The following is a 144,179-nucleotide window of genomic DNA, read 5'->3' as shown; positions in this document are numbered from 1 at the left end:
TCAACCAGCACAGGAGCAGGAGGCTCAGCAGAAGGAACCACCGGCACCTCGTATCTCCGCAACAACGACCGATGGAACACATTATGGATAGCGAAAGATGCCGGGAGGTCCAAACGAAAGGAAACAGGGTTAATAATCTCCAAAATCCTATAGGGACCGATAAACCGAGGCTTAAATTTAGGAGAAGAAACCCTCATTGGGACAAAACGGGAAGACAACCACACCAAGTCCCCAACACGAAGGCGAGGACCAACCCGATGCTGGCGGTTAGCAAACCGCTGAGTCCTCTCCTGGGACAAATTCAAATTGTCCACCACTTGTTCCCAAATCCGATACAACCGATCCACCACAGCATCCACTCCAGGACAATCCGAAGACTCCACCTGACCAGAAGAAAAACGGGGATGAAACCCCGAATTGCAAAAGAAAGGGGAAACCAAAGTGGCCGAACTAGCCCGATTATTAAGAGCAAACTCCGCCAACGGCAAAAAGGCAACCCAATCATCCTGATCCGCAGACACAAAACACCTCAAATACGTCTCCAAAGTCTGATTAGTTCGCTCCGTCTGGCCATTAGTCTGAGGATGGAAGGCAGACGAAAAAGACAAATCAATGCCCAACCTGGCACAGAATGCCCGCCAAAATCTAGAAACGAACTGGGTACCCCTATCAGAAACTATATTTTCAGGAATACCATGCAAGCGAACCACATTTTGAAAAAACAAAGGAACCAACTCAGACGAGGAAGGCAACTTCGGCAATGGCACCAAATGAACCATCTTAGAAAAACGGTCACACACCACCCAGAAAACAGACATCCTCTGAGAGACAGGAAGATCAGAAATAAAGTCCATCGAGATGTGCGTCCAAGGCCTCTTCGGAATAGGCAAGGGCAACAACAACCCGCTAGCCCTAGAACAACAAGGCTTGGCCCGAGCACACACATCACAAGACTGCACAAAAACACGCACATCTCGAGACAGAGATGGCCACCAGAAGGATCTAGCCACCAAATCCCTGGTACCAAAAATTCCAGGATGACCCGCCAGCGTAGAAGAATGAACCTCCGAGATGACTCTACTGGTCCAATCATCAGGAACAAACAGTCTACCAGGTGGACAGCGATCAGGTCTATCCGCCTGAAACTCTTGCAAAGCACGTCGCAGATCTGGGGAAATAGCGGATAATATCACCCCATCCATAAGGATACCTGTAGGTTCCAAATCACCAGGGGAATCAGGCTCAAAACTCCTAGAAAGGGCATCCGCCTTCACATTCTTAGAACCTGGTAGATATGAGACCACAAAATTAAACCGAGAGAAAAACAACGACCAGCGCGCCTGTCTAGGATTCAGGCGCCTGGCAGACTCAAGATAAATCAGATTCTTGTGATCCGTCAAAACCACCACCTGATGTCTAGCACCCTCAAGCCAATGACGCCACTCCTCAAATGCCCACTTCATGGCTAAAAGCTCTCGATTACCGACATCATAATTTCTTTCGGCGGCAGAAAATTTTCGAGAAAAGAACGCACAAGGTCTCATCACTGAGCAATCGGAACTTTTCTGCGACAAAACCGCCTCCGCTCCGATCTCGGAAGCATCGACCTCAACCTGAAAGGGGAGAGAGACATCGGGCTGGCGCAACACAGGGGCAGACGAAAAGCGGCGCTTAAGTTCCCGAAAGGCCTCCACAGCGGCAGAGGACCAATTGGCCACATCAGCACCCTTCTTAGTCAAATCCGTAAGAGGCTTAGCAACACCAGAAAAACCAGTTATAAATCGACGATAAAAATTAGCAAAGCCCAAGAACTTCTGAAGACCCTTTAGAGAAGTAGGCTGCGTCCAGTCACAAATAGTCCGAACCTTGACAGGGTCCATCTCCACAGAAGAAGGGGAAAAAATGTACCCCAAAAAGGAAATCTTTTGAACCCCAAAAACACACTTAGAACCCTTTACACACAGAGAATTCTCCCGCAAGACCTGAAAAACCCTCCTGACCTGCTGAACATGAGACTCCCAGTCCTCAGAAAAAATCAAAATATCGTCCAAATACACAATCATAAATTTATCCAGATATTCACGGAAAATATCATGCATAAAGGACTGAAAAACTGAAGGTGCATTAGAAAGGCCGAAAGGCATTACCAAATACTCAAAGTGGCCCTCAGGCGTATTAAATGCGGTTTTCCACTCATCCCCTTGCTTAATTCGCACCAAATTATACGCCCCACGGAGATCAATCTTGGAGAACCACTTAGCCCCCCTTATGCGAGCAAACAAATCAGTAAGCAGCGGCAACGGATACTGATATTTGACAGTAATTTTATTCAGGAGTCGATAATCAGTACAAGGCCTCAGCGAGCCATCCTTTTTAGAGACAAAGAAAAACCCAGCTCCTAAAGGTGATGAAGAAGGACGAATATGTCCCTTTTCCAGGGACTCCTTAACATACTCTCGCATGGCAGCATGCTCAGGTACAGATAGGTTAAACAAACGACCCTTTGGAAATTTACTGCCTGGAATCAGATCTATGGCGCAATCACACTCTCTGTGGGGAGGGAGAGAACCAATTTTAGGCTCTTCAAAAATATCCCCAAAATCCGACAAAAATGCCGGAATCTCAGAGGGAATAGATGACGAGATAGAACCCAAAGGTATGTCCCCATGAGCCCCCCGACATCCCCAGCTTAACACAGACATAGTTTTCCAGTCCAGTACTGGGTTATGAGATTGTAACCATGGTAATCCAAGCACTAACACATCATGTAAATTATGCAACACGAGGAAGCGAATCATCTCCTGATGGTCTGGAGTCATACGCATAGTCACTTGCGTCCAGAACTGTGGTCTATTACAAGCCAGAGGTGTAGAATCAATACCCTTCAGAGGTATAGGAACTTCCAGAGGCTCCAAATCAAACCCACAGCGCCTGGCGAAGGACCAATCCATGAGACTCAGAGCGGCGCCAGAGTCCACATAGGCATCCACGGTAATAACTGATAATGAACAAATCAGAGTTACAGACAGAAGAAATTTAGACTGTAAAGTGCCAATAGAAACAGACTTGTCAACCTTCCTAGTACGTTTAGAGCATGCTGATATAACATGCGCGGAATCACCACAGTAGAAGCACAAGCCATTTTTGCGCCTATAATTCTGCCGCTCGCTTCTTGACAGAATTCTGTCACATTGCATTTTCTCTGGCGTCCCTTCAGAAGATACCGCCAAATGGTGCACGGGTTTGCGCTCCCGCAAACGCCGATCAATCTGAATCGCCATTGTCATGGACTCATTCAGACCTGTGGGCGTAGGAAACCCCACCATGACATCCTTAACGGCATCAGAAAGGCCCTCTCTGAAAATTGCCGCTAGGGCACACTCATTCCACTGAGTAAGCACAGACCATTTACGAAATTTTTGGCAGTATATCTCGGCTTCATCTTGCCCTTGAGACAGGGCTATTAAAGCTTTTTCAGCTTGAATCTCCAAATTAGGTTCCTCATACAGCAACCCTAAAGCCAGAAAAAACGCATCCACATTGAGCAACGCAGGATCCCCTGGTGTCAATGAAAATGCCCAATTTTGAGGGTCACCTCGCAGCAAAGAAATCACAATCTTAACCTGCTGAACAGGATCTCCAGAGGAGTGAGGTCTGAGAGAAAGGAATAATTTACAATTACATTTGAAATTCAGAAACCGAGATCTATCTCCGGAAAATACCTCTGGTGTAGGAATCTTAGGTTCAGAAATAGGAGTACGTATAACATAATCTTGTAAATTCTGAACCTTCGTAGCAAGATTATTTAAACCTGCAGCCAAACTCTGAGAGTCCATCCTTAAACCGGAGAGATCAGAGCCATTCAAGGATTAGAAGGAGAGAAAGGCAAGGCTGTAAATAGAGCAGAAATACAACTGAGCCAACTAAGTAGCAAACATGAGAGGAAAAAAAATAAAAAATAAAAAAAAAAATCTACAGACTTCTTTTACTCTCCTTTCTTCTGCCAATTACTTTAACAGTGGCCGGTCATACTGTCATGATTCCCCAATGGCATGGGAACATCAGAAACACAAAAATTACAGACTAGCTCTCGGGTGATGGAAACTCAAGCTGACCGTGACCTAAATCTACCACACAACTAACAGTAGCCAGGGAGCATTCCTACGGCTGCCTAAATGCCACGCGCCAGCCGGAGAACTAACTACGCCTGGAAGAGGAAGGAACAGACCTGGCTTACCTCTAGTGAAATTCCCCAAAGATGATAGTAGCCCCCACATATATTAACGGTGAGTTCAGAGGAAAAGACATACACAGTATGAAGGTAGATTTAGCAAAGCGAGGTCCACTTACTAGATAGAGGAAGGATACAAAAGAGGACTTCACGGTCAGCTGAAAAACCCTTTCGAAAACCCATCCTGAAATTACTTTAAAACTCCTGTGTCAACTCATCACACAGGAGTGGCAATTTCAGTCCACAAGAGCTTCCAGTAACAGGAAATGACAAAACTGTAAACTGGACAAAAATACAAAACAATAAGGACAAGAGTCCACTTAGCTGATCAGCAGACTAGTAGCAGGAACATGCAACTGAATGACTCAGGTTACAATGATGACCGGCAAGGAAGTGACTGGAGAGCAAGGCTAAATAGGGAACTCCCAAAACTGATGGAAGCAGGTGAGCGAGGCAGAAAAGAACACACAAGTCTCCAGTACCACCAGCCACCACTAGGGGAGCCCAAAAAGCGATCACAACAACCCCCATAGGCAGACCCTGTAATAAGGCAGCCCCCCATAAGGAGACCCTGTAATAAGGCGGCACCCCCATAGTCAGACCCTGTAATAAGGCAGCCCCCCATAGGCAGACCCTGTAATAAGGCAGCCCTCATAGTCAGACACTGTAATAAGGCAGCACCCCTATAGGCAGACCGTGTAATGAGGCAGCACCCCCATAGTCAGACCCTGTAATAAGGCGGCAGATCCCCATAGTCAGACCCTGTAATAAAGCAGCTCCCCCATAGGCAGACCCTGTAATAAGGCAGCCCCCATAGTCAGACCCTGTAATAAGGCAGCCCCCATAGTCAGACCCTGTAATAAGGCAGCACTCCTATAGGCAGACCCTGTGATAAGGCAGCCCCCTCATAGGCAGACCCTGTAATAAGACAGCACCCCTATATAGTCAGACCCTGTAATAAGGCAGCCCCCCATAGTCAGACCCTGTAATAAGGCAGCCCCCATAGTCAGACCCTGTAATAAGGCAGCCCCCCCATAGGCAGACCCTGTAATAAGGCAGCACCCCTATATAGGCAGACCCTGTAATAAGGCAGCCCCCATAGGCAGACCCTGTAATAAGGCAGCCCCCCCATAGGCAGACCCTGTAATAAGGCAGCAGCACCCATAAAAAAATAAATTAATAAATACTCACCTCTCTTCTTCCTGGTTCCTGCGCTGCTCCCGCTGATCTCCAGATGCCGACACTGACAGGGGGATGATGGGTGAAGGAGCGTAGCGCTCCTTCTCCCATCATTGAGGTCAGTTGTATTGGCTAAATGCCGGTACAACTGATCTTCTGATGACGGCGGGGGGCCCACTGCTGGCACCCCATAGCGGCCGGGTGGCAGAGCAGGGAGATCGAGCTGAGCGTGCCGATACAGTTACAGTAGCGTAGCTCCGGGAGGGCCCCCTCAGAGCACCGGGCCCGGGGCGCCCGCACCCTCTGCCCCCCTGGTAGCTACGCTACTGATGCAAACTACATATTCTATAACGGTTTGGGAATAAGAAGATGCACGTAAAGAAAGGAGAGGTGCGCACAAGAAATATACAATTATTTCCTGCATGTCTGGGAAGAGGGAGGGTGGGGGGAGGGTTATGTATTGTTTATTCTGTATTTTGATCTTTTGTAATGTGATAATCAAAAACTGAAATTAAGAATCTGTAAGCTAAGGAAATGCTTTTGAATGTACATTTCCATATATATGTTAAAAATCAATAAAAATTGTTTAAAAAAGTGAAGCTCATATACTTTGGGGAAAAAAGTATTTAGTCAGCCACCAATTGTACAAGTTCTCCCACTTAACCCCTTTCTGACATTGGACGTATTATTCCATCCATGTGACCTGGGACTTAATTCCCTTGGACGGAATAGTATGCCATAGGCGATCAGCCACTCTCACGGGGGCAGCGCGGCTGATAGCGGCCAGGTGTCAGCTGATTCTCACAGCTGACACCCGGCACTAAGTGCCAGGAGCGATCAAGGACCACTCCCGGCACTTTAACCCCTCTGCCTTTGGATCGGAGACCACGTGGCATGACGCGGGGTCCCGATCGCTGCAATGGAGACCCGATCTCATCATGATGACGTCCGGGTCTCCGGGCCTGAGAGACTTCCTGTCATGGACAGTGATGACCAGGAAGTCTCTCGGTCAGTGTAATAAAAACTGCAGCGCTGACAGCTTCTATAGCATGCAGATCTGCATGCTATAGAAACAATCAGACTGCATAAAATGAATGTCCCATAGTGGGACAAAGCGTAAAACTTAGAATTAATAAAAAAAAAATAGTAATTGTAAACATATTTAACACAATAATAAAAAAGAATAATAAAAAAATCAATATTTATTCCATCAATAAATAAATATTTGAATTAAAAAAAATCTAAACAATAAAAGTAAACATATTTAGTATTGCTACATCTGTAACGACGTGACCTATAAAACTGTCCCACTAGTTGACCCCTTTAGGGTATGTGCACACGCTGCAGATTTGCCTGTGGAATTTCCTGTGCAGATTGTTCCCTCCCTTGCCAGAAAACGCAGGTGCGTTTTTGCTGCATTTTTTTATGCTTTTTTGATGCGTTTTTTCCATGCGGATTTGTATGCGTTTTTGAAAGCTAAATAAAAACCTATTATTGAACGAAAAAAAAAAGATTTGTGATGTCATTTCTTGTCCTACCTCCTCTTTTATTACATTTGTCCAACCCACACTCCATTACACACAGATAGACAGACAGAAAGACAGACAGATAGAAGGAATGAGATAGATAGAAGGAATGAGGCCGGCGTCACACTAGAGAGTTTTACGGATGTATGAGAGGCGCAAAACAATGCATTGCACACAGATCAATGTTTCTCTATGGGGCAGCTCTTATCTGCCATATATTTTGCAGCCGCATTTTACGGACGTAGAAAATCGCAGCATGCTGCTTTTGTCAGCGTATTGCGCAAAAAATCCACCAATGAAAGTCTTGCCAACGAATTACATACAGAACACCGTTTTGGGAACATTTCTGCATATTGCGCCTGTAAAAAACGGACCGTATTTTCCTACGCCAAGTGTGACGCCGGCCTGAGATAGATAGATGGAAGGAATGAGATGGATAGATGTAGAAAGAGATATGGATAGTTAGGCTACTTTCACATATCAGTTTTTTTTCCGTCATGCAGGATCCGGCGAATTTTTTTAAAAAACGGATCCGTTGCAAATAGTGAAAAACTGATGCAACTGATCCGTTTTTTTAAAAAAAGGAGAGAGCGAACAGAAAATGTGCATGATTTGAATGGAAACATGCATGAAAACATGGATTCGGAGGCCGGATTCATCATTTAACATCTCAGTTTCATATGTTTTTCGCCGGATCCGTCGCTGTGCGTTTTTCTGCCGGACAGAAAAACCGTTCCTCTGTACGTTGTTTCCGTCCGGCGGAAACAGGTTTTTTGACGGATCCGACAAAAAACGGATAAAACATGTGGCCATCAGGTTCAATCCTGTGCTAATACAACTCTATGAGAAAAAAACGGATCCAGGAGAAAAAAATCAGTTTTTTTCAAAACTCGCCAGATTGTGCCTGGTGGCAAAAACCTGATGTGTGAAAGTAGCCAGATAGCTATATGGATAGTTATAGCTATCTATCTATAAATATATCTATACATATATCCATAGATAGGCCGATGTTGATTAATGAACATAAAGAAAAAAACGGGAAAAAAATGGCGTGGGCTGTCGCGCAATTTTCTGCGCCAGAGGGGGAAAGCTGACAGCCAGGTGCCAATATTTGTAGCCTGGGAAGGGGGTAATACCCATGGCCCCTTTCCAGGCTATGAATATCAGCCCGCAGCTGTCTGCGTAGCCTTTACTGGCTATTAAATTAGGGGGACCCCCCAAAAAATGAAGTGGGGTCCCCCTATATTTTATAGCCAGAAAGGCTACGCAGACAGCTGCGGGCTGATATTCATAGCCTAGAGAGGGGCCATGGATATTGCCCCCCCCCCCGGCTACAAATACCAGCCTCCAGCTGCCCCCTGTAAGATGCGCCAGTTCCGGCACTTAGCCCCTCTTTTCCCACTCCCCTGTAGCGGTGGGATATGGGGTAATAAGGGGCTAATGTCACCTTGCTATTGTAAGGTGACATTAAGCCGGGTTAATAATGAAGAGGCATCAATAAGACGCCTATCCATTATTAATCCTAGAGTAGTGAAAGAGTTAAAAAAATAAAAATAAAGACACAGCCAGAAAAAAGTATTTTATTATTCTTAATTTATCCATACTTACCATACTCGATCGCCTGTAAAAAATAAAAATAATAAACCATATACTCCCTGTCCGAAGCAGTCCAATTAATAACTAGTGTCCCACGATGATCTCCCCTATAGAACAGTGACATCGGGTGATGTCACCACTCTATAGGGCCTCCAGTGACACACTGACAGGAGTCAATGGCCCCTTCAGTGCATCACTGAGAGGTTACCTTAGTTCACTGGTCTGACTTTATGCCATTGCTGCGTGGGAACTTTCTCACACAGCAGTGCCACAAGTGAGACTAGGGACTATTTTTTACAGTGGCGGAGGAATACAGTGCGGAAGGATACCTCCCTCTCATCATTGTATTCCTGGAGCCCCTGGAGAGCGGTAGCATCAGCTGATGCTGCTGCTCTCCACAGGAGATAGTCGTGGGACACTCGTTTTAATTGGATTTCTGCGGATCAGGGAGGATATTGTTTGTTTGTTATTTTAATATTTTTTACAGGTGACACTGGCTTCGGGGAACAAAGTGACAAGTGATGGTGAGTATGTACTCTATGTTTATTGTACTCTATGTCTGTATGTATGTATTGTATGTAATGTATGAATGTACTTTATGTCTGTATTGTATGTATATATGTATGTATGTTATATATTGTATGTACTGTTATATGTTGTATGTTCTGTCATATGTTGTATGTACTGTCATATGTTATATGTTGTATGTACTGTCATATGTTGTATGTTCTGTTGTATGTTCGTATTTTTTTTTACATTCAACACATTAGTCGGATGATGGGACTACTACTGTCCCATCATTGGCTAATGTGTCAATCACTGCCACCGTAGCAGGCATAGCCCGATGGGACTTGTAGTCCCATCGGACAATGCCTGCACGCGCACACATCCCCAAGGATCCCCGACAGCCCGCCGCAGATGCCCGACAGCCCGCGGTAGACCCCCCGACAGCCGCACAGACCCCCGACAGCCTGCCGCAGACCCTTGACAGCCCGCCGCAGACCCCCAGCAGCCCCGTACAGACCCCGACAGCCCGCTGCAGACGCCTGACAGCCCGCCGCAGACCCCCGACAGCCCGCCGCAGACCCCCGACAGCCCGGCGAAGACCCACAGCAGCCCCGCACAGACCCCCGTCAGCCCGCCGCAGACCCCCAACAGCCCGCTGCAGATCCCCGACAGCCCGGAGCAGACCCCCAGCAGCCCCGCACAGACGCCTGACAGCCCCGCGATCCCCGCGATCGCTGCAGACACACACAAACACCCGCACACAGACACGCATATCTTCCCTGCACACAGAGTCTCCGCCCACACACACACAGTCTCTGCCCACACTCCGCCCACACACTCTTCCCCCCTCCCGATCTGCGTTTCTAGCAGCAAAACCACAGATCTTTTTTAGATCTGCGGTTTTGCTGCGGATGTGCCCGACTCAATGCAAGTCAATGGGTGCAGAAACACTGCAGATCCGCACAAATAAATTACATGCTCCTTCTTTTAACCCGCAGCGTTTTCAGTGCGGAGTTTTGCGCACCATTAGCACAGCATTTTTTTTCCATTGATTTACATTGTACTGTAAATCACTTGCGGATCTGCAGCGTTTCCGCGCGTATAAAAATGCTGCAGATCCGCAACGTGTGCACATGGCCTTTGTGAACACCATTAAAAAAAAAAAAGGTAAAAAAAACAATGCTTTATCATCATACCGCCGAACAAAAAGTGGAATAACACGAGATCAAAAATACGGATATAAATAATCATAGTACCGCTGAAAAAGTCATCTTGTCCCGCAAAAAAACAGGCTGCCATATAGCTCCATCACAGGAAAAATAAAAAAGTTATAGCTCTCAGAGTAAAGTGATGCAAAAATAATTATTTTTTATACAAAATAGTTTTTATTGTATAAAAGCGCCAAAACATATAAAAAAGATATAAGTGACATATCGCTGTCATCATACTGACCCGAAGAATAAAACTGCTTTACCAATTTTATCACACGCAGAACGGTATAAACGCCCACCCCAAAAGAAATTCATGAATTGCTGTTTTTTTCCCCTACAGCCCATAGTCACCAAACAGCCACTTGAACTGGTGGCCTTAGACCATGTGAAGCTAACTCCAAGCTGGTCAGGCTATGTCTATGCTCTGACCATTGTGGACCATTACTCAAGATTCCTGGTAGTCGTGCCTGTCAAGGACCAGACAGCGAAGACGGCAGTCAAGACCTTCCAACAACACTTTTGTCGACCACATGGTCACCCTGAGAAGGTACTTACCGACCAAGGCCAAGCCTTTGAAGCAGAAGTGTTCCAGGAGTTCTGCAACCTGTATGGATGCAAGAAGATAAGAACAACTCCATATCATCCACAGACTAACGGTATGTGTGAAAAAATTAATCAAGTGGTAATCGACCTGTTGAAAACCTTGCCTTTGGAAGAGAGAAAATTATGCCAGAGAAGTTGCCAGACTTGGTAGATCTGTACAATCACATCCCAGTGAATTCCACGAACTGCACTCCAGCCTACTTGATGAGAGGAAGATCTAGCAAATTACCTGTTGATCTTGAAATCGGAGTCCTCACACCCGAAGCAACATCACCAGATGCAGATTGGGATACTGAGCAACAGCAGAAATACCGCCAAGTACAAGAGTGTGTGGAGAGAAGCTTGTCCCAAGCAAGACAAAAACAAGAGAGAAACTATAATCAACGTGCCCCTGCAATTCCCTTGTCACCAGGTGAACAAGTTCTGAAGCAGAACAGGAGAATGCACAAACTTGATGACCAGTGGGAAGCAGAACCATATACCATCTTACCATCAAACTTTGACAATACTAAAGTGTTCTAATAAGCAAAGATGGAGGAGAAACCTCAACTGCGGTATCAAGGGATCATCTTAAAGTGTGCCCTGACAAACTGAGAAACAAGGAGAAAGACCCAGGTACTTCTCAACCCATGGAGGAAAAAGAAGAGAGAATCCATACTGTTCTTGGAGACTTTCCCCAGTCATGGACCCAAGTAAATCAAGCGATAGTGGTGCCTGTTTTGACTTTTCCCCAGTTGGAAATACCAGAACAAAATGTGATTCAAAACCATCCTGAACCAGAAGAGACTCTACACCAGCGGGCTCAAGCAGCAGACGTCACACCAGCAGTGGAACGAGAGAATCTACCCCCTGCTATAAGTGAATCTGTCATGCCCACAGTGAGCAACAGTACACTTAGGAGATCAAGTACACCTGTGCTACCTAGAATCCCCAGTAGCATAGCCTTAAGAGAGCGCATAACACCAGTGATAGCCAGCCTAGTGAATCTGGTCAGATCACCCTCAATGCCTGTGCTGCGTATATCTAGTAGTTCCAGAGGTCAGATCCCAGCCCGTTACGGGGACTACTGATCGGTCAATAATTGTTGTTATCTGTTTTAAAATGTTTGCTTATGCTTTTTGAAAAAACTTTAAATGGACAATAGGGTAATGGACAGTGAATTACCCAAAAACTGTTACTGTAAATAGTTGGCACCTCCTAGGTGCACCTTTGGTTCTACCCACATTGCCAGTGTGCGTAGGGCCTTGCTTGTTCTACAGACCTGAAGAGAAAAAACATCTGGCGCGGCTGAACACCGGGTCTGGATATACGCCTTGTAGCCCACCCAATACCTATGTTGGGGGTTTATGACGGATCCCCTGCATCGGTACTGTTGTTAATGAAGAAGGACACCCTGGTATAAGACCAGTTGTACTTATATAAATTCTGTTTTTGCAACGTCTAAGCCAAAAGTGCCTCCCATAAAGGGAAGAAAAAGTTTGTACCTGTTTAACCTGTTGAAATGTTTTTCAAAATGTTTGCATCTTTCCTAACCTGTTTGTGTTTTCTTTTCCCAGCCTGGGAGTACTGGATTTAACGGGGGGATGGAATATGGCACCCCAGGAATTCAGTTACCGCAGTGGTATTGCCTTCCTCTCATGGAGGGTAGTAATGCCATGCCTGGAGACAGGAGGAATCCCTTTGGCAGGTAACTTTACATGCAACACGTTCTGGCTCCAGGCCAGAAGGGGAAGCTCTAAACACGGTTCAAGGGGAACTTCCCTATAAACATCCTGGTCTGGAGAAGTCAGTAGTCTGGTGCAGACAAGCGGACAGTTGACAGTTGGTAGCAGACAGTGAAGGAGCACAGAAGGATGTAGGAGCTAGAGGAGGGCTGCGACTGGGTCTCTCTAAGCTGAGTGAAGAAACCGGGCACGGGAGCCTGAGGTCGTGAGGAACTACAGGTCCCACGGCAGAACCGGAGGGGAGGAAATTAAAAGGGACTTGCCCACATAATACCTGAGGTACAGCAGCAACCAGAGTCGAAGTCACCATAGACAGAGACCCCAAAGAGACGTATCAAGTTGCCTACCATGCAGGTACTGTCCCTGGATATGGGAAAAAGAAGACCTTGTTAGACAACTACAGGCAGCAAGGGACTACAGACCAGCGCATAGTGGAAGGCTCCCAAACTGACCTGTCAAAGGGATTTCCACTTGTCTTCAGGCTGCCCGGACTCAATCTACACCTGTTGCCGGTACCCTGTACTGAGACTGCTTAACACCAATAAACCAGGTAAAGACTGCAACCCTGTGTCCTCTATTTATTTGCCAGCATTCACCATCCCTGCCAAATACACCGGGAGCCCTGGGGACACCGCTTCACCTGTGGGAAGCAACATCATATTAGCTGCAGCACCATCGCCCCCAGAGGATCCTTTTAACCCCTTTCTGTCATTGGACGTACTATTCCGTCCATGTGGGGTGGGCCCTAATTCCCAAGGATGGAACAGTACGTCCAGCACGATCGGCCGCGCTCACAAGGGGAGCGCGGCCGATCGCGGCCGGGTGTCAGCTGCCTATCGCAGCTGACATCCGGCGCTATGTGCCAGGAGCGGTCACGGACCGCCCCCGGCACATTAACCCCCGGCACACCGCGATCAAACATGATCGCGGTGTGCCGGCGGTACAGGGAAGCATCGCGCAGGGAGGGGGCTCCCTGCGGGTTTCCCTGAGACCCCCGGAGCAACGCGATGTGATCGCGTTGCTCCGAGGGTCTCCTACCTCCTTCCTCGCTGCAGGTCCCGGATCCAAGATGGCCGCGGCATCCGGGTCCTGCAGGGAGGGAGGTGGCTTACCGAGTGCCTGCTCAGAGCAGGCGCTGGTAAGCCTGCAGTGCTGTGAGGCAGATCGGTGATCTGACAGAGTGCTGTGCAAACTGTCAGATCACCGATCTGTGATGTCCCCCCCGGGACAAAGTAAAAAAGTTTTAAAAAAAATTTCCACATGTGTAAAAAAAAATAAAAAAATAAAAATCCTAAATAAAGAAAAAAAAATATATATATTATTCCCATAAATACATTTCTTTATCTAAATAAAAAAAAACAAACAATAAAAGTACACATATTTAGTATCGCCACGTCCGTAACGTCCCAACCTATAAAACTGTCCCACTAGTTAACCCCTTCAGTAAACACCGTAAGAAAAAAAAAAACAGGCAAAAAACAACGCTTTATTATCATACCGCCGAATAAAAAGTGGAATAAAACGCGATCAAAAAGACAAATATCAATAACCATGGTACCGCTGAAAGCGTCATTTTGTCCCGCAAAAAAAGAGCCTCCATACAGCATCATCAGCAAAAAAATAAAAAAGTTATAGTCCTCAGAATAAAGCGATGCCAAAATAATTATTTTTTCTATAAAATAGTTTTTATCGTATAAAAAATTATATAAATGAGGTATCGCTGTAATCGTACTGACCCGAAGAATAAAACTGCTTTATCAATTTTACCAAATGCGGAACGGTATAAACTCCTCCCCCAAAAGAAATTCATGAATAGCTGGTTTTTGGTCATCCTGCCTCACAAAAATCGGGATAAAAATCAAAAAATGTCAAGTGCCCGAAAATGTTACCAATAAAAACGTCAACTCGTCCCGCAAAAAACAAGACCTCACATGACTCTGTGGTCTCAAATATGGAAAAATTATAGCTCTCAAAATGTGGTAACGCAAAAATTTTTTTTTGCCATAAAAAGCGTCTTTCAGTGTGTGACGGCTGCCAATCATAAAAATCCGCTAAATAACCCACTATAAAAGTAAATCAAACCCCCCTTCATCACCCCCTTAGTTAGGGAAAAATTAAAAAAACGTATTTATTTCCATTTTCCCATTAGGGCTAGGGTTAGGGTTAGGATTAGGGTTAGGGCTAGGGTTAGGGTTGGGGCTAGGGTTAGGGCTAGGGTTAGGGCTAGGGTTAGGGCTAGGGTTGGGGCTAGGGTAAAGGCTACAGTTAGGGTTGGGGCTAAAGTTAGGGTTGGGGCTAAAGTTAGGGTTAGGGTTTGGATTACATTTACGGTAGGGATTAGGGTTAGGGGTGTGTCTGGGTTAGAGGTGTGGTTAGGGTTACCATTGGGATTAGGGTTAGGGGTGTGTTTGCATTAGGGTTTCAGTTATAATTGGGGGGTTTCCACTGTTTAGGCACATCAGGGGCTCTCCAAACGCGACATGGCATCCGATCTCAATTCCAGCCAATTCTGCGTTGAAAAAGTAAAACAGCGCTCCTTCCCTTCCGAGCTCTCCCGTGTGCCCACACAGGGGTTTACCCCAACATATGGGGTATCAGCGTACTCAGGACAAATTGGACAACAATTTTTGGGGTCCAAGTTCTCCTGTTACCCTTGGGAAAATACAAAACTGGGGGCTAAAAAATAATTTTTGTGGGAAAAAAAAGGATTTTTTATTTTCACGGCTCCGCGTTATAAACTGTAGTGAAACACTTGGGGGCTCAAAGTTCTCACAACACATCTAGATAAGTTCCTTGGGGGGTCTAGTTTCCAATATGGGGTCACTTGTGGGGGGTTTCTTCTGTTTAGGTACATTAGGGGCTCTGCAAACGCAATGTGACGCCTGCAGACCAATCCATCTAAGTCTGCATTCCAAATGATGCTCCTTCCCTTCCGAGCTCTGCCATGCGCTCAAACGGTGGTTCCCCCCCACATATCAGGTATCAGCGTACTCAGGACAAATTGGACAACAATATTTAGAGTCCAATTTCTCCTGTTACCCTTGGAAAAATACAAAACTGGGGGCTAAAAAATAATTTTTGTGAAAAAAAAAATTTTTTTTATTTGCACGGCTCTACGTTATAAACTGTAGTGAAACACTTGGGGGTTCAAAGCTCTCACAACACATCTAGATGAGTTCCTTAGGGGGCCTACTTTCCAAAATAGTGTCACTTGTGGGGGGTTTCTACTGTTTAGGTACATTAGGGGCTCTGCAAACGCAATGTGACGCCTGCAGACCATTCCATCTAAGTCTGCATTCCAAATGGCGCTCCTTCCCTTCCGAGCCCTCCCATGCGCCTTAACGGTGGTTCCCCCCCACATATGGGGTATCAGCGCACTCAGGACAAATTGGACAACAACTTTGGGGGTCCAATTTCTCCTGTTACCCTCGGAAAAATACAAAACTGGAGGCTAAAAAATAATTTTTGTGGGAAAAAATTTTTGTTTTATTTTTACGGCTCTGCATTATAAACTTCTGTGAAGCCCTTGGTGGGTCACTTGTGGGGGGTTTCTTCTGTTTAGGTACATTAGGGGCTCTGCAAACGCAATGTGACGCCTGCAGACCAATCCATCTAAGTCTGCATTCCAAACGGCGCTCCTTCCCTTCCGAGCTCTCCCATGCGCCCAAACAGTGGTTTACCCCAACATTTGGGGTATCAGCGTACTCAGGACAAATTGTACAACAACTTTTGGGGTCCAGTTTCTTCTCTTACCCTTGGGAAAAGAAAAAATTGGGGGCGAAAAGATAATTTTTGTGAAAAAAAAAGGATTTTTTATTTTTACGGTTCTGCATTATAAACTTCTGTGAAGCACTTGGTGGGTCAAAGTGCTCACCACACCTCTAGATAAGTTCCTTAGGGGGTCTACTTTCCAAAATGGTGTCATTTGTGGGGGGTTTCAATGTTTAGGCACATCAGTGGCTCTCCAAACGCAACATGGCGTCCCATCTCAATTCCTGTCAATTTTGCATTGAAAAGTCAAACGGCGCTCCTTCCCTTCCGAGCTCTGCCATGCGCCCAAACAGTGGTTTACCCCCACATATGGGGTATCGGCGTACTCAGGAAAAATTGTACAACAACGTTTGGGGTCCATTTTCTCCTGATACCCTTGGTAAAATAAAACAAATTGGAGCTGAAGTAAATTTTTTGTGAAAAAAAGTTAAATGTTCATTTTTATTTAAACATTCCAAAAATTCCTGTGAAACACCTGAAGGGTTAATAAACTTCTTGAATGTGGTTTTGAGCACCTTGAGTTGTGCAGTTTTTAGAATGGTGTCACACTTGGGTATTTTCTATCATATCGACCCCTCAAAATGACTTCAAATGAGATGTGGTCCCTAAAAAAAAATGGTGTTGTAAAAATGAGAAATTGCTGGTCAACTTTTAACCCTTATAACTCCCTAACAAAAAAAATTTTTGGTTCCAAAATTGTGCTGATGTAAAGTAGACATGTGGGAAATGTTACTTATTAAGTATTTTGTGTGACATATCTCTGTGATTTAATTGTATAAAAATTCAAAGTTGGAAAATTGCGAAATTTTCAAAATTTTCGCCAAATTTCCTTTTTTTTCACAAATAAACGCAGGTAATATCAAAGAAATTTTACCACTATCATGAAGTACAATATGTCACGAGAAAACAATGTCAGAATCACTGGGATCCGTTGAAGCGTTCCAGAGTTATAACCTCACTAAGGGACAGTGGTCAGAATTGTAAAAATTGGCCCGGTCCATAACGTGCAAACCACCCTTGGGGGTAAAGGGGTTAAGCAGCGTCGGTCACCTCTGCCCGAGAACTACAGGTGGCGTCACAAACTTTCATTATTTCTACAACCCCTTTAAAGACCGTCCCTTTTACTTGGGCACTCAGGGCCACGGAACGGGTCGCTGCCTCCGTGACCACCCCATTAATTGTGACCGGACCAGGTACTGAGTACCCCACGGTCTTAACAAGTGACTCAACTCTCCTCTGAAGGGAGTAGTACACTCCGTTGTAGGAAATCTTCAGTTTCTTTGCAATTTCGCGCATGGAATAGCCTTCATTTCTAATAAGAATAATAGACTGTCGAGTTTCACATGAAAGTTCTTTTTTTCTGGCCATTTTGAGAGTTTAATGGAACCAACAAATGTAATGCCCCAGATTCTCAATTAGCTCAAAGGAAGGTCAGGTTTATAGGTTCTCTAATGAGCCAAACTGTTTCCAGCTGTGCTAACATACTTGCACAAGAGTTTTCAATGGTATTCTAACCATCCATTAGCCTTCTTACACAGTTAGCAAACACAAAGTACCATAAGAACAATCGAGTAATGGTAGTTGGAAATGGGCCTCTATATACCTATGAAGATATTGCATTACAAACCAGACGCTTGCAGCTAGAATAGTCATTTATCACATTAACAATGTATAGATTGTATTTCTGAATTATTTAATGTTAGCTTCATTGGAAAAAAACGGTTTTCTTTAAGAAATAAGGAAATTTCTAAGTGACCCTAATCTTTTGAACGGTAGTGTAAAAAATAATTATTTTTGCATCGCTTTATTCTGAGAGCTATAACTTTTTTATTTTTTGCTGATGACGCTGTATGGTGGCTCGTTTTTTGAGGGACAAGGTGACGTTTTCAGCGGTACCATGCTTATTTATATCTGTCTTTTTGATCGCGTGTTATTCCATTTTTGTTTGGCGGTATGATGATAAAGCATTGTTTTTTTGCCTCATTTTTTTTTTATGGTGCTCACTAAAGGGGTTAACTAGTTGGACAGTTCTATAAGTCGGGCCATTACGGACGCGACGATACTAAATATATGTATTTTTTATAGTCTTTTTTATTTACATCTGAGAATGGAATGGATAGAAAAAAGTAGAGGAGAACGTCCTCGGTCGCTACACCATGAAAAGTAAGTCTTCCAAGTGCGATGATAGATACGCATAGACGTAGGCTTTCTAGCCCTGATCATGGTAGCTATGACTTCTGGAGAGAAACCTGCCTGGGTTAGGACCCAGGACTCAACGGCCATGCCGTCAAAAACAGGGCCTCTGAGTTCTGTTGGTAAAAGGGGTCCTTGAGATAGCAGATCTGTGCGATTCGGTAATCGCCAGGGAAAGTCGGCAACTAGTTGAAATAGTTCCGCGTACCACGCCCGGCGCGGCCAATCTGGCGCAATCAGGAACCCTCTCCGCTCTGATTTTCTTGATGACTCTCGGCAGGAGAGGAAGCGGGGGAAATATGTAAGGAAGCCAAAAATGATGCCACGGGAGTACAAGAGCGTCTGCCCTGATGGCTGCCGGATTGTGGGACCGAGCCATGAAGTCGGGGACCTTGGAATGCAGCCGTGAGTCCATCAGATCCATGTCCGGGGTTCCCCAACGACAGCAGATCTGGTGGAAGATCTCCGGATGGCGAGACCACTCCCCGGAGTCGAGGCATTGCCGACTGAGGAAGTCTGCCTCCCAATTGTCCACTCCCGGGATGTGAACCGCAGAGATCATTGAGCGGTTTTCCTCGGCCCATCGGAGAATGTGGCCTACCTCTGTCATGGCCGCCCTGCTGCGGGTTCCCCCTTGGCGGTTGATGTATGCCACTGCAGTGGCATTGTCGGACTGAATCCTGATTGGGTGACCTGCTAGGAAGGGATGGAACTGGAGAAGTGCCAGCCTGATCACCCGGATTTCCAAGATGCTGATTGGAAGGCGTGATTCCTGGGGGGACCAGCGGCCCTGAGCAGTGTGATGAAGGAACACCGCCCCCAGCGTAGAAGACTGGCGTCTGTCGTCACAACCAGCCAGTGTACTGGAAGAAAAGACTTCCCTTGATTCAGGGAGGATTTCAATGTCCACCACCTGAGAGACTGTCTGACTCGCTGGGGAAGGAGGAACCAACAGTCTAGGGAGAACGGGTTCCTGTCCCAAACAGCCAGGAGTGCATGCTGTAGGGGACGGAGGTGTAGTTGGGCAAATGGAACCTCCTCCATAGCTGCTACCATGCTGCCAAGGACTCTCATACTGAAGCGCAGAGAGTGAGAGCGAGGCTGAGAGAGCTTCTGAGCTTCTCGCTGTAAGACTGAGATCTTTTCCGGGGGAAGAAGAAACCAACCCCTGGGACAAGTCAAGTATCATTCCTAGGAAGGAAATTCACTGAGCCAGTACTGGGGAAGATTTTTTTAAATTTATCTTCCAACCCAGGTGAGAAAGGGTATCTATTGTGATGGCCACGGCTTCCTTGCGGGAGCGGAAAGAGGGGCCTTTCATGAGGATATCGTCTAAATACGGGAGCGCCACCACTCCTCGGGTGTGGGGTATGGCCACGGCAGCCGCCATGACCTTGGTGAATACCCTGGGAGCGGTGGCGATGCCGAAGGGCAGAGCAATGAATTGGAAGTGATCTTCCTGAACTGCGAAGCGAAGAAACCTTTGGTGAGAAGGTAAAATAGGAATGTGGAGGTATGCGTCCTGGTTGTCTATAGACGCCAGGAACTCGCCTTTTTCCATGGAGGCGATGACAGAACGAAGCGATTCCATCCAGAACCGTCGCACCCTGACGAACTTGTTCAGCAGTTTTAGGTCCATTATGGGCCGTACTGTACCGTCCTTCTTTAGAACAATGAAGAGGTTTGAATAAAAACCTTGAAACCCTTCGCTTTGAGGGACCGGAATAATAACTCTGTCTTTTCTCAGAGAGCTTATAGCTTTGAAGAACTCTGATGCTTTTGCCCTGGGAGGAGAAGACAGGAAAAAACAGTTTGGGGACGAGATAAGAGATCTATCTTGTATCCGGAGGACACTAGATCGCGGACCTACTCGTCGTGAATGACCGAGAGCCGCGCGGCACTGAAGGAAAGCAGGCGGCCACCTACTTTGAGGGTGTCCCCCGGATACCGCAGGTAGTCATTGTGTGGAAGGTCTGCCCGTTCTGGCGCCTCTGGATCCCGGCTGCCTTGGCCTGCCTCTCCATGAAGGGGAAGGCTTAAAAGAGGCCTGTGAACCTCTGTCTCCGCGTTGTGCCTGGTTGAACCCGGGTGATGTGGAAGTAGAGGACCAGTTTGAGTTGTAACGAAAAAAAAAAATCGGGACCGAGCTTGTGGTTGCAGGTTCCGAAAGGGCTGAGAGGGTCTCTGTTGTGGAAGAAATTTACTCTTCCCTCAAATGTACTTATGGGAAAAATATTTACATATTTTTTTCTTGATTTAGGAATTAAAAAAAAATATTACACATGCTAATATTTTTTTAAAACTTTTTTACATTGTCCCAGGGTGGGAAATCACTATATAAAGTCAGATCGCTGATCTGACACTTTACACTTCACTGTATCAGATCAGCGATCTGACAGGCAGTGAAGGAGGCTTGCCAGTGCCTGCTCCCAGCAGGCACTGAGAAGCCACCTCCCTGCAGGACCTGGAAGGACCTCGTGGCCATCATGGAGCCGGGGGTCTGAAAGGAGAACTTCTGGACAACGTGATCACATCGCGTTGTTCTGAGGGAAGTGTGGCACACCAGGAGTTTGGGTATCACAGTGATACTGCCTTCCTCTTGGGGAGGGTGATGCCATGCCTGGAATCTAGGAGGATCCCTTTGACAGGTAATCTGTACATGCAACACTTTCTGACTCCAGGCCAGAAAGAGAGCTCTAAGCCTGTTTTCAGGGGAGCTTCCCTAGATAGATATACATTCTGGTCTGGAGGAGGAGTTAGTCTGTAGCAGACAAGGAACAGAGAAGGAGCACAGGAGAAGTCAGGAGCTAGATGAGAGCTGCGAGTGGGCTCCCTCTAAGCTGAAGAGCAGAAACCGGGCACCAGGAGCCCGAGTGTTGTGATTCGGTTCGTGGGCTCCCCCGGTGGTCTCTTGTGGTACTGGTGTCCTGCAGGCTTTGCCTTCTCAGTTCACCTGTTCCTATCAGGATGTGGGAGTATCCTATTTAACCTTGCTCCTCAGTCATTCTAATGCTGGCCATCAATGTATCCAGAGTGATTCTGTTGCATGTTCCTGCTCCCAGTTTTCTGCTCAGCTAAGTTGGACACTTTAGTCCTTAAGTCTATTTTTGTATGTTTTGTCCAGTTTGCACTTATGTGAATCTCTGCAGCTGGAAGCTCTTGTTGGGCTGAAATTACCACTCCAGTGGCATGAGTTGTCACATGAGTTAAGGTAATTTCAGGATGGTGTTTTGAAGGGTTTTGCAGCTGACCGCGAAGTCCTCTGTTGTATCTTTCTGCTATTTAGTTAGCGGGCCTCTCTGTGCTAAATCTGCTTTCATACTACGTGTGTCTTTTCATCTGCTCTCACCGTTATTATATGTGGGGGGCTGCTATCTCCTGTGGGGACATTCTCTGGAGGCAAGCCAGGACTGTGTTTTCTTCTACCAGGGGTAGTTAGTTCTCCGGCTGGCGCGCGGCATCTAGAGACAACGCAGGAATGCCCCCTGGCTACTTCTAGTGTGGTGTGTAGGTTTAGCATCGCGGTCAGCTCTAGTTTCCATCACCCGAGAGCTTGTCCGTTTATTCTATGCTTCTGATGTTTCCTTGCCATTGGAAACCATAACAGTATGGCCAGCCCAAATGTTTCATCTATAGGCTGAAGCAGGAGAGAAAAGGAACTGTGTGAAACCTTTTTTTTTTTTTTTTTCCTTCCTCTGAAGTTGCACTCCAGCTCTAATTGCAGTCTCCTGTTTTCCTCTCCTCTTAACCCCTGAATGGCTCAGACTTTATCTGTTGAAATATGGATCCCCAGAGTCTGGCTACCAATTTGAATAATCTTGCCTCTAAAGTTCAGAATATGCAAGATTTTTTGTTACATGCTCCTCGGTCTGAACCTAAAATTCCTATACCGGAGTTTTTTTCTGGAGATCGATCTTGTTTTCTAAATTTTAAATACAATTGTAAATTGTTTCTTTCGCTGAGATCTCATTCTGCTGGAGATCCTGCCCAGCAAGTAAAAATTGTTATTTCTTTACTGCGGGGTGACCCCCAAAATTGGGCATTTTCATTGGCACCAGGGGATCCTGCGTTGCTCAATGTGGATGCGTTTTTTCTGGCTTTGGGGTTGCTTTATGAGGAACCAAATTTGGAGATTCAGGCTGAGAAAGCCCTAATAGCCCTCTCTCAGGGGCAAGATGAAGCCGAAATATATTGCCAAAAATTTCGAAAATGGTCTGTGCTTACTCAGTGGAATGAGTGCGCTCTGGCGGCAATTTTCAGAGAAGGTCTCTCTGATGCTGTAAAAGACGTCATGGTGGGGTTTCCTGCGCCTACTGGTCTGAATGAGTCCATGACAATGGCAATTCAGATTGATCGGCGTTTACGGGAACGCAAACCTGTGCACCAGTTGGCGGTGTCTTCTGAAGAGGCACCACAGAGTATGCAATGTGATAGCTTTCTGTCCAGAAGCGAACGACAGATTTATAGGCGCAAAAATCATTTGTGCTTCTATTGTGGAAATTCTACTCATGTTATATCAGCATGCTCTAAACGAACAAAGAAAGTTGATAAATCCTCTGCTATTGGCACTTTGCAGTCCAAGTTTATTTTGTCTGTAACTCTAATTTGTTCGTTATCTTCTATTGTTGCGGATGCGTATGTGGATTCTGGCGCCGCTTTGAGTCTTATGGATTGGTCCTTTGCCAGGCATTGTGGGTTTGATCTAGAGCCTCTGGAAGTTCCTATACCTTTAAAGGGTATTGATTCTACACCATTGGCTAGTAATAAACCACAATACTGGACACAAGTGACTATGCGTATGACTCCAGACCATCAAGAGGTGATTCGCTTCCTTGTACTGTATAATCTACATGATGTGTTGGTGCTGGGATTGCCATGGTTGCAGACTCATAACCCAGTCCTTGACTGGAAAACAATGTCTGTACTAAGCTGGGGATGTCAGGGAAATCATGGGGACACATCTTTGGTCTCCATTGCTTCATCTATTCCCTCTGAAATTCCTGAGTTTTTGTCTGATTATCGTGAGGTTTTTGAGGAATCTACTCTTAATTCTCTTCCTACTCACAGAGATTGCGATTGCGCCATAGATTTGATCCCTGGCAGTAAATTTCCTAAGGGTCGTCTATTCAATCTGTCTGTACCTGAACATGCTGCCATGCGAGAGTATATTAGGGAGTCCTTGGAAAAGGGACATATTCGTCCTTCTTCGTCTCCTCTTGGAGCGGGATTCTTTTTCGTAGCTAAAAGCGATGGTTCTTTGAGACCTTGTATTGATTATAGACTCTTGAATAAGATCACAGTCAAGTATCAGTATCCTTTGCCATTGCTGACAGATTTATTTGCTCGCATTGAGGGGGCGAAGTGGTTCTCTAAGATTGATCTTCGCGGTGCGTATAATTTGGTGCGAATTAAGCAGGGGGATGAGTGGAAAACCGCATTTAATACGCCCGAGGGCCATTTTGAGTATTTGGTGATGCCTTTTGGTCTGTCAAATGCCCCTTCGGTCTTTCAGTCTTTTATGCACAATATTTTCCGTGAATATCTGGATAAATTTATGATTGTGTATTTGGACGATATCTTGATTTTTTCGGATGACTGGGAATCTCATGTTCAACAAGTTAGGAGGGTTTTTCAGGTTTTGCGGACCAATTCTCTGTTTGTTAAAGGTTCAAAGTGTGTTTTTGGGGTTCAGAAGATTTCTTTTTTGGGGTACATTTTTTCCCCCTCTTCTATTGAGATGGATCCTGTGAAGATTCGGGCTATTTGTGACTGGACGCAACCGACTTCTCTTAAGGGCCTTCAGAAATTTTTGGGCTTTGCTAACTTTTATCGTCGATTCATAACTGGTTTTTCTAGCGTTGTCAGGCCTTTGACTGATTTGACTAAAAAGGGGTGCTGATGTTGCAGATTGGTCTCCTGCTGCTGTGGAGGCCTTTCGGGAGCTTAAGCACCGTTTTTCTTCTGCTCCGGTGTTGTGCCAGCCTGATGTTTCTCTTCCTTTTCAGGTGGAAGTTGATGCTTCCGAGATCGGAGCGGGGGCGGTTTTGTCGCAGAAAAGTTCAGATTGTTCAGTGATGAGACCTTGTGCGTTCTTTTCTCGAAAATTTTCGCCCGCCGAGCGAAATTATGACGTCGGTAATCGGGAGCTTTTGGCGATGAAGTGGGCATTCGAGGAGTGGCGTCATTGGCTTGAGGGTGCTAAACATCAGGTGGTGGTCTTGACTGATCACAAAAATTTGATTCATCTTGAGTCGGCCAGACGTCTGAATCCTAGACAGGCGCGCTGGTCGTTGTTTTTCTCCCGGTTTAATTTTGTGGTTTCGTATCTGCCAGGTACTAAGAATGTGAAGGCGGATGCCCTTTCTAGGAGTTTTGAACCTGATTCCCCTGGTGATTCTAAACCTACGGGTATACTTAAGGATGGGGTGATATTGTCTGCTGTCTTCCCAGACCTGCGACGTGCTTTACAAGAGTTTCAGGCGGATCGGCCTGATCGTTGTCCGCCTGGTAGATTGTTTGTGCCGGATGAGTGGACCAATAGTCATCTCGGAGGTTCATTCTTCTGCGTTGGCAGGTCATCCGGGAATTTTTGGTACCAGAGATTTGGTGGCTAGGTCCTTCTGGTGGCCTTCCCTGTCTCGGGACGTGCGTACTTTGGTGCAGTCTTGCGATGTTTGTGCTCGGGCCAAGCCTTGTTGTTCTCGGGCTAGTGGGTTGTTGTTGCCCTTGCCTGTTCCTAAGAGGCCTTGGACACACATCTCTATGGATTTTATTTCTGATCTCCCTGTTTCTCAGAAGATGTCCGTCATTTGGGTGGTGTGTGACCGCTTTTCTAAGATGGTTCATTTGGTGCCCTTGCCCAAGCTGCCTTCCTCATCTGAGTTGGTGCCCCTGTTTTTTCAGAATGTGGTTCGGCTGCATGGTATTCCGGAGAATATCGTTTCCGACAGGGGATCCCAGTTTGTGTCCAGATTTTGGCGGGCGTTTTGTGCCAGGATGGGCATTGATTTGTCTTTTTCGTCTGCATTTCATCCCCAGACAAATGGCCAGACGGAACGTACTAATCAGACCTTGGAGACTTATTTGAGGTGTTTCGTGTCTGCTGATCAGGATGACTGGGTCTCCTTTTTGCCGTTGGCTGAGTTTGCCCTTAATAATCGGGCCAGTTCTGCCACTTTGGTCTCCCCTTTCTTTTGCAATTCAGGGTTCCATCCTCGTTTTTCATCTGGTCAGGTGGAGTCTTCGGATTGTCCTGGAGTGGATACCATGGTGGATAGGTTGCATCGTATTTGGGGGCAGGTGGTGGACAATTTGGAGTTGTCCCAGGAGAAGACTCAACGTTTTGCTAATCGCCATCGTCGTGTTGGTCCTCGTCTTCGTGTTGGGGACTTGGTGTGGTTGTCCTCCCGTTTTGTCCCTATGAGGGTCTCTTCTCCTAAGTTTAAGCCTCGGTTCATCGGTCCTTATAAGATTTTGGAAATTCTTAACCCTGTGTCTTTTCGTTTGGACCTCCCAGCATCCTTTGCTATCCATAATGTCTTCCATCGGTCATTATTGCGGAGGTATGAGGTACCACTTGTGCCTTCTGTTGAGCCTCCTGCTCCTGTGTTGGTTGAGGGTGAATTGGAGTACGTGGTGGAGAAAATCTTGGACTCCCGTGTTTCCAGACGGAGACTTCAATATCTGGTGAAATGGAAGGGCTACGGTCAAGAGGATAATTCTTGGGTTACAGCTTCTGATGTTCATGCTTCTGATTTGGTCCGTGCCTTTCATAGGGCTCATCCAGATCGCCCTGGTGGTTCTTGTGAGGGTTCGGTGCCCCCTCCTTAAGGGGGGGGGTACTGTTGTGATTCGGTTCGTTGGCTCCCCCGGTGGTCTCTTGTGGTACTGGTGTCCTGCAGGCTTTGCCTTCTCAGTTCACCTGTTCCTATCAGGATGTGGGAGTATCCTATTTAACCTTGCTCCTCAGTCATTCTAATGCTGGCCATCAATGTATCCAGAGTGATTCTGTTGCATGTTCCTGCTCCCAGTTTTCTGCTCAGCTAAGTTGGACACTTTAGTCCTTAAGTCTATTTTTGTATGTTTTGTCCAGTTTGCACTTATGTGAATCTCTGCAGCTGGAAGCTCTTGTTGGGCTGAAATTACCACTCCAGTGGCATGAGTTGTCACATGAGTTAAGGTAATTTCAGGATGGTGTTTTGAAGGGTTTTGCAGCTGACCGCGAAGTCCTCTGTTGTATCTTTCTGCTATTTAGTTAGCGGGCCTCTCTGTGCTAAATCTGCTTTCATACTACGTGTGTCTTTTCATCTGCTCTCACCGTTATTATATGTGGGGGGCTGCTATCTCCTGTGGGGACATTCTCTGGAGGCAAGCCAGGACTGTGTTTTCTTCTACCAGGGGTAGTTAGTTCTCCGGCTGGCGCGCGGCATCTAGAGACAACGCAGGAATGCCCCCTGGCTACTTCTAGTGTGGTGTGTAGGTTTAGCATCGCGGTCAGCTCTAGTTTCCATCACCCGAGAGCTTGTCCGTTTATTCTATGCTTCTGATGTTTCCTTGCCATTGGAAACCATAACACCCGAGGCGTGTGGAACTACATGTCCCACGGCTTAAACGGAGAGCAGGAAATTGAAAGTGACTTGCCTACATTATACCCTGAGATACAGCAACATCCAGAGTCCGGAGTTACCGTGGATAGAGACCCCAATGAAAAGGCTCGCGTTGCCTACCATGCAGTAACTGTCCCTGGACAGGGAGTAAGAGAGGACCTTGACAGAAGCCACAAGCAGCAAGGGACTATTATCTAGCGCATAATGGAAGGCTCCCAATCTGACCTGGCAAAGGGAATCCCACCCGTTTTCAGGCTGCCTGGACCCCATCGACACTTATTGCTGGTACCCTGGACTGAGGCTGTCTACCATCAGTAAACCAGGTAGAGACTGCAACCCTGTGTCCTCTCTTTATTTTCCAGCACCACACCATCCTTGTCAAACACACCGGGAGCCCTGGGGACCCAGCTTCACCTGTGCCATAACATCACCCCTGAGGACCCCTTTAAGCAGCGTCGGTCACCCCTTACTGAGTACCACAGGTTGCGTCAAACTTTTATTATTTCACAAACCCCTTTAAAGACTGTCCCTTTTTCTTGGGCGCCCAGAGCCACAGAACGGGTCACTGCCGCCATGACACATCCCTTTAAGTACCGAACCTGGTACCGAGTACCCCACGGCCCTTCCAGAAGCACGCAGGGAACCCCCTCCCTGCGCGATGCTTCTCTATGCCTCTGCCAGCACCGAAACAGTTCGATCTTGTTTGATCGTAGTGTTCCAGGGGTGAAACTGCCGGGACCGCTCCTGGTACTTAGTGCCGGGTGTCAGCTGTAAGAATCAGCTGACACTCGGCTGCGATCAGCCACGCTCCCCCCCGGGAGCGCGGCTGATCGCATTGGACGCACTATTCCGTCCATGGGGATTAAGTCCCAGGTCACATGGATGGAATAGGACGTCTGATGGCAGAAAGGAGTTAAATATTGGGGTCAGTGGTCCACACTGCAGATGCACACAGAGTGGGGAGTTTTTGTATGTTGGGAATAGATGGAGACAGCGCTGGGAATGTGAGAAGTCAAATGTACTTTTGTTGCAATCTGTGCAGACGAGTCCAGGTTGGAGAAGTTCTAATGTCAATCAGTGCCAGATAGAAAAGACAGGAAAAGTGAACCACCCGAATCAGAAAGAATGTCATGTGTAAGTTACTATTTCTAACTGTACTGTAATCTCTTGTTCTGCGGAACTGGTATCTACCAATATACGGCTACTGTAAGGTTGTAATATTGCTCTTTCTAGTAGCATTTTTTTAATTTAGTAGCAGCTTAATATAATTCAGTCATTATAGTAAAAGGTGTACGGTGGTATAATTGGTCTTTGCATAGAGTGTAGTTTCATGTAGAGGTAATGGTGATATTATAATATTATGTATTCGCTGTGGTGATAGTAGTAGGCACTGTGTAGCCGTATTGTATATATGTTTGTAAATAAGCTCAGTTATGGCACCATATCTAAGCAGTAAGCTTGGTTCTGGTACTGTATCAATGTAGTAGTCTAGATTATGGTACCGTATGTATGCTGTGTGCTCGGTTTTGCTCCTGTTTCTATGTAGCAGGCTTGGTTCCATGTAGTAGACTTATTAAGCTTGGTTCTGCTACCTTATCTTTAGGTAGTAAGTTTGTTTCTGCTACCTTATCTCTGTAGTAACATAGTAACATAGTTATTAAGGTGGAAGGAAGACTTTAAGTCCATCTAGTTCAACCCATAGCCTAACCTAACATGCCCTAACATGTTGATCCAGAGGAAGGAAAAAAAAACCCATGTGGCAAAGAGTAAGCTCCACACTGGGGAAAAAAATTCCTTCCCGACTCCACATACGACAATCAGACTAGTTCCCTGGATCAACACCCTAACAAGGAATCTAGTATATATACCCTGTAACATTATACTTTTCAAGAAAGGCATCCAGTCCCCTCTTAAATTTAAGTAATGAATCACTCATTATAACATCATACGGCAGAGAGTTCCAGTCTCACTGCTCTTACAGTAAAGAATCCGCGTCTGTTATTATGCTTAAATCTTCTTTCCTCCAGACGTAGAGGATGCCCCCTTGTCCCTGTCTCAGGTCTATGATTAAAAAGATCATCAGAAAGGTCTTTGTACTGTCCCCTCATATATTTATACATTAAAATAAGATCACCCCTTAGCCTTCGTTTTTCCAAACTAAATAGCCCCAAGTGTAATAACCTATCTTGGTATTGCAGTAAGCTCGGTTCTGCTCCCTTATCTCTGTAGTAAGCTCGGTTCTGCTCCCATATCTCTGTAGCAAGCTTTGTTCTGCTCACATATCTCTGTAGCAAGCTTGGTTCTGCTCCCTTATCTCTGTAGTAAGCTCGGTTCTTCTTCCTCTTTTCTTTAGTAAGCTCGGTCCTGCTCCCATATCTCTGTAGTAAGCTCAGTTCTGCTCCCATATCTCTGTAGTAAGCTCGGTTCTGCTCCCTTATCTCTGTAGTAAGTTCAGTTCTGCTCCCATATCTCTGTAGTAAGCTCGGTTCTGCTCCCTTATCTCTGTAATAAGCTCAGTTCAGCTCCCATATCTCTGTAGTAAGGTCGGTTCTGCTCTCATGTCTCTGTAGTAAGCTCGGTTCAGCTCCCATATCTCCGTAGTAAGGTCGGTTCTGCTCTCATGTCTCTGTAGTAAGCTTGGTTCAGCTCCATTATCTCTGTAGCAAGCGCCGTTCTGCTCCCATATCTCTCTAGTAAGCTCTGTTCTGCTCCCATATCTCTGTAGTAAGCTCGGTTCTGCTCATATATCTCTGTAGTAAGCTTGGTTCTGCTAACTTATCTCTGTAGTAAGCTCGGTTCAGCTTCCATATCTTTGTAGTAAGGTAGGTTCTGCTCCCATATTTCTGGAGTAAGCTCTGTTCTGCTCCCATATTTCTGTAGTAAGCTCGGTTCTGCTCCCATACTGCTGTAGTAAGCTCCGTTCTGCTCCCATATTTCTTGAATAAGGTCAGTTCTGCTCCCATATCTCTGTAGTAAGCTTGGTTCTGCGCTTATATCTCTGTAGTAAGCTCGGTTCTGCTCCAATATCTCTGCAGTAAGCTCTTTTCTGCTCTTATATCTCTGTAGTAAGCTTGGTTCTGCTCCATTATCTCTGTAGTAAGCTCAGTTCTGCTCCCACTTCTCTGTATTAAGGTTGGTTCTGCTCCAACATCTCTGCAGTAAACTCTTTTCTGCTCTTATATCTCTGTAGTAAGCTCGGTTCTGCTCCATTATCTCTGTAGGAAGCTCGGTTGTGCGCCCATATCTCAGTAGTAAGCTCGGTTCTGCTCCAATATCTCTGCAGTAAGCTCGTTTCTGCTCTTATATCTCTGTAGCAAGCTCGGTTCTGCTCCATTATCTTTGTAGTAAGCTCGGTTCTGCTCCCATTTCTCTGTAATAAGGTTGGTTGTGCTCCCATATCTCTGTAGTAAGCTCGGTTCTGCTCACATATCTCTGTAGCAAGCTCTGTTCTGCTCACATCGCTCTGTAGTAAGCTTGGTTCTGCTTCCTCTTCTCTTTAGTAAGCTCGGTCCTGCTCCGCTATCTCTAACAAGAACCAATAAAAAAGCAGTCATACGTCCAATTGTATGCAAATCACATAAAGAACTTTATTGAAAATAGAAGGTGAAAAACGGCAAAGAGAGGATCCCCCATGATATCATCAGCACAAAAAAACAGGGCATAAGTGGGTACACATCCTAATATCCATTATTCATGATGTTCACAGTATTAGCTTATCATGTATATAAGTAGTGCAGCCAAATAGTTAACATATATTGCAGACAGAGGAGTGTCGGAGGTACTCACATATACATATAGGGTACATACCCGTAAGTTAGACGTGTGGGTAGATGTGCACCCAGTTCCTGCCCACCCTTTATCTCTGTACTATACTCGGTTCTGCTCCCATATCTCTGTAGTAAGCGCCGTTCTGCTCCCTTATCTCTGTAGTAAGGTCGGTTCTGCTCCCATATTTCTGTAGTAAGCTCTGCTCTGCTCCCATATCTCTGTACTAAGCTCGGTTCTGCTCCATTATCTCTTTAGTAAGATCAGTTCTGCTCCCATATCTCTGTAGTAAGCTCGGTCCTGCTCCCATTTCTCTGCAGTAAAGTTGGTTCTGCTCCCATATCTCTGTAGTAAGCTCTTTTCTGCTCATATATCTCTGTAGTAAGCTTGGTTCTGCTCCCTTATCTCTGTAGTAAGCTCGGTTCTCCTTCCTCTTCTCTTCAGTAACCTTGGTCCTGCTCCGATATCTCTGTAGTACACGCGGTTCTGCTCCCATATCTCTGTAGTAAGCGCCGTTCTGTTTCCATATCTCTGTAGTAAGGTCGGTTCTACTTCCATATCTCTGTAGTAAGCTCAGTTCTGCTCCCATATCTCTGTAGTAAGCTCTGTTCTGCTCCCATATCTCTGTACTAAGCTCGGTTCTGCTCCCTTATCTCTGTACTAAGCTCGATTCTGCTAACTTATCTCTGTAGTAAACTCGGTTCAGCTTCCATATCTCTGTAGTAAGGTGGGTTCTGCTACCATATCTCTGGAGTAAGCTCTGTTCTGCTCCCATTTCTTTGTAGTAAGGTCGGTTCTGCTCCAATATCTCTGTAGTAAGCTCTTTTCTGCTCTTATATCTCTGTAGTAAGCTCGGTTCTGCTCCATTATCTCTGTAGTAAGCTCGGTCCTGCTCCCATTTCTCTGTAGTAAGGTGGTTCTGCTCCCATATCTCTGTAACAAGCTCGGTTCACCTCCGATATCTCTAGTAAGCACGGTTCTGCTCCCATTTCTCTGTAGTAAACTCTGTTCTGCTCCCATATGTCTGTTGTAAGCTCGGTTCTGCTCATATGTCTCTGTAGTAAGCTTGGTTCTGCTCATATATTTCTGTAGTAAGCTTGGTTCTGCTCCCTTATCTCTGTAGTAAGTTCGGTTCTGCTAACTTATCTCTGTAGTAAACTCGGTTCAGCTTCCATATCTCTGTAGTAAGGTAGGTTCTGCTCCCATATCTCTGGAGTAAGCTCTGTTCTGCTCCCTTATTTCTGTAGTAAGCTCGGTTCTGCTCCCATACTGCTGTAGTAAGCTCCGTTCTGCTCCCATATTTCTGGAGTAAGGTCGGTTCTGCTCACATATCTCTGTAGTAAGCTCGGTTCTGCGCCCATATCTCTGTAGTAAGCTCGGTTCTGCTCCAATATCTCTGCAGTAAGCTCTTTTCTGCTCTTATATCTCTGTAGTAAGCTCGGTTCTGCCCCATTATCTCTGTAGTAAGCTCGGTTCTGCTCCCATTTCTCTGTTGTAAGGTTGGTTCTGCTCCAATATCTCTGTAGTAAGCTCTTTTCTGCTGTTATATCTCTGTAGTAAGCTCGGTCCTGCACCAATTTCTCTGTAGTAAGGTTGGTTGTGCTCCCATATCTCTGTAGTAAGCTCGGTTCTGCTCACATATCTCTGTAGTAAGCTCGGTTCTGCTGCCATATCTCTGTAGTTAGCTCGGTTCTGCTCCCATATCTCTGTAGCAAGTGCCGTTCTGCTCCCATATCTCTCTAGTAAGCTCGGTTCTGTGCCCATTTCACTCTAGTTAACTCGGTTCTGCTCCCATATCTCTGTAGTAAGCTTGGTTCGGCTCCCATAGCTCTGTAGTAAGCTCGGTTCTGCTCCCATATCTTTGTAGTAAGCTCGGTTTTGCTCCCATATCTCTGTAGTAAACTCGGTTCTGCTCCCATATCTCTGTAGTAAACTCGGTTCTGCTCCCATATCTCTGTTGTAAGCTTGGTTCTGCTCCTATATCGCTGTAGTAAGCTCGGTTCTGCTCCTATATCCCTGTAGTAATGTCGGTTCTGCTCCCATATCTCTGTAGTAAGCTCGGTTCTGCTCTCATACCACTGTAGTAAGCTCGGTTCTGCTACCATACCGGTGTAGTAAGCTTGGTTCTGCTCCCATATCTCTGTAGTAAGCTTGGATCTGCTCCCTTATCTCTGTAGTAAGCACTATTCTGCTCCCGTATCTCTGTAGTAAGCTTGGTTTTGCTCCCACATTGCAATAGTAAGCTTGGTTCTGGTCCCGTACCGCTATAGTAAGCTCGTTTCTGCTCCCATATCTCTGTATTAAGCTTGGTTCTGCTCCTTTAACTCTGTAGTAAGCTCGGTTCTGCTCCCATACCGCTATAGTAAGCTCTGTTCTGCTCCCATATCTCTGTAGTAAGATTGGTTCTGCTCCCACATCTATATACCAGCCTGTTTGTAAACCCTGCTACCTCTGCTGCTTTAGTGCAATGGCCAGAGATAAACAGGCAAAATTAGGGCCACGGCCTTGTGAATGCCCCCCCAGGCTGAAAAGTGCCAGCCTGCCCGTTTAGAACCCTAGCAACGCCCCCTGGTTATGATGCTATGGCTTGCACAGTTTCCAGCTCCATGCCTGTGGCACATTTTATTTATAGTCTGAGGCCCCTCATATGGATTCTGTAAACCCCATTTCCTTGCTGTTGTGGCATGCTGGGACTTGTAGTTCCACAATAGAAGCGCTTATATGAATCAATGGCTGCCCCTCCTCCAGTCCTGAACACAACTCGTGACTTCAGACCTTTCCAAACCACAAAACTTCCTCATTCCGTCCCGGCCTGGCTGTAGCTCTGCCCACCTGCTCCGTGCAATGAACTTATGGCGCCCTTTCCCCGCCTCTTCTCCTCCCACGGGGCAGGAACACTGAGTGGAGGAAGTTGTGCTGTTTAATGCAAACCCCTCAGCTGTAGGAAACGATCCGTGATACTAATCTCGTCCCGTTCTCCTGGTGTCGGTGCTTCTCCCACAGGTGCCTGACCCATATAACTATAGGCGGCAACAGCTGTCCACATCAGTGTGCGCTCGGCCCATAAGCCGCCATCTAATGCCTTCATCCATTCATGGCTCTTACAGGCGCCGAGATGGGCTCCATGTTCCGCGGGGAGGAGATGTGCCTGGCCCAGCTGTTCCTGCAGTCCGGCTGCGAATACCAGAGTGTCAGTGAGCTGGGCGAGCTGGGGCTGGTGGAGTTCCGGGACGTAAGTATATAGTGGGGGCTCTCCGGTGCTCTGCCTCCGGCCGGTCTCTGCTCCCCCCCTCCCGGCCGGTCTCTGCGCCCCCTCCCGGGCGGTCTCTGCTCCCAAACCCCCCCCCCTCCCGGGCGGTCTCTGCGCCCCCTCCCGGGCGGTCTCTGCGCCCCCTCCCGGGCGGTCTCTGCGCCCCCTCCCGGGCGGTCTCTGCGCCCCCTCCCGGGCGGTCTCTGCGCCCCCTCCCGTGCGGTCTCTGCGCCCCCTCCCGAGCGGTCTCTGCGCCTCCTCCCGGCCGGTCTCTGCTCCCAAACCCCCCCCTCCCGGGCGGTCTCTGCGCCCCCTCCCGGGCGGTCTCTGCGCCCCCTCCCGTGCGGTCTCTGCGCCCCCTCCCGAGCGGTCTCTGCGCCTCCTCCCGGCCGGTCTCTGCTCCCAAACCCCCCCCTCCCGGGCGGTCTCTGCGCCCCCTCCCGAGCGGTCTCTGCGCCCCCTCCCGAGCGGTCTCTGCGCCCCCTCCCCTCCCGGTCTCTGCGCCCCCTCCCCGAGCGGTCTCTGCGCCCCCTCCCCGAGCGGTCTCTGCGCCCCCTCCCGGGCGGTCTCTGCGCCCCCTCCCGGGCGGTCTCTGCGCCCCCTCCCGGGCGGTCTCTGCGCCCCCTCCCGGGCGGTCTCTGCGCCCCCTCCCGAGCGGTCTCTGCGCCTCCTCCCGGCCGGTCTCTGCTCCCAAACCCCCCCCCCTCCCGGGCGGTCTCTGCGCCCCCTCCCGAGCGGTCTCTGCGCCCCCTCCCGAGCGGTCTCTGCGCCCCCTCCCGAGCGGTCTCTGCGCCCCCTCCCGAGCGGTCTCTGCGCCCCCTCCCCTCCCGGTCTCTGCGCCCCCTCCCCTCCCGGTCTCTGCGCCCCCTCCCCTCCCGGTCTCTGCGCCCCCTCCCCTCCCGGTCTCTGCGCCCCCCTCCCCGGGCGGTCTCTGCGCCCCCTCCCCTCCCGGGCGGTCTCTGCGCCCCCTCCCCTCCCGGGCGGTCTCTGCGCCCCCTCCCGGGCGGTCTCTGCGCCCCCTCCCGGGCGGTCTCTGCGCCCCCTCCCGGGCGGTCTCTGCGCCCCCCTGGTCTGTCTGTCTCTAAACCGTGTACACGTGACCTAGGTGGCAGAGAGTATTCTACCAGGTGACTGCCGATTCCTGAAGTATTGCGGTTCGGTGCCATAATTCTGTTGCCTTTCTGCCTTCAGCTCAATCAGAACGTTAACGCCTTCCAGCGTCGCTATGTGTCGGAGATCCGGCGTTGTGATGATATGGAGACAACGTTTGGTGAGCTGCTGCTGCCGCTGTCCCGTGGTTCCATATACCGTATGTTTCCGACACGACGGCTCACAGTTGTGCTCCTCCTCTCAGGGTACCTGGAACAGGAACTGCGCAAGGCTGGCATGAAGGTGCCGGACTCCTCCGAATCGCCACCCGCCCCTTCACCTAAAGATGCCCTGAGGATACAAGAGGAATCGGAGCAGCTGGCTAACGAGCTAAAAGAGGTCTCCAGCAATAGACAAACCCTGCGAGAACGTCTGCGGGAGCTGCGGGAGTACGCCAACATACTGCGGGAAAGTCAGCGCTTCACTGGCCCCCTGGTGAGTAGCACAAGCGTCTAGGTGTCCGCCACTCCCTGCCCAGCTTCTGTGATCACTGTGTATTCAGCTGAGCATTGGACCGACCTCCATCTTGGCGCTCTCTTTCATACACAGGATCACTCCGGTGTCCTCTAATCCAAAGCTGCTGCCTGACACGGTGGCTTGGCTCGCAGGGAACTGGAATCTCCCGACCATCAGTTGGCTGGTTCGGCCGACATTAGATTACTGTGCCTAGTCAACATCCACCTTTTCGGGATGGAGCTCTCCAATACTATGTATTTTATACACGTTTTCCTTTATGTAAAGCGGAAGCGTACAAACCCTACGGGCTGCAATGCAATGTCAGAAGCATTACATCCGAAATAGCTAGTACGTGCCAATTCCTGTTATTTTACCCTTGCGCCTATTCCGTAGCACTTCACAATCCAGATATGTTGGCGCTCATCTATAAATAATCGGGAGGATAGAGGTCCTCTTCTCTCCCATCCGTAAGCCCAGAAAGGAAGAGGCCATGGATTCAGCTTTCTCCATTGTAGTTTGTGAGACGCTGCCAGTCAGTGTTTCAGGGCACCTAAGGCCGCAGGTTGTGCACCCCTGACTTAAGGACACGCTGTTATTTATTTTTTCTTTTTGCATAACTCGTTAGTACATATGGTCTATTCTTTTTGTCTTACATAGTTTCATGAATTTTAAGGTTCAATGTAGACATTAGTCCATAGAGTTCAACCTATAACATACTGATCCAGAGGATGGCAGATACAAATGGCTCCATATTAGGGGAAAAGTCCACATACAGCAGTCAGACTAGTTCCCTGGATCAGTGTCCCATCACAGAGTCTAGTACCCGTAGCCTTTACTCAGTGGCGTAACTACAAAGTTATGGGCCCCGGTGCGAACTTCCAAATGGGCCCCGCCCCCCCCACCTTCTCCTAGATACGCCTTGGACTGTCGCAGGAATCTCCTGCACTGCAACATGGTGTTGGGTGCCAGCACAGCCCGCACAGTGATATATCCAGCACAGTGGTATATACAGCACAGCCCGCACAGTGGTATATCCAGCAGAGCCCTCACAGTGGTATATCCAGCACAGCCCGCACAGTGGTATATCCAGCACAGCCCGCACAGTGGTATATCCAGCACAGCCCGCACAGTGGTATATCCAGCACAGCCCGCACAGTGGTATATCCAGCACAGCCCGCACAGTGGTATATCCAGCACAGCCCGCACAGTGGTATATCCAGCACAGCCCGCACAGTGGTATATCCAGCACAGCCCGCACAGTGGTATATCCAGCACAGCCCGCACAGTGGTATATCCAGCACAGCCCGCACAGTGGTATATCCAGCACAGCCCGCACAGTGGTATATCCAGCACAGCCCGCACAGTGGTATATCCAGCACAGCCCGCACAGTGGTATATCCAGCACAGCCCGCACAGTGGTATATCCAGCACAGCCCGCACAGTGGTATATCCAGCACAGCCCGCACAGTGGTATATCCAGCACAGCCCGCACAGTGGTATATCCAGCACAGCCCGCACAGTGGTATATCCAGCACAGCCCGCACAGTGGTATATCCAGCACAGCCCGCACAGTGGTATATCCAGCACAGCCCGCACAGTGGTATATCCAGCACAGCCCGCACAGTGGTATATCCAGCACAGCCCGCACAGTGGTATATCCAGCACAGCCCGCACAGTGGTATATCCAGCACAGCCCGCACAGTGGTATATCCAGCACAGCCCGCACAGTGGTATATCCAGCACAGCCCGCACAGTGGTATATCCAGCACAGCCCGCACAGTGGTATATCCAGCACAGCCCGCACAGTGGTATATCCAGCACAGCCCGCACAGTGGTATATCCAGCACAGCCCGCACAGTGGTATATCCAGCACAGCCCGCACAGTGGTATATCCAGCACAGCCCGCACAGTGGTATATCGAGCACAGCCCGCACAGTGGTATATCCAGCACAGCCCGCACAGTGGTATATCGAGCACAGTGATATATAGAGCAGAGCCCGCACAGGGATATATAGAGCAGAGCCCGCACAGGGGTATATAGAGCAGAGCCCGCACAGGGGTATATAGAGCAGAGCCCGCACAGGGGTATATAGAGCAGAGCCCGCACAGGGGTATATAGAGCAGAGCCCGCACAGGGGTATATAGAGCAGAGCCCGCACAGGGGTATATAGAGCAGAGCCCGCACAGGGGTATATAGAGCAGAGCCCGCACAGGGGTATATAGAGCAGAGCCCGCACAGGGGTATATAGAGCAGAGCCCGCACAGGAGTATATAGAGCAGAGCCCGCACAGGGGTATATAGAGCAGAGCCCGCACAGGGGTATATAGAGCAGAGCCCGCACAGGGGTATATAGAGCAGAGCCCGCACAGGGGTATATAGAGCAGAGCCCGCACAGGGGTATATAGAGCAGAGCCCGCACAGGGGTATATAGAGCAGAGCCCGCACAGGGGTATATAGAGCAGAGCCCGCACAGGGGTATATAGAGCAGAGCCCGCACAGGGGTATATAGAGCAGAGCCCGCACAGGGGTATATAGAGCAGAGCCCGCACAGGGGTATATAGAGCAGAGCCCGCACAGGGGTATATAGAGCAGAGCCCGCACAGGGGTATATAGAGCAGAGCCCGCACAGGGGTATATAGAGCAGAGCCCGCACAGGGGTATATAGAGCAGAGCCCGCACATCTCATCTCCCCCCCCCCCCCCGATAATGGCCCCACAGTCCAGTTAAAAAGAAAAAAAAAAAAAAACTCCTCACCTTTCCTTTTGCCCGCGCTGCTCCCGGCGGCTGCAAACTGCCCAGGACACTGCAGGTGCGTGATGATATGACGTCATCGCGCACCCGCAGTGTACTGTCAGGCAGAGCGGGGAATGATGGGAGAGGGGGCGTTAGCAGACGCTCTCTCCTCCATCATTGCATTGAACTATACCGGTGTCATAGACGCCGGTATAGTTAAATGCGGCGGCACTGGCGGGGGGCGGAACACTGCAGCGGCCCACTACTGGCACCGGCTCTTCTGGCATTTGCCAGAAGTGCCCGATGGCCAGTCCGGCCCTGCACTGACCTGCCAACCCGGGGCCCCTGACCTGCGGGGCCCGGTCGCAATGGCGACCGCTGCGACCGCGGTAGTTACGCCCCTGCCTTTACTAATATATCAATCAAGTAAGGCTCGTAGTGCTTGTTTAGTGAGTCCGACCATTACAACATCATGTGGCAGAGAGTCCCATCATCTCACTGCTCTTACAGTAAAGAATCCACGGCTGTGATTATGATTGACCCTGTCTTCCTCTAGATGTAGGGGGTGCCTCTTGTCACCATCACAGGCGTAGGGGTAAAAGCTCATTAGAGAGATGTGTGAACTGTGCCCTCGTGTATATGTACATTGTACTAAGACTTCAATGTCCCCTATTGGATAATATGTGGCAATAAATGCCGCAGGTGTACTGGATGTCACTCAGCCTGGGGGGGGGGTTGTTTTCTCACATCTGCTGTATGGAATGGCTGTTAATCCTATTCTTGGTTTTTCTGTAGCCGGAGTCTGAGTCCTGGAAAGAAAGTGCTGATGCGGACCCCCTGATTGACCCTACAGTAACCTCCAGGAGCGACCTCAGAATTAGGTGCGTTACATGGAGCGGAATCTGCTTTCTAACAGGAGCTCGTATATAACAGTCTATTGTAGTATATGGTCAAATGATCAGACAATTAACGCCAATAAAAGTGCAAAGAGAAGTGAACAAAATGTTGTCTTCTCTTAGTAAAAGGAAAAACCCTTATACAGCTGTGTGGATGGAAAAATAAAATGAATGGCTCCTTGAAGGAGGAGAGGAAAGATGTTACATGTCTTGGTTTTTGGTCACAGCTTTTTCGTTTAGAAACGTTATTAAATGTTCAGTAGTCTATTGCTGTTACATAACTGGTATCTAGTTCTGCAGTTTTCTCATTTCCAGTTGTGAGAAATGTCAGTGCATGTAAGGTAAGGGCTCCTGCAGACGTCTGGATCGTTGTCTGATCACGGCCCGCAATGCACTGACTGGCCGCTGGTCTGCCGACCGGAGCATGGCCGCTTCATGTGTTTCTATGACATTGTCACGCTCTGTATATGTAAAGAACAATCACAGGCACAAGTCTCCATAAGGAATGAAACTTTTTTTTTTTTTAACCCCTTTAATGTATAGCTCCTCTGAGTCTGAAAATCTCCAGAGTCTTGGCTTCTCTGTCTCTCTCTCTCGTACCATCCCCGGCCCTCTGCCTAATCTTCATGAATAAAAATTGACTGCCTCATACACAATGCACCACCTGAGGCTGGCTGTCAAAAATTCATAACAATATTGTCCGCCAATTAACATAACAAGAATATAATTACATGACTGACAGGCCATCTGTGACGCTAGTAACAACCCACAGACAGGCCGTGAGTCAGTGAAGTAAGACGTTCCGGGGTCAATACCAAATGAGGATGTAGTAAACCAAGGGAAAATACGAAGTCATAAATCAGGTCACCAGAGAACTAGCGGATAAGCAAAGGGGCACGAACAAACACGGTCCAAAGGTCAGCAGCAGTAGATCAGAACTTACAACACAGGGATCAGGCGAGCACAGGCTTAGAACAAGCTCTCGACTGGTAGTGACCTGGGCCAGACAGCTCACCTAAATAGCAGCAGGGCAATTACCAAGAACATGGAGTACCTGTGGAAAAACACCTTCTAGTCTCAGGTCAACCGAGCTTTCAGTCAAATCACCAACAGCTCAGCACGCCCCATCACATGATAGGATAACAGAGCTGTCCATCACTGAGTCCCAGACACTCTGAGCAGAGGAATCGTGACACCATCACAGTATTGTTATCCGTTAAATTTATACACTAACCAGTTATATAAACATGTTAATATCTTATTTATTAATCATTATACAAATATAAACCAATAACCCCCCCCCCCCCCCCATAACATAACAGAACAAACTACGCACATACATTACAATATTTCAATATACCACATCCCCACGCCCAGTGGGAGTGGGGAGCAGTGAATATTCATTTCTATGTTTCCAACGTACAGCAGCATACGAACTCACTTTTTCCTCTATATTACACCTGAAACCAACAAAGTTCAGTAAGTCCCTTAGTCTACATGCAAACGTCTCTATTGCCCAACCCCATTTTTCTCAGGACCTCCCATAAATAATTCCACTCGACGCTGTCAAATGCTTTCACAGCATCCAGGGATGTTATTGCTCAATGCCCTGTTTCCGTTCTACACATTTGCAAGTTAAGGTATAAGTGTCTGCTATTAACCTCTTAACGACCACCGATACGTCTTTCAACATATTAATGGTCAATGGTACTTATTCATCAGTGCCGATTTCCAGTGGTGCTGAGAAATAAGGGTATAGTACCAGCCAGTGTTGGAAAATCTCCATGGTCTAAGCTACCAGGGGTGATTAGGGCCGGGTTTTATGGTCCCCTGTATTCACCGAATAACTGCGATTACCAAAACCCCAAAAAGTCAGATTTAAAATTAATTTCTCTCTTCTCTGCTATGAGCTAACATAACAGAGAAGAGAAAAATGGGGTCTCCAGATACCTCCGCCATCCCCTGACCCTCCTGCTCCGTCTCCCAGCCCTCCGTGTCATCTTCATGGGAAAAATGGCATGCGCAGTGTGCTTGCCGAGATGTGCCAGGCAGTACCCGGCAGCAATAGAATCCCAATAAAAAAGTAAATCAAATGCCCCTTTGTCACCACCTTAGTTATAACAAATTTCATACATTCTTGTATATATATTGTTTTCCATTCTTTGTGGTTGGGATTAGAAATGGGAGGTGTTTTTTTTTTCACAATTAAAAAAAAACCAAACAAACTATATGACGGCAAGTGCTCGCTACTCAAGTTTACATCGGGTGCTTGGGTATGCACGGAATATAGCGGATATCCGCATGTTGTGTGGTTTTTTTTTGGTTTTTTTTTTGGGGGGGTCAAACAGCTGTGAAACATACGGAGCGGAGACTCGAGCACCCGCAATATTTGGTGCATACCCGAGCACCCAATGCAAACTGGTGTGTGTGTGTGTGTGTGTGTGTGTGTATATATATATATATATATATATATATATATATATATATATATATATATATATATATATATATATATATATATATATATTCCACAATCTAGGTATACATGGCCCCCTCATCCCCTTTCCCAGTAGGCATGGCCTTGTCATCCCCCCCTTCCCGGTAGGCATGGCCTCCTCATTCCCCTAACGCCGACCCTGCCTGCAGGCCACATGAAGCAGCCTCGGGGGGCCATGAGTTTGAGACCCCTGGTTTAGACCAACTGCTGACAGTGGAAAAGTTGAAGGAGACTCTGTGTAAACTCCTAAATGAAAAGGCCCCAGGGTCTGACACTCTTCCCATAGAATATTACAAGGAATGCAGGGAGATTTTGCTTCGTTATCCACTGAAGGTGCTGGATGTAGTGGTAACAGGAGTTTACCTGCCTTAATGAATGATGCTATTGTCCTGCTATTGCAACTGGGAATAAAATCCTGGATTCCCCGATTCCTACAGACCCAAACTACTTCTTCCGGTAGATGTAAATGTATGTGCTAAAGTACCAGCCATGAGACTTAATGAAGTGATATTGAAGTTGATACAGGATGACCAAACAGGTTTTAAGACTAAAAGGCCCACCGCTATTAAAATGCTTTTCACAGTTTTAAATATTTCTTGAATAAAGATTTACATATTTTATTATATTTGGACTTTATTGCTTCCCCCTGTCTTGGGATTATATGTAATTGTACTGACCAGAAGAAGATCCCAATCCCGCTCAACTTTGCCACAGAATAGACAAAAATATGGCAATATTGCAATGTTTGTTTGCTTTTTTTTATTTGCAACTTCACTGTGCTGTTTTTTTTTTTTTTTTATTTTTTTTTTTTTTATTACAAGTAAAATGATTTAATTTAAAACTCTTAATCCTGCAAAAGAAGAAAAACACAAGCCCTCATGGCTATATCATTGGAAAAATAAGTCACCGAGTGCCTGTGGTGGGAAGGCATTAGAGATTTTATTACTTGTGTACTTGTCAGTCTCTTCCCCCCCCCCCCCCTTTTTTTTTTTCTTTTCTTTTTTTAAATTTTTATCTAAAATCGTGTATTTAACCCTTGTTTTCAGCTTCATGGCCGGAGTCATACACCCATGGCGCATGAATTCTTTTGAACGTCTGTTGTGGCGAGCCTGCCGAGGGTACCTCATTGTCAACTTCGTGGAGATGTCTGAACCTATGGAGGACCTTGTAACAGTAGGTTGCTGCTGATGTTTCCATTCTGTCACGGTGGGTGTAAGACTGGTACAGCGCTTATTAGACGACTGACCCTACATTCGAAGATGCACAAGCTCCAATACGCTGATCATTCCAAACGTCGACTGTCGTGGAAAGTGACTCTTTTACTGGCCTTGGATGTGTTCATGTTTATACCCAGGTTATAGAATGTTATAAGGAGGCCATAGATGTTTAATACTGCAATCATATGGCCTATGTAGTGTCCCTGATTGTTCGGACTTTAAAGATGTCCATTTTAGAATTGCTCTCAGACAAGTATGTGACTACCAATAACTTTGTGAGAAGCCACATTTTTTGTTCACATTGGTTGTTGACACTGCGTGAAACTGAGCTGTCATTCTGTTTTGTACAGGGGGAGAGTGTAACACAGATTATATTCTTAATTTCCTACTGGGGGGAGAAGATAGGAGAGAAGATTAGAAAGATTGCAAACTGGTGAGTGCGTATAGAGCCTGACTAGATTCTGGTAAGTGGGTTCCTGCAGTCCCGTGTTTCTCATCTCCCCCTTTTTTTTTTTTTCTTTCTTTTAGTTTTCACTGTCACGTTTACCCCTATGCGGAAGATGAAACTGTCAGGCTTGACACGCTGAAGGATCTCTTGGTGCGGATCCAAGACATGCAGAAGGTGAGCAATCAATCTGATCACTGTTAATATAGTGATGCTATAATTTACCTTTTTAGGATTGCTTATATATTTCAGCAGTGCTAGTTTCCTTTGTTACCTACCATGTGGCTAAAGGTGGTCTGCTGATGAGCCCTATTTCCAGTACCATTCTTGCCTGTGTAACAAAGGATTTTACACAAACTGAGGACTCCTGGGACATAAAAAGGATCATTTTGGTAACCGAGAATTACAATTCATGCTCAAAATGCATTTATTATACAATTTCCCGCCCCTCAATAGATTATTATGGAGTCTCTGGGTTCCATTATGTGTCCATTTTTGGAACAGAAAAAAAGTCCTATTTGCATCAGTCACTTTTAGCCAGGGCTGTGGAGTCGGTAACCAAACCTCTGACTCCTCAATGTCCATGACTCCGACTCCACCAAAATGGGCTACGATTCTGACTCCACAGCCCTGACAGGACTGTGGATTCAGTAAGCCAAACCTCCGATGACTCAATTTCCATGACACCGACTCCACCAAAATGGACTCCGACTCCGACGCCACAGCCCTTCTTTTTGCCATGTTTTCTGCTTGTCTGAATAAGTTTGACCCCAGCATCATGTCCTCGAGTTCAGAAGGCTAACTCTTGAATGTTCTGCTGCTGTGCTATAATATATCACTTTCAGACTGCTACTCTAATGCAGGATACATTTTATATAGGAGCAAACTAATGTTATGAGACTTTCAAATGGTTGCCGGTGTTGGAGCTACGGTCAGTGTCTCAGTGATGGGTCCGGTAGAGATGGTTTATTGTCCGAGATGAGTTTGGCCCAAATGTAAAAAGTACAAGCTCAAAACCCCATAATGAATTGGGCCCTAAGTGTCTGACAAATAACCCATTAAAGGACTTCCAGTTTTTCTCAGTGTTAGACCAGGGTACAAAGTGCCAACCAGAGGAGATGACTCTACGGGTCTGTTTACGTGGACCGACCTGCCGCACGATACAACTGCTGATCAGTTACACAGGCAGTTTACTGTATGTGATGTACACTGAACGATGTAGAGTACAGACCAAAAGTTTGGATACACCTTCTCATTTAAAGATTTTTCTGTATTTTCATGACTATGAAAATTGTACGTTCACACTGAAGGCATCAAAACTTTGAATTAACACATGTGGAATTATATACTTAGCAAAAAAGTGTGAAACAACTGAAATTATGTCTTATATTCTAGGTTCTTCAAAGTAGCCACCTTTTGCTTTGATGACTGCTTTGCACACTCTTGGCATTCTCTTGACGAGCTTCAAGAGGTAGTCACAGGGAATGGTTTTCACTTCACAGGTGTGCCCTGTCGGGTTTAATAAGTGAGATTTCTTGCCTTATAAATGGTGTTGGGACCATCAGTTGTGTTGTGCAGAAGTCTGGTGGATACACAGCTGATAGTCCTACTGAATAGACTGTTAGAATTTGTATTATGGCAAGAAAAAAGCAGCTAAGCAAAGAAAAATGAGTGGCCATCATTACTTTAAGAAATGAAGGTCAGTCAGTCCGAAAAATTGGGAAAACGTTGAAAGTGTTCCCAAGTGCAGTGACAAAAACCATCAAGCGCTACAAAGAAACTGGCTCACATGAGGACCGCCCCAGGAAAGGAAGACCAAGAGTCACCTCTGCTTCTGAGGATAAGCTTATCCGAGTCACCAGCCTCAGAAATCGCAGGTTAACAGCAGCTCAGATTAGAAACCAGGTCAATGCCACACAGAGTTCTAGCAGCAGACACATCTCTACAACAACTGTTAAAAGGAGACTTTGTGCAGCAGGCCTTCATGGTAAAATAGCTGCTAGGAAACCACTGCCAAGGACAGGCAACAAGCAGCAGAGACTTGTTTGGGCTAAAGAACACAAGGAATGGACATTAGACCAGTGAAAATCTGTGTTTTGGTCTGATGAGTCCAAATTTGAGATCTTTGGTTCCAACCACCGTGTCTTTGTGCGACGCAGAAAAGGTGAACGGATGGACTCTACATGCCTGGTTCCCACCGTGAAGCATGGTGGAGGTGTGATCGTGTGGGGGTGCTTTGCTGTTGACACTGTTGGGGATTTATTCAAAATTGAATGTACACTGAACCAGCATGGCTACCACAGCATCTTGCAGCGGCATGCTATTCCATCCAGTTTGCGTTTAGTTGGACCATCATTTATTTTTCAACAGGACAATGACCCTAAACACACCTCCAGGCTGTGTAAGGGCCATTTGACCAAGAAGGAGGGTGATGGGGTGCTACGCCAGATGACCTGGCCTCCACAGTCACCAGACCTGAACCCAATGGGTGAGCTGGACCGCAGAGTGAAGGCAAAAGGGCCAACAAGTGCTAAGCAACTCTGGGAACTCCTTCAAGATTGTTGGAAGACCGTTCCCAGTGACTACCTCTTGAAGCTCATCAAGAGAATGCCAAGAGTGTGCAAATGAGTAATCAAAGCAAAAGGTGTCTACTTTGAAGAACCTAGAATATAAGACATAATTTCAGTTGTTTCACACTTTTTTTGTTAAGTATATAATTCCACATGTGTTAATTCATAGTTTTGATGCCTTCAGTGTGAATATACAATTTTCATAGTCAGGAAAATATAGAAAAATCTTGAAATGAGGAGGTGTGTCCAAACTTTTGGTGTGTACTGTATACATAAAAAAATCAAAAATAATAATTTTATTTATATAGCGCCAACATATTCCGCAGCGCTTTACAAATTATAAAGGGGATTTGTACAGACAATAGACATTACAGCATAACAAAAATCAGTTCAAGATAGATACCAAGAGGAATGCCTTCAGTGTGAATGTGCAATTTTCATAGTTATGAAAATACAGAAAAATCTTTAAATGAGGTGTGTCCAAACTTTTGGTCTGTACTGTATACTGGAGTATGCGGTACGCAGACTGCCATGGTTCTCGGTGGAGCAGGTCCTTATATACACTGCTGTGGCTGAATATTGTCTGTGCTGTGCAAAAGCTCATTTTACCCAATGATCAAGTGTTTACCTTGTTCTTTGTGCGATCTGCAACCTGTTTACACAGCAGGATAGTCGGGAAATGAGTTTAAAAAATCCCCTGCACAGCTGTGCTTACACTGCTGAGATATTGAGTTGCCCAGCAGGTCCCACATGCAAGAACTGTCTGATTACTTTATCTGTAATATATGAGCAGGGCAGATGTTTCTTACCTCTCTTCTCACTTTCCATTCTGCCACAGGTGCTGTCCCAAACAGAGGGCTTCCTGACACAAGTCCTTACCCGGGCTGCTGCAGTTTTGCATAATTGGAAAATCCGTGTGAGAAAAATGAAGCACATCTATCAGATTCTGAACCTGTGCAGTGTGCGGGAGCGATGCCTGATAGGTGAAGTGTGGTGTCCAGTGGCTGATCTACCCGTACTCCAGGGAGCCCTCGCTCGAGCATCGGTGAGACTAGATTTTGATAAGCAACTAAAAAGTTCATTATTTTTTATTTATTTTTTTTAATTTTTGGGTGATGGAGACCATGAATTCTTTTTATATATCACTTCTGGCAAAATATCAAGAAGTGATAACAGACCATAACCTACGCAGTTTTTCAAATGCATGCAAATAAGAAAAATGTTTAATGCACAGCCAGATGATCGGTCTCAAGCAAACTTGGCTGAAGAAACGCCACAGCATGAGACTTCAGGTGCCCATATACATGAACCTGGCTCGGCTCGATGTCTCTTTACGGGCGAGCGGCGTAAGCAGCTGCCGTACACTACTGGCGGGGCTCATGCCGCTGGAGAATGAAGGGTTTGGGCATTTGAATTCAAACTACCTGACTCTTATCTCTCTCAAACTGTCCAGTGTTTTGATAAGTCTGTAGTCACACTGTGACTGCAGACTTCGGAAACCATACAGCATGTGTACTGCTGTTCTTTTGTACACCAGTCTTGAGTCCATTGCAGTAAGAAAGGCATTAGCAATACGTACTGCTGACTAATGACCATAGCTCAGCTTCAGCAGTGATCCAGGGCTCGTGCTGAAGCTTAGATTATCGACGTAGCCATGAGGCAGTAAAAGATATCACAAGTCGGGCCATAGTCACCTGTTCAGTATTTGGTCAGTATTTTACCTCATTATCTGTAAGCCAAAACCAGGAGTGGAACAATCTGAGGAAAAGTATAATAGAAATACATCACCTCTTATGTATTTTTTTTTTTTTTTTTACACACTCCTGATTTTGGCTTACAAATAGTGATGTAAAATACTGAATGAATGTGGCCTTACAGTGAGAGTTGGAATGACCGCTACAGACACATGCTGGTCTCACTTTACCTCGTGATAGATCATGCTGGTTTGTGAGAGCTCACTGTTGCAGCTGCCATCCAGCCCGAGAGCTCACTGTTGCAGCTGCCATCCAGCCCGAGAGCTCACTGTTGCAGCTGCCATCCAGCCCGAGAGCTCACTGTTGCAGCTGCCATCCAGCCCGAGAGCTCACTGTTGCAGCTGCCATCCAGCCCGAGAGCTCACTGTTGCAGCTGCCATCCAGCCCGAGAGCTCACTGTTGCAGCTGCCATCCAGCCCGAGAGCTCACTGTTGCAGCTGCCATCCAGCCCGAGAGCTCACTGTTGCAGCTGCCATCCAGCCCGAGAGCTCACTGTTGCAGCTGCCATCCAGCCCGAGAGCTCACTGTTGCAGCTGCCATCCAGCCCGAGAGCTCACTGTTGCAGCTGCCATCCAGCCCGAGAGCTCACTGTTGCAGCTGCCATCCAGCCCGAGAGCTCACTGTTGCAGCTGCCATCCAGCCCGAGAGCTCACTGTTGCAGCTGCCATCCAGCCCGAAAGCTCACTGTTGCAGCTGCCATCCAGCCCGAGAGCTCACTGTTGCAGCTGCCATCCAGCCCGAGAGCTCACTGTTGCAGCTGCCATCCAGCCCGAGAGCTCACTGTTGCAGCTGCCATCCAGCCCGAGAGCTCACTGTTGCAGCTGCCATCCAGCCCGAGAGCTCACTGTTGCAGCTGCCATCCAGCCCGAGAGCTCACTGTTGCAGCTGCCATCCAGCCCGCGAGCTCACTGTTGCAGCTGCCATCCAGCCCGAGAGCTCACTGTTGCAGCTGCCATCCAGCCCGAGAGCTCACTGTTGCAGCTGCCATCCAGCTCGAGAGCTCACTGTTGCAGCTGCCATCCAGCCCGAGAGCTCACTGTTGCAGCTGCCATCCAGCCCGAGAGCTCACTGTTGCAGCTGCCATCCAGCCCGAGAGCTCACTGTTGCAGCTGCCATCCAGCTCGAGAGCTCACTGTTGCAGCTGCCATCCAGCCCGAGAGCTCACTGTTGCAGCTGCCATCCAGCCCGAGAGCTCACTGTTGCAGCTGCCATCCAGCCCGAGAGCTCACTGTTGCAGCTGCCATCCAGCCCGAGAGCTCACTGTTGCAGCTGCCATCCAGCCCGAGAGCTCACTGTTGCAGCTGCCATCCAGCCCGAGAGCTCACTGTTGCAGCTGCCATCCAGCCCGAGAGCTCACTGTTGCAGCTGCCATCCAGCCTGAAAGCTCACTGTTGCAGCTGCCATCCAGCCTGAAAGCTCGCTACTCTCCCTGAAGTCAGCTAGCGAGTGGGGAAATTTGGGAAGAGCTAACAGGCTGCAGGGACAGAAGAGAGATTTTTATTGTCCCTGTGTAAGAGTAATGGTGTGATTCACACCTCCAGTTATGAAAAGCTGGCAATTTATGGCTGCTTGGCTTTGAAATATTTGAATCAAAAAGTCAGCAGTGCAAAATTACAGATTGTCCCTTCATAAACAAGCACATCATGTACTTCCACCACCAACAAAATAACATGGCTCTTAAAATATGGCAACACACGTGTATTTTTTAACCCCCATAATGAGTGAATAAACTATACATATTTGGTATTGCCATGTCAACAAGGAGCCAGACTATATAGCATAAGCACGCTAGTTAACCTGACTAGTGAACTTTTTTTCTTTTGCTTTTTCTATGTCACATTGACTGTCTCACAAAAGATAATGAAAAGCATTCATACACCACCTTGTTCTTAAAAAAACAAAAACAAACTTCATACTTCTCCGCTCAATCAACAGAAAAGTAACAATGACACTTTTCTAAGAATATGCTAAAAACCTAGGAAAATATGAATAAAACTATGTAGACTTGTTACTTTTGCTAACCATACTGACCCACCAAAGAGAGGCAATATATCCCTTGTCACACAGGCAACCCTCTAACTTGGGGGTACGGGATACCCATTTTCACTTTTTCCCATCTGCTGCATATTCATTTTTTTGAAGACCATTTTTGTGCCCGATCTATTCTTGATAATTGCCTTTTAATGGTAGTTTCCATAAATGGGAAATTTCTGGGGCGATTCCTCTGTTCAAATACCTCGGGCTCTGCAATATGGAGACGGGAATCCATGCCAACAAAATGAACTCTAAATGGTGCTCCTTACCTACTGAGCCCATCACATAAGGCATTTCCATACTCCAAATACATTATACTTGTATGGTGTCTTTCTGAAAATGAAAAGTTTGTGGCTAAAACTAAATTTAAATGGAAAAAAAATAATTTCGCTTTGCATTAAATCATAATTTGCAAGCTTATTAAACATGATTGTGAATACTATTCATTTTTTTCATGGTGTAATTTGTTGTGGGGTGTGGGAGTTAATATACTTGCCCCTCAGAGGAACTTGAGAACTGAACTGACTCCCTCCAATAAGTTTGAATTATTACTCCGAAGTGTATAAACAACCTAATGTCCCAGTAAAATAAATGCATGTAAAAAATTCAAAAATTTGTTAAAATATCAATTTTTTTTTTTAAAGACCTTTTAAACATAACGTGTTGATTTAAATTTGCTGTTTGTGTAAAGTACAATGTATCATAAAACCTCCGAACCAAAGCAAATATGTTAGATGGATATTCCCATCTCCAAGATCCGATGCCAATATGAATTGAGTGTAGTAGTAATAATAATAATATTATTCCTACTACATGTTGGGATCGGATCTTGGAGATGGGAGAATCCATTGAAGGTACTCCATAGTTATTGCTTCATAAGTGACACATGCCAGATATGATTTTTCCAGTGTAAAATTTGACTTTTTTTTTTTTTTTTTGGTTTCTCCAGGTCTAATGATTTTATGAAGATGCATAAAATCTAGGCCTAGGTGGTATGTATGGATTCTGCATGGTAAACTAAAGTGTATGTTAACATTCTGCATGCCTATCTAGGTGGACAATGGTGGGGGTGGAGAATCGTTTTGTCACCGGATTCCCTGTTCTGTCAGTCCTCCCACCTTAATTCGCACCAATAAGTTCACCTCTGGATTTCAAGGAATCGTGGATTCATACGGTGTAGCCAGTTATCAAGAAGTCAACCCTGGTGAGTGTACCCTATTGATTAGGTGTAAAGAGATGTTACCAGAATCGTGAAGTGGTCTAATAATTATGTACATTTGTGTCAATGTACCTATAGTATTATTAAATCGGCCCTATTTTGCCAATATCTCATATCTAATGAAGCCCTTCAGAACTCTCCAATTGTCAGTGGATCCATCCTCCAGTGCCATAGGATGAACATGCAGAGTTTTTCCTGTTCTCCAATAGTTTGCCTCTGTATCGGTGTTTGCCCGAGCACTGCTCCTCATCTGGGGGGGGGGGGGGGAGGTGAGTTCACACTTAGCATTCCAGACAGCCCTGCTGAAAACCACTCTACTAACCTACTACTTGAAAAGATTAGAGTACATGCCTCTGTACACCCTTATTCCTGGGGACACATTTTATCTCTAGACATATTTATCTATTGAGCCAGGACCTAATAGTGATAAACTGATGTAAGTAAAAAAACAAAAGTAAAACAAAGTACAGAAAATTACAAGTTTGTCTCTATACTGTACAGCAATCTATATCCCAGTGCATCGCCCCCTTTTGTTCACCGATATACAAATTTATATTCATCTGTCCTTGAAATAAATGTGTAAGGGCAACACCCTGGACAAGAAGCAACTGTAGCTTATGATGTGAACGAATACAGGAGCTGCCAAAAACCGCAAGTGTGAACATTCCCTAAGACTAGGTTCAGACTTCATATTTGTCGAACACCGGGCACATACACTCAGGATGTAGGGCTGATACCTGGGGTATAGCCATTCCTCCTTAGCTCATTTGTCAGGTACCATGTATGTGTTTGTTGATTTTTAAATAGTCCAGAAAAAACAAAAACATTTCGGCAGCCCATCATTATGATCAAGCAGAACACGCACAGAATGATTATATTAGGGATTGTTCTGTTCACATGGAAGTGTGGTCAGCTGGTCTAAGCAGGCCATTAAAGACCACCAATTGGCTTGCAATGTAGCCGATAAGTGATTGTTTCATAGCAGTGGTTGACATGTTGTCATGTTATTTATTTTCCCTCTCCGTGTGTGTTCAGACCATACATACCCAGTAGGCAAAGAAAATATGAATAGCCTAATGGAATATTTATTTTATTCACTTGCTAGTCAGTAAAAAAAAATACTCATTTAAGATAAGTTCCTGCTGTATATTGGCTATATTGGTCAATGTCAAATGAAAAAGTGCAATTGTCTCCAGGTAATGCCAAGCCACGTACATTAATCAGCTTATTAATCACCCCTATTATAAACCTACATCAGACAGTGGTATCTGACCACCCACACTTTATGGAAGCCATACCTCCTGTATGACCACAACAGTGGTGACATCCCCAGTCGCTCCAACCTCCCCCACTGTGACCTGCACAGCATGGCGAGACCTGCATGTACACTGGCTATATTCACACATGCCAGTATGAGCAGTAGCTGCCATTTAATCATAGCATGGACTCTCCCATCTCCAGTAATGTCTCAAACTTGCAAAACAGAATCAACCATGAACTGACTGGCCTGCATCTATTCTAACGTGCTAGTTCCAGAATTAGACGTCCTCAGCTACTACTGTCCTGTGGACGTATGCAGGAGGATATCTTCAAGATTGCACTACAGGAAGAAAGGTCATTCTGTTGATCCTCCCCTTGTGGATAATCTTATCCTAGTCCAAAACGTGATGTCTTTAGGGTGCAAAGTAAACTTAAACTAGAAACTGGTTTGTGAGGCTGGGTGCGAAGAAGGGCAAGAGGGAGAGTTAACAAGAAAAACTTAGTCTTTGTTGGACTGACAGCTGATGCATGCTGCTCAAACCACTGGCTGCATGAGTCAAGACCCTGCATGCATCATTTCCGCCAGGTAGCGTTTCAGAGGAAAGCATACTTTAAAAGCCACCAGGGACGAAGCAGCATGGAGACTAGTTGGACAGGTGGGTCCCTAATGGCTTCTCAACTCCTTGAGTGACAGGACTCTCCCAGCTTGCATGTTTAGGGAGACGCCTGTCAGTCACCTTTGGGGACCCGCCTGTTTGACTAGTGTCTTGTGCGGCTTGGTCCCTGGCAGCTTTTAAATTATGCTTTTATGTGAAATGTCAGTGCCTGATGCATGCTGCCCGTGGATCGCGCACCATGTGTCGAAACAATAGTTATGCTGATGCTGTGCTTTTTGAAAAATATTGCAATTGTGAGAATAATCTTCAATGGATTTAGAATGTCTAAATTAGTTAATCTTGATAGTAGGTGTCTGTAGATATCACATGTAGGAAATCTAGGCACAAAACTGTCTCTAATCCAAACGTTAAGAGCATCAGTCAAAAAATGGAAACTTAATTTGTCTAAAATCTGTTCTTATTTCAGCTCTCTACACAATTATAACATTTCCATTCTTATTTGCTGTGATGTTTGGAGATGTTGGCCATGGACTCCTCATGGCCCTATTTGCTGTTTGGTTGGTTCTTGGTGAGAACAACCCGAAGCTTAAAAACTCTGACAATGAGGTAAGAAGCATCAGTGTGTGGGGTGGGCCAAGTCTTGCAAAGGAGACCTCTAACTTGTCATGAACTTATCTTTGCAGATTTTTTCCATGTGCTTTGGTGGCCGTTACCTAGTCCTCTTGATGGGAGTGTTATCTATATACACAGGATTTATTTACAATGAGTGCTTCAGCCGGGCCACCGTGATTTTTCCTTCAGCCTGGAATGTGACTGAAATGGTGGGCGCAAAGAACTGGACGTAAGTTGGCTGTTTTATCTCCGAGCATTTTCAAGTGTCTGTGCAGGTTGTTAAAATTATATTTCTCTAAATCAGACGTGAATTCTTGTCTACATCCACTCTTGCTCCGCTGGATCCTAACATTACCAGTGTCTTCACCGCAGTATACCCTTTTGGCATTGATCCGGTGAGAACATCTTCCTTAATACTTTCACGTTGCAGCTACTTTTGGCTTATCTTATAGAGGTGTGTGGGTTTGTTTTTTTTTGTGATGCAAATAGGAGTGTTAATGTTGTTCCCTCAAATCATAAAAGATATCTGGGGATATCCATAGGAACCTTAGCTTTGCTAGGACTTGGCAGCTCTGACATGCTTTCAGAAACCTGGCAATCCATGTGATCACTAGGTCTTTCAGAAGCCTCAGCCATGTCGTAGCTCTCACTGAATGTTGTGTAGACAGTAAAGGAGAAGATAGAAGTTGTAACAATGAGCTTCTGTCTTCTCCATGGGGTCCATGGCTGTGTCTGACAGCTGATGGATAGACCTGCTTCTGCTAGATTATAGCATGGTGGTAAAATTTACAATGGCATGGGTTAAAAGCTAGGACCAAAAAAAGGAAATTTACAGCTCTTGGACGTTCGAATTAAAGGGCTATAAGTCTGTTTTTGTTATTTTGATGAGAGCTCCTTTCCATTGTTTTATAAGCTAGTTATATTAGCAGTGAATGTGTATTTATACTATATTGTTTGGATGAAATGCCTTAGAGCATTCTGAAAAGAATGGTGACTGAAGACTATGGGCGCCGGAGAACACTGTAAGGGCTTGCACACACTAACCTATAACTTGGACAGATGCTATTCGATGTTTTATCAGATGGCACTCTCCCAATATTATATTATGAGTCAGAGCAGATCTGCCATTATTTTCTCATGCCAATTCTGCATGAGAAAACAATTGCGGCATGCTGCATGTGGCTCCGATATCCGGATCACGCACACCCATACAAGTCTACGGGTGCATATAGGACCTGTTTTCAAGTGCGTCAGTTTGAAACCAGTACACGATGCTTCAGCTGACAGACATTTCTGCAGTCTCTCCCATACACAGGAGTGTTTTTGTCCGCGTGCCCCTGTGCTCACTATGGAAAAAAACTCCAACGGACATCTGTCAGCGGCTTATCTCCAGGAAAACAAATCGATCGGTAGTGTGAAGTTGGACATTCACGATTGATTCCTTTCCCCAACAATCTCGTCCGCTGCCCCCATACACATTGATGTCGGGTCAATACCATTGATGTTGGCAGGTGCTGCTCAACGTTGGTTTATGGCATACATGTCAAACTCTGGTCCCTTGGCCAAATCTGTCCCACAACACCAGCAACCCCCCACACCCACCCGGCATCACAATTGTATCTATGTAGGAATCCGGGATGCCGATACAGTTGAAAACCATGATGGAGGGAGCGTCAACTGACGCTCATCCTCCATCATTCTGCCTTTGTGTCGTGACATCTCAGCGCAGAGGGTGCGATGGCATCACTGTGCAAAGCAGTGAAGAAATTCCGATCGGTCGCTGGCGAGACTGGTGCAGCGGGGAAGCAAGGAGAGAGTGTGTGTGTGTGTGTGTGTGTGTGTGTGTGTGTGTGTGTGTGTGTGTGTGTGTGTGGATAGATAGATAGATAGATAGATATAGATATTTTCTTCTTGCGTGGGGGAGTATGAGCAGTCTTGGGTCATCATACATTGCCAGTAGGGTTGAAGGGGAGTTACGGTAGGGTCATCATACTGTGCGTGTGGAGGAATTCACTGTGGGGGTATCATATAATATTTGGGGGGCACTTTTGTTGGAATCATACTTTATGGGGCAATCCAGGATCTTCAATGGGATGAAAAATTACTTTGCAAGGGTACAAAGGAAAATACCCGATGCTTCGGTCATGTGATCTGACTGTTAGTACATTTTAATTAATAAATCTTATGTTCTTGGGACATCCCCTTTTAAAATTTTGTCAATATGAAAAAGGTTCATTGTTGTTTTTGATGAAGAAAACGTCCCCATTTGTAGTCTCATTTCTTTCTCGCTTCATTGGGGGACACAGGTAACCATGGGTGTATGCTGTTGTCACTAGGAGGCTGACACTATGCAAATAAAGAAGAAGTAACTCCTCCCCGGCAGAGTCTGTGGGAGGCGGACCTGGATCTAACACCAGATCCGCATTTCTTTTACAGGGATTTGTTTTGTTTATTAACCTTTTCCCTTTTTCAGATTTTTCCTTCAGGGTAACTGGGTGCAGTTTTCTCACCCTGTTTTCCCCACTTTGAGCGACCGAGAGAGCAGTGTGGTTTCACCTACATCGCACCCTCTCGGACCCGCTGGGCAGGACCTTGTCCCCTGTCACCCATTCGGGTGTTCAGGGTGACCCTCTTCCTCAGTGGCCAGTCCTGCCCGTTTTCCCCTCCTCATCCCTCTCCTCGGAGTGGGCTGAGAGGAAGACGGCGGTCACTTCCAGTCTTCTGCGCCGGAGAGTTCGTGGCGCGGGAAGGAGGACTTCTTCCAGGACCCTCTAGTCTACAAGGGATCCTGATGGTTCCTCCTCTCCAAGAAAGGGATCTTCAATCAACAAAGCCCCCCCCCCCTTCCTTCCCTCACCCTGCCCGGCAGCGAACTCCATATAGTTTACCAGGCTTCCCCTGTGATAGGAGAGAGGGTCGCATTTTCAGGCGCTGGGACACGCTAAACCGCGGGGAAAGGCTTCACATTAACGCCGGCATTCTTTCCCTCCTTTTTATTTAAACTTGCAGGCGCGGGCCCGCCATTTTTTTTCTGTCTCCCCCGACTTTCCTCCTTTTTGGCGCTTGAGCGCCCTCTAGTGGCAGCCGGCATTATTGCGGCCAGGATATTTTTCCTCTCCTGTCTTTTTCTTCGCTTTCTTTTTGGCGCTTGAGCGCCCTCTGGTGGCGGCCGGCATTATTGCGGCCGGGAATCTTTCAGCGCTGTTGGAGGCGCTTCTTCTGCTTCCCCCTTCAGCGCTTGTGCCCGACCACAGCGTCGCGCTGTCTCAGCGCTCTTTTTACCACTTCCTGCTCCCTGTCAGCGTCTGCTCACCGCGTGGGACAGAAGTTTTTCGGGGGAACACAGACACCTGCGGCTGCAGCTGTCACTGTTTTTCTTCAGCAGGCTCAGCGCTACTGCTCTCTCGGGCTCTACTCCTCCCGGCAGTACTTCTCCGCTCCAGGACAAGGTAATATCCACCTATGTCCGACCCCACCCCGGCCTTTGCCACTACGGCCATCCATTACGCCTGCGCTCACTGTAAGAAAAAGTGGGCCTCAGGTCAGCCTTCACCCTTCTGCCCATCCTGCGTTCCTCCCATCATGTCAGCCCCTCAAGAAGCTCCTAGGTCCCGGGATGAGTGCACCCCCCCCCTCCCATGGAGTGGGCTGTTGCAATGTCTCAATCAGTGTCCGACCTGACTAAGGTTTCTCAGTCCCTGGTCCAGGCACTTGAACATATCCCGCTTCTCTCTAATGCCACCAGTGCCACGAACGCCTCACACGGCGATTCGCTCGCACCTGTCCTAGACCCTCACAGAGGCAGACCGGACAAAAGAGACAGAAAACGGACCTTATCTAGATCCTCGTCCAGTTCCCTGGACGGGATTCCCCTATCTGCCCGTTCCCCCTCCTCGCAGGCGGACGTCGGGTCTGATCTATCCTCAGTCGGAATCTGACTCTGATGCAGATCAGACTTCCGAAACACAGGAGATGGTTGATAGCCTTATTTCGGCTATCATTCAGACGCTTGATCTTAAGGAGGATGAAGCGAGCTCTCAGGACGTCTTCGTTGCGTTTAAACGGATTAAACGTACTTCTAGGTTTTTTCCTAACCACAGGGAGTTCGACAACACTACCTCTACACACTGGGAAAACCCTGGCAAGCGTTTCCCTGGCAGGAAACGGCTTGACGTATTATACCCTTTTCACTCCGACCTTGTCTCCAAATGTAAGTAGAAAATACTTGGCACTCAGAAGAGTTTTTTTGCAAACTTGAGAAATAGATTTTTATTCGGTGCATCCAGTTCAATATTTAAACGTTTTCGGTCTTATACAATCAGACCTTCATCAGAAATAGTTGTGAAACTGGAGACCACAATCACAAAATAAGCGGATATAACCATACACTGGTTAGGAGTCAGCAGGGGAGCAGGAGCGCAGGGCGTCTTATAGCAGGCGGTGATGGGTGACCAATACGCTGAAAAGGGCAACAGACTGGCCGGGACAGAAGGCAGCCCTGGAGCGCATTTTCCTCGCGGTACGGCGTCCTCTACACTGGCGGTTACAGCGCTTCTGTCCCGGCCAGTCTGTTGCCCTTTTCAGCGTATTGGTCACCCATCACCGCCTGCTATAAGACGCCCTGCGCTCCTGCTCCCCTGCTGACTCCTAACCAGTGTATGGTTATATCCGCTTATTTTGTGATTGTGGTCTCCAGTTTCACAACTATTTCTGATGAAGGTCTGATTGTATAAGACCGAAAACGTTTAAATATTGAACTGGATGCACCGAATAAAAATCTATTTCTCAAGTTTGCAAAAAAACTCTTCTGAGTGCCAAGTATTTTCTACTTATATTTGACGGGTTGGATACCTAACTTGAGCACCTCCAAGATACCTTGAGTGCCGTGGCTTATATTTCTACATGTTGTCTCCAAATGGTCCGAGTCTCCTAAGGTTGACCCGCCCGTCTCCAGGCTATCCTCGCAGACGGTTCTGTCTATCCTGGACGCGGCTTCCCTTAAAGACCCCACGTTCAGGCAAATCGAGGCATTAGCAAAATCGGCATTTGAGGCTTCCGGAGCCTCCCTTTGCCCTAGTTTCGCCTCGTCCTGGGTAGCCAAGGCTGTGTCAGCCTGGGCCAAAACCCTGCGCAGGGGCATTTTGGCCTCTGCTCCTGCTGAGGAACTGTCTGATTTGGCGGATCAGATTTCTCTTGCAGGAAAATACCTCATGAATGCCTCCCTTGATGCAGCGGCCTGCTCCACCAGGGCTAACAGCAACATTGTGGCCATTCGCCGGATTCTCTGGCTAAAAGCGTGGAACGCAGATCCCGCTTCTAAAAAATCCCTCACTGGTCTGCCCTTCCAGGGTTCTAGACTCTTCGGCACACAGCTGGATCAAATGATCTCGGACGCTACTGGTGGTAAGAGTACCTCTTTACCCCAGTCCAAGCCTAAACGTCCCTTCAACAGGAGGGGCCCCCAGTCCTTTCGGTCCTTCGCCTCAGGAAGCCCCAACCAGGACCGTTCTTCCTCGCAAGGGGACCGAAGGAAACCTTCTTTCAGGCCTCCACCGTGCTGGAGAGCTAAGAGCCACCCCGCAAGACCATCTGGATCTCGGGGCCACAGATTCTCTAATAAATGACGGGTCGCCCCCACCTGGAAATCCCTCCAGGGTGGGAGGCCGACTTCTCCTGTTCTCAGAGGTGTGGCTATCGGTAGTCGACGCCTGGGTCAGGGAGATCGTCACTTCGGGCTACAAGATAGAATTTTCTTCGCCCCCAGGAAGACGTTTCCTGCTTTCTCGTCCTCCCAAACAGCCCTCCCACCTCTCAGGACTTCTCCAGGCCGTCGATTCGCTCCTCGCCTCAAGAGTCGTAGTTCCGGTGCCTCATCGCGAGAGGTTTTTGGGTTTTTACTCAAACCTGTTCGTGGTTCCAAAAAAGGACGGTTCTCTCCATCCAATTTTGGATCTCAAGCGGCTGAACCGCCATCTCCGGATTCGGCGTTTCAGGATGGAATCTCTACGCTCGGTGATCGCGTCCATGGAACCGGGAGAGTTTCTGTGGATATCCGAGATGCGTACCTTCACGTCCCTATTTGCGTACGACATCAGAGATTCCTCCGGTTCGCGATCCAAGGTCATCACTATCAGTTCACGGCCCTCCCTTTCGGTCTGGCGTCTGCGCCCAGGGTCTTTACGAAGGTCATGGCAGCTGTCATGGCCATCCTACGTTCAAAGGGGATTCTGGTAATCCCATACCTCGACGACCTCTTGATCAAGGGTTCGTCCCGTCGGGATTGCAGCCAGAGCCTCCAGCTTACTCTGGACACGCTTCTTCGCCTCGGTTGGATAATCAATTACCAGAAGTCTTCCCTGATTCCATCTCAGCGGCTGGAGTTCCTAGGCATGGAATTCGACACCTCTCAGGCTCAGGTCTTTCTTCCCAAAGAGAAGTTCCTAGTTCCTTTCTCTTCGTCGGGGGGGTCAGGGCACTAAAGAGCCCGAATCCTCCGTTTCTCCGCCTTGCCTTGAGGGTTCTGGGGAAAAACAGTCGCCTCCATGGAAGCGGTCCCCTATGCCCAGTTCCACTCTCGTCCCCTCCAGTTGGCTCTTCTGTCGGCCTGGGACAGGAATCCACTTTCCCTGGACCGTCTGTTTCGCCTCTCACCCAGAGTGAAACAGTCTCTCTCCTGGTGGACGCTGTCCATCTCCATTCTGCGCGGGAGGTAATTTCTCCCTCCCCGCTGGCAGGTGATCACCACCGACGCCAGTCTCCAAGGTTGGGGAGCAGTTTTTTCCACCTCACGGCCCAGGGCCGCTTGGCTGCTCATCCCTATCAACCTCTTGGAAATCAGAGCCATCTTCCTAGCCCTCATCCACTGGGAGTCTCTCCTTTCAGGGCAACCGGTCCGCATTGTCGGACAACGCCACGGCCGTGGCTTACATAAACCATCAGGGAGGGACTCGCAGCACACAAGTCATGGCGGAAGTGGCAAAAATTCTGCGTTGGGCGGAGGATCACGTTCCCTCTCTGTCAGCCGTCCACATCCCAGGGGTGGACAATTGGGAAGCCGACTTTCTCAGTCGCCAGGGCATCGTGGTGGGCGAGTGGTCTCTTCTTCCCGCAATCTAAAGCCAGATTTGCTAGCGGTGGGGCGTCCGACGTCGACTTCATGGCCTCCCGGGCAAACCACAAGGTTCCCCAGTACGTCTCTAGATCTCGGGATCCGATGGCCGTCGGATGCGACACACTCATGATCCCGTGGACTCAGTTCCAGATGCCCTATCTGTTCCCACCCCTCCCCTTGATCCCAAGGGTCATAAAAAAGATCAAGACAGAAGGGGTCCCCGCACTCTTAGTAGCTCCAGATTGGCCTCGCAGGGCCTGGTATGCGGAACTGGTGAACATGCTATCAGACGTTCCATGGAGGCTTCCGGATCGTCCGGACCTTCTTTCGCAGGGGCCCCTCTTCCACCTGAATTCTCGGTCTCTGAATTTAACGGTATGGCCATTGAGGCCGCGGTCCTGAAGGACGCGGGTTTTTCTCATAGCATCATCGAGACTATGATAAGGGCGAGAAAACCGGCTTCCTCGCGTATTTATCACAGGTGTTGGAAGGCCTTTTTCCGGTGGTGTCAGGACAACAATCTGTTTCCTATGACCTTTTCCCTTCCATCTCTTCTCAGTTTCCTTCAAGCGGGTTTAGATGCGGGTCTTTCCCTTAGCACCTTGAAGGGTCAGATTTCCGCTCTGTCCATTCTTTTTCAAAGAGACCTGGCCTCCCTGCCTCAGGTGCGAACCTTCATCCAGGGGGTCGCTCATATAACTCCCCCTTATCGTCCTCCTGTCGAGCCTTGGGACCTCAACCTCGTTTTGGACGCCCTCCAGCGTGCGCCCTTTGAACCGATTCAGGACATTTCCTTCTCGTTTCTATCCTAAGGTGGCCTTTTTGGTCGTCATCACCTCCATTAGAAGAGTGTCGGAGCTGGTTGTCTTATCCTGTCATCTCCCTTTCTAGTCCTGCATCAGGACAAAGTGGTTCTTCGTCCGGTTCCTTCCTTTCTACCAAAGGTGGTTTCGCCTTTTCACATCAATGAGGACATTGTCCTCCCTTCCTTGTGCCCTTCCCCGGTTCATCCCTTGGAGAAATCTCTTCACAAGTTGGATGTGGTCAGGGCTATCCGAATTTATCTCGCCAGAACTGCCTCTTTTCGTCAGGCCGATTCTCTGTTCATCTTCTCGGAAGGGCGGCGAAAGGGGCTCCCCGCCTCCAAGTCCACAATTGCTCGTTGGATCTGTTCGGCGGTTCTGGAGGCATACCGTGTTCGAGACAAACGGCCTCCGTTGGGAGTGAGGGCTCACTCTACCCGGGCTGTGGGAGCTTCCTGGGCAGTTCGTCACCAAGCTTCAGCCTCGCAGGTTTGCAAGGCCCAACGTGGTCATCCATTCACACCTTTGTCAAATTCTACAAGGTGCATACTCAGGCTTCTGCGGTTGCGAGCCTGGGTAGGAGGATACTGCAGGCGGCGGTTTCTGACCGGCCGACCTAACTCCTTTTTTTTCTGCAGAATATCCCACGCTAGGGACTGCTTTTGGACGTCCCATGGTTACCTGTGTCCCCCAATGAAGCGAGAAAGAAAGAGGGATTTTTGGTTCTTACCGTAAAATCTTTCTTGGAGCCTTCTTTGGGGGACACAGCACCCTCCCTTAAAGTTGTACCGTGTTGGCCAATTGGCCGTTGTTGTGGGTTGGTACATAGGTTGAGTTTTATATTACCTGTTCCTACTACTGCTTTTGCACAAACTGAGTTGCCTGGTGCCTGTCGGAGGGTGTATACTGCCGGGGAGGAGTTACTTCTTCTTTATTTGCATAGTGTCAGCCTCCTAGTGACAACAGCATACACCCATGGTTACCTGTGTCCCCCAATGAAGGCTCCAAGAAAGAGATTTTACGGTAAGAACCAAAAATCCCTCTTTATTAAAAAAAAATCAAGGTTGGCCTGTGACTTGATCAAAGTTTTTAATTCTGGCCCTCTGTGTATTTGAGTTTGACATCCCTGGTCTAGGGTGTATTCAGCTAAGAAGTGATATTACCACAACAGTGTCAGACTCGTGAAACAACTGGCCAGTCTGAGTTATGTTTTACGGTTTTTCATGATGTACTAGTTTTGGACTGGTTGATAGGTGACATATGAACCAGAAATCTCTAGTGTACATACAATAAGCCAAATAACTTCTTAATTTTTAAATGGTGTTTTTCTCTCGTTCATTTCAGATCTGGAGTTTTGCTTCAAATCGCCTGACATTCCTAAACTCCTTTAAAATGAAAATGTCTGTCATTTTGGGGGTTTGCCACATGTCCTTTGGAGTTTTTCTAAGCATCTTCAACTTTATGTAAGCTTTATTACAATTTAACTAAACCTGTCACTGTGCAATTGTATGTTATACCTGTATCCTTCCCACAGTATCTTGGGTCATTAAATCCATACTGTAGTGGCACTTTTTTGGGGAGCAGATTTTGAAATGGATTTTAGTGGTCATGAAGAAAATCTAAAGCGTGAAAAACAGACATGTATTTCCTTTTTTCCCTCCAATTGCCTATTAACCCCTTCATGACCCAGCCTATTTTGACCTTAATGACCTGGCCGTTTTTTGAAATTCTGACCAGTGTCCCTTTATGAGGTAATAACTCAGGAACGCTTCAACGGATCCTAGCGGTTCTGAGACTGTTTTTTCGTGACATATTGGGCTTCCCGTTAGTGGTAAATTTAGGTCGATAATTTTTGCGTTTATTTGTGAAAAAAATGGAAATTTGGCTAAAATTTAGAAAATTTCACAATTTTCAAATTTTGAATTTTTATTCTGTTAAATGAGAGAGTTATGTGACACAAAATAGTTAATAAATAACATTTCCCACATGTCTACTTTACATCAGCACAATTTTGGAAACAAAATTTTTTTTTGCTAGGAAGTTATAAGGGTTAAAATTTGACCAGCGATTTCTCATTTTTACAACGAAATTTACAAAACCATTTTTTTTAGGGACCACCTCACATTTGAAGTCAGTTTGAGGGGTCTATATGGCTGAAAATACCCAAAAGTGACACCATTCTAAAAACTGCACCCCTCAAGGTGCTCAAAACCACATTCAAGAAGTTTATTAACCCTTCAGGTGCTTCACAGCAGCAGAAGCAACATGGAAGGAAAAAATGAACATTTAACTTTTTAGTCACAAAAATGATGTTTTAGCAACAATTGTTTTATTTTCCCAAGGGTAAAAAGAGAAACTGGACCCCAAAAGTTATTGTACAATTTGTCCTGAGTACGCTGATAACCCCATATGTGGGGGGGAACCACTGTTTGGGCGCACGACAGGGCTCGGAAGGGAAGGAGCGCCATTTGACTTTTTCAATGAAAAATTGGCTCCAATCTTTAGCGGACACCATGTCGCGTTTGGAGAGCCCCTGTGTGCCTAAACATTGGAGCTCCCCCACAAATGACCCCATTTTGGAAACTAGACCCCCCAAGGAGCTTACCTAGATGCATAGTGAGCACTTTAAACCCCCAGGTGCTTCACAAATTGATCCTTAAAAAGAAAAAGTACATTTTTTTTCACAAAAAATTTATTTTAACCTCAATTTGTTCATTTTCACATGGGCAACAGGATAAAATGGATCCTAAAATTTGTTGGGCAATTTCTCCTGAGTACACCGATGCCTCATATGTGGTCACAAACCACTGTTTATGCACACGGCAAGGCTCGGATAGGAAGGAGCACCATTTGACTTTTGAATGAAAAATTAGCTCCAATCGTTAGCGGACACCATGTCGCGTTTGGAGAGCCCCTGTGTGCCTAAGCATTGGAGCTCCCCCACAAGTGACCCCATTTTGGAAACTAGACCCAAGGAACTTATCTAGATGCATAATGAGCACTTTGAACCCCAAGGTGCTTCACAAATTGATCCGTAAAAATGAAAAAGTACTTTTTTTTTCACAAAAAATTTCTTTTAGCCTCAATTTGTTCATTTTCACATGGGCAACAGGATAAAATGGATCCTAAAATTTATTGGGCAATTTCTCCTGAGTACACTGATAGCTCACATGTGGGGGTAAACCACTGTTTGGGCACACGGCAGGGCTCGGAAGGGAAGGAGCGCCATTTGACTTTTTGAATGAAAAATTAGCTCCAATCGTTAGCGGACACCATGTCGCGTTTGGAGAGCCCCTGTGTGCCTAAACATTGGAGCTCCCCCACATGTGACCCCATTTTGGAAACTAGACCTCCCATGGAACTAATATAGATGTGCGGTGACCACTTTAAACCCCCAAGTGCTTCACAGAAGTTTATAACGCAGAGCCGTGAAAATAAAAAATACTTTTTATTTCCTCAAAAATTATTTTTTAGCCCGCAATTTTTTATTTTCACAAAAGTAACAGTAGAAATTGGACCCCAAAAGTTGTTGCGCAGTTTGTCCTGAGTACACTGATACCCCATATGTGGGGGTAAACCACTGTTTGGGCATACGTCAGGGCTCGGAAGGGAAGTAGTGACTTTTGAAATGCAGACTTTGATGGAATGGTCTGGGGGCATCATGTTGCGTTTGCAGAGCCCCTGATGTGCCTAAACAGTAGAAACTCCCCACAAGTGACCCCATTTTGGAAACTAGACCCCCCCCAAGGAACTTCTCGATATGTGGTGAGCACTTTGAACCCCCAAGTGCTTCACAGAAGTTTACAACGCAGAGTCGTGAAAATAAAAAATCATTATTCTTTCCTCAAAAATGATGTTTTAGCAAGCAATTTTTTATTTTCACAAGGGTAACAGGAGAAATTGGACCCCAATAGTTGTTGCCCAGTTTGTCCTGAGTACACAGATACCCCATATGTGGGGGTAAACAACTGTTTGGGCACACGACGGGGCTCGGAAGGGAAGTAGTGATTTTTGAAATGCAGACTTGATGGAATGGTCTGCAGGCGTCACGTTGCATTTGCAGAGCCCCTGATGTGCCTAAACAGTAGAAACCCCCCACAAGTGACCCCATTGTGGAAACTAGACCCCCCAAGGAACTTATCTAGATATGTGGTGAGCACTTTGAACCCCCAAGTGCTTCACAGAAGTTTACAACGCAGAGCCGTGAAAATAAAAAATCATTTTTCTTTCCTCAAAAATGTTTTAGCAAGCAATTTTTTATTTTCACAAGGGTAGCAGGAGAAATTGGACCCCAATAATTGTTGCCCAGTTTGTCCTGAGCATGCTGTTACCCCATATGTGGGGGTAAACCACTATTTTGGGTGCACGTCGGTGCTCGGAAGGAGGGAGCACCATTTGACTTTTTGAATACAAGATTGACTGGAATCAATGGTGGCGCCATGTTGCGTTTGGAGACCCCTGATGTGCCTAAACAGTGGAAACCCCTCAATTCTAACGACAACACTAACCCCAACACAACCCTAACCCCAACTCTAGCCATAAGCCTAATCACAACCCTAACCCCAACACTATCCCCAACACACCCCTGACCCTAACCATAACCCTAACCACAGCCTAATCTTAACCCTATTTCCAACCCTAGCCCTAATTCCAACCCTAACCCTAAGGCTATGTGCCCACGTTGCGGATTCGTGTGAGATTTTTCCCCACCATTTTTGAAAAATCCGCAGGAAAAAGGCACTGCGTTTTACCTGCGGATTTACCGCGGATTTCCAGTGTTTTTTGTGCGGATTTCACATGCGGATTCCTATTGAGGAACAGGTGTAAAACGCTGTGGAATCCGCACAAAGAATTGACATGCTGCGGAAAATACAGCACAATGTTTCTGCGCGGTATTTTTCGCACCATGGGCACAGCGGATTTGGTTTGCCATAGGTTTACATGGTACTGTAAACCTGATGGGAAACTGCTACGAATCCGCAGCAGCCAATCCGCTGCGGATCCGCAGCCAAATCCGCACCGTGTGCACATACCCTAATTCTAACCCTAACCCTAGTTCTAGCCCTAACCCTAGCCCTAGTCCTAGCCCTAACCCTAATCCTAGCCCTAGTGTAAAAAAAATAAATAAATAAATAAAAAAAATATTTTCTTTATTTTATTATTGTCCCTACCTATGGGGGTGATAAAGGGGGGGGGGGGGTTATTTATTATTTTTTTATTTTGATCGCTGTGATAGGTTCTATCACAGCGATCAAAATGTACCTGTAACGAATCTGCCGGACGGCAGATTCGGCGGGCGCACTGCGTATTGCCCCGCCATTTTGGAAGATGGCGGTGCCCATGGAGCACACGGACCGACACCGGGAGGGACACCGGAGGTCGGTAAGTATGAAGGGGGGGGTATCGGACTGCGGGGGGAGGGATCGGACTGCGGGGGGAGCGGACAGGAGGACTGAGGGGAGCGGAGGACCGTGGGGACAAGATCGGTGGCGGTGGAGGGGGGCAGATCGCGATCTCCAGCCATGGCTGATGCTATTGCAGCATCAGCCATGGCTGGATTGTAATATTTCACCAATTTTCATTGGTGAAATATTACTATCGCTCTGATTGGCTGTTGAAAGTGACGTTTCACTTTCAATCCGAGCGATCGTAGCCACGGGGGGGGCGAAGCCACCCCCCCCCTGGGCTCAAGTACCACTCCTGTCCCTGCAGGTCGGGTGAAATTACAGTTAACCCTTTCACCCGGCCTGCAGGAGCGCGATCCGACCATGACGCATATGCTGCATCACAGGTCGGATTGGCACAGGTTTTCATGACGCATACGCTGCGTCAAAGGTCGGGAAGGGGTTAAGGACTTGCTGACCTTGCTGTCCTCGCTTTAATGCAGCAGTGCGACCGCATTAAGGTGCCTGCTGAATCTTGCAGCAGGGCACCAGGAGTCATCACGAGGGGTGGTGCCTACCCCTCCCTCAACTACGATCGCTGTGATTGGCTGTCCAATTCTGAACAGCCGATCATGGCAATTTCAGTGTTTCATACAATGAAATTGCCTGAAACACTGATATTAAGCCTATGAACGGTGCTGTAACAGCACCGATCATAGGCTGGTGGTAGGTAACACAAGGACCACCAGCCCCAGCACTGATTGGTGCCATCAGTGTCATTGTCCAATCAGTGTGCAGAAAGGTATTCTGAACCTTAAATGACCGCACTTACTTGACTGCAGTTACTTAGCTATTTTGCTGGGATTTGTGGTGCCACAGTTAAAATTTTCCCTGTGACATCACTGATGCTGCTCTTGTTCCTGCGAGAACAAAGACATTCCAAATCCTTTCCTGATCTCTTCCTAGCTTTTTCCTAACCCCTTCCCCCACCCCTCCTTCTGGTTCTGATCAGTACTCGATTTCTCAATTTTTGGCATTTTTTTTTTTTTTTCCTTGTTCGTGTCAGAGTGCTGATCAGTGACGCAACTCACTGATCAGCACCCATGCTCGCTCCCTTTATTTTTCATTCTCCTTTTCAAGTGATGCTCAACTGCCACGCAGATGCCCTGTGGCGGAAAATGAACCAGCGCCCACCGTTGCTTAACCCGTATGGATTTCACCCCCACACCACCACCTCCAAGATAATGAGCCACTGATTTGTGGTGCAATCTGGACTTAAAATGACTTCACAGAAATAACATTTTTCAAAGTCTTTTTCTCTGAGGATTTTGTAAACCTAATGATGGCCAAGACAAATTATGCCCAGCAATTTGTCACAAAACCGCCCATCATCATTTCCTAACTGGACTCTTGTAGATGCAGTGGAAATTATGTTTTGGGGCCTGGTTGTTCACATGGGCCTAGTGCAGAAGCCAGAACTTGAGCGATATTAGTGGTGATGTTTTATACAATATCCATTGTTCCACATGGCTACGACCAGGGGCGTAACTACCGCGGTCGCCAGTGCGACCGGGCCCGCCAGGTCAGGGGCCCGGGCCCGGCAGGTCAGAGGCACCGAACACCATGTTGCAGTGCAGGAGATTCCTCCTGCACGGTAACAGTCCGAGGCGTATCTAGGGGGAGGGGGCAGCCGGGGCACGTGAGAGACAGGAAGCAGCTCCAGTCAGCATGGTGAGACTGTCAGCTTCTGCTCTACAGTCCCGGGACAGAAGGTGAGAGCAGGGGGGAGGTGCAGGACAGAGCCGCAGTCAGGAGAAGCTGCAGCCGATTTACATCAGCCACCCCTGTACCAGAGAGGAAATTGTGAGGTGTGTGTGTGTGTGTGTGTGATATCTGTAGTGTGTGTGTGTGATATCTGTAGTGTGTGTGTGTGATATCTGTAGTGTGTGTGTGTGTGATATCTGTAGTGTGTGTGTGTGATATCTGTAGTGTGTGTGTGTGTGTGATATCTGTAGTGTGTGTGTGTGTGTGTGTGTGTGTTATCTGTAGTGTGTGTGTGTGTGTGATAGCTGTAGTGTGTGTGTGTGTGATATCTGTAGTGTGTGTGTGTGATATCTGTAGTATGTGTGTGTGTGATATCTATAGTGTGTGTGTGTGTGATATCTATAGTGTGTGTGTGTGTGTGATATCTAGTGTGTGTGTGTGATATCTAGTGTGTGTGTGTGATATCTAGTGTGTGTGTGTGTGATATCTAGTGTGTGTGTGTGTGTGATATCTAGTGTGTGTGTGTGTGTGATATCTGTAGTGTGTGTGATATCTGTAGTGTGTGTGATATCTGTAGTGTGTATGTGTGTGATATCTGTAGTGTGTATGTGTGTGATATCTGTAGTGTGTGTGTGTGTGATATCTGTAGTGTGTGTGTGTGTGTGTGATATCTGTAGTGTGTGTGTGTGTGTGATATCTGTAGTGTGTGTGTGTGATATCTGTAGTGTGTGTGTGTGATATCTGTAGTGTGTGTGTGTGATATCTGTAGTGTGTGTGTGATATCTGTAGTGTGTGTGTGTGTGTGTGATATCTAGTGTGTGTGTGTGTGTGTGTGTGTGTGTGTGTGAGGCAGGGGCGTAATTACCACAGTCGCAGCGGTCGCCGCTGCAAGCGGCTCTGGCAAGTCAGGGGCCCGTGTGTCCCCTTGAGCCTGTCTCCCTTATCCCCTTATGCTTGTGTCCCTTGTCTCCGTGTGCCAGTCTCCCTTGCCCATTAGTCCCTGTGTCCCCATGTGCCTGTCTCCTTTGTCCCCTTGTGATTGTGTCAGTCTCCCTTTCCCACTTGTCCCTGTGTCCCCTTGTGCTTGTATCCCTTGTCCACTAGTCCCCGTGTGCCCCTTGTGTCAGGCTCCCTTGCCCACTAGTCCCCTTGTGTCAGTCTCCCTTGTGTCAGTCTCCCTTGCCCACTAGTCCCCTTGTAACCTTCTCCCCTGCCTCCTAGGCCCCATGTGTCCCCTTGTGCCTGTCTTCCTTGCTCCCTAACCCCCTATGTTACCCTTGTGCCTGTCTCCACTAATCCCCTTGTGCCCAATCCCCTGCCCCCTCGTCACCATTTGCTCGTGTCTTTCTCACTGCCCCTGTATGGAGGGGCTGCATTATACTATGAGGGGGGCTGCGTTGTATTCTATGGGGGTTACATTGAGTTGTATGGCAGGGCTGCAGGGGGGGGGCCCCATTTGGAAGTTCGCACCGGGGCCCATAACTTTGTAGTTACGCCACTGGCTACGACCCATAAATGCTTTGAGGCAATCCAAAAATATTTGCATTAGTGATGATTCACGTGTCCTCCCAGAGATGTCCCCAACTTTAACAGACTTCTCAAAGTTCGACCGGTCATTCACCACTTCAAAAACAAGTTTGCTGTGTACGTTCCCCAAAGGGACATCTATGTAGGTAACTTTTATGCCAGTATCTCACTCTTCAAGTCTCTCTCTCTGCACTAGCTTCCGCAGCCTGTTATACTGTCTGCAAAAATCAGAGGCCTCCCTAAGACCAGTCTCGCACGTCCAGATAATTCCGGTACCGGAAAAATCAGTACCGGAGTTGTCCGTGTGCTCACGTGGCACATCAGTGTGGCACACGTGCGGCAGCCGTGTGCCGCCCGAGTGCCGACTGGGTACCACATGGACTGTGCAGGAGACAGCGCTACAGTAAGCGCTGTCCCCCCAGCTTGTGGTGCTGAAGCCGCCATTCATTTCTTCTCTCCAGCAGCGTTCGCTGGAGAGAAGGAATGAAAAATCTTTTTTTTTTTTTTTTTTGCGGTTGAAATAAAGTTCCCGGTAAACCCTTATGGGAGGTGGAGCCGCATATTCATCACTGTAATGAGCGGTACCACGTGACCGCTCATACAGGACAAGCTGCGACGCTTAGAGGAAGCATCGAGGGAGCTGGGTGAGTATTTTATTTCCAGCGGGCGGGCGCACAGGGGATGGGAGGGGTTGGTTACCGGGAACTTTATTTCAACCGCAAAAAACCCCCAAAACAATGATTTTTCATTCTTTCTCTCCAGCGAACGCTGCTGGAGAGTAGAAATGAATGGCGGCTTCAGCACCACAAGCTGGGGGGACAGCGCTTACTGTAGCTCTGTCTCCTGCACGGCACACGGACTGCACACGGACAGCATCCGTGTGCGGTACGTGTTTTACACGGACCCATTGACTTTGATGGGTCCGTGTGATCCGTGCGCTCCCACGAACACTGACATGTCTCCGTGTTTTTCAAACGGACACACGGTCCGTGAAAACACGCTGACATGTGCAGAGACACATTGATTTTAATGTGTCTACGTGAGTCAGTGTCTCTGGTACGTGAGGAAACTGTCACCACACGTACCGGAGCCACTGACGTGTGAAACTGGCCTAAGACGCAAATTAGGCTGCTGCTCAGGAAGGGTGAGAGCAGAGCCCAATGTAGGGACAACATGTTGTTGGTCGAGTACAAGGACAAGAGGGATGTCCTTTTCTTTATGGCCAGGCATGGTGATGGCAGCACACCCGCAGCTGTACGAGGTACCTTCTGCATAGACCCCAAACCAGACTTTGTAATGGAGTGCAATAAGAACATGGTGGAGTTCATCTCTCTAATTAAATCCTCCAGCCCTTACAGTGCCATGTGAAAAGCTAAGGTGTGACACCCGCAGACCATTCCATAAAAGTCTGCATTGAAAAACGTCACTCCTTCCCTTCCTAGCTCTGCCATGTGCCCAACCAGTAGTTTTCCCCCACATATGGGGTACTCAATAGAAATTGCACAACAATTTTGAGCCTAAAGTTAAAATTATTGTGGAAAAAAAATATTATGTTCATTTTTTTTCCTTCTACATTGCTTCAGATCCTGTGAATCACCTGAAGGGTTAATAAACTTCTTAAATGTGTTTTTGAGCACCTTGAGGGGTGCAGTTTTCAGAATGGTGTCACTTTTGGGTACATTCTGTCATATAAACCCCTCAAAGTGATTTAAAATGTGATGTGGTCCCTGAAGAAAAAAAATAAAAAATGTGCTGGTCAAATTAGAAATTGCTGGTCAACTTTTAACCTTATAACAAAAAATTGTTTCAAAAATTGTTCTGATGTAAATTAGACATGTGGGAAATGTTGTTTATTAACTATTTTGACAGAACTCTCTGGTTTAAGGGCATAAAAATGAAAAGTTTGTAAATTGCAAAATTTTCTCCAAATTTCGGATTTTTTCACAAATAAACGCAAGTCATATTGATGCAAATTTACCACTGTCGTGAAGTACAATATGTCATGAAAAAACAATTTCCGAATCAACGGGATCCGTTGAAGAGTTCGAGCTATTGCCACAAAGTGACAGTGGTTAGAACTGTAAAATTTTCCCTGGTCATGAAGGTTGGCTCGGGGGAGGGGAAAGGGGTTAATATCTGAATCTGAACAAGAGGCAATTTTACATCTCTTTAAATTGCATGTATGAAAAACCAGTAAAACGTGCCTAGTCAGGAAGGAGGGTAAATGTCCTGGTCATGAACTGGTTAAGCCGGGCTATTCAGTGTGTCTTGTGAAAATGAATGCTTAATATTTTTTTTAATTTTTTTTTTTTATCTGGTCTCTTTCAGACACTTTAAACAGAAATATCGCATTTTGGTGATTTCAGTTCCTGAGCTTTTGTTCCTCCTGTGCCTCTTTGGATATTTAGTATTCATGATTTTCTATAAATGGTTTGCCTTTGATGTAACGCATGCTCAGACTGCACCGAGTCTTCTCATTCACTTTATTGATATGTTTCTGTTCACCAAGAATCCAACTAACAAAGATCTCTACCCTGGACAAGTAAGTTACCTGCAAAACTGCATGGGCGTGACGTGCCTCCCATAGTTTTGGTAAATGTTCATGTAGTATAGTAATTGTGTACACGAGTGAGTATTATGGACAGAAGCCGTGCCATAAATTGGGCTGATGATGGTATAAAAAATTATTTTCTCGAGTCTATGGTAAATGGTGAAATATTAGAGAAGCTAGTGTAGTGAAATGACAACTTGGAATCAACCCTGAAGATCACCTCCTGTTCTGGAAAGCCAGAATGCAGTGAGCATTCATGAAGGAATCTAGGGTACAGCGGGCTCATATGTAGCGGACCATTTTTATTATATTTTTTTTTGGAAGGTAACCTATGCAAATTCCTCCCTTGAGCTGGTATTGTTAGAACTTCTCACCACACAAACTAAATAGGAGACAACGTGGCGACTAGAATGACATGGTCAGCATTTCCAGAATTACACCATGTATCAAAACCTGTTCCTACCTGGTAATACCATTGCCAAATCCCTAAAATATATATTTTTTTATTTTTCTAGGACATCGTTCAAATGGTTCTTGTGATTGTTGCGCTGCTGTGTGTTCCAGTTCTGCTTCTAGGTGACCCAATTTGTCTTTATATAAAGCACCGCAGAAAAAAGAACAAGAGCCATGGAGAGCAGGTATGATCTGTTAAGTCAAAGTTTAGCATACTACTTTTTAGTGTCTGTCTGGTGGAGAAAAAAAAAATTAGTTTTGCAACATGTAATCATGGCTTCTGCATTTATCCCAGGTTGATGAAAGCAGTGGCTTACTCGCAGAAGATGAGCAGTCTGCAGATAATTCAGGACATGGGACACATTATGGCAAAGAGGTAACTTTCCTCCATTTATTTCCGCTGTGCAGTATCTGTAGGCCTGTCAGGTTTCCAGGAGTTGGAGGACGTCACAGGGCCCCTTCTGTTTTCACAATTCCACTGATACGATGTTATGTTGTATATTTCTGTTCCATTTGATTCAGTATTTTACATGACAAGCTAAGAGTCCTCTGCTGGCCTACACTTGGTAATTAATAATTAAAGATGGGAGACGAATAGAGCTACTGACCAGACAACAGGGGCTATCGAAAACTTTCTTTATTGGTTGCACATTGTCAGTGCCCTCACACATAAATCAGAATAGATGATTATTAATCCCAGTTGATGGCATGTGTGCATGGCATTATTATTTTGAAAGGTATTGATGTCATGAGTGACATTTCCTGCGCTCAGCAAAAAGATTCTAACAAGTTAGATTGGGGAACGCCAATTGTTTATCACACTATATTCATAGACCATATAGAGATGTTCACGTGCATAAGAATTCAGTCCTGGAGGATTTTTACCTAATCCTTAATATCCATTGCTTTGTTTGTCACCTGTAGTTTGATGCAGGGGAGGTTTTTATGCATCAGATGATTCACACCATAGAGTACTGCCTGGGTTGTATTTCCAATACCGCATCCTATCTACGACTGTGGGCGCTCAGCCTGGCTCATGCACGTGAGTAGCATTTTTCTTTTTCCTTAACCTTTTTTTTTTAAATGCACTTGTCATGGCATGACTCTATATATTGTGTATATGTATGTGTGTGCGTGTGTATATATATATATATATATATATATATATATATATATATATATATATATATATATATATATATATATATATATATATATATATATATATTTATATATTTATATTTTTTTTTTTTTTTTTTAGTATAATTTGCTACTTTTACGTTTCACTTATTTTTATTGCGTAAATGGATATGTTGGAGAAACAGACTTCTAGCAAAATTTGCTATTCAGTGTGAGTCTCAAACACCACGCAGGTCACATGTGGCCCCTGAGGCTACATCCTGCTTGCCAGAAAGCACCATAGCTCCTGACATGATGGAGACATTGCTACAGATGGGGACTAGGATATGGGACATTGCCCCAAGATGGGGACCTGAATTACTACATGGATTTAATTGTAGGACAATATTACTGTAAGGTGCCAATGAGGGGTAGACACACACAAAAAAATAGTGAAAAAATAATGGAAAAATATTTGCCTCTAAAAATACCTTGATATTCAGTCTAAAGTAGGCAAAGTACACTTATTGCAACATCCTTAAAGATCTTTAATTTGCTGTACAGTGAAGGTGCTTTGGGAAATTCTGACGCACGGTCTAATATAAAAGGTAAAGTATTTGGAGTAAAAATATATGTTTTATTGAATCAAACAGGGTTACAAAAAAAAAAAGTCCCATTGGAAGGTGGCATCACCAGCAGGAGAATGTATAATCAAAGCCATAAAATTCCCCTGGTGTAATTACACACACCTCACCACTGTAGCCAGCCATGGAGCTCAGCAGCTCAACAGAGCCTGAGGTCAGTGATTGGCTGCAGGGGTGATGTGCACTGGAGTCCTTGCATCACCACTGCAGTGAAAATGCAGTATTCACTTGTTTGTCTTCCACTTTCAAAAACCGGGCCCCCTGATTAAATGTGCAATATATAAGAACACAAGTGAATTCATACTACTTTTTTTTATTAACAAAATAACTTATCTGTTGCAGACTCATTTGCATATCACTTCTAAAGTGGATTTCTCTGCAAGTGCTCTGGGCGGGAAAGAGCACTTCACTGCTCCTGCTTTAGTCTTATGACACAATATGAGCTACTTAGACATAATACGTACATATCCATGCAATATAGAAATGCAGCCTACATTACTCTGCACTCATCGGCGTGTGTGGTGTTGGGGCATATGTAGTAACCAGCCATGCGTGTTTACAGTGGGAAACCCAACACACGTTCAGTATCCATGTAGCATCATAGCCTGTCTTAATATTTGGCTTTGTTTCTCCCTTCATCGGCAGAGCTGTCAGAAGTGCTGTGGAACATGGTGATGCATTTTGGATTTATTGATTCAGGTTACAGATGGAGCATTGTTCTAGTGCCCGTCTTCGCATTCTTTGCTGTGCTGACATTAGCCATCTTGTTAGTCATGGAAGGCCTCTCTGCTTTTCTACACGCGCTCCGTCTACATTGGTAAGTGAAAGAGAAATTTTTTAATTTTTTTTTGTATGTTATTTTGACATTTATTTGGGCTTAAGATGACATTAAACACATGCAGATTTTGCCGAAGAGTTATGTGCACACCATGTTTTTTTTTTTTTTTTTTTCTGTGCCAGAAAAACAGTATTTTCCCGTCTCCCATGACAGCACACCTGAGAGAGGGATCCGCCCAGTCAGGACAGGAAACCTACTGAAATAAAAGGGCGGTACCTCTCCCTCGCTTCAGTTGGGTTTCCTGTCCTGATGGGAACCCCTTGTGCTGAAGAACGGCGGTTAATTTCTGTTGATAGAAGATCCACTTACCCGCTCCTGTCCCGGCACTGGAAGCACAGGCAGGGCGCCTGTATGTCGGCCTTCAGGAGCGGTAGCGCCGTTCGCAGATCCCATAGGGCTCTTGCGCACGTGCGGGCGTCGGTCCGGCACAGTCCGGACTCCTGGGTCCGGTCTCTGTCCGCCACGCCGCTCTCTCCCCCTCAGCTGGGCCACTTCCGGGTGCGCGGCTGACGTTGCGCGCAAGGTACGCTGGGAGTGGGCGTGCCCGCGTGACGTCAGACCGGCGCGCCGGATCCAAGATGGCGGCGCCCATGCAAAGAACGCCGGTAGCGCCACAGGCTACCCGGCGGTATCCAGGGGGAGGAAAAAGAGCGCAACGGTCACCGGAAGAGGTGGAGAGCACGAGTACCCTTTATTAAGGGAGAAATAACGCTGGAACAACGCTCATTTCCATACTGCTATTCCAGACATGGAGGATCGTATGGAACTACAGCAGCAGCAGCAGCCTTTACAGCAGCAGCAGCAGCGTGAGCCCCTTTCAAGTGATACGCCTGCTCACCAGCGTACCAAAAAAGATAGCCGCTCGAGTGCAAGGAGTGGCAAACGCCCTGGTCGGTCGTCTCAGGATTCTACCCCCAGGAGAATCGTTCCGCGTGCTCCTAGTCCGCCTCAGATTCCGGTACCGTTTGTGGTCAGCGGGTGGTGAGTGATCTACGTGAATGTCACCCTGGTGGTAATGGGCTACATTTTCTGTTTACTTGGCAGGCGCCGAGGAAGGCTAGCTCCAAGACCAGGAATAAGGAATGTGCCCTCTGTAGAGCTCCGTTGGCAGTCCAGTGGCAGAAAAGTCTTTGCATAGATTGTATTCAAAAAACCATCCAGGAAGAAACCCCTGACTTTGCCTCTAGTCTTAGGGCAATAATTAGAGCTGAAGTAGAAGGCTCTGTTAAAGCGGCCCTTAAGAAAAAGGGTAGTAGAGACCCAGAACCGGTTTCCGCGTCGGAGGTTTCTCATTCTGAAGAGGAATATCAGGAGGATCCATTATCTCCCTGCTCCTCCGCCTCTAAGTCCTCTAGCTCCTCTTCAGATAGTGATATTGGGGGGCGTCCATGCTTTCTCACCGAGAACATGGACAAACTGGTTAAAGCCGTTAGAGCTTCTATGGGCCTAAAAGACGAGAAAACAGCCAAATCCCTGGAGGACATTATGTTCGGAGGGTTGGAGGAAAAAAGAAAACGTACGTTTCCCGTTAACTCCAAAATAAAGGCCCTTATTGAAAAAGAATGGAAAAAGCCGGAAAAATCGGGTAATCTGCCCTCGGCTTCTAAAAGACGGTACCCCTTTGAGGAAAAAGATTCAGAGACTTGGGATAAAGTGCCTAAAATTGATGGCGCAGTAGCAAAATCTTCTAAAAAGCTATCCCTTCCCTTAGAGGACTCTGGGGTATTAAGGGACCCCTTAGATAAAAAGGCGGACGGTTTCTTAAGACACACTTGGGAAGCAACCGCAGGCGCTCTGAAACCTGCAATTGCAGGAACCTGTGTGTCTCGTTCCCTTATTGTTTGGTTACAGCAAATAGAGGAGCAGTTGACATCTAAAGCTCCAAGAGACGAAATTTTATCTAATGTGACTATGGCTAAAGGGGCGGCCGCCTTTATAGCAGACTCATCAGCAGATTCCGTAAGGCTGGCGGCCAGAGCTGCAGGTTTATCCAATGCAGCTAGGCGTGCTCTCTGGTTAAAGGGGTGCCCGGGAGACCTGCCCTCAAAGAATAGACTCTGTTCTATACCATGTGATGGCCATTTCCTCTTCGGTAAAAAGTTGGAGGACATTCTGGAAAAAGCCGGTGACAGGAAAAAGGGTTTTCCTCGCTTTCCAGTAGACTTTAGAAGGCCTTATTTTCGGAGGGGCAAATTTAGTAGGGGCCGCCCCCCGGGAGACAGAAGGGGCTGGGACTCCAGAGACAAAAGGGGATCTGGATATATGTTTAAAGGTTCCTCAACTTCAACTAAAAAGCCCTCCCAATGACGCCAGGCCAGTAGGGGGGAGGCTTTCATCTTTTTTCCCAGCCTGGGTAAACATCTCCCCCTCTCATTGGGCTCTGATGGTGGTCAAAGATGGCCTAAAAATAGATTTTGTTTTATCCACCGCGACGGACTTTTATTTCAACACCCCAAAGAAAAACCCCGGAAGAGCAGCTAGCCTTGGAAACAGAGGTACTAGAGCTGGTTTCAAAACGTGTTTTGATAGAAGTCCCGCGGAGGGAACAAGGAAAAGGTTTTTATTCCCCTCTTTTTTTGATAAAAAAACCAGACGGGTCACTAAGAACTATCGTCAATCTAAAAAACCTCAATCAATCGGTGGTAAACTGTTCCTTCAAAATGGAGTCTGTAAATACAGCGATAAAACTCTTATTCCCACAGTGCTTCATGGCAGCTATCGATTTAAAAGACGCCTATTATCACGTCCCAATTCATCAAGATTTTCAAAAATTCCTAAGGGTAGCGGTTTATGTCCAAGGTTGTCTCAGGCACTATCAGTACGCTGCCCTCCCGTTCGGCCTGTCAATAGCGCCAAGAATTTTTACCAAGCTGATGTCAGAGGTCATGTCCTTCCTCCGCTCACGGGACGTGGTAATAGTTCCATATCTGGACGACTTCCTGATAATAGGGAACTCAGCGGCACACTGCCTGTCACAAATAGAAGAGGTTATGACGACACTAGAATTGCTGGGGTGGAAAATAAATCTTGCCAAATCAAGGTTGACGCCGGAGCCGGTTCAGTCCTTTCTAGGCCTGGTTCTGGACTCCGGGCGTCAGCTTTGTCTCCTACCAGAAAACAAGCTGGTCAAAATCCAAAATCTTGTGGAAGCAGCAATTCAACACCCTGTAATGACTTTGAGAAAAGCAATGTCCTTGCTGGGCTCTCTGACGTCCTGTATACCCGCAGTAAGATGGGCTCAGTTCCATCTAAGATTGTTGCAGTGGGAGGTCCTGTCGGCGCAAAAACTGTTAAAAGGGCGTTTAGAGGGCAAGCTGTGTCTTTCTTTGGGGGTAACGGATTCCCTAAAATGGTGGACCATAAGAAATCATTTAACATCGGGGGTCCAGTGGGTAACTCCGATAGAACAGGTCATCACCACAGACGCAAGAGGTACAGGATGGGGAGCTCATTTAGGGACTCTCTCAGTTCAGGGATCTTGGTCCCATATAGAGTCACAACAGGCGTCAAATTTAAGGGAATTATGGGCCGTAGAAAGAGCTGTGAAACACTTCCTTCCCATCATTCAGGGCCACCATACCAGGGTCATGTCGGACAATCGCGCAGTGGTGGCATATATCAACCACCAAGGGGGGACGAGGTCCCCTTCCCTAATGAAGTCAGCGTCTGTCCTCCTACAAATAGCAGAGCACCACCTGCTATCCCTCTCTGCTCTTCACATAAGGGGAATCGAGAATTCGAGAGCAGACTACCTAAGTCGCAAGACACTAAGGCAAGGGGAGTGGTCTTTAAATCCCCGGGTCTTTCAAAAGATAGTGCAGGCCTGGGGCTTACCTGTGATAGATTTGTTTGCCACTCTAACCAACAGGAAGGTAGACAGGTTCTGTTCACTAGACCCGAGGGAGAATCCCTTCGCAGTAGATGCCCTGCAGATTCAATGGGATTTCAGTCTCGCTTATGTGTTTCCACCAATAGCAATGATTCCAGCAGTAGTGAGGAAAATCAGAATGGAACAAGCGAGAGTAATCTTAATTGCTCCATTTTGGCCGAAAAGACCTTGGTTCTCCCTCCTGAGACAAATGTCTATAACCGATCCGTGGATCCTACCAGAGATTCCGGACCTACTAACCCAGGGCCCAATATGCCACTCTCAGGTGAAGGGCTTCCATCTTGCAGCCTGGAATTTGAGAGGGCATTACTGAGTAGGCAGGCGGGGGTTTTCGCCGGGGTTAGTTTCCACCTTATTAAAAAGTAGAAAACCAGTAACATCTAGAATTTATGGTAGAACGTGGAAAAAGTTTCTGGATTTTTCGGGGCAACCTTTGGGGGACAAGGCTCCTGTGGGTACCATCTTAGAATTTTTACAAGCGGGTTTACAACTGGGGTTGGCAACCAATACACTCAAGGTCCAGGTATCGGCATTAGGTGCTTTATATAATTGCAATCTTGCCTCCAATAGATGGGTATCCCGCTTTATTAAATCCTGTAGTAGATCTAGACCGATAAAAATTCAGAGACTTCCCCCGTGGGATTTAAATCTGGTATTAAATGCTCTAACCAATAGTCCATTTGAACCCCTGCAGGAATCATCATTAAAGATACTCACTCTTAAAACGGTCCTCCTGGTTGCGTTAACATCAGCCCGTAGGGTGAGCGACTTACAGGCCCTGTCCGTCTCCCCTCCTTACACGCAAATTTTTGATGACAGGGTAGTACTCAGACCAGATCCGGCATACCTTCCAAAAGTTGTACTTAAATTTCATAGAAGTCAAGAGATTGTGTTGCCCTCCTTTTGTAATAATCCTAGGAACCCAGGGGAGGCAAAATGTCATACACTGGATGTGAGGAGGGCTATTGTGCAGTACATATCCTTGACTAATCAGTGGAGAAAAGATCAATCCCTTTTCGTAGCCTTCCAGGGTAGTAGGAAAGGATATGGGGTATCCAAGGGTACTATTGCTAGGTGGATTAGGGAGGCTATTTCATTATCCTATGCTTCCTGTGGCGCCCCGATCCCTGATGGCATCAAGGCTCACTCCACCAGGGCCGTGTCTACTTCCTGGGCTGAAAAAGCAGAGGTATCGATAGATCAAATTTGTAAAGCCGCTACCTGGTCCTCTCCGTCTACCTTCTTTAGACACTACCGGCTAGATCTATCCTCCTCGTCTGACCTTACCTTTGGTAGAAGGGTGCTACAAGCGGTGGTCCCTCCCTAAGGTGGTTCTTTCTCCAAAAATCTCTCAGGTGTGCTGTCATGGGAGACGGGAAAACACCAAGGTTACTTACCGGTAGCCGGTTTTTCCGGAGCCCATGACAGCACCTGTATATTCCCTCCCTTCTCTTTTTCACCCTTTGGTGCGCACTTTTTAGCTGGGTGTATTTTGTTATATTTATAATGTGGTGATGGATTACCATGTACTAACCAAAAGGGCCTCTCATGCTCTGAAAACCAACTGAAGCGAGGGAGAGGTACCGCCCTTTTATTTCAGTAGGTTTCCTGTCCTGACTGGGCGGATCCCTCTCTCAGGTGTGCTGTCATGGGCTCCGGAAAAACCGGCTACCGGTAAGTAACCTTGGTGTTTTATTGTCCCAGCAAAGTGAATGAGATTTCTAAAGTCATGTACACATTGCTTATCTTTTTCTTGCTGATTCGAAGTCTTTTTATATCTTCAGCATGTCAATTCTTTCAACACTTTTTTTTGTACCCATTCTAATGACTGGGGAAATGTGCTTTTATTTTTTATTTTCCCCATGCGGTGTTAAAGAATGTGTGTATATATAATAGATGAGAGAGCAAAAATAATACAGTAAGGCTGCAAGTAATATCTGTGACACTGGCACATGGCAACTCTGTGCTGCATGATCTAAATGGCCAGTCCTCCAGGGAAAGCGCGAGTCTCCCATAGTCCTGCTGCTTCTGACACCAGCCTAACCCCTAAGGTCAGAACTGCGTAACTCCGAGATAGCGGGGTAGTATGACTGTTGTGTGGTACAAGATCTTCTAGTCACTTGCACAGTGTTTTGAAGGAACCGGGAGGTTTTCTAACCTCTTTAAGCACTGACCTCAGATCTTCTATTTGTGTAGGCTTGTGCAAATCCTTCTATGTAATCCCAGACTGACTCTGGAGATCAGGGCATATCACCTCCAGGACTCCTTTATACTGAAGATGGTTCTTAATGACATTGGTTATATATTTGGGGATCATGTTCCTGCAGCAGAATACATTTGTAGCTAATTGGAAGCCTCACTGATGGTAGCGTATGATGGATTAAGAGCAGCACAAGACTTGCCAAGAATACACACGATCTGTAACTGCCATGTCTATAAGACCATTTATATACCGGTCAATGGCTGCAGATATGTAAACCAAAGATGAGGATCGTGGAATATACTTATTGTACATACTGTTGATCACTGTGTGGGCTGATACAGTGGGGCAAAAAAGTATTTAGTCAGTCAGCAATAGTGCAAGTTCCACCACTTAAAAAGATGAGAGGCATCTGTAATTTACATCATAGGTAGACCTCAACTATAGGAGACAAACTGAGACAAAAAAATCCAGAAAATCACATTGTCTGTTTTTTTTAATCATTTTATTTGCATATTATGGTGGAAAATAAGTATTTGGTCAGAAACAAAATTTCATCTCAATACTTTGTAATATATCCTTTGTTGGCAATGCAGAGGTCAAACGTTTTCTGTAAGTCTTCACAAGGTTGCTACACACTGTTGTTGGTATGTTGGCCCATTCCTCCATGCAGATCTCCTCTAGAGCAGTGATGTTTTTGGCTTTTCGCTTGGCAACACGGACTTTCAACTCCCTCCAAAGGTCATAGGGTTGAGATCTGGAGACTGGCTAGGCCACTCCAGGACCTTGAAATGCTTCTTAAGAAGCCACTCCTTCGTTGCCCTGGCGGTGTGCTTTGGATCATTGTCATGTTGAAAGACCCAGCCACGTTTCATCTTCAATGCCCTTGCTGATGGAAGGAGGTTTGCACTCAAAATCTCACGATACATGGCCCCATTCATTCTTTCATGTACCCGGATCAGTCGTCCTGGCCCCTTTGCAGAGAAACAGCCCCAAAGCATGATGTTTCCACCACCATGCTTTACAGTAGGTATGGTGTTTGATGGATGCAACTCAGTATTGTTTTTCCTCCAAACACGACAAGTTGTGTTTCTACCAAACAGTTCCAGTTTGGTTTCATCAGACCATAGGACATTCTCCCAAAACTCCTCTGGATCATCCAAATGCTCTCTAGCAAACTTCAGACGGGCCCGGACATGTACTGGCTTAAGCAGTGGGACACGTCTGGCACTGCAGGATCTGAGTCCATGGTGGCGTAGTGTGTTACTGATGGTAGGCCTTGTTACATTGGTCCCAGCTCTCTGCAGTTCATTCACTAGGTCCCCCCGCGTGGTTCTGGGATTTTTGCTCACCGTTCTTGTGATCATTCTGACCCCACGGGGTGGGATTTTGCGTGGAGCCCCAGATCGAGGGAGATTATCAGTGGTCTTGAATGTCTTCCATTTTCTAATTATTGCTCCCACTGTTGATTTCTTCACTCCAAGCTGGTTGGCTATTGCAGATTCAGTCTTCCCAGCCTGGTGCAGGGCTACAATTTTGTTTCTGGTGTCCTTTGACAGCTCTTTGGTCTTCACCATAGTGGAGTTTGGAGTCAGACTGTTTGAGGGTGTGCACAGGTGTCTTTTTATACTGATAACAAGTTTAAACAGGTGCCATTACTACAGGTAATGAGTGGAGGAAAGAGGAGACTCTTAAAGAAGAAGTTACAGGTCTGTGAGAGCCAGAAATCATGATTGTTTGTTTCTGACCAAATACTTATTTTCCACCATAATATGCAAATAAAATGATAAAAAAACAGACAATGTGATTTTCAGGATTTTGTTTACTCAGTTTGTCTCCCATAGTTGAGGTCTACCTATGATGTAAATTACAGACGCCTCTCATCTTTTTAAGTGGTGGAACTTGCACTATTGCTGACTGACTAAATACTTTTTTGCCCCACTGTATATATTTTTTAGTCTTTTTTTGGCTCATACATAAATGCATTGTTGGGGTAAGTAATACATTTTTAACTATTAACTGCTCTTCTGCAGGGTGGAGTTCCAGAACAAGTTCTACACTGGCGGTGGATACAAGTTCACTCCATTCAGCTTTGACCCATTATTCTAATTGAATCCTCAGTATTCTTGTTCCAAAGTCTCGGGTCTGGCATCTAAAGGGAATTTGCATATTGGGAAATGCTTCTTTGTATTCTACGCACAAATTAAACTTCTTTTAAGCACTGTTGTATGTAGCCTTTTCTGATCCATATTACATATTCTGCAGTACTCACACATTGCAAGAAAAGTGCTGTTGCCTGGAATCTGGTCCACTTACAATCTTTTCCTCTGCAAGCATTTTCTGTAGAAGGATAGAGAAAGGGTAACTTGCAGGCACTACTACTACCCATCAACCCATTTGCATGCAGACTTGTGTTATCAAATGATTTTTTTTTTTATTTTGTTGTCCCTTTACAGAAGTTATTACTACTCGGGTGCAGTTTAGCAAAAAAACTAACAAGCTTTACTCCTCTCTGGTCCACCGCTGAGACGTCTCCACTGCTCCTGGTATTTGACTGCCGAGTTCTCGATGCAACATCAGTCCGTGAGTTCAGCGGCTCTGCATGGGGCAGTCGGTCTACACAGGCAGAGCTGTTGATCAAGGGTTAACGAGGTTGGCTGGTCCAAATCAATGTCTGCAGACACTCTGTGTGACTGCCGACTTATGAATCACCCAAGCAGGCACACTGGGAATTTGCTGGTTTCTGAGCTGGGACTGGAGGGTATGTACTGTATAAGTTATACATACTCCTGGCCAGTGGGCGTGGTCTAGCTTATATACACTTGCATGAAGCGAGGCTGCTCCCTCTAGTCTGCCACGCCCACTGGATGGCCGCGTAACTAGATGGGGTGCAGTCTCGCTCAATGCAAGTGTATGGAGCGAGGCCTCACCCACTAGATGGACTCTGGCAGGGAGTATGTAGAACTCATACATGGACTCTGGTCCGGAATCCGAAACTGGCGAATCCCTGCAGCGCACAGTGTGCTCTGGGGGATTCAAAAGTCTGCAGTCACAGTGACTGCATCCTTATCAATTTGGACTGGACAACCCCTTTTTAAGGTAACAACCTCTTAAACTCTAGGCACAGTACATATTTGAAGAACTTATTAAGGCTTTTGGCCAATTTTCACATGTTGGAGTGGGCATAAATATGTATGCAAATAGTGTTGGTCATATTTAGCTATAGAACATTGCACAAAAGTTGCATGTCTCATTTCAGTGGCGGAATGGGAAAAAAAGATGACGAGACTGAAGTGTTGTATGTAAAGGTGCGTTAACTTAACCAAAAACTATGCCACAAGCGAAACAGGATTCTCTAGTGAGAGGAAGCTTTGAAGTCCATCATCGATCTAATGGTAAAATTAGAGAAATTCATAAAGCTAGCTCTTGAGACAGGTCATGTCACCCTCTTTGAGGATTGAGGCATGGCTTTGTCATGAATTAAAAAACAAGAGCTGGCACTCAAAAAAACAAAACAAACAAACACCTGAACCCCCCCACCCCTGTGCTGTGAGCAGGTAATTTATGTGGGTTATCTGAGGAAGAGCAGACAGGAAGTCTATACCAGAGGCTGAGAGGTGGCACATTTATCACTTCCAGATGGAAACTCTCGTCGTCTGCGAAGAAATTGTATGGGGCACTCTGCCACTATAGTCCAGTTATGAATATTGGGGGGGGGTGTTGTGACAGGCCTATAGTTATGGGAGACTTGTATTTGCGGCGTCATGCTTACATAACACATCACTAGAAGGCCTGCATCTCAGCCCCAAAGTAATATCTGACAGAGAACTATATATAGGCTGTATTTCCCAGGATGTCCCTCATGACAGCACTTCAAGAGGTAGATCCTCTAGGGACAAGAAACATCTGAGAGGTTAAAAGCCCCCACCTCACCTTCAGTGTATCCTGTCCCTAGCAGGACAGAGCACTGAGATGAAGTGCAGGACAGAGGAAGAACTTACTTTGGAGCTCATAGGGATTGGAGGGGCCTTGAGCTCTTCCCATCCCGCTGTCAAAAGGCTCCAGGCTGATACCTCACTGGGCCGAGGTCCCTCAGCTAGTCGGTGGAGCAGGGCGGAGCTCCCGACTTCTGCTGCTTCCATCTGCGGAGGGCTCTCGAAGCCATGCTGCAGCAGCGGCCAGGACTTTTGGTCGCGCGTTTCAGCTTTAAAACGTACTTCTGGCGGAGATGCCTTTTGATGTGCGCGTTCCAGCATGGAATGCATTTCTGGCTTCGAGGGGAACTGCCAGCGCCGCAGAAAAAGTAAAAAGAAAAAAAAAGCTGTTATGAAGCACACCTGGATAAGGTAAGACCCTATGAAAGGGTGCTGCCACACTGGGTGTGAGTGAATAATGGATTCCTTCATGATCAGAAGCACCAGCGGAACAGTTCCTGGCTAGAGTTGAGCAAATCTGTTTGGGTCCCTCCTTATTTGGAAATTGTGTTTACAGAATAAGCTGCAGCGGGAACTCGGATACCTTCATTGCTCCTGCTGATCAGCTGTCCAGCAGCGCAGCTGCATGTGTTGCGACTGTTTCACTGTCACAGCACATGCATGGATAGCCCAACAGGTCCAAAGTACTGTCGCTAATCTAGTACCATCTCAACCAGCTCAGAGTACTTGCTGTTACAAGAGAAGGGAGATGGAGGAATCTTCTGAGGAGCATATGCTGCTTGGATAAGAACATGGAGGGAGAAGAGGAAAGTACTCCCTAAATACCCTCGGCAGAGAAGAAATATTATTATTTATTATTATAGCGCCATTTATTCCATGGCGCTTTACATGCGAGGAGGGGTATACATAATAAAAACAAGTACAATAATCCTGAACAATACAAGTCACAACTGGTACAGGAGGAGAGAGGACCCTGCCCACGAGGGCTCACACTCTACAAGGGATGGGTGAGGATACAGTAGGTGAGGGTAGAGCTGGTCGTGCAGTGGTTTGATCGATCGGTGGTTACTGCAGGTTGTAGGCTTGCCGGAAGAGGTAGGTCTTCAGGTTCTTTTTGAAGGTTTCGATGGTAGGTGAGAGTCTGATATGTTTCGGTAGAGAGTTCCAGAGTAGGGGTGATGCGCAAGAGAAATCTTGTATGCGATTGTGGGAAGGGGAGACAAGAGGGGAGTAGAGAAGGAGATCTTGTGAGGATCGGAGGTTGCGTGCAGGAAAGTATTGGGAGACAAGGTCACAGATGTATGGAGGAGACCGGTTGCGGATAGCTTTGTATGTCATGGTTAGGCTTTTGTACTGGAGTCTCTGGGTAATGGGGAGCCAGTGAAGGGATTGACAGAGGGGAGAGGCCGGGGAATAGTGGGGGGACAGGTGGATTAGTCGGGCAGTTGAGTTTAGAATAGATTGGAGGGGTGTGAGAGTGTTAGAGGGGAGGCCGCAGAGCAGGAGGTTACAGTAGTCGAGGCAGGAGATGATGAGGGCATGGACTAGGGTTTTTGCAGATTCTTGGTTTAAGAATGTACGGATCCGTGAAATATTTTTGAGCTGAAGGCGGCAGGAAGTGGAAAGGGCTTGGATATGCGGTTTGAAGGAAGGAGAGATCAGTGTCAAGGATTGCCCCGAGACAGCGAGCTTGTGGGGGGACAGGGGAGAGTGGGCAGCCGTTTACTGTAATGGATAGGTTCGTTGGAGGGTCGTGTGAGATGGGGGAAAGACGATGAATTCTGTTTTGTCCATGTTAAGTTTTAGAAATCTAGCGGAGAAGGATGAAATAGCGGATAGACATTGAAGGATTCAGGTTGGTAGGGTGGTGATATCTGGTCCAGAGATGTAGATCTGTGTCGTCAGCATAGAGATGATACTGAAAACCGTGAGATTCTATGAGCTGTCCCAGGCCAAAAGTGTAAATGGAGAAGAGCAGGGGTCCTAGAACTGAGCCTTGCGGGACTGACAGATAGGTGGCGAGGTGAGGAGGTGGTGTGTGAGTGGGAGACGCTGAATGTCCGGTCAGTTAGGTATGACGAGATCCAGGACAGGGCCAAGTCTGTGATGCCAAGGGATGAGAGGGTCCGCACAACAGGGAATGGTCCACTGTGTCAAAGGCAGAGGACAGGTCCAGGAGGAGGAGGATAGAGTAGTGTGGCTTGCTTTTGGCGGTTAATAGGTCATTGGTGACCTTAGTTAGGGCAGTTTTAGTGGAGCGTGACCGGAAGCCTGATTGTAAGCGGTCAAAGAGGGAGCAGGAAGATAGATGGGAGGACAGTTCAAGATGGACGTGTTTTTCCAGTAGTTTTGAGGCATAGGGGAGAAGTGATCTAGGGCGATAGCTCGATACAGAGGATGGGTTAAGAGGGCTTTTTGAGGATAGGTTTGAGGCATGTTTAAAGCTTGAGGGGAAAACACCGGTTGTTAGTGATAGGTTGAAGAGAAGGATTAGGGTTGGGATAAAGACTGTGGCGAGGTTTGGGATGAAGTGGGAAGGGATCGGGTCAAGTGCACAGGTGGTGAGATGCGATCTTGAGAGTAGAGTGGAGAGTCGATCTTCTGTAATGGTGGAGAAGTTGGTTTTGGAGGTGGAGGGCTGGGTAGTTGGGAGGAAGGGCTCTGGGGGTTGTCGACTAAAACTGTCTCTGATGTTCTCAAATATTCCTTCTTGTCTGAAAATATGGATGACCTGTTCAGAGCGGTATAATAATATAATAAAATGTTTTATTTATATAGCGCCAACATATTCCGCAGCAGTTTACAATTAAGCGGGGACATGTACAGACAATAAATTCAATACAAGTTAAGACAATTTAAACAGTGACATAAGGAGTGAGGTCCCTGCTGGCAAGCTTACAATCTACAAGGAAATGGGGGGACACAATAGGTGAAAAGTGCTTGTTATTTCAGGTCTGGCAATTATAATAAATAGGGATTTTCATATAAAGCTGCATGATCTGGTCATCAGCCCGTGTGTTTAAGTGCAATAGTCAAGTATCAAGTGCAGTTATCGTGTGCATGGAGGGTGTGGAGACAGATGAATAGGGTGCAGATTCAGAATAATATTTGGAAAGAGGGAATAGGGCAAAAATAGTTTACTGAGTAGTTGATGTGGTAGGCCTGTTTGAAGAGATGGGTTTTCAAAGCACGCATGAATAGGTCGGGGCTAGGTATCAGTCTGATCGTCTGGGGAAGTGCATTCCAGAGAACTGGCGCAGTACGAGAGAAGTCTTGGAGACGGAGGTGCGAGGTTTGGATTATGGGGGATGTTAGTCTTATGTCATTTGTAGAATGGAGGGCACGTGTAGGGCGATAGACAGAGATGAGAGAGGAGCTATAGGGCGGTGCAGAACTGTGGAGAGCTTTGTGGGTGAGAGAGATGAGTTTATACTGGACCCTGTAGCGAATGGGTAGCTAGTGTCATGACTGGCACAAGATGGAGGCATCGGTGAAGCGGCTGCTGCATTCAAGATGGATTGGAGAGGAGAAAGTTTGGTTAAGGTACCGTCACACTAAGCGACGCTGCAGCGATACAGACAACGATGCTGATCGCTGCAGCGTCGCTGTTTGGTCGCTGGAGAGCTGTCACACAGACAGCTCTCCAGCGACCAACGATGCCGAGGTCCCTGGGTAACCAGGGTAAACATCGGGTTGCTAAGCGCAGGGCCGTGCTTAGTAACCCGATGTTTACCCTGGTTACCAGTGTAAAATGTAAAAAAACAAACAGTACATACTCACATTCGCGTCCCCTTCCTGCACTGACTGAGTGCCGGCCCTAACAGCAGAGCGGTGATGTCACCGCTGTGCTGTGCTTTCACTTATAGCCGGCGCTCAGTGCAGGAAGCGGACGGCGGGGGACGTGTGACAGACATCAGAAGGTGAGTATGTACTGTTTGTTTTTTTACATTTTACACTGGTAACCAGGGTAAATATCGGGTTACTAAGCGCGGCCCTGCGCTTAGTAACCCGATATTTACCCTGGTTACCATTGTAAAACATTGCTGGTATCGTTTTTGCTGTCAAACACAACGATACACGGTGATCTGACGACCAAATAAAGTTCTGAACTTTAATCAACAACCAGCGATATCACAGCAGGATCCTGATCGCTGCTGCGTGTCAAACACAACGATATCGCTATCCAGGACGCTGCAACGTCACGGATCGCTAGCGATATCGTTTAGTGTGACGGTACCTTTAGAGGGAGACCGACCAGAAGAGAGTTGCAGTAGTCCAGACAAGAATGAATAAGAGCGACAGTAAGAGTCTTAGCAGTTTCAAAGGTGAGAAAAGGTCGGATTCTGGAGATGTTTTTAAGATGCAGGTGACAAGAGCGAGTGAGTGATCGGATATAGGGAGTAAAGGAAAGTTCGGTGTCAAATTTGACCCCAAGACAGCGGGCATGGTGCTTGGGAGTTATGGTTGAACTCTCCAGGGTTATTTCGATGTTAGGTAGAGTGAGGTTAGTACAGGGGAGAATTACAAGAAGTTCCGTTTTGGAGAGATTTAGTTTCAGATAGAGGGAGGACATGATGTTAAAGACAGCAGACAGACAATCCTTGGTATTTTGAATTGGGGTAGGGGTGATGTCAGGGGAAGAAGTGTATAATTGGGTGTCGTCAGCGTAGAGATGATACTGGAACCCAAGTCTGCTGATTGTCCAATAGGGGCAGTGTATAAAGAGAAGAGGAGGGGGCCTAGGACTGAACCCAGCGGAACCCCCGATAGTAAGGGAGAGAGAAGAGGAGCCGGCAAAAGATACAGTGAAGGAGCGGTAGGAAGAGAACCAGGAGAGGGCTGTGTCCTTGAGGCCTATAGAGCGAAGCATAGTGAGGAGGACCTGGTGATCCACAGTGTCAAATGCGGCAGAGAGATCCAGGAGAATCAGCAGGGAGCAATGATCTTTGGATTTAGCTGTTATTAGATCATTAGAGACTTTAGTAAGGGCAGTTTCAGTGGCGTGTAAAGAGTAGAAACCAGATTGTAAGGGGTCAAGAAGAGAGTTATCCGAGAGATAGCGGATTAGACAGGAGTGGACCAAGCGTTTCAGGAGTTTAGAGAACAAGGAAAGGTTAGAGACAGGTCTGTAGTTAGCAGGGCAGTTCTGGTCCAGGGATGGCTTTTTAAGTAGAGGGGTTATGATGACTTGTTTAAATGAGGAGGGAAAGATACCTGAAGAAAGATAGAGGTTAAATATTTTAGTCAGGTGAGTGGTGACCACTGGTGAGAGAGACTGCAGGAGATGTGAAGGAATGGGGTCACTGTTGCAGGTTGTAGGCCGAGCAGAAGCGAGGAGCTTGGAAACTTCTTCTGAAACAGGCTCAAAGACGTCCAGTGAGCTTGAGGTGCGGCAGGGAAGGGGATCCAGGCACTGAGATTGGGCTGAGATATCCTGATGGATGTGGTTGATTTTTTCTAGGAAATAAGTGGCCAGATCCTCAACGCTAAGGTTGGTGATGGGGGCCTGTACTTTAGGCTTCAGGAAGGAGTTTAAGGTTTCAAAAAGTCGTTTTGGGTTGTTGGATAGTGAGGTGATGAGGGTGGTGAAGTAGGATTGTTTGGCCAGATGAACGGCAGAGTTATAGGTTTTGAGCATGAACTTATAGTGGATGAAGTCTTCTGCTAAGAGAGATTTTCTCCACTGCCGCTCTGCACACCTTGGGCAGCGCTGAAAAAGCGTGTTTGCATTGTGTGCCAGGGCTACCGTTGTCTGTCGGGTCTTTTTGCGTGTAGAAGGTGCTGCTTCATCTAGGGCATTCTTCAGTGCATTATTGAAGTATGACAATGCTAAGTCTGGACAGGAGAGGGTGGAGATGGGGGCTAAAGATGTGTGGAGATTGTCCATAAGCTGCTGGGTATTAATGGTACGTGTATTCCGATAAGTGTGGTAAGTGGGGGTGTCCCGGGTGAGGAGACAATTCTTGACAGAGAAGGAAAGAAGGTTGTGGTCCGAGAGTGGGAGAGAGGAGATAGTAAAGTCGTGCAGTGAGCCGGGATGGGAGAAAACCAGGTCCAGAGTATTCCCGTCCTCATGCGTAGGAGAATTAGTAAACTGTGAGAGGCCGAATGAAGAAGTTAGAGAAAGAAGATGAGGCAGATTGGGAGAGGGGACCATTGATGGGGATGTTAAAGTCTCCCATGATGAGGGTGGGGATGTCACAGGATAGAAAGTGAATAAGCCGGGTGGCAAAGTGGTCTAGAAACTGGCGGGAGGAGCCTGGAGGGCGATAAACAACCGCCAATCTCAAGGAGAAGGGCTTAAAGAGTCTGACGGTGTGGACTTCAAAGGAAGGAAATGTAAGTGAGGGAACCGGGGGGATGACCTGGAAAGCACATTGTGATGAAAGGAGCAAACCAACACCTCCACCCTGTCTGTTCTCAGGTCTGGCGGTATGTGAAAATTTCAGCCCACTAAATGAGAGAGCGGCAGCGGCGATGGTGTCTGAATGCTTGATCCAGGTTTCTGTAATAGCCAGAAGGTTAAGGGAATTAGAGAGGAAGAAATCGTGAATGTAAGTTAGTTTGTTACACACAGACCGTGCATTTCAGAGAGCACATTGGAAAGCAATAGGAGAAGGCATGCACTGAATGTTAATAAGATTAGCAGGGTTTCTATATGCAGCTGGAGGAGAGTAATGTATGCTGGTGGAGGGAGGCCCAGGGTTGGGAGAGAAGTCGCCTGCAACTCGTAAAAAGGAGAAAAAACAGAAAGAGCAGGTGGTGGGATAATTTGTATAAACGTTTTGAGTGCTGCATAGAGGTATTGGATGGTTTAGAGTGGGTAAGAAATGTCAGTAGAGCCTCAGAGTTATATATGGGAGAGGGGACAAGGGAGGGGTGGATATGGAGAGAGTGCACAGAATATATTAAAGGGTGGACGAGTTGTGAGAAAGCAGAAGTAAAAACAAATAAGCAGCAGATTGATATGGTCAATGCATAATGTAGTACGACTGACCAAGAAGCATGTTTCTATGATAAACTTATGCACCTTACCTGTCTCCTGCCCTGTCCAAATGCCATTGTATAACTGTCAAGCACTTTATCCTTTATGGGCAACCATAAAGCGGCCATCATAAAAGCTAATAAAGCCGCCACCTCCATAGCCAGGTCTATGTGCATGTTGATTGAGGAGTTGACAAACCCAGTTAAAAAGATGGCAACACAGTTTATGGCAGATGCCTCAGCTGAGTCTGTAAGGTTTGCAGCTTGGAGTAATGTATTGTCTAACTACGCAAAAGGCCATCTGGCTCAAGACATGATCAGGGGATACCCATTCAAAAAGCAAACTCTGTTCAATTCCATTTCAGGCCTCTTAGAAAGGGTCTCTGATTATACAAAAGGGTTCCTGGAGGAAAAATCAAAAAGATATATTTCCTTTCGTAGGCCACATATATAGTTACATAGTTATTAAGGTTGAAGGAAGACTGTAAGTCCATCTAGTTCAACCCATAGCCTAACCTAACATGCCCTAACATGTTGATCCAGAGGAAGGCAAAAAAAGCCCATGTGGCAAAGAGTAACTCCACCATGGGGAAAAAAATTCCTTCCCGACTCCACATACGGCAATCAGACTAGTTCCCTGGATCAACGCCTTATCAAGGAATCTAGTGTATATACCCTGTAACATTATACTTTTCCAGAAAGGTATCCAGTCCCCTCTTAAATTTAATTAATGAATCACTCATTACAACATCATACGGCAGAGAGTTCCATAGTCTCACTGCTTTTACAGTAAAGAATCCACGTCTGTTATTATGCTTAAACCTTCTTTCCTCCAGACGTAGAGGATGCCCCCTTGTCCCTGTCTCAGGTCTATGATTAAAAAGATCATCAGAAAGGTCTTTGTACTGTCCCCTCATATATTTATACATTAAAATAAGATCACCCCTTAGTCTTCGTTTTTCCAAACTAAATAGCCCCAAGTGTAATAACCTATCTTGGTATTGCAGACCCCCCAGTCCTCTAATAACCTTGGTCGCTCTTCTCTGCACCCGCTCCAGTTCAGCTATGTCTTTCTTATACACCGGAGACCAGAACTGTGCACAGTATTCTAAGTGTGGTCGAACTAGTGACTTGTATAGAGGTAAAATTATGTTCTCCTCATGAGCATCTATGCCTCTTTTAATACATCCCATTATTTTATTTGCCTTTGTAGCAGCTGCCTGACACTGGCCACTGAATATGAGTTTGTCATCCACCCATATACCCAGGTCTTTTTCATTGACGGTTTTGCCCAGAGTTTTAGAATTAAGCACATAGTTATACATCTTATTACTTCTACCCAAGTGCATGACCTTACATTTATCCCCATTAAAGCTCATTTGCCATTTATCAGCCCAAGCTTCTAGTTTACATAAATCATCCTGTAATATAAAATTGTCCTCCCCTGTATTGATTACCCTGCAGAGTTTAGTGTCATCTGCAAATATTGAAATTCTACTCTGAATGCCCCCTACAAGGTCATTAATAAATGTTAAAAAGAAGAGGGCCCAATACTGACCCCTGTGGTACCCCACTGCTAACCGCAACCCAGTCCGCGTGTGCTCCATTAATAACCACCCTTTGTTTCCTATCCCTGAGCCAGCTCTCAACCCACTTACACATATTTTCCCCTATCCCCATTACTCTCATTTTATGTAACAACCTTTTGTGTGGCACCGTATCAAAAGCTTTGGAAAAGTCCATATACACTACGTCCACTGGGTTCCCTTGGTCCAGTCCGGAACTTACCTCTTCATAGAAGCTGATCAAATTAGTCTGACATGAACGGTCCCTAGTAAACCCGTGCTGATACTGGGTCATAAGGTTATTCCTCTTCAGATACTCCAGTATAGTATCCCTTAGAATGCCCTCCAGGATTTTACCCACAGTAGAGGTTAAGCTTACTGGCCTATAATTACCGAGTTCAGTTTTTGCCCCTTTTTTGAATATTGGCACCACATTTGCTATACGCCAGTCCTGTGGTACAGACCCTGTTATTATGGAGTCTTTAAAGATTAAAAATAATGGTCTATCAATGACTGTACTTAGTTCCTGCAGTACTCGGGGGTGTATCCCATCCAGGCCCGGAGATTTGTCAATTTTAGTTATTTTTAGACGCCGCTGTACTTCCTGCTGGGTTAAGCAGGTGACATTTAATGGGGAATTTTTATCACTAGTCATTTTGTCTGCCATGGGATTTTCTTTTGTAAATACTGATGAAAAAAAGTCATTTAGCATATTGGCTTTTTCCTCATCCTCATCCACCATTTCCCCCAGATTATTTTTAAGGGGGCCAACACTGTCATTTTTTAGTTTCTTACTATTTATATAGTTAAAGAATATTTTGGGATTATTTTTACTCTCTCTGGCAATGAGTCTCTCTGTCTCAATCTTTGCTGCCTTGATTTGCTTTTTACAGAATGTATTTAATTTTCTGTATTTATTTAATGCCTCCTCACTACCTACTTCCTTTAATTCTCTAAATGCTTTCTTTTTGTCCCTTATTGCGCCCCTTACAGCTCTATTTAGCCATATTGGTTTCCTCCTATTTCTAGTATGTTTATTCCCATACGGTATATACTGTGCACAGGTCCTATCCAGGATGCTGATAAACGTCTCCCATTTTCTTTGTGTATTTTTGTGTCTCAGGATATCGTCCCAGTTAATTGCACCAAGATCCTCTCTCATCCGTTGGAAATTTGCCCTCCTGAAGTTTAGTGTCCTTGTCACCCCCCTACTACCCATCTTATTAAAGGTTACATGAAAACTTATTATTTTGTGATCACTATTCCCCAGGTGACCCCCAACCCTTATATTTGATATGCGGTCTGGCCTGTTGGTTAATATTAGGTCTAGCAGTGCCCCCCTCCTTGTTGGGTCCTGAACCAGTTGTGAAAGTTAATTGTCTCTCATAGTTGTCAAAAACCGATTACCTTTGCTGGAACTGCAGGTTTCTGTTCCCCAATCTATTTCAGGGTAGTTGAAGTCCCCCATAATAATGACTTCTCCTTGAGTCGCAGCTTCATCTATTTGCTTTACGAGGATATTCTCCATTGCTTCCATTATTTTTGGAGATTTATAACAAATCCCTATCAGTAATTTATTATTTTTTCCCCCTCCCCTTATCTCCACCCACAGGGACTCTACATTTTCATTAAATTCACCTATATTATCACGCAGGATGGGTTTTAAGGAAGATTTTACATATAGACACACCCCTCCCCCTCGCTTATCTGTACGGTCATTTCTGAACAGGCTATAGCCCTGCAAGTTAACAGCCCAGTCATGGCTCTCATCCAGCCACATCTCAGATATCCCCACCATGTCATAATTATGCTCCAACAACATTAGTTCTAATTCATCCATTTTGTTGGCGAGGCTTCTGGCATTAGTATACATGCACTTGATGTTACTCTGTACCTCTATTCTTTCTTAAATTACTAACTGTTCTAACCCCACCCCCCATGCCACCGCCACCCCCAACTTCCTTATTTGTGCCCAGGTCTCTATCTGCACTATCTTCCCTTCCTATAAAATGAATACCCTCCCCCCCAATCCCTAGTTTAAACACTCCTCCAACCTTCTAACCATTTTCTCCCCCAGCACAGCTGCCCCTTCCCCATTGAGGTGCAGCCCGTCCCTAGCGTAGAGCCTGTAGCCAACTGAGAAGTCGGCCCAGTTCTGCAGGAACCCAAACCCCTCCTTCCTACACCAATTCTTGAGCCACTTATTAACCTCCCTAATCTCCCGTTGCCTCTCTGGCGTGGCACGTGGTACAGGCAGTATTTCGGAAAATACCACGTTGGAGGTCCTTGCTTTCAGCTTGCAGCCTAATTCCCTGAAATCATCTTTAAGGACCTTCCACCTACCTCTAACTTTGTCATTTGTGCCAATGTGCACCATGACCGCTGGGTCCTCACCAGCCCCTCTGTCCACCCGATCAGCGATGTGTCGGACTCGAGCGCCAGGTAGGCAGCACACCGTCCGACGATCCCTGTCTTTGTGACAGATTGCCCTATCTGTTCCCCTAATAATTGAGTCCCCCACTACCAGCACCTGTCTGGCCTGCCCTGCTCTCCTATTTCCCTCCTTACTGGAGCAGTCACTCCTCCGGCTTTCAGAGGACATGCCTGCCTGCAGCAGTGCTACCCCTGTACTGGCACCCCCCTCATCTGCCAACTTAGCAAACTTATTGGGGTGTGCCAGATCAGGACTAGCCTCCCTGGCACTCTTCCCTCTACCCCGCCTTCTATCTGTCACCCAGCTAACTGCCACACTGTCCTGCCATCCCCCTCCTCATCTATCCCATTGAGCGTCTGCTCAGTGAGCAGAAGACTCCTCTCCATATTGTCTATGGATCTCAGTGTTGCCAGCTGCACATTTAGATCCAGTATCTGGGTTTCCAAATGCACAATGTGCTCACATCTCGCACAGCAGTATGCACCCTCGACCGGCTGATCAAGGACTGCATACATGTGGCAAGATGTGCACTGGATGGCATTAACAATTGTGGAGCACATTTCCTAAGGGCTGTCCCACACGTCCAGATAATTCCGGTACCGGAATAAATCGGTACCGGAGTTATCCGTGTCCGTGTGCCTGGGAACTCACGGAGGCCATACCTGCGGCACACGTGTGCCGCCCGTATGGCGAGTGGGTACCACACGGAGCGTGTGGTACCCACTCTGCATGGTGCTGAAGCTGCTGAAGCTGCGATTCATATCCTCTCTGCAGTAACGTTTGCTGTAGAGAAAATATGAAGAATAGTGTTAAAAATAAAGATTTAGGTGTCCGCCGCCCCCCCACCCCCTGTGCGCCCCCCCTGCTGGTCAGAAAATACTTACCCGGGTCCCCCGTCGGCTGTCGCTCCTTCTTGGTCTTGCCACGGCTTCTCCTGCAGGCGGTCACGTGGGCCCGATCATTTACAGTCATGAATATGTGGCTCCACCTCCATAGGGGCGGAGCCGACTATTCATGATTGTAATTGATCGGCCCCACGTGACCGCATACAGTAGGAGGCGCGGCCAGACCAGGAAGGAGCGACAGCCGACGGGGGACCCGGATAAGTATTTTCTGACCAGCGGGGGGGCGCACAGGGGGTGGGGGGGCGGCGGACACATGGATCTTTATTTTTAACACTATTCTTCATATTTTCTCTATAGCAAACGCTGCTACAGGGAAGATATGAATACCGGCTTCAGCACCATGTGGGGGGGACAGCGCTTACTGTAGCGCTGTCTCCGGCACGCACACGGACCCCAGACGGAGAATGTCCGTGTGAGGTCCGTGTTTTACGCGGACCCATTGACTCTATTGGGTCCGTGTAAAACGTGCGCTCCCACGAACACTGACATGTCTCCGTGTTTGGCACACGGAGACACGGTCCGCACACGGTCCGCAAAAAATCAATGACATCTGAACAGATGCATTGATTTTTATGGGTCTACGTGTGTCAGTGTCTCCGGTACGTGAGGAAACTGTCACCTCACGTACCGGAGCCACTGACGTGTGAAACCGGCCTAATGGGGATTGCACCACACAGAAACGTTAATTAAAAATAAATACAAAGTATTAATGTAAAAAAAAACCAAAAAAAACAGAAGCAATTCCTCCCTTGGAAACTCCCTGTTTCCAACGTCACTGAATCACAAGTCACACACTTACCGCCGTTCACACTTAAGCTCAGGTCACACTCAGCTCGTTCACACTCGCTGTGCTGAAGATTTATAGATTTTTTTTTTCCCTCTCTATCTCCCCTCAACAGCAATCCACCTTGCTGTTCAGATGCACTTCCAAAAAGGACTTGAGCCCCAAACAGCTGCCCCTTATATCCCCTTAATTATGAGCCCCCACCCTAAGTTAACTCCTTATGAATATAGCTACTCCCAATTCAGCAACTCACACAAATTCACACAGTTATTTGTTAAAGATATATCACAAATCAATCCCACAAACAGAACTACGAGGGGAAAGGAAAGACTGGAAGGTGGAGTTACTCCAAAGGAGTTAGGGGTAGATCCACCCAGTTTTCTTCAGGCCCATTAGAAAGACCCTGATGCGAGACAGGTGGGGGGAAGACTTGCGGATTTCCTGATGCAATGACAGACAAACAACCAATGGATCCTGCGAACCATAGGGAAAGCTTACCAAATAGATTTTTCCCCAAACCCCCCTCAACAATTTTGCATCATTAAACCTCAATGCCATCCTGCAACAAAAAAGACTCTGAGGGGAAAGCGGGGATCTCCTAAAATCAGTAAAAGAATTTGGCACTCCAGATTGTGATGCAAAAAAATTTATTTCACACAGTGTCCATTTTGTTGCAAAAATTAATTTGACGTTTCAGCCCAAAGGCCTTCATCAAAACTACAAAATAAATTACAGTAAGTATACTAGAATATAAAATTAACAAGAAGAATAACTGTAGCCATTTTAAGCAACATGATATAAATTGACAGGAAAAAGGGGAAATAGTAATAAATTGACTATGCCATAATAATTAATAAACAGAAGTCAGAATAGGCGCATATGAAGTATTATGCCTAAAGAGGGACTATAAGTACTGGTAGAGCACGTTACAGGGAAAATGGCACCAAAGAGACATATATTCACATAGTTATTACCATGGTATTGGTATGAATGTAAATAGCTGGACACAAGCTGTGAAAGAGAAACGGTGCACAATTATTCAATTGTAAATGCCAGAAATCACAGAGCAATAGCAGAATTCATACAGTCTTATGGAAGAATACCAGGACTTACCAGCATAAGATCATCAGATAAAGCCCCTACAAGTGTGGCGCTGGAGAAAAGCACTTCTGTGCAATAGGAAAGGCGCTGTAAAATCTGTTACCATGTGGGATTTATATGGAACATGGCCGCTCGTGTGTTGCGCTTCCTGGTATGACAACTTCCGGTAGCGACGGATAACATGTCCGCAAAACTGGAAATTACATAATTATAAAGACATGTTGCCGTGCAGCACCACCTTTTAGGATCCGAACACGGTGTATGTTACTAAGAGTACCAGAAGTCAATGTGGTTATGTAGTATATATAAGGTATCGGTGACATACGTGGAAATACAGGGATGACAAAAATCTATCACCTGCGGTGATAGTAATAGGAAGAACCTGGATTGGCGAGCAAGAAATATAATGATGAAATGCTTATTATAATCAATAACACAATATCATGTGTAAGCGATATAGCTCTTAAATTAGCAGAGCATTTAGAGATCTACCAGAGAGACTAGTCAAAAAAATGCTTATCAACCGGCTACAATAGCGGTAGTATAATATGACAGAGTGGATCAATAGAGAAGAACTGAATAATTTCTTTGTAATCTTTTTCCATCTGGAGTGCCAAATTCTTTTACTAAATTTATTGGAGTGGATTCCTATTTGTGCACCCTGAACATGTAGAGTGTGCTATGTAGCCTTTTTTTTTTTATATCTTCTAAAATTAGGGGCAGTCAGTCCAGTACCTCTTGTGGAAATTGGTCAGGGTCACTATTCTACCCTTTTGTCCATAAAAAAAAAAAAAAAACTTTGGGCAAATCCCGTACCATTGTAAATATGAAACCCCTAAATCAATGGGTCAGGTACAGGAGGTTAAAAATGGAGACAGTAAAATCGTGTATCCCCGTAAGGCTACGTTCACATTTGCGTTGTGCGCCGCAGCGTCGGCGCCGCAGCGCACAACGCAAACAAAAACGCGGCAAAACGCACGCTAAAACGCTGCGTTTTGCGCCGCATGCGTCGTTTTTGGCCGCAAGTTGGACGCAAAAAAAATGCAACTTGAAGCGTTTCTTGCGTCCAACGCTTGCGGCCATGCGGCGCAAAACGCAGCACAACGCATGTCCATGCGCCCCCATGTTAAGTATAGGGGCGCATGACGCATGCGGCGCCGCTGCGGCGCCCGACGCTGCGGCGCTGACCGCAAATGTGAACGTAGCCTAATAGGGAGAGTGTCAGCCATGTGTACACTAGATTTAAGTGACGTCTACTAGCATGTGCCCACCCACCCCAACCACCAGAGGTTTCTGAGGTTTGCACTGGTGCATCAAGGGATAGTTCATCATTTTCAGTTCAGGTGTCTACCATTTGGCCTTTCCTCAGCACCACGTATCTTTACAAAGATAATGCTGAAGGTGGCAGCACTCCTGAGGAATAGAAGAATTATAATTCCGTATCTGGAAAACATCCTGTTAGTTGCGGACTCAACCATCGTCCTCAGGCAGCAGCTTGCCCAAGCAATCGAGACACTAAAAGGCCCTAGGTTGGTGTATCAACTGGGAGAAGTCCGACTGATATACTCAGAAGGTGTTTCAATGAATCCTCCTTGATTCACATCGCAGAATGTATTCCCTACCCTCCTTAAAACAGGTGGAAGTCGAGAACAGGATCCGGACCTTCCAGAGGAAGAGGATAGTCTCCATCAGATACCCAATGGGTATTTTAGGCCTAATGACGTCCTGTATTCTGAGCGTACAGTGTGTGTTAGGCCTCTTTCACACTTCCTTCTTTCAGCTCCCGTCACAATCCGTCGATTTTTGAGAATGCAGGATCCTGCATTTTCCCATAGACTTGTACTAGCGACGGATTGTGATGGATAGCCATCCATTTCATCCGTTGTGCACTGGATCCTGTGTAAAAAAACGGTCCGTCGGGCAGAGAAAACGTTCAGAGGAACGTTTTTTCTGCACGTTGGAAAATCGGTCAGCGACGCATCCTGCGCTGCCTGTCACTGGCTACAATGGAAGCCTATGGGCGCAGGATGCGTTGCTGCCTGTGAAAAGCAGGAATCCAGCGATGGGTCCCGCCTTTTCAAAGAGAGCATGCGTGGAAGAATTTCCCGTCAGGGAAATTCTCTCTCGCTCTTTCTCTTTTTACTATTGATGCTGCCTATGCAGCATCAATAGTAACAAGATATAATGTGAAAAATAATATATATATTTTTTAAATCGCAGTATTCTCACCTACCGATGTCCCGCGCAGTGTCACCGATGCTCCCAGCAGCTAGCGTTCCTAGTAATACATTGTGAAATCTCGCGACTTCACATGAGATTTCGCAATGCATTACTAGGAACGCTCGCTGACGGGAGAATTGGTGCGCGGGACGCCGATAGGTGAGAATACTGCGACTTTTTATTTTTTTAAACCTGGTTTGTGTTGTGTATGCATTTTCGCAGCGGAAATCCGCTGCGAAGACGCATACACAACAGGTGCACATAGCCTCGACGGCTCCGCCAGAAAGACGGGCCCAGTGCACACGTTTTCCACAATCTGCACAGGATCCGTCAGTTCAACGTCTTGGTGGATCCTGTGCAGATTTGGAAGACGGAAGTGTGAAAGAAGCCTTAGCACAGTGCTTGCATCACGCCTTTATTTTTAGAAATTATAATCTTATACTTCGCAAAAACATATCACAGCACTTACTAATTCAGAAAGGACATGTATAAAAAACACCACATATTAGAAAGTCATACAGGTTAAGGCTGCCGTCACACTAGCAGCATTTGGTCAGTATTTTACATCAGTATTTGTAGCCAAAACCAGGAGTGGAACAATCAGAGGAAAAGTATAATAGAAACATATGCACCACTTCTGCATTTATCACCCACTCCTGGTTTTGGCTTACAAATACTGAGGTAAAATACTGACCAAATACTGCTAGTGTGATCATTCCACTGCTTGGGGTCATTCCACCGGCGGGATTCCCTCCTTCCACCTCCCTCCCATATCGGTAAGCCTTCTGTTTACAACTCCTGCTGCGGAATGGGGCTTTTATTCATTTTGCATGGCGTACTTGCTGGCATTTACCTAGCTTACCGCATGCAGCAGCGATTACCCAGCTTACCGTGCTATTAGTGTATTGCACATAGAGTTGTCTCTCCTTGCTCCATAGGCAGTTGTATCCGAGTACTAGGATGGTGCAGGGATGGCGGTTTTTTTCCCCCTTCTATGTGATTTTTCGTGTTACACGTGTACTTAATACTGGTGTCCGTTTTTAATATTTATATTAATAAAGGTTTTTGCTTATATACATCTTTATTATGTGCTCCTCCTTTTGTGTACATTATTAGGAGCTAATAAAAAGCTTTCTGGGTACTTTCTACTATAGATATCGATCCCTCTACTCAGTTCTTTTGAGATGACTTCGGAATTCTTGTTATTATTTAGTGTGACGGCAGACTACAACCGAGTAGCAGGCGCTGTTCACAAGAGCGAACAATCTGAGGAAACAGCAATGCTGAAAACACCGTCTGTACTGCTTCACTAGATACTTCTACAGGTGTATAACGAGGCTCTCACTGTACAGGCAAAGACCTGGAACCACGACAGCGTAAAATAAATTTCTATTTAAAAAAAAAAAAAGAGCCGGCCTAGTTCGCGGCCTTAAATGACCTCTATTTATAATATTTGAGGGGGTGGTGCTTACATCACGTGCAAAGCATTAGCCAGTCATAGCTTCAACATACACCATTGCACACGTGAGGCCCCGAACGTCTTCCGAATGCGACCTTGTGACCGGAAGTAGCTCCACCAGTCGCCATTTTACGTACGGGCAGCCACTTCGCCTGCATCCAAAAGAAGGGAATGGACTCTGTTTAACCCCTTGGGAGACCGAGCATGTATAATGACTGAAGTGTATCCCCGCAAGATGTATAATAAAATCTTTCATTTACAGATTTCAGTAGTTACAAGTTGTAGCCAATCAGACGTCATTTGTATGCGACGTCACGACAAGCCAGACAGATTTACCCTTTATCCGCTGCATTGCACTCTGGCCAATGGCTGCCCCGAGTTTACATGGCTGACGGGTTTTACGCCTGCCACGCCCCAATACACTCTTTTCATCAAGGCTCCAATTGGCTTTCCAGCCTCAGGTCTCTGGGCGTGGCTTCCACCAAGCACCTATCAGCGAGACTGTTACTGACCCGCAGCCAATCAGCTCTTAGCTCTGTATCTGCTTGGCCACTCACTTTCCCGAGCGGCTGGATCCACCTTACACACCGCCGGGCGCGTCACTTCTGGTTCGGTCCAAAATGGCGCCTGAGGCGTTCGTCCCCCTGCTCTCTCCTGAGTGCAGCTGAGGCAAAGACTTCCTGAGGAGGCTGCGTGACGTCAGCTACGCGACTCGGTGACGTAACTTGCACGAAGGGGAAGAGTGGGAGGGGCGGTGAGTTCTGGAATCGGGTTGACGTCTCGCTGTGTTAAGAACAACAAAGCCTGGAAAGGAATGGGGCTGCCGGGCTGACAGGCATGGTGAGTGGGGGGCGGCGTGTAGTGAGGGGCTCAGCCCGGGGGCAGGGAGCGCGCACCGAAGCCTCTCAGCGGGGTGGGAGCAGTGAGGCTCTGCCGCCCACGGGAACACGGGGCCGGGGTGTTCCTGGCTGTCAGTACGAGTCACCGCTTCCTCATGTGCCTGGTTATAGTGAGGCCAGCTGTGCGACCAGCTGTGCGGCGCTGTGGGACCTGGTGTGCGGCGCTGTGGGACCTGGTGTGCGGCGCTGTGCGACCAGCTGTGCGGCGCTGTGGGACCTGGTGTGCGGCGCTGTGGGACCTGGTGTGCGGCGCTGTGGGACCTGCTGTTTGTTTTTGAGGGTTTGTATCAGTTCATGTAAAGAACATGCCTGCAGCTGGAAACATATGGATTTTCTTTTTTTTTGTGAAGAAAGTCTACGTTCACATTTGCGGTCTGCGCCGCAGCGTCGGGTGCCGCAGCGTCGCCGCATGCGTCATGCGCCCCTATATTTAACATGGGGGCGCATGGACATGCGTCGCACTTGCGTTTTGCGCCGCATGCGTCACTGCGGCGCCCGCGTCTGGGCGCAGAGGACGCAGCAAGTTGCATTTTTGCTGCGTCCAAAATCAATAAAAAAAAGGACGCATGCGGCGCAAAATGCAGCGTTGTGCATGCGTTTTGCTGCGTTTTTGTTTGCGTTGTGTGTTGCGGCGCCGACGCTGCGGCGCACAACGCAAATGTGAACGTAGCCAAAGTGACAAGACAAAAAAGCACAACTATTCACCCCCCTAAAGTCAGTACTTTGTGGAGCCTCCTTTTACGGCAACTACAGCTGCAAGTCACTTGCCAGTGGACATATTTTTTATCATTCCTCAAGGCAAAACTGCTCCAGCTCCTGCAAGGTAGATGGTTTGCTCTGGTGAGCAACAATCTTCCAGTCTGACCACAGATTCTCAGTTGGATTAAGGTTTGGGCATTGACTAGGCCACTCCAAAGCATTTACATGTTAGGCCTCTTTCACACTTCCGTCTTTCAGCTCCTGTCACAATCCGTCGTTTTTTTTTTTTTTTTTTTTTTTTTTTTTTTTTCCTTTGAGAATGCAGGATCCTGCATTTTCCCATAGACTTGTATTAGGCTACTTTCACATTAGCGTCCTTCGACGCACGTCGCAATGCGTCGTTATGTAGAAAAAACGCATCCTGCAAAGTTGCCTGCAGGATGCGTTTTTTCTCCATAGACTTTCATTAGCGACGCATTGCGACGGAGTGCCACACGTCGTGCGACGGTTGCGTCATGTTTTGGCGGACCGTCGGCACAAAAAAAGTTACATGTAACTTTTTTTGCGCGTCTTGTCCGCCATTTTCAACCGCGCATGCGCGGCGGAAACTCCGCCCCCTCCTCCCCGACATTACAATGGGGCAGCGGAAGCGTCTTAAGACTGCTTCTGCTGCCCACGTCAGGCATTACTTTCACAACACGTGTCGGCACGTTGGGCCGATGCATAGCGACGGCCCCGTGCCGAAGCTAGCGTGAAAGAAGTCTTAGCGACGGACTGTGACGGATGGCCATCCGTTTCATCCGTCGTGCACTGGATCCTGTGTAAAAAAAAAAATGGTCCGTCGGGCAGAGAAAACGTTCAGAGGAACGTTTTTTTCTTCACGTCGGAACATCGGTCAGCGACGCATCCTGCGCTACCCGTCACTGGCTACAATGGAAGCCTATGGACGCAGGATGCGTCGCTGCCTGTGAAAAGCAGGAATCCAGCGACGGGTCCCGCCTTTTCAAAGAGAGCATGCGTGGAAGAATTTCCCGTCAGGGAAATTCTCTCTCGCTCGCTGTCTTTCTCTTTTTACTATTGATGCTATCCTATGCAGCATCAATAGTAACAAGATTTAATGTGAAAAATAATAAAAAAAATAAAAAATCACAATATTCTCACCTACCGACGTCCCGCGCAGTGTCATCGATGCTCCCGGCAGCTAGCGTTCCTAGTAATACATTCTGAAATCTCGCGAGAAGTCACGGTCTCGCGAGACTGTGACTACTCACGAGATTTCGCAATGTATTACTAGGAACGCTAGCTGCCGGGAGCATCGGTGCGCAGGACGCCTGTAGGTGTGAGAACACTGCGATTTTTAATTTTTTTTTTAATTTTTTTTTTTTAACCTGGTTTGTGTTCTGTATGCTTTTTCGCAGCGGAAAACCGCTGCGAAGACGCATACACAACAGGTGCACATAGCCTCGATTGGTCCGTCAAAAAGACGGGCCCAGTGCACACATTTTCCACAATCTGCAAAGGATCCGTCATTTCAACGCCTTGACAGATCCTGTGCAGATTTGGAAGACGGAAGTGTGAAAGAAGCCTTACTGTTTACTACTTGAGTGTTGCTTTAGCAGTATGCCTTGGTCATTGTCAGAAGGTGAACCTCCATCCCAGGCTCAAATCAGTCACAGACTGAAAAGGGCTTTTCCGTTTTTTTTTTCACCATCTGTCTTACCCTCGAATTGGACCATTTTTCCTGTCCGTGCTGCCGAAAATCATCCCCACAACACGATGCTGCCACCACCATGTTTCACTGTGGGCATGGTGTTCTTGGCTTATGAGCCGTGCTGGGTTCACACCAGACATAATTTACCGTGATGGCCACAGTTCAATTTTGGTCTCATTTGACCACAGCACCTTCCGATTTGGGAAGTCTCCCACTTGTCCTTCTGCAATCTCAAAATGGTTACTTTTTTTGTATGTAACTAAAAGCTCTTTTCTGCACATTCTTCTATAAAGGCCACCTCTATGGAGGGTACTGCTTATTGTGGTCATATGGACAGATACTCCAGTCTCTGCATGGGAACGGACTTGTGCTTCTAATAACTTTGTCCTTAACTTGTTTGGATATCTCCTTGGTCTTAATGGTCGTGTTTGGTTAGTGGTGCCTCTTGCTTAATGGTGTTGCGGCCTCTGTGGCCTTTAAGGAAAGGGTGCGTACAGGTGCTTCTCACAAAATTAGAATATCATAAAAAAAGTTAATTTATTTGAGTTCTTCAATACAAAAGTGAAACTCATATTAAATTAATTTTTTAATGAAATTCTAATTTTGTGAGTCATTACAAAATTATAGTCATTATAAACAGTTATCTATTTCAAGTGTTTATTTCTGTTAATGTTGATGATTATGGCTTACAGCCAATGAAGACCCAAAAGTCATTATCTCAGTAAATAATAAGGAAGTAAGGCTTCCTATGCATTTAAAAAGGTCCCTTAGGCCGATTTCACACGTCCTAATATTTCCGGTACCGGTAAACACTGTATCGGAGATATGTGTGTCCGTGTGATACATCCATGTGGCAACCTTGTGCCGTATCAGGACCACACGGACGGCTGCCGGGAAGCAGCGCTACTGTAAGTTCTGTTCCCCTGCGTGTGGTGCTGAACCCGACTTTCCTGTGTTCTCCTCTGCTCGACCGGCGAGCAGGGGAGAATGAATGAAAAAAAGACGTGGGTTCCCCCCTATATTTTACACCCAACCCGACAAAACTCACAGGTTCAGGCTGCTATTCTCAGACTGATAAGGGGCCATGGATATGCCCCCCCAGCCTAAAAAAAGTAGCCCACAGCTGCCCAGAAAAGGCGTATCTATTAGATGCACCAATTCTGAGGCTTTGCCCGGTTCATCCCACTTGCCCTGTAGCGGTGGCAAGTGGGGTAATGAGGGGTTAATGTCACCTTCCTATTGTAAGGTGTCATTAAGCCAGCTTAGTAATGGAGAGGTGTTAATAAGACACCTATCCATTACTAATCCTATAGTTGTTAAAGGGTTGATAGAACACACACAGTAAGAAAAAAGTATTTTAATGAAATAAAACAATATACACATTTTTCCATATTTATTAGTCTGCTATTCCAAGAGAAGCCCTCGATCTCCTGGAAAAAATGTCAAAATAAAAAACCAACAATATCCCATACCTGTCCGGCGTACAGTCAGTCCTACGCAGTAATCCATATCTAGGGAAATTTACAGTTTACAACCGGGAGCACTGCTATTGCCACTGCTCCCGGCTGTAAACGACTGGGGAATGAATGAAACGCTGGGAGCGGCGCTTCAGTGACTAGCGGTGACGTCACTGAATCTACGCTCCCTGGTGGCCTGAACTCAAATGAACTCTTCAGCGTGGGAAAATGCCAGCTGATTTTGCCACGCTGAAGAGTTCATCACTGTGCTTGATTGGCCAGCAAACTCGCCTGATCCTAACCGCATGGAGAATCTATGGGGTATTGTCAAGAGGAAGATGAGAGAAACCAGACCCAACAATGCAGACGAGCTGAAGGCTGCTCTCAAAGCAACCTGGGATTCCATAACACCTCAGCAGTGCCATAGGCTGATCACCTCCATGCCACGCTGCATTGATGCAGTAATTGATGCATAAGGAACCCCGACCAAGTATTGAGTGCATTTACTGAATATACATTTAAGTAGGCAACATTTCAGATTTTAAAATCATTTTTCAAGCTGGTGTTATAAAGTATTCTAATTTATGAGATAATTAATTTTGGGTTTTCATTGGCTGTAAGCCATAATCAACAACATTAACCCCTTAATCCCATATGATGTACTATCCCGTCAAGGTGACTTGGGACTTAATTCCCAGTGACGGGATAGTACGTCATATGCGATCGGCCGCGCTCACGGGGGGAGCGCGGCCGATCGCGGCCAGGTGTCAGCTGACTATCGCAGCTGACATCCGGCACTATGTGCCAGGAGCGGTCACGGACTGCCCCCGGCACACTGCGATCAAACATGATCGCAGTGTACCGGCGGTACAGGGAAGCATCGCGCAAGGAGGGGGCTCCCTGCGTGCTTCCCTGAGACGATCGGTACAAGGCGATGTACTCACCTTGTACCTAGCGTCTCCTCCCTGCAGTCCCCGGATCCAAAATGGCCGCGGGGCTGCATCCGGGTATTGCAGGGAGTACTTCCGGGTCCACAGCAGGCGCTGGTAAGCCTGCAGCGCTGTCAGTCAGATCGCTGATCTGACAGAGTGCTGGGCAAACTGTCAGATCAGCGATCTGTGATATCCCCCCCCCTGGGACAAAGTAAAAAAAAAAATTCCACATGTGTTTAAAAAAAAAATATATATATTATTCCCATAAATACGTTTCTTTAAATAAAAAAACAAAAACAATAAAAGTACACATATTTAGTATTGCCGCGTCCGTAACGACCCAACCTATAAAACTGTCCCACTAGTTAACCCCTTCAGTGAACACCGTAAGGGAAAAAAAAAAAACGAGGCAAAAATCAACGCTTTATTATCATACCGCTGAACAAAAAGTGGAATAACACACGATCAAAAAGATGGATATAAATAACTATGGTACCGCTGAAAACGTCATCTTGTGTCGCAAAAAACAAGCCGCCATACAGCATCATAAGCAAAAAAAATAAAAAAATTATAGCCCTCAGAATAAAGCGATGCCAAAATAATTATTTTTTCCATAAAATAGCTTTTATCGTATAAAAGCGCCAAAACATAAAAAAATGATATAAATGAGATATCGCTGTAATCGTACTGACCCGACGAATAAAACTGCTTTATCAATTTTACCAAACGTGGAACGGTATAAACGCCTCCCCCAAAAGAAATTCACGAATAGCTGGTTTTTGGTCATTCTGCCTCCCAAAAATCGGAATAAAAAGCGATCAAAAAATGTCATGTGCCCGAAAATGTTACCAATAAAAACATCCTCGTCCCGCAAAAAACAAGACCTAACATGACTCTGTGGACCAAAATATGGAAAAATTATAGGTCTCAAAATGTGGAGACGCAAAAACTTTTTTGCTATAAAAAGCGTCTTTTAGTGTGTGACAGCTGCCAATCATAAAAATCCGATATAAAAAAACGCTATAAAAGTAAATCAAACCCCCCTTCATCACCCCCTTAGTTAGGGAGAAATAAAAAAAATGTATTTATTTCCATTTTCCCATTAGGGTTAGGGCTAGGGCTAAAGTTAGGGTTAGGGTTGGGGCTAAAGTTAGGGTTAGGGTTTGGATTACATTTACGGTTGGGATTAGGGTTAGGGGTGTGTCAGTTAGGGGTGTGGTTAGAGTTACCGTTGGGATTAGGGTTAGGGGTGTGTTTGGATTAGGGTTTCAGGTAGAATTGGGGAGTTTCCACTGTTCAGGCACATCAGGGGCTCTCCAAACGCGACATGGCGTCCGATCTCAATTCCAGCCAATTCTGCGTTGAAAAAGTAAAACAGTGCTCCTTCCCTTCCGAGCTCTCCCGTGCACCCAAACAGGGGTTTACCCCAACATATGGGGTATCCGCGTACTCGGGACAAATTGGACAACAACTTTTGGGGTCCAAGTTCTCTTGTTATCCTTGTGAAAATACAAAACTGGGGGCTAAAAAATCATTTTTGTGAAAAAAATAATAATTTTTATTTTCACGGCTCTGCGTTATAATCTGTAGTGACACTTGGGGGTTCAAAGTTCTCACAACACATCTAGATAAGTTCCTTGGGAGGTCTAGTTTCCAATATGGGGTCACTTGTGGGGGGTTTCTACTGTTTGGGTACATCAGGGGCTCTGAAAATGCAACGTGACGCCTGCAGACCAATCCATCTAAGTCTGCATTCCAAATGGCGCTCCTTCCCTTCCGAGCTCTGCCATGCGCCCAAACAGTGGTTCCCCCCCACATACGGGGTATCAGCGTACTCAGGATAAATTGGACAACAACTTTTGGGGTCCAATTTCTCCTGTTACCCTTGGGAAAATACAAAACTGGGGGCTAATAAATCATTTTTGTGGAAAAAAAAAAAAGAGTTTTTATTTTCACGGCTCCACATTATAAACTTCTGTGAAGCACTTGTTGGGTCAAAGTGCTCACCACACATCTAGATAAGTTCCTTAAGGGGTCTACTTTCCAAAATGGTGTCACTTGTGGGGGGTTTCAATGTTTAGGCACATCAGGGGCTCTCCAAACGCAACATGGCGTCCCATCTCAATTCTAGTCAATTTTGCATTGAAAAGTCAAATGGCGCTCCTTCCCTTCCGAGCTCTGCCATGCGCCCAAACAATGGTTTACACCCACATATAGGGTATCAGCGTACTCAGGACAAATTGCACAACAATTTTTGGCATCCAATTTCTTCTCTTACCCTTAAGAAAATAAAAAATTGGGGGCGAAAAGATCTTTTTTGTGAAAAAATATGATTTTTTTATTTTTACGGCTCTGCATTATAAACTTCTGTGAAGCACTTGGTGGGTCAAAGTGCTCACCACACATCTAGATAAGTTCCTTAGGGGGTCTACTTTCCAAAATGGTGTCACTTGTGGGGGGTTTCAATGTTTACGCACATCAGGGGCTCTCAAAACGCAACATGGCGTCCCATCTCGATTCCAGTCAATTTTGCATTGAAAAGTCAAATGGCGCTCCTTTCCTTCCGAGCTCTGCCATGCGCCCAAACAGTGGTTTACCCCCACATATGGGGTATCAGCGTACTCAGGACAAATTGTACAACAACTTTTGGGGTCCATTTTCTTCTGTTACCCTTGGTAAAATAAGACAAATTGGAGCTGAAATAAATTTTGTGTGAAAAAAAGTTAAATGTTCATTTTTATTTAAACATTCCAAAAATTCCTGTGAAAACCTGAAGGGTTAATAAACTTCTTGAATGTGGTTTTGAGCACCTTGAGGTGTGCAGTTTTTAGAATGGTGTCACACTTGGGTATTTTCTATCATATAGACCCCTCAAAATGACTTCAAATGAGATGTGGTCCCTAAAAAAAAAAAAAAAAAAAAAAAAATGGTGTTGTAAAAATGAGAAATTGCTGGTCAACTTTTAACCCTTATAACTCCATAACAAAAAAAAATTTTGGTTCCAAAATTGTGCTGATGTGAAGTAGACATGTGGGAAATGTTACTTATTAAAGGGAATCTGTCACCCCCGAAATGGCTGGTGAGGTAAGCATTCTGTAATGCTGTAGATAATCCCCTGATGTTACCTGAAAGAGGAGAAAAAGACGTTAGATTATACTCACCCAGGGGCGGTCCCGCTGCGGTCAGTTTGGATGGGTGTCTCCGGTCCGCTCCGGCGCCTCCCATCTTCATTCCATGATGTCCTCTTCGGGTCTTTATGCCGCGTCTCCGGCGCAGGCGTACTTTGTCTGCCCTGTTGAGGGCAGAGCAAAGTACTGCAGTGCGCAGGCGCCGGAAAGGTCAGAGAGGCCTCAACAGGGCAGACAAAGTACGCCTGCGCCGGAGCCGCGGCGTAAAGACCCGGCGTAAAGACCCGAAGAGGATGTCATGGAATGAAGATGGGAGGTGCCGGAGCGGACCAGAGACACCCATTTGACCAGACCGCACCGGGACCGCCCCTGGGTGAGTATAATCGAACGTCTTTTTCTCCTCTTTCAGGTAACATCGGGGGCTTATCTACAGCATTACAGAATGCTGTAGATAAGCCCCTGATGCCGGTGAGCTTACCTCACCAGCCATTTTGGGGGTGACAGGTTCCCTTTAAGTATTTTGCGTGACATATCTCTGTGATTTAAGGGCATAAAAATTCAAAGTTGGAAAATTGCGAATTTTTCAAAATTTTTGCCAAATTTCTATCTTTTCACAAATAAACGCAAGTTATATCAAATAAATTTTACCACTATCATGAAGTACAATATGTCTCGAGAAAACAGTGTAAGAATCGCCAAGATCCGTTGAAGCGTTCCAGAGTTATAACCTCATAAAGGGACAGTGGTCAGAATTGTAAAAATTGGCCCGGTCATTAACGTGCAAACCACCCTCGGGGCTTAAGGGGTTAACAGAAATAAACACATAAAAATAGATCTCTCTGTAATCACTATATAATAATAATAATTATGTCTTTTATTTATATAGCACCAACATATTCCGCAGCGCTTTTTAGTTTACCCACATTATCATCGCTGTGCCCAATGGGGCTCACAATCTAAATTCCCTATCAGTATGTCTTTGAAATGTGGGAGGAAACCGGAGTGCCCGGATTTGAACCCAGGATTCCAGCGCTGCAAGGCCGCAGTGCTAACCACTGAGCCACCGTGCTGCCCTATATAATGATTTTCACTTTTTGTATTGAAGAACTGAAATATATTAACTTTTTTGATTAATTAGTGAGCAGCACCTGTATATACTGACGGACCAAATGGTGGCTCCATGCAGATTCGACGTTACCCCCTCCCCCCTTACAAGGTCCAAACAGTGAAGATTCCAAAAAATCCAAGGCACCTAAAAGTGTATTGGGTCAAAACGTAGATTTTATCCCATCCTTAAAATTGCATAACCAGGGTACAAAAATTAGGTAGACAATGCAACGTTTCAGCCATAATAGGCTTTTATCATTCCAGAAATGCAAATGGTAAAAATTCAGCCTTGGATCTTTGGAATCTATACTGACAGACCATGTGACGCTTAGACTGCACGCAGATGGACTTCCTGTCACTAAGGATATGACTTATGAAGGTACAGTAATTGCTTGCAATTTCACCTTTCGTGGATCTTCAGCAACCTAATCGTTATCATTGGTTGTGTGCACACACCTCCACCAGAAGAGCACCATTAGACCATTCTTTTGCCATTTTACCCAGATAAGACCTTATTTGCGTTGTTTTTCCAGTCATCTTTTATTTTTAACTTTATACTATTTGACATATTACTAGATATTTACAAAAACTATTTTTAAAGTCCGTTTCTAATAGGATAATAACCTTTTGACTAGTTGATGGACGTTTGTTTCCCCAGGCTTGTGGTCCCACTCAGCATGTTATCATGCCCCTGTGGGTGTGGTAACATGATTTTCAAGAGCGCCTGCTCTTTGCAAATCTCACGCATGTGAACTACTTTCTCGCCTACAAGTGCTTGTGCCTCTGCAGTTGTGTGTACGCCTCCTGGCTTCAGAGGCGCACTGTGCGTATCCAGAAGCAATGGTAAAGCATGATATTCAGCTCCTCAATTGATGTCAGGCTTCTTCTCTGCTTTTGGACATTCGCAGTGCTTATTAACCTTTTCACGACATGTGCCATATACATACTGTGCATGTCGTGTCTCTCCCTTTTATGTGGGCTCCTGCGATAAGCCCACATCTTTCCAAGCACGTCAGCTGCTTTGAATAGATGGCATGTGCCGCTAACAGCCACAGGTGGAATCGCAATCTACCCGTGGTTGTTAACCTGTTAAATGCCACTGTCAATCTCTGACAGCAGCATTCAATGTGATCATGCCGGTAGCGTGTCACTATTCCCGCTCGTTGGCGTCCCGTGTCAAATGACTGCAGGTCGGTGATGGGTTGGCATAGCAACACAGGGTCTGCAGCAGACCCCTGTGGTTGTCATTGCTGGATTGCTATGAGCACCGCCCAGCCAGTGGTCGGCGCTCATAGCAATTGATCATTTCTGCTACACACAGGCGATCTGATCATCACCTGCAGAGGCGATTGGACAACTGCAGCTTCTAGTCTAGAAGCAAGTGAGAAGTGAAAAAAAAAAAATGTTTTTAAAAATATAAAAACAACAAAAAAGTTCAAATCACTCTCCTTTCGCCCCATTCAAAATGCACACTTGGTATTGCCGCATTCAGAATCGCCCGATCTATCAAGATATAAAAAGAATTAATCCAATCGGTAAAAGTCAAGCAAAAGAGTCAAAACACCAGAATTTAGTGTTTTTCGTCGCTGCAACATTGCATAAAAATGCGATAATGGGTGATCAAAAGATCATATCTGCACCAAAATGGTGTCAATAAAATCATCAGCTCGGCATGCAAAAAATAAGCCCTCACCCAACCCCAGATCATGAAAAATGGAGACATTACGGGTATCGGAAAATGACGTAATTTTTATTTTATATTTATTTAGCAAGCTTTGGTTTTTTTTTTCACCTCTTAAATTAAAAAGATCCTAGATATGTTTGGTGTCTATGAACTCGCAATGACCTGGAAAATCATAATGGCAGGTCAGTTTTAGCATTTGGTGAATATGGTAAAAAAACAAACAAAAAAAACAAACAAAAAAAACCAGTGTTGTGGGATTGCACTTTTTTTTGCAATTTCACCACTCTTGGATTTTTTTCCCGTATTCCAGTAAATGACATGGTAAAACCATTGGTGTTGTTCAAATTCACAACTTGTCCCGCAGAAAAACAAGCCCTCACATGGCCATGTTGATGGAAAAATAAGAAAGTTATGGCTCTGGGAAGAAGGGGAGCGAAAAACAGAAATGCAAAAATGGAAATGGGCTGCGGCGTGAAGGGGTTATGCAACAAAAACAGCATTAATTTGCATTAAAACTATTGACTGTAAGGCTATGTGCCCAGGTTGTGTATTTGCTTGCAGAAATTTCTGCATCTCTTGGCAGCAAAAACACTGCAGAAAAATATGCATGCATTTTTTCCTGTGCATTCAATGGGTCAAAAACGCAGGCAGAAACGCAAAGAGAATTGATGTGCTGCAGAAAAAAATGCACTGCAAATACGGCCAGAAATTTACTGATCATGTGCACAGCACTTCAGGATTGTCATTGAATTACCTTGCATAAGGATTCCATTGCATTTTTGGATCATTTAAGTGCGGGGAAAAAATGCAGTGAAAACGTATCAAATACGCAAGGTGCGCACATAGCCAGTAGTTTCCGGGTACAAATTTATTAACCCTTTTATAACTGATGAATTACCATATTCATCAATGATCACTGTAAGAATGAGCTGTTCTTGGGTGACAGTGTCTCTCTTTTTCTGTAACCTCATATAATGGAAAGGTCTACTGAGACCTTGGCAACTCATTTTTAAGCAACGAACAACAATCATTACTAATGTGCACAAGGATTCAGTGCCTGTCCATTCAGGGTATGTTCCTGTGTACAGGAAGTTTCCATAGAGAAATCTGCTGCAGCAAAGCCTGTGATAACGCTGATTCCCCGCTGGTCTCAGAGTACTTCACCAGCTTACCCAGCCTATCTTAACTGGAGGCCATGGGAGCGCTGTCTGAGGAGCTGATTTTAGTGCTTTTTTTGTTTTACAGTTTGGTCCTACTTTTTTCTGAATTTGTGGATTTTCCTGGAGATCTACAACAATTGGGTTTTGTTGCTGAGTTTGACTTTCTCAGTGGGAAAGATCTGTGACATAAGTCAACTTGCTAAGTGTTTAACTCCTTCCCAACATTACGATTTTCCATTTTTGATCTTTTTTTTCCTTCCTTTTTCCAAGAACCAAAACTTAATTTTTCTATCTTTTGCATCCTGAGCCAGTGTTTTCATTCTTGATAGTATTTTGGGATAGATGTGATGTTTTGTTCATCTCTTACTACACTTTTTTTTCAGGTGTCGTTGCAGTCTGGAAAAAAAAGTAGTTCTGGCGTGGTTTTTTTTTTTTTTGTCATTTAAGAGTTTACTGATTGGGTTAACTACCGTAACTTTATATTTTGATAGATTGGATATTTACATATATGCAGTTACCACGTATGTGTAATTTGATGTATTTTAATAGTGGGAAAGGGAGTGATTCAAACTTTGATATATTGAACTCTGATGATATACCGTGTATTGGCTACTCCTGGGGTAGGTAATAATGGACTTCAATTTTCTTTTTTTTTTTTTGTACACAATCTGTCTGACTCTGGTTTCGAGGGGTCCAAACTCTTTAGAGATGGTTTTGTACACTTTTCCAGCCTGATGAGCATCAATCACTCGTCTAAGGTCTTTAGAAAACTCTTGTGTTTGTGCCATGGTACACTAACACAACCACGTTTTGTCAAGATGAGACTTGTAGATCTCTGTTCTTTAAATGGACTCTGTCAGCACAGAATGACTGCTTAAAGGGCCACTGTCACCCCCCTCCAGCCGTTATAAACTAAAAGAGCCACCTTGTGCAGCAGTAATGCTGCATTCTAACAAGGTGGCTCTTTTAGTTTTAGGTTCAAGTATACCCCAAAAAACGCGATTTGATACTTAGCCATAATTGGTGTCTCTAGGCTGGTCCTCCCTCCCCAGCTCGAAACGCTCCTCTGCCGTCACTCACATCTTCTTGGTCTTTCTGCGCCGCCCCCTCAGCGCTGTTTACGTTTTCAAACCGGCGCCTGCGCTGTGTAGTACTGTTCTGCGCAGATGCAGTAAGCTCTGGCCGTCTGCCGTCCAAGCCAGGCTTTCACACTGCGCCTGCGTGGGCAGTGCGGCCCCCACCTTTGGAATCCCCGCCCCGCACTGTGTTATGCATTATGCACAGTGCGGGGCTGGTATTCCTGGGCATGCGCACAGCGTGTTGCATCCTGTCAGCCCGGTCCCCCGCCTTACTGCGTCTGGATACAATATACCGATCGTGCCTCCTCCTCCTCTAGCAATCGCCGGGCAAGAAGCAACTTTGGAAACTTGCCTGCTAGGTGGGTAAAGATCACCCCCAATTTATTATCACATCAAGACCCATAAATAACACGCCTAGACACAACACACACCACCTAGCAGGCAAGTTTCCAAAGTTGCTTCTTGCCCGGCGATTGCTAGGAGGAGGAGGCACGATCAGCTGTATACTGTATCCAGACGCAGTAAGGCGGGGGACCGGGCTGACAGGATGCAACACGCTGTGCGCATGCCCAGGAATACCAGCCCTGCACTGTGCATAATGCATAACAGTGCGGGGCGTGGGATTCCAAAGGTGGGGGCCGCACTGCCCACGCAGGCGCAGTGTGAAAGCCTGGCTTGGACGGCAGACGGCCAGAGCTTACTGCGTCTGCGCAGAACAGTGCTACACAGCGCAGGCGCCGGTTTGAAAACGTAAACAGCGCTGAGGGGGCGGCGCAGAAAGACCAAGAAGATGTGAGTGACGGCAGAGGAGCGTTTCGAGCTGGGGAGGGAGGACCAGCCTACGTGGCTAGAGACACCAATTATGGCTAAGTATCAAATCGCGTTTTTTGGGGGTATACTTGAACCTAAAACTAAAAGAGCCACCTTGTTAGAATGCAGCATTACTGCTGCACAAGGTGGCTCTTTTAGTTTATAACGGCTGGAGGGGGTGACAGTGGCCCTTTAAGATCAGTCCTGCTGCTTGGTGCTTCCCGGCGGGACCAAATATTTACATACACCTTCCCACCTGCTTGTACTCCCTCTATCTCCTCCCTGATCTTCTTTGACTGACAGCTCTGGCTTCATAGGGCCAGAGAAGGATGGAGATAAATGGGAAACAAGCAGGTGGGAAGGTGTATACAAATGATTGGCCCCGCCATGGTGTATTGACCGCCTGTACTTGGTTTCAACAGTCTTTCTGTGTTGACAGTCCCCTAAAATAAAACAGGTCTCCCACTCACACTTGACGGTCTCCTTAATTAAAACAAATGACAAAGTATTTAAGGTTTGATTCATTGGTTTGATTTGGCTCTAATTGAAGGACTTGTATGAATACCTGATGTAGTTTTATGTCAAATAGGTGCAGAATTATGGATAATTCTGAAGGGTTCACAAACTTTCAAGCACTACTATGTGCCTCTGCCATTGTTGAGGATTATAGTGTGCATCTCACTGTTGTGTTGCTGGCTTTTCAGTCACTCTTCTCTCTAACCTCTGCTCCTGCATCAGACATTATGGGCCGAGTACATTGCATTCATTCTCTCCCACTTTTATGACTTCCTATGGGATAACAAAGCACTTGCTTATGTAAAAGCATTTGTGGAACTTGTGCCAGTAATTGTTATTGGTGGCTCTTATGAGAAGTGTCTGGACATGTTGGAATGGTAGATTGTAGGCTGTAGTGCGCTGGTAAAACTAGGCAGAGAACAGGTGTGCCCCACCCAGCGTTATGGCATATTTCTGCCACTTCAGTAACCACAGATTTAGATTTTAACCAATTTCTCTCGCAGAACAGATATCAGTGCTCTCCTGGCAATGACTCTGGGTGTTGCACTCCTTGATTACACTCTAACATTGGTAGAGGACTTGTTAGTTCTCTGGACCATGAAAAATCAATCTGAATCCTCTTTTCCCATAATTCTGCATTTTGACGCTCCTAGCAGGTTATGAATACATTGACAAATGGGTGTTACCAGTTGAGGTTGTGTCCCTGTTTATTCAGACTTTATCCAATCAGAGCGGCCAGATATTATAGTTACGCCCATTTGACAAGAAAAAAGTAACTCCTCTCTCTGAGGAATAAAAAAAAATGCTTTTATATGCAAATATGCTTTAGAATTTTGTTTATAAGGAATACAATTATTTAATGCAATAGACCTGTCCTAACTAGTCCCCTGTACTGCACTGTAGCCTGTAATAATGATAAACATACATAACATGCTAGTCAAGCTGCATACTTGTTCTCTGTTGGGTTGTGTGAACATGTTTAGTTTTTGCAATATATTTTTCTGCACCTAAAACAAGTGTTGGCAGGAAAAGCACTGCATAAAGTATGCCCGATTTTGGTGCACTTTTACTTGCATTTTTCCTTATTCATGTGAATAGGTGAAAAATACTGCAGAGACTCAAAGAATTGATACGCTGTAGATTTGTAAAAACACATTGGTTCAATTCTTCAAGGAAAAACTAAGGCGAGCATGCATAACATTTCAGAAATCTTATACCCTTGAAAACCATGCAGCAAAAACGCAGTGTGTGAACAAGCCATTTGGGTATGTTCACATGTCGCGCTTTTGCAGCATTTTTTTTCTGCACCAAAAACTAGAATAGTGGCAGGAACCATTCTGTGTACAAACAATACACATCTTATTTATGTGCGTTTTTAATTGTGTTTTTCATTAATTAATCTGAATGTGTGAAAAGTGATTCTAAGACTGTGTGAAAACATCGACATGCTAAGCCTTGGCAAAAAAACAAACAAAAAACACCGGAGTGCTAAACATATACTGTACACTCGAGGTGAAAATCCCACTGCGTATGCATGAGATTTCAGAAGTCTCCTTGATTGTTCTTGTAGTGTAAAACGCTGTGTATTGTAAAAACAAATTGGGGAGAACCCTGAAAAAGTAACTTTAACCCCTTCACCCCGAAGCCTGTTTTCACCTAAGTGACAGGGCCAATTTTTACAATTCTGACCACTGTCACTTTATGAGGTCATAACTCTGAAACGCTTCAACGGATCCTGGTGATTCTGACATTGTTTTCTCGTGACATATTGTACTTTATGATAGTGGTAAAACTTCTTCGATATGACTTGCATTTATTTGTGAAAAAAACTGAAATTTGTCGAAAATTATGAAAATTTAGCAATTTTCAAATTTTTCGTTTTTATGCCCTTAAATTAGAGAGTTATATCACATAATATAGTTAATAAACAACATTTCCCACATGTCTGCTTTACATCAGCACAATTTTGGAAACATAATTTTTTTTTTGTTAGGGAGTTATAAGGGTTAAAAGTTGACCAGCGATTTCTCATTTTTGCAACAAAATTTGCAAAACCATTTTTTTTTACGGACAACCTCACACTTGAAGTGACTGACGGGTCTATATGACAGAAAATACCCAAAAGTGACACCATTCTAAAAACTGCACCCCTCAAGGTACTCAAAACCACATTCAAAAATTTTATTAACCCTTCAGTTGCTTCACAGGAATGTTTAAAAGAAAGTGAACATTTAACTTTTTTTTTTCACAACATTTTTACTTCAGATCCAATTTGTTTTATCTTACCAAGGGTAACAGGAGAAATTGGACCACAAAAGTCGTTGTACAATTTGTCCTGAGTACGCTGATACCCCACATGTTGGGGTAAACCAATGTTTGGGCACATGGCAGAGCTCGGAATGGAAGGAGCGCCATTTGACTTTTCAATGCAAGATTTGCTGGAATTGAGATCGGAACCCATGTCGCGATTGGAGAGCCCCTGACGTGCCTAAACAGTGGAAACCCCCCACAAGTGACACCATTTTGGAAAGTAGACCCCCCCAAGGAACTTATCTAGATGTGTGGTGAGCACTTTGAACCCCCAATTGTTTCACTAAAGTTTAGAATGTAGCGCCGTGAAAATTAAAAAATCATTTTTTCTTTCCACAAAATGATGTATTAGCCCGCAATTTTTTTTCCCAAGGGTAACAGGAGAAATTGGACAACAAAAGTTATTGTCCAATTTGTCCTGAGTACGCTGATACCCCATACATGGGGGGGAACCACTGTTTGGGCGCACGGCAGAGCTCGGAAGGGAAGGAGCGCCGTTTGAAACGCAGACTTAGATGGATTGGTCTGCAGGCATCATGTTGCATTTGCAGAGTCCCTGATGTACCTAAACAGTAGAAACCCCCCACAAGTGACCCCATATTGGAAACTAGACCCCCAAGGAACTTATCTAGATGTGTTGTGAGAACTTTGAACCAACAAGTGTTTCACTACAGTTTATAACGCAGAGCCGTGAAAATAAAAAATATTTTTTTTTCCACGAAAATGATATTTTAGCCCCCACATTTTTTTTCCCAAGGGTAACAGGAGAAATTGGACCACAAAAGTTGTTGTCCAATTTGTGCTGAGTACGCTGATACCCCGTATATGGGGGGGAACCACTGTTTGGGCGCACGGCAGAGCTCGGAAGGGAAGGAGCACTGTTTTACTTGTTCAAAGCAGAATTGGCTGGAATTGAGATCGGACGCCATGTCGCGTTTGGGGAGCCCCTGATGTGCCTAAACAGTGGAAACCCCCCAATTCTAACTGAAACCCCAACCTCAGCCCTAACCCTAGCCCTAACCCTAGCCCTAACCCTAGCCCTAACCCTAGCCCTAACCCTAGCCCTAACCCTAGCCCTAACCCTAGCCCTAACCCTAGCCCTAACCCTAGCCCTAACCCTAGCCCTAACCCTAGCCCTAACCCTAGCCCTAACCCTAGCCCTAACCCTAGCCCTAACCCTAGCCCTAACCCCAACCCTAACCCTAGCCCTAACCCTAGTCCTAACCCTAACCCTAATGTGAAAATGGAAATAAATACATTTTTTAAAATTTTATTATTTTTCCCTAACTAAGGGGGTGATGAAGGGGGGTTTGATTTACATTTATAGCGTTTTTTGGCGGATTTTTATGATTGGCAGCCGTCACACACTAAAAGATGCTTTTTATTGGAAAAAATAGTTTTTGCATCACCACATTTTGAGAGCTATAATTTATCCATATTTTTGCCCACAGAGTCATGTGAGATCTTGTTTTTTTGCGGGACGAGTTGACGTTTTTATTGGTACCATTTTCGGGCACATGACATTTTTTGATCGCTTTTTATTCCGATTTTTGGGAGGCGGAATGAACAAAAACCAGCAATTCCTGAAATTCTTTTAGGGGGGCGTTTATAGTGTTCCACGTGTGGTAAAATTGATAAAGCAGCTTTATTCTTCAGGTCAGTACGATTACAGCGATACCTCGTTTATATAATTTTTTTATGTTTTGGCGCTTTTACACAATAAAAACTATTTTATATAAAAAAAAATAATTGTTTTTGCATCGCTTTGTTCTGAGAGCTATAACTTTTTTATTTTTCTGCTGATGATGCTGTATGGCGGCTTTTTTTTTGCGGGACAAGATGACGTTTTCAGCGGTACCATGGTTATTTATATCCGTCTTTTTGATCGCGCGTTATTCCACTTTTTGTTCGCCTGTATGATAATAAAGCGTTGGTTTTTTTTTTGTTTTTTTTTGCGGTGTTCACTGAGGGGGTTAACTAGTGGGATAGTTTTATAGAGCGGGTCGTTACGGACGCGGTGATACCAAATATGTGTACTTTAATTGTTTTTTTTAATTTACATAAATAAATGGATTTACTGGGAAATGTTTTTTTTTTCCTTTATTTGGGATTTATTTATTTTTTTTACTTTCTACTATTGTCCCAGGGTGGGACATCACTGTAGTAGATCAGATCGTTGATCTGACAGTGTGCATAGCACTCTGTCAGATCAACGATCTGACAGGCAAGTTTAGGTGACTTTCCGGCGCCTGCTCTCAGCAGCTCTCAGCAGGCGCCGGCTAGCCAGGTCATTTCATGACCCGGAAGGAGTCCCGCGGCCATCTTGGATCCGGGGACTCCTTCCGGATCACCGGAGCAACGCGATCTCATCGCGTTGCTCCGGTGGGAGAGCGCAGGGAGCCCCCGTCCCTGCGCGCTCCCCCTCTATGCCGCTGTCACTACTGACAGCGGCATCAGAGGGGTTAAATGCCTGCGGGGGCATTGCTGCGGGGTGTCAGCTGTCATATACAGCTGACACCCGCACCCGATCACCGCGGCGCTCAGCGCGAGACCGCGGTGATCGGTGCGCCGTACTAGTACTGCGGCTGGCACAAATGCAGTGCCGGCAGCGCAGTACTAGTACGGCGCATGTTGCGAAGGGGTTAATAATTAATAAAAAACTACCTAGGGTATATAAAATTATGGCCCTAATCTGCCTGAATTTCGTAAATTATTAATATTAAAGTTCTCGCTGTTATCTTTCTGTGTGCATTAGGTATCACCCCGGGGTGATAACTCTTATCTGGCAGAATAGGACATAGAATTTAGCACAGTAGTCACAACATATTTCTCCGCATCTGCGGCATCATCAGGGGATGGGATATAGGCTAAATGGAACCTGTCACCTGTGGATATAGTGGTAATCTGCAGGTAAATAGCCTTTAACCCCTTTCGGACATCGGGCATAAATGTACACCGTTGTCGGACTCCCTCCCTTTGATGTGGGCTCCGGCGCTGAGCCCACATCTTTTCCGGCGTATGTCAGCTGATTTGAAAAGCTGACATGTGCCTCTAACAGCAGCGGGTAGAATCTCGATCCACCCGCAGCTGTGAAATGCCATTGTCAAACTCTGACAGTGGCATATAATGCGCGCTTCCGGCAAGCGTGCTAGAAATCCCACCCATTGGTGACCCCGTCATGTGATCGCGGGTCACCGATGGGTTGGCATGACAACCAGAAGTCTCCAGCAGACCTCTATGGTTGTCATTGCCGGATTGCTATGTGCACCACTTGGTGGTTGGCACTCATAGTAAGTGAACAATTCTGCTACATACAAGCGACCTGATCATCGCCTCTATGTAGCAGAGCCGTTCGGGTTATGGCAGCTTCTAGTCTCCCATGGAGACTATTGAAGCATGCTAATAGTAGAAAAAATGTTTTTAAAATATAAAAAATATAAAAGTTCAAATAACCCCCCTTTTCGCCCCATTCAAAATAAAACAATCAAAAAAATCAAGCGTACACATATTTTGTATTGCCGCGTTCAGATTCACTCAATCTATCAATATAAAAAAGGATTAACCTGATCGCTAATTGGCGTAATGAGGAAAAAAGTCAAAACGCTAGAATTCCATTTTTTGGTCACCGCTACATTGCAGTAACGGGCGATTTAAAAGATAATATCTGCACCAAAATGGTATCAATAAAAACATCAGCTCGGCGCGCAAAAAATAAGCCCTTACCCAATCCGAGATCACGAAAAATGGAGATGCTATGGGTATCGGAAAATGGCACTTTTTTTTTTAAAACAAATTTTAGATTTTTTTTCACCACTTAAAAAAGAACCTAGACATGTTTGGTGTCTATTAACTCATAATTTAGAGGGAAAGGTGTGCACTCTGTTAGAGTGGAGCTGGTGCAGGCTGAACCTGGAATAGATCCAGTAGACTCATAGATTCGGACAAACAGCCGCACTCAGAAAATGTATTCAGATTGCATCAAAAGTGTGAAGAATTTATTGAATAACACCACAGTGGTCAATGGGGTTCTGAGGTAACGTTTCGACCCTTAGGGTCTTTATCAAACCTCACTTAATAAGTAGAGAATGATAGGGGAGAGAGGAAGATGCTTGTCCAGCGAACGGAGGCAAAGGCTCCACAGAGATAGCTGGAAGGTGCGGGGTTCCGGTACGGCATGGACAGGGAGCAGGGTCCCTAGAGGCACTGTGGGTCCAGCAGGAGGAAAAAATCACACCACCGCCTTTTTTCCTCCTGCTGGACCCACAGTGCCTCTAGGGACCCTGCTCCCTGTCCGTGCCGTACCGGACCCCCGCACCTTCCAGCTATCTCTGTGGAGCCTTTGCATCCGTTCGTTGAACAAGCGTCTTCCTCTCTCCCCTATCATTCTCTACTTAAGTGAGGTTTGATAAAGACCCTAAGGGTCGAAACGTTACCTCAGAACCCCATTGACCACTGTGGTGTTGTTCAATAAATTCTTCACACTTTTGATGCAATCTGAATACATTTTCTGAGTGCGGCTGTTTGTCCGAATCTATGAACTCATAATGAACTGGAGAATCATAATGGGAGGTCAGTTTTCGCATTTAGTGAATATGGTAAAAAGATAAATTAAAAAAAAAAATAAAACTGTGGGATTGCACTTTATTGCAATTTCACTAAACTTGGAATTTTTTTCCCATTTTCCGGTACACAATATGTTAAAACCAATGGTGTCTTTCAAAATTACAACTCAACCCGCAAATAATAAGCCCTCACATGGCCATTTTGACCAAAAAATAAAAAAGTTAAGGCTCTGGGAAGAAGGGGAGCAAAATATGAAAATGCAAAACCAAAAATACCTCTGGTCTTTAAGGGGTTAAGTGTTGCCAGTTCTTGCTCTTATTTTATTCCTGCTGCTCCCATGATTTTTTTTGTTTAACTCTGCCATACATTTCCAGAGATATGGACCTATTTATTTTGTTCTAATTTTTGTGATCTTTACAAGTGGGTGGTGTTCATAAAATAATGATGCAGAGTAGCTAGGAACACCCCCGCCTTCCCCAACACCCCGCTTCCCATTAATTTGTGGGCTGTTCCTCTTGGAGCTATTAGGGTATGTTTCCACGGTCAGTGAACGCCGCATACAGCCGCAGCGGCCAGATGTTACAGCATAGTGGATGGGATTTTATGAAATCCCATCTCCACTATGGGTGCACCCACAACTTCCCTGCATATACGCACATGCGGCGTGTCTTTATAGACTGCAGCATGTCAATTTATCTTGTGGAGACGCTCAGTCTCTGCAAGATAAATATCACAGTCCAATGTATAGGATGCGGTGATTCTGCACGGTTCAATGAACACACGCGGAATCACCGCGCGTACAAAAGCCGGCAGCTTTCAATACTGACCGTGGAAACATTCCCTTAGTTACTGCTCACTACACAGTCAGTCATGAGAACTCAATGGTTGAAGCTATGCAAGTGCATAGACACCCACTACACTGCACTTCCAGCCTGATTTGGATGTGGCTTCTGTATTAAATTTCTCGTGACTTTCCCATTGGCTCTCTGTACAAATGTACTAATATTATTTGGCACCAAGTGCTTATACAGCCATACCACTACTTCCATATATAAAAAGGTGCTGACAGGTTCCCTGTAAAACTATCTGATTTAATACAATGGCTCTTATATTAGACTTATTGTATTTTGGTAGGATCAATGTTACTAATCGTCTACATGGGCATACAGGTCATAGCAACCTAAATAAAATGATACTTTGATGTCTGTGATCTGATGTCTTATTTCTGAGAAACGTATGTTTTTCTTATATATAAATCAGCTCTTAAGATCTATGGGCCAGGCACTGATCTGCATAAGGCTCTGCCTCCAGAGATTGTTTTACAAGAAGGGGTAGTTACCAGTGATGGCTGCTCTCCTGATCTCCCTGCAGAGCTGAGTGTGATTATAACTGACACATCTGCAGGTTCCTCTCAGCTTCCATCTCACAGGCGGACAAGGTTGTAATATTGTTACACTACAGCAGAGCTGAGAGCGCTGCAAAAACTGTGTTTGTTGGGCTACTTTCACACTTGCGTTTTCTGGTTTCTGTCATTGTGCAGTGAAATGACGTATCAACGGACGTCATGAAATTAGTGAAAAACGTGTGCGACGGATCCAGTGAAATGACGGATGCGCCGTTTGTGTTGTTTCTATTTGTCAATGGCAAAATTTGTGGAATTCAAGTGTGAGAGAGAGATTTGTTCAGAAAATTTTTTTTTTTGTCAAAATGGCGCCTGCCGCACCTGCGCAATAGCATAATTCGGAACTCGAAAGATGCTACTGTGCTTGTGCCATTTTGCTAGAGAGGAAAAAAATTTGTCTCCACCAAGATGGCGCCAGTGGTACCTGTGCTGGCGCCATTTCGGTGGAGACAATTTTTTTTTCTCCTCTAGCAAAATTGTGCCAGTTGCTCCTGCGCAGTTGCATCTACCAGATCACCCTCTCACTGGCCGCCCCGGAGCACGAGAATCTTAACTGAAAATAAAGATTAAACAACAACCACAAGACGGATTTCATCAACCAAGGTATTATTTAATCAGTGTAACGGCACCAACCTGACACTGTAGAATATTAAGCACAATCCTGCTTGCAGGCTCCCTTTAAAAGGGTTAATCCTACGGACAATTCCCTTTAAATGGAATCTGTCTGCAGGTTTTTGCTATCCTATCTGAGAACAGCGTGATGTAGGGGCAGAGATGCAGATTCCAGCTCTTTATCGCTTTCTGTGATGCTTGCTGTCATTTTTATAAAATCACTGTTTTATCTGAGCAGATATTGCAGTCCTTTAATGCTGACCTCTGCTGGTTGGCTCTGGGGTTGACGTTGGCTCTGGGGTTGGCGTTGGCTCTGGGGTTGGCGTTGGCTCTGGGGTTGGCTTTGGCTCTGGGGTTGGCTTTGGCTCTGGGGTTGGCGTTGGCTCTGGGGTTGGAGTTACCAGTCCTGTATTAACAATCTCCTGTTGATAAAACAGTGATTTATCAAAACTACACTAAGCAGCCCAGTAGGTGATAAATCTTGGAGTCGGGGTCTCTGTCTCTACATCATGCTGGTCTCAGATTAGATAGCACAAACCTTGTTATGGTATGTGCCCACGCTGCGGATTCCATTGCGGAATTTTCCGCAGCGGATTTGATAAATCCACAGTGCAAAACCGCTGCGGTTTTTACTGCGGATTTATCGCGGTTTCTATTGCGGTTTCTGCTGCGGGTTTATACCTGCAGTTTTCTAATGGAGCAGGTGTAAACCCGCAGCGGAATACTCACAAAGAATTGACATGCTGCGGAATATAAACCGCTGCGTTTCATTTCCCATAGGTTTACATTGTACTGTAAACTCATGGGAAACCGCTGCGGACCCGCAGCAAAATCTGCAGCGTGTGCACATACCCTTAAGCCATGTTCACACTTTGCGGGTTTTACCGCGGATCCGCGGCGATTTTGATGCTGCGGTTCCGCAGCAGTTTCCATAGCGTTTACACTTACATGTAAACCCTATGGAAACCGCAAACCGCTGTGCACATGCTGCGGGAAAAAACACGCAGAAATGCAGCGGTTTACAACACGCAGCATGTCACTTCTTTGTGCAGAATCGCAGCGATTCTGCACACTTAGAAATGCATTGATCCGCTTACTTCCCGCATGGGGCTGTGCCCATGATGCGGGAAGTAAGCGGATAATGTGCGGTTGCTACCCGGGGTGGAGGAGAGGAGACTCCTCCAGGCCCTGGTAACCATATTAGTGTAAAAAAAAAAAGAATTAAAATAAAAAATAATGCTATACTCACCTCTCAGCGCTGCACGCGGCCGTCCGGTCTCAGGTTTGCTGTGCGAGCAGGACCTGCGGTGACGTCGCGGTCACATGACCGTGATGACGCCGCTGTCACATGACCGTGACGTCACGAAGGTCCTTCTCGCACAGCATCTTTGGAAACGGACCCCCGCGTGCAGCGCCGAGGAGATCGGGATGTCAGAGGGGGTGAGTATAACAATTTTTTTATTTAGTTTTAACATTACTATTGATGCTGCATATGCAGCATCAATAGTAAAGCCAAAGCCCGCGGCGGAAACCGCAAGACAAAACGTGATAAATCTGCAGGGATAACCGCAACGGTTTTGCCCTGCAGATTTATCAAATCCGCTGCGGGAGAACCTGCAGGGACCCGAACCTACGTGTGCACATAGCCTTAGAGTCCCTTTAAGGTATTTATATCTTTTGAAAAACACACGACCTGGTTATCTGTTTGTGCTCCTATTATTTTACTGTCAGTGTCCTTATTTACATACCCAGTGTTTTGGAAACTGAAGTCTTTCTTAGGACACATACTTGTGATCACAATTTTTTCCCTATACACTGTGTTCCAAATTATTATGCAAATAATATTTCCTCATATTTTCTCTAAATTACCTATCTGAATTGCAGTCATTGTTATTTTCCAGTCATCTACTATTCTAGTATAATTGCAATGTTTTGGAACAAACTGCCTATGAAAACAGTATATTTAAAAAAAAAAAAAATAAACACTCAAAATGCATGTTCCAAATTATTATGCACAGCAGAGTTTTCAACCTTTTTTTTTTTTGAACAAAAAAATGGTCAATTGTGAAGATATAAGCATTATCAGCTTATTACAAAATGAAATCAAACAGTTTTCAAGTGAAAACTTTATTCTAGGTGATGTTACATTTGCACGTAGGACCCCTTGTTCGAAAGAAGCTTCTGAACTCTCTCGTCCATTGAATTTGTCAGTTTTTGGATGGTTTCTGCTTCAATTGTTTTGCATGTGGACAGAATACCCTCCCAGAGCTGTTGCTTAGATGTGAACTGCCTCCCGCCATCAGACACTTCTTTTGATGATTCCCCAGAGGTTCTCAATGGGGTTGAGGTCAGGGGAAGATGGTGGCCACACCATAAGTTTGTCCTCTTTTATGCCCATAGCAGCCAGAGATGCAGATGTGTTTTTTGCAGCATGAGACGGTGCATTATCATGCATGAAAATGATCTTGCTGCGGAAAGCACGGTTCTTCCTCTTGAACCATGGCAGGAAGTGTTGTTTTAGAAACTCCACATAGATTATGGAGTTAATCTTTACCCCTTCAGGGATCATAAAGGGGCCGACAATCTCTCTCCCCATGATTCCAGCCCAAAACATTACTCCACCTCCTCCTTGTTGGCGCCTTAGCTGTGTTTTCATGGGGTGTCCATCAACCAGCCATCCTCCACTCCATCCATCTGGACCATTGAGCGTTGCACGGCACTCATCGGTGAACAAAAGTTTGGAACAGTTTGGAAGTCAGTCTTCATGTATCGTTTGGCCCACTGGAGCCATTTCTGCTTGTGTGCAGTGGATAGAGGTGGTCGACAGGATGGCTTACGCACAGCTGCAAACCTCTGAAGGACCCTGCATCTTGTTGTTCTGGGGACGTTGGAGGCACCAGCAGGTTCCAAAACTTGTCTGCTGCTATGACAAGGCATTTTTGTAGCTGCTATTTTAACCACTTAGTGACGGAGCCAATTTTTTAAAATCTGACCAGTGTCACTTTATGTGGTAATAGCACTGGAACGCTTCACCAAATCCCAGTGATTTTGAGAATGTTTTTTCATGACACATTATACTTTATGATAATGGTACATTTATGTCGATATGTTTTGTGTTTATTTATAAAAAATATCAGAAATGTGAGAAAATGTAAAAACAAATTAGCAATTTTCAAACTTTGAATGAGTATCCCTTTAATCCAGATAGTCATACCACAGCAAAACATTAATAAATAACATTTCCCTCATGTCTGCTTTACATCAGCATCATTTGTAAAATGTTCTTTTATTTTGTTAGCATTTTAGGAGGTTTAAAAATGTAGCAATAATTTTTCACTTTTTTCAAGGAAACTTACAAAATCTATTATTTTAGGGACTTATCCGTGTTTGAAGTGACTTTAGGGGTCCTATATATTGTAAAACCCCCAAAAGTGATACCATTTTAAAAACAGCACCCCCTGACATATTGAAAACTGCTGTCAGGTAGTTTATGAACCCTTCAGGTGCTTTTCAGGAATTAATGCAAAGTGGCATGACAGAAATGAAAATGTGTGTTTTTACCACCTAAATGCCTATAACTTCTGAACAGATTACTACAGCCGGCAGACTCTAAGGCCACTATTTGGTCATGAATTGCCATGGCAAACATTAGGACCACAAAATTATGATCTCATGGTGCCAATTGGGATAAAGAGGAAGACCCCACACTCTGTTAACCATTTATAATGATGCAGTCACTATTGACAGCAGCATCTAAGGGGTTAAACAGATTTGGATGGTGCAAACACTGATCGTGGCTGATACAGCAAGTTGTCAGCTATAGTGTACAGCCAACAGCTGCTGGATTGTCACCTGTATGGGGAGGCTATTCTGTTTTATCTCACGTCAGTTAAAAGACGTATTGGCTGTCATTAAGGGGTTAACCTTACGCAGTTGCCTGTTGAGTCCTCAATTTTTCCTTATCAGCACGCACACGTGTGTGCTGAGAATCAGCTACATACTTCTTGATTGTGCGATGATCACGAAGTGTCTTGGCAATGTTGATTGTAGTCATGCCTTGACCTAAATACTCCACAATTTGTTGCTTCTCAGCAGCCGACACATCCTTTTTCTTTCCCATTTTGGCAAAAAATGTCGGCTGCTTAATAATAATGTGGAACAGCCTTCTTAAGTAGTCTTGCCTTTATTTGGACACACCTGCCAAACTAATTTGCACAGGTATCTGCAATTGCTTTCAGTGATATAAAGAGCCCAGACACACATCTCCATCAATGAGTTTAAATGACAAACAAAAAAATTCTAACCTTCTCACTCCTAAACTCTTTGTGCATAATAATTTGGAACACAGTGTAAGGACCCAGAATAATGAATTAAAAGAACGAACAATGCTTCTTCTGTATGAAGGAGGGGGTTTGCTTATTTTCTCCTGAATTATGGTGGAAGCAGGTACTATTATTAATGTTATCCACAGGATTAATCCCTTATCGACCGCCGATACGCCTTTTAACGGCGGCAGTTATTGGTACGTATTACTCAGCTCCACTTTTTAACGGCACCGAAAAATAAGGGTATAGCGCCCCCCCCCCAGCGTCGGTAATCTCTGGGTTCTGAGACCCCGGAGAACATGATTCAGGTCGGTTTTTATCATCCCCAGTCTTGTGATTGCTGTTATTCACCAAATAACAGCGATCACTTAAAAATGTAAAAAAAAAAAAAAAAAAGGCCCGATTTTTTCCCATTCATTTCTTTTTCCTCTGATATGATCTAGCAAACAAGAGGAGAGAAAATGGGGTCCCCCAAGCCCTCCGGTACCTCCACCAGCCCCAAACCCTCCTGCTCCATTCCCCGACCCTCCGTGTTTTCTTTTTGGAAGAAAATGACAGGCGCATGAGCAGTGTGCTCGCCGATATCTGCCGGACGGCACCTGGCAACAATAGGACATTTTTCCTATTGGTTCATTTTGATCACTGTGATAGACACTATCACAGTGATCAAAATAAAAATAAATAAATCTAACCCACCTTATCACCCCTTAGTTAGGTAAAAATAATAAAATAATAAAAAAAACTATTTCCATTTTTCTTTTAGGGTTGGACTAAAGTTAGGGTTGGAGTTAGAATTGGGGGGTTTCCTCTGTTTAGGTTCATCAGGGGGGTCTCCAAACACGACATGGCTCCACCATTGATTCCAGCTAATTTTGCGTTCAAAAAGTCAAATGGTGCTCCCTCCCTTCTGAGCCCTTCCATGCACCCAAACAGTAGCTTTCCCCCACATATGGGGTATCTGCGTACTCAGGAGAAATTGCACAACAAATTTTGTGGTCCATTTTCTCCCGATACCCTTGTGAAAATAGAAAAAAATGGTTCCAAAGTAGATTTTTTTTGTGAAAAAAGTAAAATGTTCATTTTTTCGTTCCACATTGCTTTAGTTCTTGTGAAGCACCTGAAGGGTTAATAAACTTCCTGAATGTGGTTTTGAGCACTTTGAGGGGTGCAGTTCTTAGAATGGTGTCACTTTTGAGTATTTTCTGTTATATTGACCCTCAAAGTCACTTCAAATGTGATGTGGTCCCTAAAAAGAGTGGTTTTGTAAATTTTGTTGAAAAATTAAAAATCGCTGGTCAACTTTTAACCCTCATAACGTCCTAATAATAGAAAATTAAAATTTTCTAAATTTTTTTGCCAAGTTTCCATTTTTTTCATAAGTAAACGCAAGTTATATTGAAGAAATTTTACTGCTAACATGAAGTACAATATGTCTTGAAAAAACAATCTCCGAATCAATGGGATGCGTTGAAGCTTTCCAGAGTTATAACCTCATAAAGTGACAGTGGTCAGAATTGTAAGAATTGACCCGGTCATTAAGTACCACATTGGCTCTGTCACTAGGGCAGAGAGCAGGCTATGGTAACTCTGCTGCATACCTAGGTGCTCACAGCCACAATGGCCAGAGGAGCAGAGCAGATCATGCCATATTACAGCATCATAACATAGGAACTTGTGCGCCTTGGCAGATTATTCTACACTTCAGCCTGACGAATGTGCTGCTCTATGCTCATTTTCTGAACCAATAAGCCGTGACTAGGGCTGGACTAAATTAAATGTATGATTCTGAATCGATCTGGACACAAATGACAAAGTAAATCAAGTATTGTGATTATTCGCCTAGTCCTAGCTGAAACGGAGCTTCCCAAGAAACAGAATTCTTGCTAAAGTTTAAAGGGAACCTCACACAATGAACATGTAGTTGATCTGCCAGCAGCACATTATACAGCCGGATAAAGTGATCAGGGTGATATAAAGATTTCTGGTAAAAGGCAAATTTTTGTTTTCACCAACATCTCTGTTCGTTTTGAGTCCAAGTTGTGGTTATATTGATGGATTGACAGTGCTCCCCATGTATGTGCATACCAATAACTGTCAGTCACTGATTAGGACCACCCACTGGAGCGCTCAATACAGAATGAGCCGAGATTTCAGTTACGGTAATAAGACATGGTGGGGCTGTTCGTGTTCATCTATCTGTGTTTCAAAAAATAGCAATGGAGCAGGCATCTCCTGTATATTGATGCAGTACTAAGCAAAGGACTGTACGTGTAAGGCTACTTTCACACATCAGGTTTTTTGCATCAGGCACAATCCGGCGAATGTTGGAAAAGCCGGATCCGGCGCAGATTGTGAAAAACTGATGCGACGTATCAGTTTTTTCGACAGATCCGGCTAGCATATCAAGGTTATTGGATAAAAAAATAATTTGGAGCATGCTCATTTTAAAAAGCCGGAATCCGTCATTTTCCGGAGCCGGCGCTTCCGGCTTTTTTCGCCGGAGACAAAAAACGTTGCTATGGACGTTTTTTCCAGAAACCGGAAACTGCAAATTTGCCGGATCCGGCGAAAAACGGACGAAACGCAATGTCATCTGGCGCAATCCGGCACTAATACAAGTCTATGGGAAAAAAAACTGGATCCGGCAGCAACATTCGCTGGATCCCTTTTTTTTAAATTTAGCCAGATTTAGGATGACAGCGAAAACCTGATGTGTGAAAGTAGCCTTAGACAAGAGCAATTCAAGAAAGGGGAAAGACAGACAAAAACTGGTTGCTCTTCCTAAGTTGAAACTAGAGCAGTGGAGTTGGTATAAAATGGACAGACTCCTAAAATATAGAATAAATTGGGTTCAGGATTACAATGCAGGATGTGATGTACATTTTTTCATAAGAATTTGGGAAAGTTATGAAATGTTCTATAAATGTCTGTTCTGTTCTGGATCTCGGCTTTTAGTGGAGATGAATAATAATAATAATAATAATAATAATAATTTTTATTTATATAGCGCCAACATATTCCGCAGCGCTTTACAACTTATAGAGGGGACTTGTACAGACAATAGACATTACAGCATAACAGAAATCACAGTTCAAAATAGATACCAGGAGGAATGAGGGCCCTGCTCGCAAGCTTACAAACTATGAGGAAAAGGGGAGACACGAGAGGTGGATGAATCTGTGCTGCCCTTTATGTACATCCTCAGTAGTGAGGCAGTGCTGTGGGGTCGGAGTCAGAGAAATGTCCTATAAATGTCTGTTCTGTTCCGGATCTCGGCTTTTAGTGGAGATGAATCTATGCTGCACTTTATGTACATGCTCAGTAGTGAGGCAGTGCTGTGGAGTCGGAGTCAGGGAAACTGAGCAGTCGGAGGTTTGGCCTACCGATTCCACAGCCCTGGTTTAAACAATGCAAATATATATTATGTAACAAACACTAAAGCCTAGACAAGACAAAAAGATGTAAAACTGCGAAAATTGGCACTGGGATACAACCCATATGGCCGGCATTATAACCATTGGGTCTTGTATACAGGGGTGAGAAAACCAAGAAAAAAAAAACCACTGGGAAATGCTGCACACCACAATATATATCAATGATATAAAAGGCAAACTTTATTGACACAATAAAAACATTAAAAACATGTAGCACACCACAAATCCCCACAATGATCCATGATTGTTACAGTGGCCAACCAAAGGCAGATGTCCTATAACAAGTATGTGCATATATAAAATGAAATATAATATATCTGAGCAATATTCCTATCACACGATGACAGTGGCACATGAATATAATGATCATGAACTAGTAGTGGCCCAGAAAAAAACACGAATATAACACCTACATATGGCCATACGTATCTCTGCCTCCTGTATGAATAAACGATGCCCAAAGTAGAAAAAATATGTGAGTGCCAACTCTTCAGATGGAGCATGGACCTTGTCATCAAGCATAAATGGCCATGGCACAATATGATAAATGCCTGATGATCGGCACAAAAAATAACCCTATAGGGCTTTATGCCAGATGACAAACCGAAAATGAAACTGGAAAAGGGAAGATGGAAGTATGCAGTGCCCAAACATATAGGGTTATAGTAACCACATACCCACAATGTGAAAGAAAATCCCAGGTCCAGCCGGGCAGGCACAAAATCAATTGGTGGCGCCAGGAGCACAACGTGCAGGGAGGCAAGAGTGCAGGATCACTGTATACAGGGGTGTTCCCATGGGATGCATTTAGAGAGTGCTGGCCAGCCCGCCTAATCGAATAGTATGGGTGTGACTAATAGGCTGAGAACCAGACACTGTGCATTACCTGCATGTGAACAGCGCCTTACACAGGCCTCTATTGTGCAAACATATACAAGGCAGTCACCCCCTCCTTGAACTGGTAGGCTGTGAGTGGCTGTCTATTTAGTATTTTGCACCTGTTGCCAACATCTTTGCTATATGGGCTGGCTGCATCCTGTAGTGCATGTGTTCAGAGACCTGGGCAGGGAAGCGGTGCTGCCCCTTTTTTCAGCTGTATTTTTGGATAATTTTAGTTCTCTTTTGTGGCTTTGCTATTAAGTTTAAATTAAATATTTACATTGTTTATATGTGAATAGTGCAACTGATCTTTTGTATGTGTATTTCCTCTTTCTTGAATTGTCTGTTTCTCACAGCTAGACCTCGTATCTAGTATAGTCTATTGGGTTTTTTGGGTGGGGGTTGACAGAGTTGGCCGTGTAAAGTCAGTGAAAAAATCAGACACTACTCAGATGCCAAGGTAGAGAAACAATTTTGTTTTTTTTTCATCTGAGAAAATTTGATGAAACTCAGACAAAGGAAATTAAGATTTGGTATGCATTGTTAAAAAGGCTGTTTATTCTTGACATATTCACACTTGTCTTTTGGTTCCAGCTTGTTGCCTTGGAGACCGACCACTGCAGCCAGACAGCAGAACATGTTCAGTACTTACGAGCTCTTTTCTATTGAGTTTGTAAGTACTGTTTTGATGCTGGCCAGTATTGTTAGTGTCCGGTTACCTCCTAATCTTGGCCAGCTTCAGCGCAATGCTTACAAGCTAGACAGCCTCAAGAACAGCTGCAAATAGGGAAAAGTGCTTGTTGTTACAAATATTAGCCATCTACTAAGATGGGAATAACCTTTTAAAGAAAAATGCATGCTAAATATTACTCTGATAATGCTCCATTTTCGTCACCTGAACTTTGAAAACAATCCAATCACAGGCCTCAGTGGCCCAGTTACAGACCAATATAAAGATGTCATGACGTGCTAATTCAGACCCCCACAGCGGCATGTGTTGGATCCATGGGAGTAACAGCAGGAGAGAGCCTCAATTTGATAATCAGTTTCCAGGGTAAAGCTTTTATTTGGGACCGACAGTGTCCCGAGGATTGTACAGCTATGAATCGCTTCCGTGAGAATGGGGTATGCCTCCCTATGTGCTGCATGGTATCGGTTCTTCTCAAACTGTAAGCGGCCATCACCAGTTTGGTGACCCTGTGGTGGACAAACTCATTTTAACGATGAATTGGTCATGTATAGTAAATATACCTGTGTCTGCCTTCTTCTACCATGCATCAATGGTGGTGCGATTCTGTGTTTTGAATGATGGCTGCCGCTGTCAGAGTAAGAGCGCTGTTGTAAGTCTCAGACTCACTACCCTCTGGTAGCTCCAGCGTTGATGTGATCTATCCAAGGGCAGAGTGGCAGTGTTTCTCAGGCATCCTAATAGAGAATCGGGAGGAGCAGAACTGTAGGATGAGCCGCCACCAGGAATATTTCCTATACTTATACAGTGTGTAGTCAAACTTTGACTTTCAACTGTGGAGGGTCACTTTGAGTCTTGGTATGAATTTGACAGTGTTTAGGTATGCACCCATCAAGAGGAATTGTAATATCCAAGGCAAATGGCTTGGATATCCTGGGATTCTGGTGGCATGGCTGGCTTGGCATTGACCCTTTGAGTGGTCTTAGGAAGTATACACTCTGTGCAGAATTATTAGGCAAGTTGTATTTTGATCACATGATACTTTTTATACATGTTGTCCTACTCCAAGCTGTTCAGGCTTGAGAGTAAACTACAAATTAAGTAAATCAGGTGATGTGCATCTCTGTAATGAGGAGGGGTGTTGTCTAATTACATCAAAACCCTATATAAGGTGCGCTTAATTATTAGGCAACTTCCTTTCCTTTGGCAAAATGGGTCAGAAGAGAGATTTGGCGGGCTCTGAAAAGTTTAAAATTTGTGAGATGCCTTGCAGAGGGATGCAGCAGTCTTGAAATTGCTAAACTTTTGAAGCGTCATCACCGAGCAATCAAGGTTTTCATGGTAAATAGCCAACAGGGTCGCAAGAAGCGTGTTGGGCAAAAAAGGAGCAAAATAACTGCCCATGAATTGAGGAAAATCAAGCATGAAGCTGCTAAGATGCCATTTGCCACCAGTTTTGCCATATTTCAAGAGCTGCAACGTTACTGGAGTAACAAAAAGCACAAGGTGTGCAATACTCAGGGACATGACCAAGGTAAGGAAGGTTGAAAAACGACCACCTTTGAACAAGAAACATAAGATAAAACGTCAAGACTGGGCCAAGGAATATCTTAAGACTGACTTTTCAAAGGTTTTATGGACTGATGAAATGAGTGACTCTTGATGGGCCAGATGAATGGGCCAGAGGCTGGATCAGTAAAGGGCAGAGAGCTCCACTCCGACTCAGATGCCAGCAAGGTGGAGGTGGGGTATTGGTATGGGCTGGTATCATCAAAGATGAACTTGTGCGACCTTTTTGGGTTGAGGATAGAGCGAAGCTCAACTCGCAGACCTACTGCCAGTTTCTGGAAGACAACTTCTTCAAGGTGTGGTCCAGGAAGAAGTCAGTATCGTTCAAGAAAAGCATGATTTTCATGCAGGACAATGATCCATCACATGCCTCCAACTACTCCACAGCGTGCCTGGCCAGTAAGGCTAAGTGCACACGTTGCAGAATTGCAGCAGACATTTCCGTGGCAATTCTGCAGCTCCTGCCGTGGGTATATCGCATGCGGAATTGGCATGCATATTCCCGCAGAAAACTAGCGTTTTGCAAGCATAATTAGCTTGCAGAATGCTAGCGTTTTCCAAGTGATCTGTAGCATCGCTTGGAAAACTGATTGACAGGTTGGTCACAAACATAGTGTTTGACAAGTGTGACCAACTTTTTACTATTGATGCTGCCTATGCAGCATCAATAGTAAAAGATAAAATGTTAAAAATGTAAAAGATAGAATGTTAAAAATAATTTAGAAAAAATGGTTATACTCACCTTCCGCAAACAGCCGATCTCCCAGCGCCTTCCGTTCCTAAAGATGGTATGTGTGCAGGACCTTCGATGACGTTGCGGTCACGTGACCGCGACGTCATCGCAGTCATGTGACCGCGATGTCATCGCAGGTCCTTCACACACACCATCTATAGGAACGGAAGCGGCCACGTGCACCGCTGAGAGGCGGGAAGGCTCCGGGGGCCATCAGAGGGTGAGTATATCACGATTTTTTTATTTTAATTCTTTTTTTTTTAACAATTATATGGTGCCCAGTCCGTGGAGAAGAGTCTCCTCTCCTCCACCCTGGGTACCAACCGCACATGATCTGCTTACTTCCCGCATGGTGGGCATAGCCCCATGCGGGAAGTAAGCAGATCAGTGCATTCCTAGGTGTGCGGAATCCCCGCGATTCCGCAAATTTAATGAACATGCTGCATTTTTTTCTGGAATGCGATTCCGCTCAGGAAAAAAAATGCAGCATGTGCACAAAAATGCGGATTGCATTCTATTAAATAGGATGCTTAATGTGAGCGTTTTTTTCGCGGTTTTATAGCGTTTTTATAGCACATAGCCTAAAGGTCTCAAAGAAGAAAAAATAATGACATGGCCCCCTTGTTCACCTGATCTGAACCCCATAGAGAATCTGTGGTCCCTCATAAAATGTGAGATCTACAGGGAGGGAAAACAGTACACCTCTCGGAACAGTGTCTGGAGGCTGTGGTGGCTGCTGCAGCAATATTGATCGTAAACAGATCAAGCAACTGACAGAATCTATGGATGGAAGGCTGTTGAGTGTCATCTTAAAGAAAGGTGGCAATACTGGTCACTAATTTTTTTTTGTTTTGTTTTTGCATGTCAGAAATGTTTATTTCTAAATTTTGTGCAGTGATATTGGTTTTCCTGGTGAAAATAAACAAGCGAGATGGGAATATATTTGGTTTTTATTAAGTTGCCTAATAATTCTGCACAGTAATAGTTACCTGCACAAACAGATATCCTCCCAAGATAGCCAAATAAAAAAAAAAAAGACCCACTCCAACTTCCAAAAATATTAAGCTTTGATATTTGAGTCTTTTGGGTTGATTGAGAACAGTTGTTGATCAATAATAAAAATAATCCTCTAAAATACAACTTGCCTAATAATTCTGCTCACAGTGTATTGTGAAGTACGTGGTGGATCTGATCAGTTTGGTCATATTGTGCACCTATTACCGAGTGTCTTTCTTTACAATTGTGACTGTTTATTGCACTTGTGTTTACAGGTCACTGATACTGCTGGAAAGTCCAGTGCTCTCCCTGTGCTGGGGGGGAGATTTTGAGAGATGGAGGACGAGCAAGCTCGTTACAGCCGAAGACTGGTATGTGGCACTCTCCTTCTCCTTGTGCAGTGGTATGGTATTGGCCACAAAGCAGGGAATGGGGTGAAATAACTTTTACTGACGTGGTGGATTCATCAACCCCTCCAGTGATCCCGCTGGTCTTTTAGCTGTCCTGCAATGATGACATAGCGACTACTCCTATGTGCCAGCTGTAACCTGTTCCTCCATCACTACAGAGGCCAGTAATTACCATGTAGCCGGAATGGCATTTTCTTTACAGTACAGCTACAAAAGACTGGCTGGATTCTGGGAGAGGCAGCGCTGGATTTACCAGTTTAGTATATGTTGTTTTATCACATTCTTTGATTTATGGATATTTGTTATATGTCTGAGAAGCAGCTAAGGTTAGATATCTGTGATTTGGCATTTCAGAGACGCACTCTCCGTAGAAAGTATGAAGATGATGGAATTTCCGATGAGGAGATCGAGGGAAAGAGAACATTTGACTTGGAAGAAAAACTACGCAGCCCTAAGTACAACTCCAACTTCATCATCTACATGGAAGGCAGAGGTGAAAGCTTGAGCACTGCAGAGCAGAATTTGTTCTTCACCTCATTACCCCCTGCCCCTTAGGTTACTCATTAGCATCCATCTTATTCTTCCAGACTTCAACATGCAATTCGTTCAGCAGGGTGGGCTCAGGGACCCTCTGATATTTAAAAGCTCTGATGGGCTTGGCATCAGGCAAGTAGATTTTTTATGGTCGTCATGTTTGGTAGATCTTTACTAGGTGTGTTTTATAATGAGACTTGGGGTGTTTCCTGTGTCCAGGGAAGCTAATATTTTTCCTTTTTTTTTCTAGAATGCCAGACCCCACCTTCAGTGTGAATGATGTCAAGTTGTTTGTAGGTTAGTAAATTTATTATATCTGATGCCTATTATTTAAGGAAATCTGTTGCATCTGTGGACGGACACCTTTATAACACTATTAACCTGCAGATCAACCCCATAGCTGCAGGTTAGTAGTGTTATTTGATGTGACACATTCTCTTTAAATCTTTACTCCCCCACCCCACCATACACCTATGGAAGCTTTGTCACTGCTATCTTAAAGGCAAGTCGAACGGACTAATAGCCATCTCCTGCGGATGGCACTTGGTCACCAGCACTTCTTGCACTGTTCTATTTGCAGATCTGCACAATGATGAACATGGTTATGATTAGTGGACTGATATTTTGGCTGCCAAAATGTCCCTTTTGATTGGCAGATTTAAAGGAAACCTGTAACCAGGTTTGTCCCATATGAGGTAAGGCCAGTACCTTTCAGCCCTGATATACAACATTTCCCCCAGCTTGACCTGCAAGACAAGAAAAAGACCTTTTATAATACTCATCTACGGGGCGGTTGGGTCCTATGGGCATTGTTGTCTTGGTCTGGTGCCTCTTCACTTCTTGTCATGGCGTCCTTTTTCTTGCTTTGTGTGGATGATATGTCCTACATCATTCCCCGTTGCTCTCCTACGCAGGCGTACTTCTCTGCCCTGTTGATGGTAATGCACAGTATTGCAGTGTGCATGTGCAGGAGAAAACCTAAGAGCCTGGTTAGCAGTAAATTGTTATGTAGTCAACCCACTATCTCTATGACATTTGTAATAGTTCTCTACTTGACATGTAATAACACGTTCTTTTCCAGGGAGCAAGCGTATTGTGGATGTTATGGATGTTGGCACACAAAAAGGAATTGAAATGACCATGGCACAGTGGGCAAAGTACTATGAAACTCCTCAAGAAGAGCGGGAGAAACTGTACAATGTGATAAGCCTGGAATTCAGCCATACCAAGCTGGAGTACTTGGTTCAAAGACCAGCCACGGTGAGCAGCATATCTCAAATCTAACTGAACGTGATTTCTCCGGACTTTTCTTTTTATTTTAATGCGTCGTGCAATTAAGATTGTGTGCTTGTCAAGTTTTTTTTTTTTTACCCTGTTCCCTCTCTCAATAACATACTACTACGTGATGGTGGGGGTGTATGCAGCAGGTTCAGAACCTGAGCCTGCTCCACAGAGAGTAGGTGCCTGTTGTGTTATGCTGCCAGAATGTGCTTCTAAAAGAATCAATTGGAGCTGGTCCGATCACTAATTTTAATCTTCGGCAGTGGCATTTAGGTGGTGCAATTGTAGGTGGGCTGTTCGTACAGGGGCCCTTCCCCTCTGATTTTCCCCTGCAATATGATCGAGGTGTGTTTTATGGGTTTCCATGTCACCCAGAGGCCTTCGCTAGGCCTCCTTCTCGGCCATCTGAGGGTAGGTACACACGGTCAGTAAACGCTGCGGGTTGGACACTGCGTACCTACTCAGCACTCAGATGTTACAGCATAGTGGTTGGGATTTCAAGAAATCCCATGCCCACTATGCGTACACAGACTGCAGCATGTCAATTCATCTTGCGGAGACGCACCCGTACAATATATTGGACGCAGTGATTCCGCACGGTTCAATGAACATATGCAGAATCACCTACGTTCAATAGCTGGCAGCGCTTTGGACGCCACGGACATGTGCTCTGTCCAAAGCGCTGCCAATTACTGACCGTGTGCACCTATCAGGAACAGGCTGACAATTGACGTCGACAGATCACACCAAAAGAGGAAGAGCTGCTCTGCTGGTGAGTGCAGAATTAAAGCTGCAGAGTTGCCGAGTGAGCCAGCAGAGATTGTCCCCATGCCAAACAGACAGGCAGTTAGCAACGACCTGCCTGTTAGTTCTTAGGCCCATAATAAAAAATAATAAAAGTCTTACATAACCCCTTTAACAATATGATTCTTCAAGGCAGTGGGATTACAGCGATTTTTAGGTGTATGGAGATGTATGAGAGTTTGCTTATTGAGCTGCCAATTTTATTCATACCATTTTGAAGTATATAAAACCTTTTAATCTGCATTACTTTTTTTGGGGAAATAAATTGATCTATAGTTCTATCGTTTTGATTCTTTGTTAGCAGAGTTTACGTGTAATTTTTTTTTTTAATAGTTTGGTAGGTCAGACTTTTATGTACATGGGGATGTAAATACGGTTTTCTCAATTTTCTTTTCAAATGCCGTATATACTCGAGTATAAGTCGTCCCCCCTAATTTTGCCACAAAAAACTGGGAAAACATAATGACTCGAGTATAAGCCTAGGGTGGAAAATGCCTCAACTACTGGTAAATTTCAAAAATAAAAATAGATACCAATAAAAGTTAAATTAATTGAGACATCAGTAGTTTTAAGTGTTCTTGAATATCCATATTGAATCAGGAGCCCCATATAATGCTCCATACAGTTCATGATGGACTCCATAAGATGCTCCATACAAAATACGCCCCATATAATGCTCCATACAGTTTATGATGGACTCCATAAGATGCTCCATATTAAAATATGCCCCATATAATGCTGCACAAATGTGGATTATGGCCCCATAAGATGCTCCATTGAGATATTTGCCCCATATAGTGCTGCACATGGCCCCATACAGATATTTGCCCAATATAATGCTGCACATGGCCCCATACAGATATTGGCCTCATATAATGATGCACATGGCCCCATAAGATGCTCAATACGGATATTTGCCCCATATAATGCTGCACATGGGCCCATACAGATATTTGCCCCATATAATGCTGCACATGGCCCCATAAGATGCTCCATCCCTCTGACCTGAGTTTCACTGCAGAGGACGCAGCGGCGCCGACGGTGGAACGGACAGGAGGTGAATATAGCACACTGAGTTATACTCTCCTGCTCCTGGCGCGGTCCCTGCACGTCTGTTCCCCTGCGCCGGCAGCTTCTTCCTGTAGTGAGCGGTCACATGGAACCAC

General features: G+C 45.6%; 2 protein-coding genes across 8 annotated transcripts in view; both read left to right on the top strand.

The window, feature by feature from the left end:
• The first annotated feature begins 28,162 nt into the window (after window positions 1-28,162).
• On the top strand, window positions 28,163-84,130 carry TCIRG1 (T cell immune regulator 1, ATPase H+ transporting V0 subunit a3). Of its 2 annotated transcripts, none has more exons than XM_077250847.1 (20): window positions 28,163-28,281; window positions 34,020-34,144; window positions 35,354-35,432; window positions 35,517-35,746; window positions 39,296-39,381; window positions 42,940-43,066; window positions 43,461-43,543; window positions 43,639-43,732; window positions 46,964-47,170; window positions 50,967-51,117; window positions 53,476-53,615; window positions 53,693-53,850; window positions 53,926-54,016; window positions 62,880-62,998; window positions 72,539-72,752; window positions 73,277-73,399; window positions 73,510-73,590; window positions 74,139-74,256; window positions 75,623-75,794; window positions 83,938-84,130. In XM_077250847.1, exons 1-20 carry the CDS (start codon window positions 28,278-28,280, stop codon window positions 84,011-84,013), a joined length of 2,478 nt encoding a protein of 825 aa, XP_077106962.1. In that variant the 5' UTR covers window positions 28,163-28,277; the 3' UTR covers window positions 84,014-84,130. The 2 variants fall into 2 exon arrangements, with proteins under 2 accessions (XP_077106962.1, XP_077106963.1); XM_077250848.1 differs by lacking the exon at window positions 28,163-28,281 and adding an exon at window positions 33,662-33,915.
• Window positions 84,131-103,862: 19,732 nt separating this feature from the next.
• Window positions 103,863-144,179, top strand: part of KDM2A (lysine demethylase 2A) — a 243,392-nt gene continuing 203,075 nt past the window's right edge. For 3 of the 6 annotated variants that reach the window (XM_077250845.1, XM_077250844.1, XM_077250840.1), the window contains exons 1-6: window positions 103,876-104,131; window positions 140,260-140,355; window positions 140,749-140,887; window positions 140,982-141,060; window positions 141,179-141,225; window positions 142,010-142,188. In XM_077250845.1, coding sequence (XP_077106960.1) covers window positions 140,320-140,355; window positions 140,749-140,887; window positions 140,982-141,060; window positions 141,179-141,225; window positions 142,010-142,188 — 480 coding nt within the window. In that variant the 5' untranslated portion in view covers window positions 103,876-104,131; window positions 140,260-140,319. Of the gene's footprint in view, window positions 104,132-140,259; window positions 140,356-140,748; window positions 140,888-140,981; window positions 141,061-141,178; window positions 141,226-142,009; window positions 142,189-144,179 lie in introns of all 6 variants that reach the window. The other 3 variants (XM_077250846.1, XM_077250841.1, XM_077250843.1) reach the window with 2 other exon arrangements.

Source organism: Ranitomeya variabilis, chromosome 4, assembly GCF_051348905.1.
Source record: "Ranitomeya variabilis isolate aRanVar5 chromosome 4, aRanVar5.hap1, whole genome shotgun sequence".
NCBI lineage: Eukaryota > Metazoa > Chordata > Amphibia > Anura > Dendrobatidae > Ranitomeya > Ranitomeya variabilis.
Note: the sequence above shows the minus strand (reverse complement) of the source record. Positions and strands in the feature narration are given on the sequence as shown.

Bases quoted from the DNA above. Each gene is read 5' to 3' on its own strand.
- TCIRG1 (XM_077250847.1), top strand. The intron at 43,733-46,963 runs GTGAGCAATCAA...ATTCTGCCACAG, and splicing joins GGATCCAAGACATGCAGAAG to GTGCTGTCCCAAACAGAGGG. The intron at 51,118-53,475 runs GTGAGTGTACCC...TTCTTATTTCAG, and splicing joins TTATCAAGAAGTCAACCCTG to CTCTCTACACAATTATAACA.